This window comes from Ixodes scapularis, unplaced genomic scaffold (assembly GCF_016920785.2).
Source record: "Ixodes scapularis isolate PalLabHiFi unplaced genomic scaffold, ASM1692078v2 PGA_scaffold8__174_contigs__length_109621045, whole genome shotgun sequence".
NCBI lineage: Eukaryota > Metazoa > Arthropoda > Arachnida > Ixodida > Ixodidae > Ixodes > Ixodes scapularis.
In genome coordinates this window covers 63215970-63360148 of record NW_024609883.1, presented here as the reverse complement: position 1 = coordinate 63360148, position 144179 = coordinate 63215970, and the positions used below count along the sequence as shown (strand labels likewise).

The window sequence follows — 144179 nt, the reverse complement described above, 5'->3', positions numbered from 1 at the left end:
TTTCATAATGTCACAACGCGAGACAACGCTCCGTCTACCCTACCCTTTTTGTGAGTCAACTTTTGGCGAGCACTTAGAAAATGGTAATAGTCTTCCTTTCTTCTTCTTCCTGTTTTGCCCCAGTATGACGCATCTTATCTCAAGCCGATATTTTTACAAATAAAACATAATGTTGGCTGACGTAGACTTGATATTCTAAGCTTGAGGAGAGAGTGAAATTCATGAGTGGAGCCATAGCGCGGCTTACTTAGTACTCTACCCTTCGCTGCCCGTGGAATCAGCGGATGTCTATCTGGAGGACACCGGAGTAAACTGCAGTCGGTCCGTGCTTCGTGCGTTTTTGAACGGCACCAAGAAAGGTACACACGGCAAATGTGCGTTTACATTTCCTTGATTTAACTGACGTTCTAATTAATTGTTGTTATGAGTGTCCTTCTTGTTCTTTTATTACTTATGTTTATATACTGGAAACTTTTTTTATTCACCAACGTCTCAAGTGAGGCTCGAACTGTTCAGAACCAAAGGAAGAATATTATCAAGTCAAACCTTATTTATTATTTAATTATCGCCTTACTGTTACAACTATGTTTTGCTATTGATGGCTTCCACAGCTTCGCGATTTAGACAATGGAGAATTTTAGTAGATCGGTCCGATGACTCCGATAACAATATCCGATACTTCGCCGCCGTCTTTACATATGCATCATATCGTTATCGGGTACCGTTATCGCGGGTATCGGAGGTATCGGAAGGATCTACTAAATCTCTCAAATAGCAGGCCACGGCTCAACGACGAAGCTTTGCTTTACATACGAGGTAAATAGTGCTTCCCTTGCTTCGCTGAAAAAGCTCAATGCAGAGCATGAAGCATTGGTGAGGAACAATATGACACTCCCATCCAGTGCCTCAGTTCCAAGGGTGTTCACCGTAGCAGTCGACATATTGAGTAAGAAATAACGCAAAATGTCTGACAAGATATTCGAGAGTCAGCTGTTGCTCAAAATACTCAATCAAGGTCATTAAATGGAACAGGTGGCAACAATAAGAACTTGAATAACCCTCTTCCATTTGTTTCTTACTTGAGGACAATAATGTTAAAAGTAACGCCACAAAAGTAACGGATTACTTTTTGGGGTAACGGTCAGTTACTTTCATGGGAGGGTAATTGTAATTGTAATAAATTACAATTTAGCCTCGAGTAATTGTAAATGTAATTCCTTACTATTTTTCAGTAACGTGTACAAGTCTGATTACAGGTATCTTTATGATTTTATATGGCTACCGTTCCCTACTGAAAAAAACCATTTGGCGCCTATATGAAAATAAACGGGTCCATACCGGTAACAGTTTAACCATACCGGTCACCAGTTTGTCAAAGGGGTCGCCCGTATGGCTCAAAGGGGTCTCCCGTATGAGCCATAACGGTCCCCTATTTGGACAAACAGGTCACTCCTTTGTCAAACGGGTCGCCCGTCTGGGCAAATGGGCGACTCGTTTGGGCAAAGTTGTCGCACGTTTGCTCAAACCGGTGACCATGTTGCAAACTGCACCGGTTTAATCAAACGGCTCTCCGGAGCCCGTTTGATATTGAACGTACAGATCGGCGGCGTGGGCACGCCTAGCGTTTCATCCGTGGCAGCCAATGTTTTCCGGAAGGCTGGGAGCGCCGGTTCATCGATTTCAGATCGTCCGCGTAATGCAAGTAATTATATTTATATTTCAATTGCGCTGATTTTCGATTATACTGCAACTAAAACTAACACCTTTTTTGCTGTTGTTTTACGTAAACGGGCGACGTTGGTGAGCCGATATTTTTGACAGAACTTTAAAACTTTGTCCATCTTTGTTGCCTCAATTTACTTATTCAGCTCCAATCTAAGACGCAGCGAAAATAGCACGCGTACACGCGGCTGCAAGAACATCGAGCATTGCGAGAGCACGCTCGCCGTTGCAGCAGTCAAACTACGAGCTCGCGCTCAGTACTTTCTTCGCTCGGGCCCGCCGCTATTTCCAAAGTTCGAGCGTGGAAAAAAACGCGCGCGCGTGTTTTTTTTTTTTTTTTTTTGAGGTTACAAAAACACATCTTAGTGCCTGGGGAGAGGGAGAGGGGCCGTCCCTGTGGTCCTCGCCCTCCCCTTTCTCTTGTCACCCGTCACGTGACCCGCTGCCGCGCGCGAGCTACACGCTGATAAGCATCGAGATCCGGAAGGGTGCGCCTTGCAGCCCCTTTTTCTTTGTCTGCTTGTTGTCAGTTCCATCTCGAACTTAGCGCGTCCCTGCGGTCTTATTAGGATGACTCTCGACAACGTATTGGATGTGCACCAAAGCTATCAGTGTTCGAAAAGTCCTACGTCTATATCGGCAACAAGCGAATCTTCAAAGAAGTCAGGAATTCTCGCGGTTTGGTTGGGTACGGCAACTGACAGCTTGTGCGCCACATCGTGTTGAAACTTCCAAGAAGCCGTTCCCTCTTATTTGTGTTTGTGTGGTTGTCCTGCTTTGACCGTGTCGACAAATATCACGGATTACATCTTTCAAGTCCGCTATTTTTATGGTAAGTGCACTGCAACCTACTTCTTGGCAACGATTGACCGTTCTTCTACTCGTACTCCTTCAGATTATCTATATAATTATGCAGCCACTATTCTCGCGGCAGCCGGGCGAATAATTTCCCGAAAGTCTACCTTCATAGTCTAGAATTACCTCGGTTCTTGTTTGCTTCTGCTATCTTCTCAGTTGTATAAAAGCTTAGAGTGCCTCTCACATTTGACAGATCGCTTGCACGTTTGTACTTGTCTACAGAAGACGTAATAAACTTTGAGGAGAATTGAAAACAATCTTTTGTGTCTGTTTTCCTGTCCATTTGCAAGCACCTACGTGAGCACATTTGTTCTACGCGTTTCCTTCGTGTTATAAATAGGTTTATGAGTTTCGGAACGTCTTAAATAAGTTTGAGATAACCAACCTACCAGACGATCCCCGTTTAGGGCTAGCGCATAATTTCCCGATTCGAATGGCACGTTCAAACGTGTGGTCACGTGCAAGGTCGAACGGGCACCTGTATCAAACGGGCACCCGTTTCAAATGGGTACCGTTTCGAGCGGGTACCGTTTCAAACGGCTACCCGTATCCCATAATCACGTTTGATCCACACGGGTCGACAAGTTTGCACCCGTTTGATTTACCAGTTTGCCACCCGTTTGAATTTCAAATGGTTTTTTCCAGTAGGGTTGGATTCGTTCGATTTGAAACAGCTTGAATTTTCAGCAAACCAACTCGTTGACCAACTAGGCTCGAATTATTTATATGCAGCAGTTTCACCAATTCACTCTCAACTTATTTTTTTTTCTTTTTTTGTTCAGTGGGAGTTATATTAAAAGTGTTCATGTTTTCGAGTCGCATGTAGTTTTACTTACCGGGTGCATGACTTCTTCGAACATATTGGTTTTAAAGAGGGGGGGGGGGGGGAGGGGGGAGAGTTACGCCCGTGCATTAATCAGCCTCTGCAAATATTAGATGACAAAATACCCAAGAAGTAATTTGGATAATTAATTAAATCATGTTAATTACCTCCCCACTTATTATGGGCCATATTGCAGTTACGGTTTTGACGGGCTTAAAGCTTGGAGCTTGGACTTGGAGCTTAAGCCAATTCGAACATGACACACAAAGAATAAAACGAGTTCGGGGCAAATGACGACGAACCTACCTTATAAGATATGATATTGTAGTGAGTGCCTCAGTCTCAGGCTAACATCAGAATGGTTATAAGATATGTTCGTCGTCTATATTCCCAATTTTGTTTAATTCCTTCTGTACCAACTTTACCAACACGTTCTAGAGTTTATTTGGCAGTTTTAACAGTTTTTGAAAAGACCATGGGGCTTCAAAAGATGAATCACAAGGTTTCCGCGTTTTTGACAAACGATATTCAGTCTAGGCGTAGAACGTACGCCGGAACTCTCGTCCATATTAATGTGTGAACGAGTGACATTTTTGTTTCGAACACTTCGTCATTAGGGAGTTCTCGTAAATTCTTACCGCTGTCCCGCAACGCTCTCCGTTTCGAAGACGCTCCTACTGCGCATGCGCACCGCTAGCCTAGTTTGCAGAGTTTTGGATGTCATTGCGGGTTGCGATGAGCGGCGGGACAGGGGGAAGCATTAACAAAACTCCCTAATAGAAACGTTTTACTAGGCCATCTAGCTCCATTACTCCGATAACGATATCTGATAACGATGCAATGCATGCGCTTAGGCGTCGGTGGTGTATCAGGTATCCCTATAGGAGTCATCGGAACGATCGACTAAAACCCTCTATTATCTTGACAGCGTGACATCGGCGCATCCGTTAAGAACACACTTGAGTGATAATGAAGAGGTGCGCGAAACGTCTAGGTCGCTTTTTTATGCATCATTGTGGACGAAAGTTTTGGCGCTCTTTCTGCGTCATACTTCATAATCGGGCAGAAAAAAAAGTGAAAGCCGTTTACAACTTCCTGTAACGCCGAATTGGAGCGCAGCTCTTGAGGAGGAGGAGGGAAGGGTATATTCCTCCTCCTCCCTCGTGATCATGCCTGCTAGTCCTCCTCCCCTCCTGCTCCCCCTCCCTCTACCACCTTTACCGGGCGGGGGAGGAGGGGGGAGGAGGAGGAGGGGGAGGGGCGACGCCGACGCCGACGCCGCACAGGCTGGAAACGGGTCATGTGACCCCCTCCCCCCGAGGTCATGTGACCCGCCCGGACCATACTGCACAATGAGGGGAGGAGGAGGAGAAGGAGGGGGAGGAGGAGGAGAGGAGAGGGAGGGGCGCGGTTACGCCGACGGCGACGCCAACGGCGACGCCGCTCAGGCTGGAAACGGGCCCCTAAGAGCTGCGCTCTAAAAGAAAGTGGACAAGAATATTGATTGATGAATGTCTCTCAGAACCCAGGAATCCTGAGTTCGAGCCCCACCCATGTCCGTTTCGATCTGGAAGAGCATTGTACCGACGTCCGGTCGTGTATCACTACTGCGTGAGCACGTTAAAAACCCCAGGTTAGCAGTCGCACTGCACTGGGCAAATTGCTCATCTACAGTTTAACCCAGTGTCCCTCATCCTGGCGGACCGACCTTACGCTGTAGAAATCACTAAAACGTCCAATTTGATTTGATTTTTGATATGATGAATGTCTCAAAACCAGTTGCTATTTCGGAAATTGCTTTGATAGGCGTAGCCTCTAACTACCGTCAACTCGGCAAGTGCAACATAACTTACCTGTGAGGCTGTAACCGTGGCGGTCACTGCCTCATCTAATGTCGGCCCAGCCTTGTAAATACATGGTGAACACGGCATTCGTGTAAATCTCACCTACTTTAAGAATCTGTTCGAATTAATATCAAACAGCTTACACACACAGGACATTTCAGTCAACTTGTCCCAGGACTTGGAAAAAGCGGGTGCGCGCTACGCCTGCCCAAACAATGCAGTATTGTTGGCAATCCTGTTAAGCAAGTCGGAATTTTTTTTTTTTTTTTTTTGCGATTTGTCAAGCTGGTTTATTAATAGATTAGCTAGCTAACTTTTAAAATATTACGCTGTACGCGAATCCTCAAATACAGAACTCGTAGACCGTGTTCAGAAACATCCCATGGTCTCGTTTCCATAAAGGTATCTTGTATGGGTCTAATGTATTTTAAGAGGATTATAAACCTAAACATCAACCGTGAGATTTGGGAAAACAGAAACTTCACACGGTAGTACTTGTTAGCAAACCGCAATTTTAAAAGATCTCAAAGGGATCTTTTAAAATGTTGGCAGGAGTTAGCTGAAGTACCCTGTATACAACATGCTGTAGCAAAACCATCGACTTCAAGCACGCGACAGACATGTGACAAAAATGTTTATATAAAGTCATAGTTCAACTATTGCCGCAGTCAAATGGGTGAAAAAATTTCCCACTCTCAAAAAAAAAAGAAGTGAATAAAGCAATATTCATCGTCATGTTGACTTTGCAACTTTTGTACCATGGTAAATGTCATTACCCTTTGATCTCTGAAACTGCTCACTCGACAGTCTTCCCCGCGTGCTCCCTCAACTACGGTCACTGACCGGACAAACCCCAAATGAACGACTGTTATTGCTTCCTGTCTCTAGCAGGTGCCTTGGCTTCGAGTGCAGGCTGTAAGCTTCCGCGATGCCAGAACTTTATAGAATGCAGAAATGAGGGGCCGGTGCCAGGGCAAAATAACTTGCTTTCGTTTCAAAGATAGAAGGGACTATAGACGCTTTACACACGCGCCAAATTACAGCCGCCATTGCTGACCTTCTCTTGTCTTACCGAGATGCCGAGCAGCTGAAACGGTAGTTGACGATCCTCTACAAAGGCCGATGCTTTAGAAAAGGACCCAGTTGAATCTAATGTGGCAATAACCTGGCCTGCTATGGTAATGATGAAGTGAAATAAACGAAATAAGAGGAAACAAAAACTGAAGGTCAGTTATGGCGGCGTCCATGCACAGCTGCTGCAAAGCGTCTATAGACATCCCCGAAGCAATTATCGTTACCTAAGAACTTAGACGGACCTGTAGGACGTCAAATACAGCGCAGCTAAATTAAACAAAGGGACGAAATATTGAAATATGTTAACAATATTAGTTTTATATTGCATTTCTTTTCACAGCAAACAGGAGTGTAGAAACAAAATAATATTGTCCTTAAGTCCTCATTGGATAAAGGCAGCGGCGAATAAAACTGGGTGACACATATTAAAGGGATGGTGAGCAAATCATTTCAGTGTCTATAATAAGTGGCGCGCGATCTTTCCACAAGCCAGCAGCCGCCGGTGTTCGCGAGCACACGCAACGAAATGGACGTTATAGTCCCCCGTTCCCGCTAAAGATGACAGTGAGATGTGTGGGCTCCGAGGAAAAGGAAAGTAAAAACAAGCTTTTCATCTCCACAGTGGGGTCTGGTGTAAAAAAGAGGCTATTAATTGGTCTAACAAGCACGTAGCTTTCACTTGTAGAAATGAAAATAATGTCTTCATTTTTCTATGGCCCAAAGCCCATAAATATCACTATCAACTTAAGCGCGACTGGGGGACTATGACGTAAATTTTGTTGCGTGTGCTCGCGCACACCGGTGGCTGCTGGGTTGGGGAAAGAACGTGCGCCACTTATTATGGACAATAAATTGCTTTGCTCAGTGTCCCTTTGAGCCTAGCAGGCTCTTTGTCAGTAGAGCTACTTCACTGAAGTCAATTAGTTATAAGGGTGACACAGTTTGGTTCACACAGCCATAGCCTCCTTTATACTGAAAATGGCTGCCCAATTTCTGGCTCCCCCATGTTTCGGCACCACTGCGCTTGCTTCACATAATCAACGACAGGGGCGCCACCTCCCCATATAATGAAGATTGTGATTATCTGGTGCGCGCTGCTATTACCGCTACATACGTAAGTCCAATACTTCGGAACTCATATTTTATAGCTGGTGAGCAACAACACATTTTTGTGGGACACGAACGCAAGCACCGCAAAGAGTGCCGTTCAAACAGTGGGTTTTTGAAGGAATAGATAGGGCTTGACGACGGAACTTGACGAAACAAGGCTCTCAAATTACCTTCTGCCATAACAATATGTAGTTCCCAAAAGAAAATAATTGTAGAAAAGAGTAGGTATCAGCGGCGTTGACTTTCCATTTTCCCGGGGGGGGGGGGGGGGGGGGGGGGCAGGCAGGCTGAGTTCTTCCGGCGAAGGGGGGGGGGGGGGGGGGGGGGGGGCGCTGCGCGCTACTTTCTTGCCAGCTCACCAAGGTCAAGTGCCGAGCCACTACGTTTAATGCCTAAATGAGCCCTAATATTGAGCTCTATTACACTAGTACCGTATCTTCCCGGTTATAAGCAAGCGCCCGATAATGAGCATGTGCAAAGTTTAGATAAAGAAGTATTTTCCCTTAGATAGACAATATTTGCATAAGTCCTCACTCTGTGGTTACTTTAACTGTCTTACTCATGTTAAAATTATAAGTCAACTACAAGGAGTGGCCCATGGTGACAAATCAAACTATATGAAGGAAAATTCGTCTTCGTTGCAATCGTTTTTTTTTTTTCTTTTGAATACAATATTGCTATAAAAAAAGCCTGATCGTTTTTTATTTTGAAGAAAAGCATGGTTACATGTAGTAATTTTACAACCGCAAGCTGTAGATGTTTGTACCATCAAGATTAAGCTTAGCATACACCGTCCTCTTGGGCACAGCTGCCTTGCGCACCCTCGGAGGCATTGAGATGAAAAGCCACACACTAAAGGCTGGTTCACACATACACCGGAGCGGTAAGCTAGCGCTACGTGAGCGCTCGAAGGAGCGCTCATGTGACGCTTCCTAAAGGCCGGTTCACACATACAGCGAAGCGCTAAGTTAGCGCTACGTGAGCGCTCCAAGGAGCGCTCATGTGGCGCTTCCTAGCGCGTGATGTAGCGCTCGGTTAGCGCTTCAGTAGCGCTCTGTTAGCGCTTCAGAAGCGCTTTGTTAGCGCTCTGTTAGCACTACAGAAGCGCTTTGTTAGCGCTCTCACGCTCCTTGTGCCGTGCTTGCTGCTGCGAAACAGCGCGTGCACGGCGATTCCTTTGTTATTGTTTTTCCTTTGGCATTGAAGGAATAGGAAGTAAAACAGCCGCTCTCCAAGCAAAGGGTCGGGCAGGCGATCCAGAGTCATGGACCCTGAGCGACTGATTGATTGGGTGCGACTTCATCGCTTTCTCTTCGATATGCGTGCACCCTGGTTTCAAACACACGCAGTTAAAAATAATCACCTTCGAAAGAGCTCTGTGACTCGGTCCCTCAGCCTAGGAACAAGGTTCGCCGGGTACCCGTCGGTATCTCGGTGGCAAAAGATTTCGCGCACCTAGAAGGCTCTTCTGGACGTTAAGCCGTCCACACACATATGCACTAATCACGTATCTAAGAGCATTTGTCGCATTTCTATTTCAGCATCCCACATGTCCGCCCTGGTGCTGCTGATGCACACCCAACCGCAGGAACCGGAACCGCAGTGCACGCGCTAATCCGCAGCACCGCGGTACAAGAAGCACTACTGAAGCGCTAACACGGCGCTATTGAAGCGCTAACAAGGCGCTACTGGAGCGCTAACAAGGCGCTACAGAAGCGCTAATCGCGCGCTGTGTTAGAACTAAGTCACGCGCTAGGAAGCGCCACATGAGCGCTCCTTGGAGCGCTAACGTAGCGCTAACTTAGCGCTCCGCTGTATGTGTGAACAGGCCTTAATAGCGCGTGATATGGCGCTCGGTTAGCACTTCGCCCTGCGCTTCAGAAGAGCTCTTTTAGCGCTTCAAAAGCGTTTTGTTAGCGCTCTGTTAGCCCTACAGAAGCGCTTTGTTAGCGCTCTCACGCTTCTTGTGCCATGCTTGCTGCTGCAGAGCAGCGCGTGCACGGCGATTCTTTTGTTGTTGTTTTTCCTTTGGCATTGACAGAAGAGGAAGTTAAACAGCCGCTCTCCAAGCAAAGGGTCGTGCAGGCGATCCAGCGTCATGGACTCTGAGCAACTAATTGATTGGATACGACCTCATCGCTTTCCTTACACTGCGTCTCGAGCCCGTGCCTTGCAACGCCCGATGCCTTGATGGCCTCCGTGGATGAGCTGAAGCATGTCCTTTCGAAGAGCTTGAGGAATGATGATGCAGCGATCCTTCAGCAGTAGTCCGTCGCAGACATACTACCACGCAACTTCCAGTAGCCTCACGCAGATGAATCGGAACCTTTGAAATCTTCACTTGCCAGCCACTTTCACACAGCCAAATCAAACCTGCGCAGACATCATCTGGAGCCTTATGTCGGCGAAGACTCTCTAGTCGTTGCGACGTGAAGTCTACGAATCCCTTCACGACCTCACTGACAAAAGGCTCCACTGTATCGACTTTTGAACCTTGGTGCTGCCTGGTGGCGGGTTCCAGCGGTGCTCTAGAAAGGGTGTCCGCAGTCACAAGAAGCTTGCTTCGGATGTGAAGTATCTGATACTGGTATCGCATTAGACGCATCCGCAGACTCTGGATACGTGGAGGAATCAGGTCGAGTTCAGCGGTACCCAAGAGTGTGAGAAGGGGGTGGCGGTCGGTCTGTACAGGGTGTCACGAAAAAATTCATGATTTTTTTTTCCCGCTAAAATAAATTAGGCATCGCCGAACCGCTCATTCTCCGGCCAAAGGTAGCCCTAGAGGTCAGAACCAAATGCCAAAGTTTCAACCAATCCGATACCTTATTCAAAAGTTATGTGATTTTCTGCAAAGTTCAATGGGAAAAAGACTGCCGACGAAGTTTTCGAATGCATGGGGCTCTATGGTGCCAGAAACCGAAAACGTGCAAAAAAGGATCCATTTTCCCATTGGACTTTTCAGAAAATCACCTATAACTTTTGAATAAGGTATTGGATCGGACTGAAACTTTGGCATCTGGTTGTGACCTGTAGAGCTATCTTTGGGCGGAGAATGAGCGTTCGGCGATGCCTAGTTTATGTTTGCGGTGAAAAACACCCAGTAATCTTTTTTGGTTTTTTTTGTGACACTCTTTGTATCAAACTTGATGCCTCGCACGAACTGGTCGAAGCTTTCCACAGCCTACGTCGCAGCCAAAGCTTCTTTTTCTGTCTGGCTGTATCGCTGCTCCGTGGACGTGAGAGATCTTGACGCCTTACGCTACAGCACGCCTTTCTCCCGTTGGCTGATGTTGCAGCAGCACTGCTCCGAGGCCGTAGGAGCTGGTATCGATAGAAACTGTGGTGGAGTACGAAGGATCGTGCTTTGCCATGCAGACCTCCGAGCTCAGCATACTCTTCAGCTGGTTGAAGGCGGCCTGTTGGCTGACACCCCAGTACCCCGCGCTAGACTTCTGCAGGAGTACTCGGATCGATGCGGTTACATCAGATAGGTGTGGAAGGAAACGTCCGACGTGATTTTCCATTCCTAAGAATCTTCGGACTCCACTGACATCTTTCGGCGCCTCCAAGTCTACCAAAGCCTGAATTTTCTCTGGATCTGGGGTGATGCCTATCGAACTGACCAGAACACCCAGAAACTTGACCTTCTCGGCGGAGAAAGCGCACTTGGCTTTGTTAAACTTCACTCCGGCCGCTTCGAGACGATTCAGTACCTGCTTGAGCCGCCTGTCGTGTTCTTCTTATGTGCTACTGAAGACCACACTGTTAGAAAATTCCATCAATCTACGTGGAAAAACCAAATAGAACATGTCCCGTTTTCTGGAAATGCATACAATGTGCTGTTTGCTTTCAAAAACGGGAACTGTACCATATGCATTGAAATGTGCTATTTAGGCAATAAGTATGAGCTTATCCGTATAAATAAAAAAGCCTTACAAAACTACAGTTTCTAGTCGGTTCAACTGGTATAAGCGAATTGACCGCGCCCAAAAGTGCCGGATATCCAGCAATTTTTATGGAACTCTATCAGACCGCGGAAGTACAGTGCCCGTGAGCCGTGTTACGCCGCGCGCAGGAAGACATCTCTCACCCGCGCATGCGCAAGCCGCTGCCGGCCGGCGTGGGCCCGCGAGTTGCGGAGTGCTGCTGCCCGTTCGGAAGGCGAGTTCGACGTTGTTATCGCGTCGTCAGAGGCGTTCAGCGGTGCGTAGACGGCTTTGTTTTCCAAGGTACGTATACGTTAAGTTGTTCCTAACGCCGTGTTATTTTACTATCTCTAAGGGTGTCGTATATTCCAAGTTCGGGATGCCCAGCGTGTAGCGTCTCGTCTTCCCAGCTGCATAAAGCTAGGCCTTTTATAGTTCCTGATTCGGGGTGGCATACTGCCCGACCCTACTTAGTATTGATGGTATGCTGCGCTGCGTAGTTACGCGGAAAAAAGCTGGAGAAATGAAGTTAATGCAGAAGGACAGACAAAAACATGCATGAATTGGCGCAGACTGTTTAATTTCCTTTTCTTTTTCCTCCCCCGACCCGTATTTCCTAAATTGCGCCTAAGAAAACGAATGGTTGATGTCTTGAATTTGTTGACTTCTGAACTTGATGGTGTTTGCTGTAGCTGCCTCTTTGATATACGAACTGGATGGTGTGTTTTTGTAGCGTTTACCTGGGGCCTGATGTTTGCTCCGACAAGTTTGGTATCTTATTGAGTAGATCTATTTCTTCTTGTCGCAAAGCTAGTGATGGCTCACTGACGCACGCTCCGTGTCTACCCGAGGCCATGTGAAAAGCCTCGATTATTTCACGCTTTGTTCTGTCCTTTGATCTGGCCAAGATGGAAGTAGTGTCAAGGAGAGCTTTGCAGTTGCATTTTGAACAATGCGCTGCAAGGTTGCCAGGTGCTTGTAGTAGTCCGCATGCGTGGTTGTGCTCCCTTAGTCTCTCGTTAAGGCACCTCCCAGTCTGCCCGACGTAGGATCTTCCACACGACAGTGGTATTTTGTATACCAGACCTTCGACACATTCAACAAATTTGCTCCTGTGTTTCACTTGACACAGTGCCTTGCTGTTAGTCTCGTCCACTTCATTGTTGACCTTCCTGCATAATCCTTTGAGCCTGAAAGGGGCAGATAGTGACACTCTGACTTCGTACCTTGCGGCGATGTTTTTTATCCTGTGTGAAAAATTGTGTATATATGGCAGTACCACCATTGGTCTTTTGTCCAAGATCTTCTCCTTGGTTTTGCACTTTCCTGTGAGTGTGGAAATATATTTTTCTGCGGCAGCTACCAGTATGGGTTCAGGATAATCGCTTGCGTGTAGTCTGCTTGTCTGCCTCTGTAAACTTTCTGAGACTTTGTGGTGACACGATTTTTGAATTGCTCGCCACATGCATCCTGAGGCAATACTCCTCTTTACTAACTTTGTGTGTGTCCAGAGTCATACGGCAGAATTCGTTTTTTTCCTCTAGTTTTGTACATCCAGCATGTGTGTCTGTAATCAAAAGTCATGTGGATGTCCAAGAACTGAAGGCTGCTTTTCTCAGGTAACTCAAAAGTAAAATCCAGTCCTCTGTGCGCTTCTCGAAACTTCTCCATGATCTTTGAACGTACCTTGTCTGTTAGTTTGTGTATTGGAAAACACACCAAAAAATCGTCTACATATCTAAAGCACTTGCTGACTCCATTTTTCTGGAAAAACCCCTGTAGTTCTCTATTTCCTTTTGCCATGTACAGGTGGTACTGCCATATATACACAATTTTTCACACAGGATAAAAAACATCGCCGCAAGGTACGAAGTCAGAGTGTCACTATCTGCCCCTTTCAGGCTCAGAGGATTATGCAGGAAGGTCAACAATGAAGTGGACGAGACTAACAGCAAGGCACTGTGTCAAGTGAAACACAGGAGCAAATTTGTTGAATGTGTCGAAGGTCTGGTATACAAAATACCACTGTCGTGTGGAAGATCCTACGTCGGGCAGACTGGGAGGTGCCTTAACGAGAGACTAAGGGAGCACAACCACGCATGCGGACTACTGCAAGCACCTGGCAACCTTGCAGCGCATTGTTCAAAATGCAACTGCAAAGCTCTCCTTGACACTACTTCCATCTTGGCCAGATCAAAGGACAGAACAAAGCGTGAAATAATTGAGGCTTTTCACATGGCCTCGGGTAGACACGGAGCGTGCGTCAGTGAGCCATCACTAGCTTTGCGACAAGAAGAAATAGATCTACTCAATAAGATACCAAACTTGTCGGAGCAAACATCAGGCCCCAGGTAAACGCTACAAAAACACACCATCCAGTTCGTATATCAAAGAGGCAGCTACAGCAAACACCATCAAGTTCAGAAGTCCTTCTCGTTTGAACCTTCTCATAAGATCCGAATCGTGTTTTTCGCAACTGGGCCCATTCTCATTTTGCCCGTTCGCCCTACGACCGAATGGCATTACTTCGGCATGCTTCTAACGTTGTTATGCCTTCGCGGCTTTGTTGATGAGCCTTACCTTGCTTGGGCCCCCAACATACCATTAGGTATATGTTATGTGTAGAGGTGCGCACTGAGAATCGTACAATGACGCGTCCTTCCCTTCCTCTAAGCAAACGAAAAAAAAAAGCGATTAACATTTAATTTGGAAACTTTGTTTGAACAGAAATAGCATACATATTAGCAGTGGTTCTCAACCATTGATGTTTCGCGGACCCCTTGTAGAAAGGCGGAGATGATGGAGGACCTCGCTCGGGGTGAGGGGAATAGAAAGGTATTATGTTATCATGATAATGATTGAATAAATGGATATAACTAATTGCTAGTGTGAAGTAAACTTATCTCATTGACACACGCACGAGAGTACTCACCCAAAAATTGGAACGTTTCTTAACGACGTGAAGAAAGACAACTAATATTGTCGTGCTTGACTGATAAGACATGGTTTCGCGGACCCCTATAGATGCCTTCGCGACCCCCATTTGAGAAACACTGCAATATAGAAGTGGTGGCATTGTCCCAGGTCGAGAGACCCCAAAACATGTGACATTTCGGAATACGATCTGGCTGCGATAAATACTTGGTCTGTGTTATTGTCAGCTAGTAGCTTTTCACGACGATCTCGACGCACTGCTAAAATCCTTGGCAGAGAGAATATGCCTGTAGCGTGCCACACACACACACGCACGCACAAAATATATCAATGTACTTATTAATATAACCCCCCCCCCAAAAAAAAAAAAAAAAAAAAAAACGATTTTCGTATAGAACGAGTCAAGTGCGACGGGTCAAAGCGAGATATTTTTGAGAATGGCTGTTTTGAAAAGGGCCAGGTAAGAAGGGCGAAACGAGAACGGACTCAAATGAGGAGGGTTGAAATGCGAAGGACGAAACGGGAAAGGACCAAATGCGCCAGGTCCAAAAGAGAAGATCTTTTTGAGAATGGTGGTTTTGAGAAGGGCCAAGTGAGAAGGGCGAAACGAGAACGGGCGCAAATGATAACCTCCCTCTAATAATAACCAGAATATTCTGCTTAAGCACTTCAGGCAAGTTTTTTTTTTGTAATATTGCATTTACTGGTACTGTGAATTCCTTTTTTTAACCGAAGTATCGTTGGGTACAACTTTACTAGACAGGCGAACTGGTTAATATGGCAATCTACAAACCGAGATGGAGGCTTCGAAGACGTACGTTTCAATTGAGACGGATGTGTTCGTCCTTCTTTGTAGCCTCCGTCTCGGGTTGTAGAATGTTTTAGCGTTGTGTGCTGACACAAGATCCGAAATGTGTCCAGTTATTACTGAGAACTGAAGCCAATAACCTGAATCGTTTTTTTTTTTTTTTTGTGTGTGTGTGTGTGTACAATCACAATTCGTCTTGATGCAAGGATCAGACTTGGAGGCTCATGGTGTGTGCATGGACTGTCCGAATTAAGGGCGTGTCTCGGCTTGAAAGTATACTATAGACGAGGTTTAGAATTTGTCCAGATTGGATTACTAACCGATAGAGAAGTTAAAGAAGGAGCCAGGAACTCCTTAGCTTCTGTTATACATCCTCCTCTAAGAAGTCCCACCCATTATTTATGTTATCTTTTTTTTTCAGGCGACTTGTGGCAATGAACCCGCAGGAGGGGTCCCGGCAGTCGTCAAGAAAAGTTGCTCTGGTGCATCTGAAGGCGCAGGGAGCCCTCCAAGAGTTCTCGAAGTTCCAAAAGAAGTGGAAAGAAACTTCGGTGCTTGTTTAGATTAATCTTTCTTTTCTATTGTTAATATTACAATTTGTTGTATAGGCCAAGATGGTTCTTTTCGAGATGTAGCATGTCAGCATAATTTTTGGTCACATTTTTTTAGGAGACTGCTCACTTTGATATTTTTTTTATGGCTGAGCTGCCCCCCAAAATATTTGCGGCATGAACTGTGTTTTTTTTTATTGTGTATCTGCTCTAGTCATTTAAAAGAAAAATAAATGTAAATATTTTTGAAGCAGCAAACTGTTCAGTCTTCTTTGCAATGGGTCCGTTGCTATGGGTTGGAACCAAAAGGACCAAGCGTGAACTTAGTTTGATAACGATTTTTTTACAAATGTTTATCTGCCTTTATCCCCGTCACTACATGTACAATGCTCTCTAAACTTGACGTAGCATGTGAACACTTTCTCATGGCATTCCTGGCTGTTCTATTGAGTATATGTGTCACAGATTCATTGTTCTGTTTTCAGGATAGTGCTCGCATTAGATACGACAGTTCAAATTTTCCATACAAGTTTGGGGAACATTTGCGCATTGCAGGTAATTTTATGTTGCAAAGACGTGCATCAAGTTGCGCCTGCAAACTGCCAGGACATTCCTGTTTTGCATGTCGCATATCAACTTTTTCAAGGAGGAGCTTGGCATGTGACATACAAAGCCCGGATGTACTCATGAATTGCGGCAGTGACATAAAATGGGGCGAGTACTGTCACAAACAAGACTGAACTTTTTCCGTACGTACAAGAAATGTAACCTGTGTCGTTTTGGACGCATTGGAACATGTAATGTACTTCGTAAAAATGGTACATGTTCTGGCATGGCTTGCAACAGAACATATGCTGCTGTGTGCCACGATGGTACATTTTCTGTAGCATACAGTACTTGTTCCGTAATGATGGTGTATGGAACTTGTTGTGGCTGCCATACAGCAACAACAGGTCCCGTACTAAAGAAGTATGGAACATGTTCTGTAGTCCGGTAATACAGTACATCTTGTGGCAACAAGGTTAGCATGTATGTGTCCCATATTTTGACAGGAGTTTTTCTAACAGTGCAGGATGTCATCTATCATGTTGTCAACGCCGTCTTGTCCTTCGAGTATGCGGCTCATCTGTCGTTGAAAATACTCCGGAGCTGAACGAAATCCGAATGGAAGATGACAGAAGCAGAACCTCTCAAACGTCGTGATAAAGGTTGTAATCTCTTGGTTTTATTTCAAAAGTCTGACTTGGTAAAATCTGGCAGTGGCATCAAGCTTCGAAAAGATCTTGGCTCATCCAAGTAGTCCCAGAATGTGCTCAACGGAAGGCAGAATGTGCCGCTCCCGGAGCACAACTTCGTTGAGACGAGTTAGATCAACGCGGATGCGGTATAGTCTCCTGAAGCCTTGGGGACGCCGACAATGCCCGCACGCCAGTCAGTCGGGTTGTCCGCCTCCCTGATGACACCATCGCATTCAAGCTTCTTGATCTTTTTTTGGACAACGTCGTGAAGCGGTATGAGAATTCTCCCGGGCACGCTGAGTGAGAAGGGTTGAGTTCCAGGACGCAGTCGGATGACGTACTCTTCCTTGAGTTCTCCGAGGCCGTTGAATAAATCCCTCTCCAACACCATACCTGGGTCAGACACGTTGTCGACGCACTTGACAACTCCCAAAGTTTGAATGGCCAGGAAGCATAGAAGAGGAAGGTCTTGCGCTGGCATGATGTAGACCAGCTCGACAATGGACATGTCCTTCCAGCGTAGGGTTGTCTCGAAGGTGGCCAGGGCTTGCAAAAAGGTGTTACCGGCCCGGCCAACTAGCCGTCTACTTTCTGCAATTGTCGAGAAACGCCTGGAAATGAGCTGGGTAGCACAGTCACCTCGGCGCCCGAGTCGACCTTGAAGTGGACCGCGTAGCCGTTGACGTTCACCGAGACGAACTTAGCTCGGCAACTCGATGCGACGGAGCGAAGCTAGATGGAGCTCAAGCCTCTTTTCTTTTCGCAAACTGCGTCAAAGTGGCCCAGCCGCTTGCAGTATCTGCACTTCGCTTGTCCGGCAGAACACTCGGAGCGTTGATGGTTTCCTTTTCCGCAAAACCGGCAGCTCTTCGAGGTGGAAGTAGACGCGAACGGCTCCTCTCCCGTGCGAGGCTCGGGCTTGAAAGACAGATTTTTCCGTTGACCTCGCTTGACCTTCGCCTCGGCGATCACATGGGAGCGACCCACCCTGGAAAACCGCGGTTGGGGCCTTCGCGGCATCCTCGTGAACCCGCGCCTGGAGCCTTGCCTCATCTAGCGTAAGTTTCGAACAACGGCAGAGCTTGTCCGAGAGGCGAGAATCCAGAAGACCCATTGCGAAGCGGTCTCGCACTAGACGGTCCTCCGCTTTCGCGGACTGGTAGTGACATTTCTTTACCAGTGTACGAAGCGCGGTGTAAAAGGTGTCGACCGACTCGCCAGACTCTTGGACTCGACGGTAAAACCGAACGCTCTTGTAGACCTCGTTCAACGGATGAAGGAAGTAGTCCTTAAACTTCTGTTTGATGACCTCTACCGAGCCCCATTCCGCGGGAGTCAGCGTGAGCGTATCGAGGACGCGGCGTGCTTCCTGGGACCTCATGGCGTACAGAAGTGTTTTTGCTTGAACCTCGCCAGATGTTCGATGAAGTCCGGAGGCGTAGCTGTAATCTTTGAATTGAAGCACCCATTTCTCACAAATGCTAGGATTCGAGAAGTCGAAGTTCGGAGGAGACGTCAGTACCATGGCACCGAAAAGCTGATGGAGCAGTGCCGTGGTGGCGGCGGAGATAGCTTCGGCCTCTGTCATGGTTTGACTATGACGTTCGGGTTACACGGTGGCTGTTGTCACATCCCACTTCTGACACCATGTTGTGAGTAGCTCTGGTTGAACTAATGGCTTGTTCAAGATGGCCGCCTTGGGAACCCCGCCTTAATAATACCATCTTTCTGGCTATTCGCTTAGGAAATAAAACTATCTGTCAGGTGCATTGACGAGGCACTAACGCACTTGCTTTTTCTTTGCTTTCTGGTACAGAATGTATCGTAAAATTCTAAGGCAGTCTTATCTGCATATCTCCTGAGAATCGATTTTTGTGCTAGTTCTGGGTCACATGGGCACCTATCCCAGTGCAACGCCAGATTGCCCGGCGGAAATTGTTTTAATGACCATGCATATTATTTTTCTACCATATACGACCATGCATGTTATCTTCCTTACTTGTTATCTCGTTAACAGCGGCTCATCGAATGCACTGCGTCAATACGGAGCACAGTCGGCGGCGCGAAAACGTGAAGTGTTTCACTAACAGGCTATCGCTGTAATATCGCTGTAAAAACCTGTTTCCGGCATTCTGCCGCGGCATTCGCAGACGACGTCACGATCGGGCTCGCCTACTTAAATCTGTCGCCGGCAGATGTCGGAAGCGTCGGGCGCGCCGGCAGAGACGCGCACCGGCGTAGTGAAAAGTTTTCGAAGATCGTCTGCTAAGCTCGCCGCCGGCACTCTCGATGCTTCTGACATCTGTCGGCGGCAGATTTAACTAGGCGAGCCCGGTAATGACGTCGTCTGCGAATGCCGCGGCAAATAGACGCGGCATTATACACTCTTAGAAAAAGGGTATCGATAGTTCTCCCTAAGGGGAGGAACGGTCTCGTAACCTTTGTTCCTTTAGAAAGGGAGAAACTTTCGTCCCTGATGCAGGGGAGCAAAGTTCCTCCGTCGCCTCCATCTCATTATGGCGGCCCCGAATCGAGCAAATCGAGCTCAATAAGACTTAACGAAGACGCTACGTCTCTTCTACGGGACGAGAGGAGCAGCAAATAAAAGCGTAACACGACCTTTAAGCGAACTGTGTTTATTTCCGAAGCCAGATTCTCCCCGCAGGTAAAGAAACTTGCGTTTCAAAACCAGTTACTCAGTCTTCTTGTCGTCAGCACTGCGATGTTAACCGGAGGCAACCGATACCCAGTTTCTTTGCGCACTTTACGTCTTACCTTTGCTATTCCTCGAGTCACAATTCCTTCGTCAGCCGCACATCACGAAGGAATGGCAAACCAACCCGCGAAACCAAAATCCGCTCTCAAAAGAACAAACTCGAAGCCGCTGTTTATCGCGTAGCGTGAAAGAGGGTTAAATCGCTTGCCACCAGATGGCAGGGTCAAGCAGAGTAATTCAGAGCCGTATATGGGGAGAGTTTGGACAGTCTAAACTGCTGATTGGCTTACTCCTCCCGAGTAAGCCAATCAGCATGCGGCGCAGAGCGAGAGGCATGAGCGCATGCGCGTGAACTTCCGGCTGCTCCCAGGCTGGGAGCAGCCGGAAGTTCACGCGCATGCGCTCATGCCTCTCGCTCTGCGCCGCCTGCCCCAGCTGAGTGGGGAGGGCCACCACTTTCGTTCATTCTCCCGGCGGAATGCATGGGATCGGCATCTAAATCTCGATTATTTCCTTTTATATCGCTGGCTCTAACGAGAAAATGATATACTGTTATTCCTCGGTAGGTTAAAAAGCTAATAAATGAAGTTTTCTCGACGTATGGCCACAAACTTTTATTGAGGCGAAAAAGAAGTCGGCCCCTAGCAGACGACGCGCAGCCTCAGCAGTGCTCTTCTCCGACCAGTATCCAACAGCGTTGCGCAAAAATGGCGGTCGTCTCCTCTCTGCTCCCTTCTTTTCCTCTCGCGCCTTCAGAGCTCTCCTCCCTTTCATTTACTTTTCTCCTCTCCGGCGCCTTCGTCGCCACACCCACTGGCCAAACTCTCCAATATACAGCTCTGGAGTAATTGCGAGTAGCTAGGCGAAGTGGCGTTAGGTACCGCCGAATTGATGTTATCAAAAAATAGTTTTTTCTCACGCCACCATTGCGCTTCGGGATCTTCGGGAACACTGATCTCAATGGCGATTGCGGGATCGCGCTTCCCGCTCCCGCGAGTGAAGCCACCGGGCGGCCATCTTGCTCGAAGAGGATTTGCGGTTTTGCTAGCTTTACAGAGGCTGGCGACAGCGTGCTGAAGACACGTTTTCTGCTCGTTCGTCGTCATTCTTTAAAAATTTTTTAGACCCTGTGTAAGGTTGACTTGCCGTTGAGAACACGTAGAAATTTTTACAAAAGCGCAGTGCAGCAGAAAAAAGCTACAAAAAATAGATAAAGATTTTGTACTACTGATTAAGTGTCTAGAAAACAAAACAAAAAAACGCCCCGCTGATGCCACCCCCCCTTCCCCCCCCCCCTTCCCCCCCCCCTCCCCCCCCCCCCCCCCCCCCCATCTTCCGTCGCCACTGGACACCGGATCAAGCTCATTTCTGGACTGCGAGTGCCGCAAGTTACAAATACAGTCAGAGTAAAAGTTAAACGCTGCCCAGAGGTACATACGGCTTCACGCACATTGCACTCGCAAAGCACATCCACACGGCACCGAAAGGAATCTTGATCGGTATCCAAGCGTGGGAAGGCACAGAGACGCAGCACTTCGGCGTGCCAAGGAAGCTTTGATCAGGCCGCGAGACCGGTGATACTTGCTTTCGACGAGTTGTGCCTTTAGATACGGCTTCACTTACATTGCACTCGCAAAACACATCCACACGGCGTTGAATCTTGATCGCTATTTAAACGTGTGAAGGCACAAAGACGCAGCACTTCGGCGTGCCAAGAAAGCTTCGACCCCGCCGCGAACAAGCGGGGCAGCGCGATCCAGCAATTGTCATTGAGAGTGTCGTCCTGTGCCCTTAGCACGTGGTACGGTTCGGTCTGCTTGCAAATTTTAGGTGCAACGTCGCTCCAAAAATATATTCCAGCCAAATATATATCTGAAAATACTAAAGCTGATAAGCCTTGGATGACGTATGCTGTTAAAAGAGTACTACATCAACGAAGGCGTGCATATCAGAAGTACAAAATGCATTTATCTGAATTTGCTGTTTCGAAACTTGAGAAGCTGAATAATGCTTATGAAGATGTTATCACCTTGGCGAAACGGGAATAGTTTGGCAAACTTTCAGATGGAATGCGGTTAAATAGTAAAGAATTTTGGACCCACCCTAAGACGTTGGCATCCCGGATATTTTGTGTGATGGTGAGGTTATTGAAGATAATCATAATAAAGCCAACTGTTTCGATAAATATTTTCAGTCTATTTTCGTCTTTAACAAAATGCGTTCAGGTTATCCACTGCTCAGTGACGAATAGGGCCTTCTATGCCACTTCTTGTCATAAATAGAGAAGGCATTGTGAAATGTTTAAAGGACCTAGATGTAAAAAAATCAGTGGGCCCAGATTGTCGCCAAAAGTGCTGAAATCGTGTTCATTCGCCGTGTCCCTCTACCTCCACATAGTTTTCTTCAAAGTCTCTAGAGGAAGGTGTACTTCCAAGCAAATGGAAAAAAGACATTTGTTACGCCAATTCACAAGCATGGATCAAGAAAAATTGTAGAAAACTATCGCCCCATTTCCCTTAGTTCTGTATGTTGCAAGGTTTTAGAACACATTGTGTATAGTACTGTTGTAACACATCTAGATACTAACTACTTCTTTTATCCAGCTTAGCATGGTTTTCAAAAGGGCCTTTCGTGCGTGACTGAGCTTGTTGAACTTTACCATGATCTTGTTACAACTGAGAGTGGAAGTGAAACACATGCTATTTTCCTTGACTTCCGGAAGGCTTTTGATTCTGTGTCCCACCCTTTGTTGTTGTATAAACTGCGCTCTTTGGGACTTGATAACAGCAAATTATATTTTTAAAATAACGCAATGCGTAGTCCTTAGCAGTGCAAAATCTGAATTGATTGCTGTGACATCTGGCGTTCCGCAGGGGACAGTCTTGGGGCCTCTTTTATTCCTTGTTTTTATAAATGACATAGCTGTGGGTATTTATTTATTTATTTATTTTGATTGTATAATGCTTCGATTGGTCACGCCCAGTGTCGACGCGCTCTTTTAACCCCCTGGCAAGCCAGGAGGAGTTGAGTTGGAAAGGACCCGAGCACGTACCCGAGCGCGTACCCGAGCGCGTACCCGAGCGCGGACCCGAGCGCGGACCCGAGCGCGGACCCGAGCGCGGACCCGAGCGCGTACCCGAGCGCGTACCCGAGCGCGAACCCGAACGCGTACCCGAGCGCGTACCCGAACGCGCTCGGGTACGGGTATTTTTTCCTCATAGACTGCCTTCCACAAAAGACAATTTGCTATATGTTCGCCAGTTGGAGTGGCACCTTGGCCTCTCCCAAACGCGCTCGGCCTTGCACCTTACACAACGCCGGTCTCCGCATCGGCAACACGATGACAAAAAAACAGTACACCAGTTTCTTCTTCTGCTCAACGTTGAAAAAGCGCGAGATTTATTAGTCTATTCTTTCTTGTTATATCACTATCGCGTGGTTTCTTTCGCAGCTATTGAGCGTGCAGCCTAAGTGATAGCGTTGCTGAACGACCTGTCAGAACTGGGAAGGGTAAGAGTCGTTATTAATCAAGTAATCTCCTTCAAAAACACGCGAATATTGAAAGTAGAGGATAGCAACCACTCGAGAGTTACCGGTCGAAAGGCAGAACTACACTTTTTCACACTAGCAATCGTTCCGCGTCGCGAAAAAGTTCTAGTCGAACTTCAGTAGTACGCGTAGAAAAGCACCGACGACGGGGCTGACGGGGGCGCGCTCGCAGGGCGCAGCACAAATCAAATAATCTCCCTCAAAATACGCGAACATTTCAAGTGAAGGATAGCACACACTCTAGAGGCGTTAGTCCAAAGGCAGACCTACAATTTTTCACATTAGCAATTGTTCTGCGTCGCGAAAAGCTCCAGTCGAACCACACTAGTACATAGGGGCCTTAGTAGTATACACGCCGAGCAGCGCCAACGACGAGGCTGACAGGGTGAAAGTGAGAGAAAATTACTTTAATAGGGGCAAGTTTTCATTCGAAAACTTGCTCACAATACAGTTTTTGCATTCTGGTATGAAGTGCTGTAACTATTGTTTATTTTGTAACGAAAAGAAACAGAGATATCCACGTCGACTGACTGGTATGAAACGTGGAATGGAAGGTTTGGAAGCATTCTTAGTCACAGCCATGAGCAATCCAGCATTGCGGAAGGCCATCGACGCTCTACGCTCAGAGGAATCGACCGTAACCATAAAGATGGTCGAGGACCCACCGGCGCTCCTCCCAACAAGAGCTGAGCAAGTCTGTGCTTGGCGGAAAGCAACGCCGCCTCATGAGCCTCTGCGAGGAGTACCACATGTCATTGAGATGACAAGAGTTGAGGACTTCCTGAATCCTGCGTGCAGTCGACCATACCACTTGATCATAACGTTTCTGCATGTTCACGTCAGTGTGGCAAAGTGCTTTTCCTAGTTCACTTTTACTTCAGATAAAAAAAAAGGACACACATTCGAAATATACTGTGATTAAAGTTTGGTAGGAACTTGACGAGGTTATTATTTTTCATTTCAAGGTGGTTTCCGTGGGTCATATCTTTTTCTTTAACACTTGGGACCGTTTTTATTTCCTACTTTACACTTGAGGCCATTTTTCCAGGAGACATTTATTATGATAAATACGTTTTCCGGGAAATTTTTTTTCTACACTTACTTTGAACATATACGAGCCTTTTACAGCGCAGCTCTTAGGCGCCCATTTCCGGCTTGAGCGGCGTCGGCGTAACCATGAGGTCACGTGACCCCCCCCCCCCCCCCGCAGTCACGTGACCCGCTCAGGTCACGCGACCGCTCTGATGTCACACGACCCCCCCCCCCCCCCCCCCCTTGAGGTCACGTGACCTCAAGGAGTCACCTATCCCTCAATACTCTTCCATTCTCCTCCTCAAGAGCTGCGCTCTAATCCGGTGTTACAGGGGATTGTAAACGGCGTTAATTTTTGATTTCTCAATAAAAAGTTTCGTAACCTGGAAAGGAATCAAATTCTTTCTGGTAATTTTTCAATTACTTTTTTGATGCAGTAATTGATTTCTATAATCAGTTATATTTTTCAATGAAATAATTGCAATTGTAATCGTTTACTTATTTAGTAATGCGTACAAGATTGGCTCTGACTGACAAAGCTTTCTGTTGCAAACGAGGGCTTCGCAATTTTTTGTTTACCACCTTTTGTAGCGTACATGACGTCGGTCACTTAACATGCTTGTTCTGCATTCAATTCCGGTTGTAATATTGTACCGATAGTGTTGCTTTAAATGGTGGTTCTTAAGTACAAGTTCCGTGCGAGAAAAAAAACAAAAAAAAACAACAGGGATTTCGGCGAACACAAATAAACTATATAAGCATTGCAGAACGTTGAAACTCAGTCGGATTATGAAACTAGTAATAGAAATATAGGGTGCGAAAGATTGAGTACATGTCGTTACCTGAATAAAATACAAAATTTTTTTGAGCCGATGTTTCTTAGGCCTAACGTTCGCCGAACTAAGAAATGGCAATTTGGGCGCCTGTGGTATTTACTTCGGCGACGAAACCGGGCAGAAAGAAAAAGTAGAGATTCCCTTTCTTGCCGACAGGTTTTATATTTTTCAAGAAATGATACATGCTGATAAAATATAATTTTATGGGTTGAAAGTATTAGGCCTAGAAAGACGTCAGCTCGTGTAAAAAATTCATCTGAGTGTGTGAGTGCGTTTTTTTTTTTTTAAATCAAGGTAACGTTTCGTTTAAAAATTATCGCATTTTGTCTTCACCCCTAGCTTGATATGTATCGCGTTCTGACTGAGTTTCAGCTTTCTGCGAATAATTGTATGTAAGCGGCCTAAAAAGAACGGTTTTTACTTTCTTTGACGAACCCGAAGTGGTGTCGTGAAAACTAGTGTCTCCCATTGTAGTGTCACCGTAGCCGGCCAAACGCTCTTCGTTGCCACGTGTGTCGTCGCTTGACCGCTTGAGAGTATAGTAGTCTATGATGACGACGGCCATGAGGAAGAGCAAGCCCAAGAGGACTGCCATGATTTTGGCGAGGGGTAATCCTTTGTCCGGCTCGGCGTAAGGCTCGGGGGTGTAGGTCGTGGGCGTGTAGGGCTCGGGGGCGTATGTCATGGGCGTAGAGGTCCTAGGAGGTGCCGTCGGGGGCCGAGTCGTTTTCACTGTAGTCGTTTTCACTGTAGTCGTTTTCAGTGCAGCCGGCCAGACCACGGGAGCAATATTAGAGACCTGAGACTTCTTTCCTCGCTTGTTCTCTGTAAGTAGTCCCAGGAAGATGCTGCCTGGCTTGTCTTGGGACGCCGAGACCAGTTCTTCGGGAAGCCGGACCTTGACTGTGTGTAGACTTTGGTGGCAAGCGACGTGAAAGTTTGGAGAACAAACGAAATACTCTTGTTAGGGTGGTTCGTCCGTGTCGTTTATCTCAATGTTGCAGAATACATTGTATTCCGGGAAGATGTCGCAAGTATCGTTTTTCTTAATCGTGTTGTCCCCAAAAACGAATCTAGAGTTTCAGATTTCAATTCTTTCATCTCAATCTGACGTCACAGGTCGGTGGCTCTGGATTTTAGAAATATTAAAAAATTAACAGCCTTATCGGAAGAGCACCTAGTGGACACAGGTAACGCTCATTGTAATCTTGCAACGTGCAGCACAGTGAACAATGCATTCTATACTTTGATGCAGATTAAGAAAAGCAAGCTCCTGCCGTAAAGTCCTCCACTCTTTCTACCTGAGCAGAACAATCTCTGGCGATGAAGCAAGTGGACTCTCCACCTCTGCAGCCTTCCTTCAGCTAAAGTGAAAAAAAGGGAAGGGCTGTCCGAGTACAACTTATACTAGTTTTGTTGACCTGCATCAGAATATATCACCTAAACTCTTCTTAGATGAAGCAGTAGTGTCAGTAACAACATACGCAGTCCCCGCGATACAACAGCTGACCTCAAAAGTTTGGAATGTCGCCAATTATAAGGCTCCATTGGTAAGGCTGCCGGGTCGTTACATTATAAACAGAGCCGTATGTGTGAAGGGTCGTATTTGTGCGGATTACATCTGGAGTGTGATTTAATTACCTTTACGTCCGTTTAGATTCATATATACTTAATTACAATCAAGTTTATTCGTGCAAGATGTATTTCATGCCAATTAATTATCATTTTAAGAATATAATACTGCTAAATTACTTTTTCTTTGAAGACACCCCTTGTCAACTATATGTTATCGTGGAAACATTATTTGCGCGTTTAAATATACTTCAAAATATCTGTCTGTTTGCTGCGGATCCATGTACAGTGCTAATCACACTTGCGGCTTTCTCCGGGGAGCGCTAGACTGGTGGCATTCGCCGGAACTAAGCTAGTCACGTGGCGCAACATGGAACGGCCCGCTCGAGGGGTGTCCTGCGCACTCTATCAACTTGATAAGCGATAAAATGTTTCTTGGTTTTATGATATATATATATTTTTTTTGATGACGACATCGTTGATACGACTTCGTGCTTTAGTTTGTTTATTGTTCGAGCAATGATGTTTGTAAAAAGCGTGCGAGTAGCCTTCCGCGTTCGCCGCTAGCTGATAGAGTGGGCAGGACAGCCCTCGAGCGGGCCGTTCCATATTGCGCCACGTGACTAGCTTAGTTTCCGGCGAATCCCACCAGTCTAACGCTCCGCGGAGAAAGCCGCACGCTCGCGCGTTATAGACAAGTGTGACTAGCACCGTACATGGGTGTATTGTATTCCTGATATTTCGTTGGGCATAACTTAAATAATGCCATGGTATGTGAAAGCAGGTTTGAGTATATGATGAGGGTCGGCTGTTTTATTCTGTCGGAACACCAAGCATATTGTCCGTGTTATTTTGATCACGGCTGTTCGAAATCAAAGAGATCCGTTGGTGTTGGTATGCGCCAACAATCCAATGGAGGTTCGAATGTTTATTATGTGACTGACAGACATGAGTCGAGGTAAGATGTCGATCACATTGGATTCATTCATTTTCGCTATCCTTCCAATTCAAAGAGCTCCACCTTTGTGTGGGCCACCTTCTGTTCCCGTCACCGATACCGTAGCTTTCACAATTCCTCGTCTCTGCGTCCGCGGTCAACATCCTGCACAGTGTCGTCGCTTTCAAAGCACAACCATTTTCCAGAAGGGCAAAGAGGCAGGCAATAATTGTATGTCCGTCAATCATTGGTGCTACATATCAAAGATACAGCCTTAAAATTTATATAAAAAAATAGTAGTTATGGATGAAAATAAAATTTTACTATGACATACATGAAACGATTAAATTAAAGCCAAAGTCACTTTTATTGATAAGTGAAGAATTAGTACAAATATAAATTGCTAGGACGTGTTAAGTTACAGGAATATAATTTTTGTAATGTAAATACATATACCCGAGTATAAAACGAGTTTTGCAATAGGCTGGGATCACCTGCGGAAAATTGAGCGAACGCCCTTCGGGCCAGTTAGACGTATTCACGAACCAATTTTCTGGCCAACAAAAAACAGAAAATTCCTCTGCAGCCTAACAGCACAAATCGCCACCAATTAGTGCGCATTGGCAGCTTGTACTCACTTTCGCCTGAACACGCTGGCGCTAAATACGAATGCAGCTTGGCACTGGTGAGATGGAGGACTGACAGTTTCACTCCAGTAACAAACTATGGTACTCTGTACAATTCCTATCTGCCCTACACACCGATTGCACAGAAGTGTTGAGATAACACCTATAGCATTGCGAAAAGTCCGTCTTTTTGTGGCATCATGATGTGGTTCGAAAATACGTATAACGCGGATAACGAAGTCGAACTGCAAAAAAGTATCGCTCACCGGAATGGTTCTTTGGGGGTCAAGTCGCCCTCCAGAACGTCGTCGTTTGTAATCTTCGTTGCTCCCTGAAACTTGTAAACGAGGTGTAAACGAGGGAACGCTTGAGCAGTTAGGGGCCGCACATTGTTGATGGTGTTCTTAGGTCGATGCTTGCTTTTAAGTCATTTTGTTTTCCTTGCTCATCCGATTTTTAGCATGTGCATCCCCCCTTGCCTCACGAAATGTGGTGTTGTGTGTGTAACTTCGGTCTCTCTCTCTCTCTCTCTATAACTGGGCTTCGATTTTCCAATCTCACTTTACGACATCATATCACTACCAAATACAGCACTTGCATTCTGAATATATATTCAAAATGCAAGCACTCTGTTTGGCAGTGATAGGATGTCGTAAAGTGAGATCGGAAAATTGAAACAGAAACTCTTCCCCATTGGACGTTGTGTTTGAATCGCCTATTAATGTGAATAGAACGCCGAAGCGCGTTTTTTGGCGGCCTGCCGACGTGCCAAAGTTTGGGCGCCAGTAGACGCAAAATTTCGATAGCACGTGGAAGAAGTATACTGGACCGATCATCCTGATCCACTGTTTCCTCAATGTTCTAATCTTCTTAAATGAACGTGAGCGGGGAGAAACTTGATGCGCACTCTGGATACCTAGGAGGCCAGAGAGGTATGGGACGCGGCCGGCCGCACTATTACTCCTCGCTAATGACACAATCACACTGGCGGTTGAGCCCGTTCTGCGAAGCGGTTGTGGACGCGGTTCGCGAGCGACCCTGTTCAGACACACCGAGACGCGGTTGGCGGTTTTCTCGGTCCCCGACCCTATCTTCGAAGTGGACCCTTCCAGCATAAATAGCGGACCTTGTTTTCGATAAAGAGGGCCAGTTTTCCCCCATCAGCCTTCGCTTTTATTATTTCCAATGTAAAGAGCGGGACTGGTGGACCGTGGTGCGGGAATGTGTTCGGCGCTAGCCGGTCGTGGTTTCGTTGGTGGCGCACTCTCCTCTCGTCACTCACACGCGGATCGAGTCTGCTTTCTTTGACATTACGATCAAATAAACACTGCACGGGTCACGTGTGCATCGTATGATACGTACACTTTATTCTTTTTTCTGTAGGTTTCTCTTATTATTTTTGTTAGTAGGAACAATACAGGGTCGAGCTAGCGCAGGGACTCTGCCAGTTCCGCGGAACGTTTCTATCGGCCTTTCTGGTGGTCATGCACGGTGTCAAAAGTTTTCAGTAGTTCATGCGACTGCCTTATTTGGTACAAATGCTAATTTCGGTGGATCGGGGGCGTTTTCCGATGTACTTCGGGAAATGATCGACAAGGCAGCGTAGCGACGAGCTTTTGCACCCCGAATGAGGAACAAAGCAGCTAACCCGAAGAGAGAGCAAACCAGCTAACCAAATCTTAACGAGCGAAGCCCGTTGAGGTTACGAGCCAAATGCCTTCGCAGCGGATTTAGATGACGGACGTGAACATTACCTCTTTTCGTTGATTTGCCTGCTGCATCGCTAGGACTACAGCGCCATGGATTTGCCTCGCCTTAGAAGACTGTGTTCTGCACTGACCTCGTCTAGCCACAACAGCCCGCCCCCTTTCCCATCTAAATAGCGAAAGATTGGTGTGTCTGCTAGTCCAGCATGTGGCTCTTTGTGTACCCTTCCCTCTCTAGCTCGTTCTATTTCTATTACTGAAGAAGGTGACGAATTTTATTAGCAATAGCTCATTTTGTTCTCAGTGCACCCCCAAAGGCGGTCATGTGCCCTCTCGGGAGTTATATAATAGAAAATCTTCACTACGGACATCGGCAGTTCCTCATTTCTTCAAATGTAAACATTTTTAAACTTGTAGCTAAAAAAAAAAAAAAATGTGTTTGGAAAAAAATATTTGGAATAAATGCCTTCTAATTAGGGGCCCCAGAAAAAATGGCCCCGGAAGAAACGGCCCCAAGTGAGAAGTACGAAAAAATGACCCCTGAGAGTAAGGAGACAAAATTGTTCCGAGAACCCATTTGAAAATGAGAAAAAATTACTGTATTAGAGGCAAGTTTTCATTCGGAAACTTGCCCACAACACAGTTTTTGGATTCTGGTATGAAGTGCTGTAGTTATTGTTTATTTTGTAACGAAATGAAACAAAGGGATGCACGTGGACTCACTGGCGTGAAAGGTGGAAGGGAAAGTTTGGAAAGATTTTTAGACACAGCCATGAGCCAACTAGGAGTGTGGAAGGCCATCGACCGCAACCATAAGGATGGCTGAGGACCCAGTCGGCGCTCCTCCGAACAAGAGGAGCGAGTCAGCACTTGTCGGAATCCAACGCCGTCTCAAGAACCCCTGCGAGGAGTACCATATGCCACTGAGATCACAAGAGTTGAGGACTTCCTGAATCTTGCGTGCAGTCGACCATACCACTTGATCATAAAGGCCCGTTCACACTCTTGCGACTGCTTGCGACCTCTTAAACCTGGGTTCCTTAATGCTTCTTAAACCAGAGAACACACTGGCGCCATCTATTGGGAAGCAGTGTAAACTCGGCGGTCCGGCATATTTGTTTTTATTTCTCGCGCAACATCCTTTCTTTTTTGGCTCGAAAAACTTTTTTCAATGTTATAAACGAGCCTTTCTATGGGTATTACGCACATTTGACCTGGGAAATCCCGCAAAACCTTCGCTTTTGTGAAATGCAGTTCTAGGGTCACCGCATAGATGGCGCCACGATGTCAGTGTTCCCTCATTCTAGAAACATTTAAGAAGTTGTAAGAGATCTCGTCCCTCTCAGTCGTACTCGGTCGCAAGAGTGTAAACGGGCCTTAACGTTTCTGCACGACCTTAGAATGTTCACGTCAGTGTGGCTAAGTGCATCTCCTAGTTTACTTTTACTTTAAATTGAAAAGAAAGGGCACACATTCGAAATATAATGTGATCACAGTTTGGTGAAAACTTGGCGAGGTTATTATTTTCCATTTCAAACTGGTTTCCGTGAGAAATATATATTGCTTTGCCAGTTGGGACTATTTTTTCCTACTTTCCATTGGACGCCTTTTTTCCGGGGCCTTTTGTTTTTGCTGGGGACTTTTATTTGAGGAAAAACGTTTTCCGGGGCATTTTTTCTTACAGTCACTTTGAATATATATGAGCATGTTTGATCTCTAAATAAAAAGTTTTTAAAGAAGTAACCTGAAAAGGAATAAACTTTTTTTGTGAATTTTCATTTACTTCTGCAGGATAAGTAATTGTATTCCTACTCAGTTACAGTTTTCAATAATATAATTGTAATTGTAACCAGTTACTTTTTCAGTAATGCGTACAAGACTCCATGGCTCTGACTGACAAAGCTTTCTGTTGCAAACAAAACTTCGCATTTTTTTTACCACCCGCTATTGAGTACATGACGTCGGTCACTTGACACGCTTGCCGTGAACTCAATTCCAGTTGTAATATTGTACCCATAGTGTTACTACAAGTGGTTCCACGAGGGAAACTAGTGTTTCCCTCATGGAACCACTAGCTTCCTATTATAGTAACACTATGGTACTCATAGTGTTACTATAATAGGTTCCATGAGGGAAACTAAACCAAGGGTTTTCGGTGCGCACAAATGAACTAAGCATTGCAGATCGTTGAAACTCAGTCGGAATATGAAACTAGCGATAGAGATGCAGCATGCAAAAGTTTGACTACATGTCGTTACCTGAATAGAACCATAAAGAAATTCTTTCAGCCACTGTCTTATGGGCCTAACATTCGTCCAACCAAGAAAAGGCAATTTGGGGGCCTGTGATATTTACTTCTGCGACGAAACTGGGCAGAAGTAAAGAAAAAGCAAAATTATATTTGGTCCGCACAGGTTTTTTTTTTTTTTTTTCAAGAAATGCTTTATGCTGTTAAAGGGCAACTCCACCCAAAAAGTCGACCCTATCAAAATGACTGATCCTTCTTTAGGGGGTCAAAATACGGTCGAGCACGACTTGTAGTGCTGTGGGTTGCACCAAAAACCCGGTGCGCAACTCGGAGCTGCGGTTCCTGCAGTTCCCAAGAGACCGGAAGAGGCACAAGGTGTGGGTCGGTACCGTTCGCCGGATAGACTTCGGAAGACCGTTGACTCCGAGCTCCAACGCGAAGCTCTGCTCCCAGCACTTTGCGTCAGACAGCTACACATGGGTACTGCGGCTGCGAACTGTTGCGGATTTCTCTACGAAACATGCGTCTTTGAAGAACAATGCGGTGCCGTCGCTGTTCGCGTACCGTGCGCAGGCTGCTCCCGCACGATCGGCCGGACGCAGGAGGTCGCGGCTGATCTAACTAGCGTGCACATAAAGGCACTTTAGCTTCAACGACTTAGACCGCTTTGGATACATCTGTCTATCCATCTCCCATTATTTTTTCTCTAGGACCGCGAGCAAGAAACAAATACAGTCACGCTGCGCCGGCCCCGACCGCGTCATATTTATAGCAGTCAGATTCGCTTTTCGGCCGGCAAATTTATAAATACACACTAAAACGCACTACATTTGGTGCATATTAACAAAGTGAAGCGGTAGAAAAAAATGTGCAACTTTCCTTCTGTTTTGAAACTCCACGTGCGACTGAGCCGACATTGTCGGTGCGTCGGCTCAGAAGCGCGGGACGAGAACTAATGCCGACGATGGATGGATGGATGGAAGGTAATGGCTATACCCTTTGTAACGGGCGGCAGCTTGCGCCACCTAGCCTAACATTTCGTCGTCCCTTCTACTATTTTTTTTTAATTTGTATGAATTTTGTTATAACAGACTCCCCACTCTTTTAAATTGAATTTATTGCCTATTTTTTTATATGTATTTTTTTAATCCTTCCCTTGATCTCTTCCACCAATCTTCTAGTCTCCTATTAGTTACCGCGATTCTTTCCCTATCCATTCGTCCATCCATGTCCGGAAAACCCAGTGCGCCCTCTAAATCCGTAGTCATCCCCCCCAAGAGGGTGGGACGAAGCCCCGTGCACCTTAAAATTACATGTTCTATAGTTTCCCTTTCGCGGTTGCATACGTCACACAGAGTGACTACTTCCTGAAATTTAGCCCTATACACCAACACAACTCTCCTACGTCACGCCGCGGTGGTGGCGCGTCGGACGCACTTCCGGTCTGGGGCGGTGGGCAGAAGTCGCCGTGCGATACATGCATTCTTGCGTTCTTTTCGGAGAAGCCAGACAAAAAACCTGCGTTCTTGTAAAAATGCTGCGACGGGGGCTGTGCCAAAAGAGTCTGGAAAGGTTTGAGATCAGTTTTACTGTGTTCCTGCCCGCTCCGTTCGTCCGAGTACGTGGATAGTAGCCGTGAAAAGGGTAAACCAGACGCTGTCGAACTACGATTGCTTGTGCGGGCAGCACTTTGTGGTCGCCAGATGTATTTGTTTTGTTCCAACATGAACGAGAGAAAACCGCCAAGTTGTCCGGGCCCCCGCGGGTTCAGTGCGTCTTCAAATTCACACGGCCGCCTGATCGTTCGAATTTTCGTCTGCTTTTTCGAACTTGTCTGCTTTTTGTCGTCTGCTCGTTCAAACAAAAGCGGCCCGTTGACCAAACTTTGACCCGGTGATTGCAATAAGAAATAATTGCAGGCCTCAAACGACTTAAGTAGGCTCGTTGTAAACAGTACATACAAGATGTTGATCAATTGGTACCAGTGACCATCACCGACTTGTTACGCTTGGTCTGTTTCCGCTTCCGAATAGACCGATCTCACCAGAAGTTGCGTGACGCCACCGCTGCCGCGGTGCATTCTGGTACCTGTAGTTCTCCACAGTTTTCCGGCCGCGTCAATGTACATTGTGCGCCCGGCGTTTGGAAATTTTCGGGCTAGCACGAGACTTTCAGCCGGGTGTTTACTCATGGTTTTCAATTGGTGGCTTTACCTGTTGCATGCCACGGAGCTATAATAACAACACCAGGCAAAAATGCCTCGGATTTTACGTCTTCCCGAAATTAAAGAAGCATGGCAAAGAAAGCTAAACAGAGCCGGATAGAGCAGCACGAAAAAAAGCGTTTTACGATTTGTTTCGCTATTTGTTTTATAATTTATATCCACGTTATTGCACGTCAGCTAAAAAGTGTAAGATTGCAGGGCACGAGACATAGAGCGTGCCGAAGTGTTCCGTACGCTGGAATCTCTCTGAGCATTTGCTCCGTAGCGGTCTATCGGTTGTCCTATTCAACCGCACTGCTTTGCGGAGGCCGTCTTTAACACACTTTTTGCTCGATGTATTTTGGTGGTTATAATTGTTATTCCAACGACCTGTCTCAAGCACAACTGTGCTTAAAAAGATCTAGGACAATCACTAAAAGAAGAGCAGCGATTCCAGACAAGCATCACTTGAAATAAAACAAATTTTCCCGAAAACAGTCTTTTTTTTTCCACACAAACGTAAAAACACCACATAATGCAATTTAGAAGTGCAAAACTTACCGCCAAAAATTTAACAAACGAACCTCATCCATTTTGTGCTGGTCTATTAGGCGGACGTTACTGATCCATTCTACATTAACATAAGTCGAGACCGCAGAGAAAAGCTACCCCCATCGAGAGGCTGTTAGCGCTCGGAGCTTGCGCAAACAAAATAAAACTGAATAGAAACTTTACACGAAAAATCATCTCCACCACAAGCTTTAAGGTGACAGATGCCAGTTGCTACGGCGCGTCAGGCATGACCTTTCTGTAGATCATTTCTTTCTTTTGTGCAGACTCCTCCCGCAGTCCATCTGTATCCTGCCGCACAAGCTATTAACCAGAATGAAACAACCTTTAGCAAACTATCGCTCCCCGAAAGTCTATTTAGCTCCTCTTACGTCATTCATGCTTAAAAATTATGCCCAAGCCTGAGCACTACCAAGCTCAGTTTTTCACCAACACATTTGATGCTGTTCCGTGGTGTATACACCGAGCCGATTGTCCCTCAAATGTTCTTGTTCTTTGCCATTGCACAAGATGTTCACTTATTTCCAAGTTAATTGAGACGTCCAAGCAGCCGGAATGCTCGTGTAGTGGCGTCGTCGTTTTTTCCCCGCGGCCGCAGTAGGAACACCGCGTGAACGGCAGTGGGTTCACGCGTTCACGAAGACGGAGAAGCAGACGACGACGAAGCAGACGACAAAGCGATTCTAAAGCGATAAGACGACTGGAACTGCTTTCTTCGCTAGCTGACAAACTAAGGCATAACGAACAACACAATCTTATGAAGTGCACACATGCAGGAGAATCAAGCTGATACCCGGGCGTCCCAAACGATAAACTACGATGATGTACGCGCAGCCCCGTGTAGCCGGGAACACGGAAAGGAATGACTACAAGTAGCATGGCGGCGGCACCACTTCCGGAATGCGCGCGCATGCGCAGTTCGCTTGGTGACATCGGTCTATTTCAGTATCGATGTCGATCATCGCCGCTACCTTCTACACTTTTGCAGCACGAGCGACGTCGCGACCGAAAATATCTAGAAGATTCTCATCGTGGTTTTGGCGTCCATTCTGTGGCGTTCACGCCAATGAATCGCCACACGTCAAATTATTTACGCAAAGTTTAGCGGTGTAACGAGCCTTGATAGTTTCGCTCAGGCGATTAAAGTAATAAGACATTGCTATGGGAACGTAGATTCGACAAATCCAACGCGAAAAAGAGTATGCAGACTCACACAGACGCCGACAACGTGACATTCCAAAGTTTTGTGGACGCGGGACGCGGTGCTTCTTGCCGGCACTCCATTTCGCATGCGTTCGAACTGTCGTCTGCTCTTTCAAACTTGTCTGCTTTTTGTCGTCAGCGCGTTCAAACAACAGCGTCCCGTAAACTAAACGTTGACCCGGTAATTGCGATAAGGACTAAGTGCAGGCCTCAAGACACTTTTGAAGGTTGGTTGGGGTAAGTAGCTAAGTGTAAACAGTAGATACAAGATGTTGATCATTATTACCAGTGGCCATCACCGATTTGTAATGCCCGATTCTACTTGCGGTTTTCAGTATCGACGTCCACCATCTCAGCTAGAATCCACGCTTTTGCAGCCCGAGCGACGTCGCGACTGAAAATAGCGAGCAGAATCTCATCGTGGGAGCCAGGTTTTAGCGCCCATCCTGCGGCGTCCACGTGAAATGAATCGCCGCAAGTCATATTATTCACGCAAAGTTTTGCCTCGTTAATTTTGCTGAAGCCGCTCAAGTAGTCAGACATTGTTAGGAGGACGTCTAATCAACAATTCCAACGCGAAAAAGAGCACGGGGACTCCCACCGAGACCGAAAACAACGCAATGCCATGGTTTGTTTATGGGCGACGGCGGGCTTCTTGCCCACCGTCCCCCGCGCATGCGCGGCGCCGGTGGCGTCCGCTAGGGGCGCTCCGGTTTGTTTGTAAACATGAGTTGGTGTATACGATTTCGTTCGCAGCACCCCCGTTCTAGCCTCACACAACAAAGAGCTCCCTACTGAGTTATCATACAGCTGCTCCTTCTTTATTTCTTGTTTTTGTGCCCTGTATATTGCTAAAGCTGATTTCCCCTGCATTCTCTCTTCCCACAATTTCCTGTTTCCTTTACTCTCTTTTCTACTGATATGCTCTGACCGGCTCCATCTCGTTGAATGTATTTATATCTCAGCTTGCGGGTTCGGTTTGTCCACCTAGTGTTTAGACTTTTCATATATAGATACTTGTACACTTTCGCTGTCCACCGTGTATCCTCAATTTCAGCTAGTCTTTGTTGAAATTTTACTTTACTGATCGCTTCTCTACTCTCGAAAGATGCCCAACCCATATCCCCCTGTACTCCCTCATTTGGTGTATTCCCATGTGCCCCCAATGCCAACCTACCCACACTCCTTTGCTGTATCTCTAAACCTGCCTGAATTTCTGACCTCATACGACGCGCGACTAATATCAGTGTTGCCAAGCTGCTTCAGTCGGTAGTTTCGTTTTCGCCGTGCCGACGGAACGATACTTGGATTCGTGATATCTAGAAAACTATACACACTACCGAAAAACAAATTATATCTGCTGAATCAGTGTCGCAGACTTGGACTAAACAGATGATAACCTAAAGGTTGTAAAGATGGCGTGGAATTGCCCTTTAAATTACCATTTCATGGTTTGAAAAATCTTAGCCCTAGAAAGACGTTGGCTTCTGTAAATATTTCGTCTTTGCGTTTTAGTGTGCGTGTGTTTTTGTTTAATCAAGGTAACATTTGTTTTTTCAAACTATCGCCTTCTGTCTTCACCACTAGCTTGATATATATCGTTTCTGACTGAGTTTCAGCTCTCTGCAATGAATTTTATGTAAGCGGCCTAAAAAAACGGTTTTTATTTTCTTTCAGGAACCCGAAGTAGTGTCATAAGAACTAGTGTCCCCCATTGTAGTGTCACCGTAGCCGGCCAAACGCTCTTCATTGCCACGTTTGTCGTCGCTTGACCGCTTGAGAGTATAGTAGCCGATGATGACAACGGTCACGAGGAAGAGCAAGCCCAAGAGGACTGCCATGATTGTGGCGAGGGACCATCCTTTGTCTGGCTGGGCATAAGGCTCGGGGGTGTAGGTCGTGGGCGTGTAGGGATCGGGCTTGTATGTCATGGGCGTAGAGGTCCTATGAGGTGCCGTCGGGGGTCGAGTCGTTTTCACTGTAGTCGTTTTCACTGTAGTCGTTTTCACTGCAGCCAGCCAGACCACGGGAGCAATATTAGAGACCTGAGACTGCTTTCCTCGCTTGTTCTTTGTACGTAGTCCCAGGAAGATGCTGCCGGGCTTGTCCTGGGACGCCGAGACCAGTACTTCGGGAAGCCGGACCTTGACTGTGTGGAGACTTTAGGGGCAAGCGACATGAAAGTGTGGAAAACAAACAAAGGACTCTTGTTAGGGTGGTTCCTTCGTATCGTTTATCTCAAGGCGGCAGAATGCATTGTATTCCGGGTAGATGTCGCAAGTATCGTTTTTCTTAATCGTGTTGTCTCCAACAACGAGTCTAGATTTCTAGATTTCAACTTTTGTATCTCAACCTGATGTACAGGTCGGTGGCTCTGGATTTTATGAATGTTTCAGGAGCTAAGAGCATTGTCGAAAGAGTTCTTAATGTACCCAGGTAACGTTCAATCTTATCTTCAAACGTTCACCACAGTGAACAATGCATTATATTCTTTGATGCAGGCTAAGAAAAAGCAAACTCCTGCTGTCAAGTCAGCCATTCTTTCTACTTTAGCAGAACATTCTCTGGCGATGAAGCAAGTGGACTCTCCCCCTCTGCAGCCTTCCTCCCGCTAAAGTGAAAAGAGGGAAGGCATTTCTGAGTAGAACTTGTACTAGTTTTGTTAACCTGCATCAGAATATACAATCGAAACTATTCTTAGATGAATCAGTCATGCCAGCAAAAACATACGAGGGTTACCACTCCCCTTGCAGTCACCGCGCAGACCTCAAAAGGTTGGAATGGCGCCAATTGTAAGGTTCGAATGGTACAGCCGCCGGCCGTTACATTATCAACAGAGCCGCATGTGAAAATGGTTGTATTTGTGCAGATTACATCTAGAGTATGATTTAATTTCCTTGGCGTCCGTTTTGCTTCATATATAGTTAATTACAGTCAAAATCATTCTTGCAAGAATATTTTTATGCCGATCAGGCATAATTTTAAAATATAATACTTCTAAATTGATTTTTCTTTGAAAACATCCGTTGTCAACTATCTTATTTTGAAAACATTATTTGCGCGTTCAAATGTACTTCAGAATATTTGTTTTTCTGTTGCGGATCCAGTACACAGGGTGTATTGAATTCGTGATGTTTTGTTTGCATTAAATTAAATAATGCCGTGGTATGGAAAAGGAAGTTTTAGTATGATATGGGATGACTATTTTATTCTGTCGCAACACCAAGCATATTGTCCGTGCCATTTTGATCACGGCTGTTAAAATAGAAGTGATCCGTTGATGTTGATAGGCGTCAACAATCCAATAGAGGTTCGAACGTTTATTATTTGAATGACCGACATGAGTCGTGGTAAGATCTTGATCACATTGGATTCATTCATTTTCGCTATCCTGCCAATTGAAGGAACTCCCCCTTTGTGTGGGGCACCTCCTGTGCCCGTCACCGATACCGTAGCTTTCACAAATCCTGATCTATGCGTCTGCGGTGAACATCCTGCACAATGTCGGTGCTTTCAAAGCACAACCATTTCGCAGAAGGGCAAAGAGACAGGCAAGAAGTGTATGGTCGCCGATCATTGGTGTTACAGACCAAAGATAGAGCCTTACAATTTATAAAAAAAGTAGTTATAAATGTTAATAAAAGTTTTTGCAATGACATTTATAAACCGATTAAATTATAAATAAAGTCACTTCTACTAAAAAGTAAAAAATTAGTACAATTAGAAATTGCTAGGACGTAGTAAGTTCCATGAATACATTTTTTTTTGTAATTTAAATACATATACTCGTGTATAAAAGAAAATTGGCGATTCACTGGGATCACTAGCGTAAAACTGAGGGAACACCCTTCGGGCCAGTCGGACCTATTCACGAACCCATTTTCTGGCCAAGGAAAAGCAGAAAATTGCTCTGCAGCCTAACAGCACGAATCAGCGTCAGTCAGTGTTCATTGGCAGCTCTACTCACTTTTGTCTGAACACGTTGGCATTAAACACGAATGCAGCTTAGCGCTGGTGAGATGAAGGACTGACGGCTTTACTTCACTAACCAAGTATGGTACTTGATACATTTCCTATGTGTCCCTGCACTCCAGTTGTACCGAAGTGTTTAAATAACATCTATAACATTGGCAAATTTCCGCCTATTTGTATACCATCATGATGTGTTGCAAAAATATGTATTACGCGGATACGGAAGTCGAACTGCAAAAAAGTATTGCTCACCTGAAAGGGTCTTTAGGGGTCAAGTCGCCTTCCAGAACGTCGTCGTTTGTTATCTTCGTTGCTCCCTTAAACTTGTAAACGAGGTCCCTTGATTTTAAGCTCGACCTCAGGTCCAGAGATTTCGCTGTAATCCAAGGCACGTGCTATTTTAGAGCGCAGTTTGTAAGCGTCTGGTCTCACGTAGAAAGGCGTTGGCGTCGCTGTCGGCGTCGGCGTAACCGCGCGCGTTGCATTATGGGACGTCACAGACCTATGCACCAATTAAATTTCCCTCTAAATCTAACGAAGAAACTGAATTGGTGTGGAGGTCTGTGGTGTCTCATAATTGAACACTGCGCATTCTGTTTCCCCGCTAAATTTAGTGGTAAAACTGACTTAACATGGCCTGAACACCAATTCAGTTTACCCTCTAAATTCAGCGGGGATTTGATCTGGGGTTGAGGTGATGTGACGTCAGTTTTCCAGCTAAATCTAGCGGAGAAACTGAATTGGTGTTGAATTCACGTGGCGATAAAATTTCAGCTATATTGAGCAGGGAAAGTGAGGGGGGGGGGCAGTATGGGGGAGAAGAAGGGGTTTGGAGGAGGGCGAGGGAAGCGTACGCAGGAGGAGGGGAGTGTACAGAGGAGGAGCAGGAGGGTATGGAGCAGGAGGGTAAGTTATGGAGGAAGAGGGTAGGAGGAAGGTGGATGAGGGAGCAGAGGACGAGGTGAGAAGGACGGGAGGAGGAGCTTACCCTCCCCTCCGTACCTCCCATTCTCCTCAAGAACTGCGCTTTAATTTCGTATTACAGTGATTTGTAAACGTCTTTGATTATTTTACTCTCATCTTCGCAACTTACTTTCACGACTACATGCTAGACTACGTTTATGTGGTTTACAATCCTTATGGTGGAGGCGGTTAAACATTTATGAAACGATGGGGTGCTGGGCGGTCCCTATCATGATGCCCTTGGGCTGCACCGTAGCGAAGAAAGAACTCGAGGTTTTCTCCGAAGGTGGGCAAAGGTCACACAAAATACGTTGACTGTACCAACGAGCTCTAATGCAGAAACGACATGTCTTCAAATGTTTTTCGAATACCAACACGTCTTTCAAGGAGCACTCTATGGAAGAGGGAAGTTAAAAAATAAAAATGATACACCATGTTTTTTCGTTTTTCTTTTTCAGAGGGCATGACCATTGTGTCAATAGAGGACAGTGTAGTTTGTATATGCAACGATTGTGCTTCAACGCAGTGCATATGTAGGTTCAAGCAGAAGAGGATCGAAGCGCTTAAACAGCTGTGCTAAGCAAGCGTAACTAAATAAATACGACTCTTTTGTTAGGATGTCGGAGATGTATGAAAATGAGAATAAAGAAAGTGTAGAACGTCGGGAAGACCTGCATGGTGTTATTACGCACTGTGAAGTACTGGAGGCAGGGCTTAAACGGCTACTGGATATAAAGTCGAAATACATACCAGTGGCAACGCGCAAAAACACAAACAGAGCAAGAAAAAAAAAAAGCAACCGAAGCACGGAGGTTGTTTTTGCTGTAACCCTACATGATGACACATGCGTTCTTCTGGAAACCTCATTGGAGTACAAGTACGTGGGAAATGGACATAAAGTACAAGTCATAGGACACGTCACAAGGCAAAGAAAGTCAAACGTTCAGTTCCAAAAGCTGCCCCTACGTAGCGCTTACAACCCCAAGATTGGTGGACATTGGCGCGTCCTAGAGTTCCTGTATATGCTACCTACGGTAGCAGAGTTGCGCATTCAGCCTCGGCGCGTGGCCGTAGCGCCGGCTTTCCCGCAAGAGCTGGATGCTTTGCTCCTCACGTGACTAAATTTGGCGAATAGCGGCGCCGTGCGCGCCGCCGCGCATGGAAAACTGGAGAGGAGGAAAAGGAGGCGGAAAGCAGGGAAACATACGCCGGGGCAAGAGAAACGTCGGCGGAGCGACCGTAAAGGTGGCTTTCTTGCACGCCACCGGATGCTTTGCTCCTCACGTGATGGATCTCGGCGAATAGCGGCGTGGCGGCGCGGGGAAAACAAATGCGCAACTCTGGCTCCCGTGCGCGTCCCTACAACTTGCGCCATCTATCGGCTACCGAAAGCGGGGGCCACCGTAACTCAATGGGCGGAAGCCGTTTATATTCACTTACTCAAAAACTCGGCCAATAATCGCTTTGCACTCATTAAGGTTGTGTTAGGTGCGGTGTCCGAACTTTTTGGGAAAAATTTAGAAATCGTACGATCACGTTATACACAGCCAAATGACGATCAAAAATATTTACATTGCGTCTATGGCAAGACCCGAAGAAAAAGACCGAGTTTTAATGAAAGATCGTTGTTCTACAGAAAACGTCCTCCCATACTGGATTGCACTCATCAGTAACAGGTTGCCAAGGGACTCAGCTATCTTTTAGTAACTTTCATTTTTAGTTTAATTAACTTTAAAGTAGACCGCCATTGCTCCGAATATTTAAAGGGAATGCTGCGCAACCTCTTTACGGCTTGCAAATAGCATTTTGAAGATTGTGGTGCGCCGAATTAACACATGAGAAAAAAATTTCTTAACCATCACTTTTACATAAACAAAGCCTATAATACCACAGTCACAGTACTCAAGGTTTGAGCCCGGGTTTAGAATTAATAGTTATTTTATCTGTATCTTAGTTCCATTAAAATGTACCACCGTCTTACACGTGGCCGCTGCGTGGAAAGTGGCAAAACACGCAGATACCGCACGAGGTTTGAACCCCTCGTGGGGTTCAAACCTCGGTAAGACAGCTAAAAAGGCGAGATATGGATCTGAAATCCCAGTTTTTCGATGAACGCGCATTCCTATACCCAAAGGCTAGAACTCCTAGCTGTGTCAAACCTTGAATATACCGTAGGCTATATATTTTCCGGTTTTAACCGAAAAACACCGATTCGCATTCGCCGGTGTCGAAAGTATGAAATCGGTTAAAGCCCAAAAACACCGGTTTTTACATATTTTCGAGCAAACGCTGGTTTCTTTTTTTTTTTTTTTTTGTTTTCACCGATAAATCCTGTAGTTTTAACCGATAAACATCCGCCGGCGACGGAAATAAAAAAATCGTTCAAAACAAAAATACCCCGATTTCCATATAATTTTTCTCTAGCAATGTTTTTGTCGTTTTTTTTTTTTTTCACTTAAAAAGTCCAACGCGAACTTTCGTCAAACACATTATCTTGCCCGGAATCATGCATTTTGCCTGTCTTTCTTTTGTGACCTACGTGTTCTTGGACTCTTGGAGAACAGTAGCTTTCTTCTACTGTTCCCTAAGGCCAGCAACCCTCCTGGGTCATCGACCTTGAAGATTACTATTAGTGGACCGAGAGGCCAGCTACAGCCGGTGCTCTTGTTCTCTTGAGATGACAACCTCCTCAATGCCCTTGTCCTATACAAGTCAGAACGGGAGAATTATGTGAAAGAGATTCTGTAAACGATGTAAATAAAATTTGAGCTGTTCTTCGTATTCAGTGGTTGTTTACGTTCGCAATTTTTCCTCCCGATAATCACCGTTTTAGCACCTGCACGAGAGAATTCAGCGAAAACCACTGGTATTCTAGAAATAAATAAACACTGATAAACATCCGCCGATTTTCGTCATAAATAAACACCAGAAAGTATACACCCTAGATATATGATAGTTCCATGTTGCACAAGAGTGTCACGACGAGTGCAAACGCAATTTCTGTGTAAATAAATTAGAGTAGGGTCATAAAAAAAAAGTTCCAACAGCCAAGAAATCCGGGAATTATATCGGAAAGACAACTTCTTCGACATACGCGGAATCGTCCTGCCCAAAGGCTAGAACCCCGAGCCGAGTCAAACCTTGGTTTTAGGATAGTTTCATGTGTGTAAAATAGCGTCCCGCCGAGTGCAAACGTGATTTCGGCATAAATAAATTAGAATCTGGTCATTTAAGAAAGGTTACTCTGCCAAGAAAAGGCGCGAATTATATCAGAAAGACCACTTTTTCGACATACGCGCAATCGTCCTGCCCAAAGACTAGAACCCCGAGCCGAGTCAAACCTTGGTTTTAGGATATTTTCATGTGTGTAAAATGGCGTCCCGCCGAGTGCAAACGTGATTTCGGCATAAATAAATTAGAATCTGGTCATTTAAGAAAGGGTACTCTGCCAAGAAAAGGCGCGAATTATATCAGAAAGACCACTTTTTCGACATACGCGCAATCGTCCTGCCCAAAGACTAGAGCCCCGAGCCGAGTCAAACCTTGGTTTTAGGATAGTTTCATGTGTGTAAAATGGCGTCCCGCCGAGTGAAAACGTGATTTCGGCATAAATAAATTAGAATCTGGTCATTTAAGAAAGGGTACTCTGCCAAGAAAAGGCGCGAATTATATCAGAAAGACCACTTTTTCGACATACGCGCAATCGTCCTGCCCAAAGACTAGAACTCCGAGCCGAGTCAAACCTTGGTTTTAGGATAGTTTCATGTGTGTAAAATGGCGTCCCGCCGAGTGAAAACGTGATTTCGGCATAAATAAATTAGAATCTGGTCATTTAAGAAAGGTTACTCTGCCAAGAAAAGGCGCGAATTATATCAGAAAGACCACTTTTTCGACATACGCGCAATCGTCCTGCCCAAAGACTAGAACCCCGAGCCGAGTCAAACCTTGGTTTTAGGATAGTTTCATGTGTGTAAAATGGCGTCCCGCCGAGTGCAAACGTGATTTCGGCATAAATAAATTAGAATCTGGTCATTTAAGAAAGGGTACTCTGCCAAGAAAAGGCGCGAATTATATCAGAAAGACCACTTTTTCGACATACGCGCAATCGTCCTGCCCAAAGACTAGAACCCCGAGCCGAGTCAAACCTTGGTTTTAGGATAGTTTCATGGGTGTAAAATGGCGTCCCGCCGAGTGCAAACGTGATTTCGGCATAAATAAATTAGAATCTGGTCATTTAAGAAAGGGTACTCTGCCAAGAAAAGGCGCGAATTATATCAGAAAGACCACTTTTTCGACATACGCGCAATCGTCCTGCCCAAAGACTAGAACTCCGAGCCGAGTCAAACCTTGGTTTTAGGATAGTTTCATGGGTGTAAAATGGCGTCCCGCCGAGTGCAAACGTGATTTCGGCATAAATAAATTAGAATCTGGTCATTTAAGAAAGGTTACTCTGCCAAGAAAAGGCGCGAATTATATCAGAAAGACCACTTTTTCGACATACGCGCAATCGTCCTGCCCAAAGACTAGAACCCCGAGCCGAGTCAAACCTTGGTTTTAGGATAGTTTCATGTGTGTAAAATGGCGTCCCGCCGAGTGCAAACGTGATTTCGGCATAAATAAATTAGAATCTGGTCATTTAAGAAAGGTTACTCTGCCAAGAAAAGGCGCGAATTATATCAGAAAGACCACTTTTTCGACATACGCGCAATCGTCCTGCCCAAAGACTAGAACCCCGAGCCGAGTCAAACCTTGGTTTTAGGATAGTTTCATGGGTGTAAAATGGCGTCCCGCCGAGTGAAAACGTGATTTCGGCATAAATAAATTAGAATCTGGTCATTTAAGAAAGGGTACTCTGCCAAGAAAAGGCGCGAATTATATCAGAAAGACCACTTTTTCGACATACGCGCAATCGTCCTGCCCAAAGACTAGAACCCCGAGCCGAGTCAAACCTTGGTTTTAGGATAGTTTCATGGGTGTAAAATGGCGTCCCGCCGAGTGAAAACGTGATTTCGGCATAAATAAATTAGAATCTGGTCATTTAAGAAAGGTTACTCTGCCAAGAAAAGGCGCGAATTATATCAGAAAGACCACTTTTTCGACATACGCGCAATCGTCCTGCCCAAAGACTAGAACCCCGAGCCGAGTCAAACCTTGGTTTTAGGATAGTTTCATGTGTGTAAAATGGCGTCCCGCCGAGTGCAAACGTGATTTCGGCATAAATAAATTAGAATCTGGTCATTTAAAAAAGGGTACTCTGCCAAGAAAAGGCGCGAATTATATCAGAAAGACCACTTTTTCGACATACGCGCAATCGTCCTGTCCAAAGACTAGAACCCCGAGCCGAGTCAAACCTTGGTTTTAGGATAGTTTCATGGGTGTAAAATGGCGTCCCGCCGAGTGCAAACGTGATTTCGGCATAAATAAATTAGAATCTGGTCATTTAAGAAAGGGTACTCTGCCAAGAAAAGGCGCGAATTATATCAGAAAGACCACTTTTTCGACATACGCGCAATCGTCCTGCCCAAAGACTAGAGCCCCGAGCCGAGTCAAACCTTGGTTTTAGGATAGTTTCATGTGTGTAAAATGGCGTCCCGCCGAGTGAAAACGTGATTTCGGCATAAATAAATTAGAATCTGGTCATTTAAGAAAGGGTACTCTGCCAAGAAAAGGCGCGAATTATATCAGAAAGACCACTTTTTCGACATACGCGCAATCGTCCTGCCCAAAGACTAGAACTCCGAGCCGAGTCAAACCTTGGTTTTAGGATAGTTTCATGTGTGTAAAATGGCGTCCCGCCGAGTGAAAACGTGATTTCGGCATAAATAAATTAGAATCTGGTCATTTAAGAAAGGTTACTCTGCCAAGAAAAGGCGCGAATTATATCAGAAAGACCACTTTTTCGACATACGCGCAATCGTCCTGCCCAAAGACTAGAACCCCGAGCCGAGTCAAACCTTGGTTTTAGGATAGTTTCATGTGTGTAAAATGGCGTCCCGCCGAGTGCAAACGTGATTTCGGCATAAATAAATTAGAATCTGGTCATTTAAGAAAGGGTACTCTGCCAAGAAAAGGCGCGAATTATATCAGAAAGACCACTTTTTCGACATACGCGCAATCGTCCTGCCCAAAGACTAGAACCCCGAGCCGAGTCAAACCTTGGTTTTAGGATAGTTTCATGGGTGTAAAATGGCGTCCCGCCGAGTGCAAACGTGATTTCGGCATAAATAAATTAGAATCTGGTCATTTAAGAAAGGGTACTCTGCCAAGAAAAGGCGCGAATTATATCAGAAAGACCACTTTTTCGACATACGCGCAATCGTCCTGCCCAAAGACTAGAACTCCGAGCCGAGTCAAACCTTGGTTTTAGGATAGTTTCATGTGTGTAAAATGGCGTCCCGCCGAGTGAAAACGTGATTTCGGCATAAATAAATTAGAATCTGGTCATTTAAGAAAGGTTACTCTGCCAAGAAAAGGCGCGAATTATATCAGAAAGACCACTTTTTCGACATACGCGCAATCGTCCTGCCCAAAGACTAGAACCCCGAGCCGAGTCAAACCTTGGTTTTAGGATAGTTTCATGTGTGTAAAATGGCGTCCCGCCGAGTGCAAACGTGATTTCGGCATAAATAAATTAGAATCTGGTCATTTAAGAAAGGGTACTCTGCCAAGAAAAGGCGCGAATTATATCAGAAAGACCACTTTTTCGACATACGCGCAATCGTCCTGCCCAAAGACTAGAACCCCGAGCCGAGTCAAACCTTGGTTTTAGGATAGTTTCATGGGTGTAAAATGGCGTCCCGCCGAGTGCAAACGTGATTTCGGCATAAATAAATTAGAATCTGGTCATTTAAGAAAGGTTACTCTGCCAAGAAAAGGCGCGAATTATATCAGAAAGACCACTTTTTCGACATACGCGCAATCGTCCTGCCCAAAGACTAGAACTCCGAGCCGAGTCAAACCTTGGTTTTAGGATAGTTTCATGGGTGTAAAATGGCGTCCCGCCGAGTGCAAACGTGATTTCGGCATAAATAAATTAGAATCTGGTCATTTAAGAAAGGTTACTCTGCCAAGAAAAGGCGCGAATTATATCAGAAAGACCACTTTTTCGACATACGCGCAATCGTCCTGCCCAAAGACTAGAACCCCGAGCCGAGTCAAACCTTGGTTTTAGGATAGTTTCATGGGTGTAAAATGGCGTCCCGCCGAGTGAAAACGTGATTTCGGCATAAATAAATTAGAATCTGGTCATTTAAGAAAGGGTACTCTGCCAAGAAAAGGCGCGAATTATATCAGAAAGACCACTTTTTCGACATACGCGCAATCGTCCTGCCCAAAGACTAGAACCCCGAGCCGAGTCAAACCTTGGTTTTAGGATAGTTTCATGGGTGTAAAATGGCGTCCCGCCGAGTGAAAACGTGATTTCGGCATAAATAAATTAGAATCTGGTCATTTAAGAAAGGTTACTCTGCCAAGAAAAGGCGCGAATTATACCAGAAAGACCACTTTTTCGACATACGCGCAATCGTCCTGCCCAAAGACTAGAACCCCGAGCCGAGTCAAACCTTGGTTTTAGGATAGTTTCATGTGTGTAAAATGGCGTCCCGCCGAGTGCAAACGTGATTTCGGCATAAATAAATTAGAATCTGGTCATTTAAAAAAGGGTACTCTGCCAAGAAAAGGCGCGAATTATATCAGCAAGACCACTTTTTCGACATACGCGCAATCGTCCTGTCCAAAGACTAGAACCCCGAGCCGAGTCAAACCTTGGTTTTAGGATAGTTTCATGGGTGTAAAATGGCGTCCCGCCGAGTGCAAACGTGATTTCGGCATAAATAAATTAGAATCTGGTCATTTAAGAAAGGGTACTCTGCCAAGAAAAGGCGCGAATTATATCAGAAAGACCTCTTTTTCGACATACGCGCAATCGTCCTGCCCAAAGACTAGAACCCCGAGCCGAGTCAAACCGTGGTTTTAGGATAGTTTCATGGGTGTAAAATGGCGTCCCGCCGAGTACAAACGTGATTTCGGCATAAATAAATTAGAATCTGGTCATTTAAGAAAGGTTACTCTGCCAAGAAAAGGCGCGAATTATATCAGAAAGACCACTTTTTCGACATACGCGCAATCGTCCTGCCCAAAGACTAGAACCCCGAGCCGAGTCAAACCTTGGTTTTAGGATAGTTTCATGGGTGTAAAATGGCGTCCCGCCGAGTGAAAACGTGATTTCGGCATAAATAAATTAGAATCTGGTCATTTAAGAAAGGGTACTCTGCCAAGAAAAGGCGCAAATTATATCAGAAAGACCACTTTTTCGACATACGCGCAATCGTCCTGCCCAAAGACTAGAACCCCGAGCCGAGTCAAACCTTGGTTTTAGGATAGTTTCATGGGTGTAAAATGGCGTCCCGCCGAGTGAAAACGTGATTTCGGCATAAATAAATTAGAATCTGGTCATTTAAGAAAGGTTACTCTGCCAAGAAAAGGCGGGAATTAGGGAGTTTTCGTAGATCGTTTTCGCCGTCCCGCAAGGTTCTCCGCAACCCGCTACGATAGCGGGAACTCCACAGTCAAGGCTATCGGCGCGCAGGCGCAGTAGCAACTTCTTCGTTGCGGAACGCTTAGCGGAAAGGGCAGCGCGGTCTACGAAAACTCCCTATTATATCAGAAAGACCACTTTTTCGACATACGCGCAATCGTCCTGCCCAAAGACTAGAACCCCGAGCCGAGTCAAACCTTGGTTTTAGGATAGTTTCATGTGTGTAAAATGGCGTCCCGCCGAGTGCAAACGTGATTTCGGCATAAATAAATTAGAATCTGGTCATTTAAGCAAAGGTACTCTGCCAAGAAAAGGCGCGAATTATATCAGAAAGACCACTTTTTCGACATACGCGCAATCGTCCTGCCCAAAGACTAGAACCCCGAGCCGAGTCAAACCTTGGTTTTAGGATAGTTTCATGTGTGTACAATGGCGTCCCGCCGAGTGCAAACGTGATTTCGGCATAAATAAATTAGAATCTGGTCATTTAAGAAAGGTTACTCTGCCAAGAAAAGGCGCGAATTATATCAGAAAGACCACTTTTTCGACATACGCGCAATCGTCCTGCCCAAAGACTAGAACCCCGAGCCGAGTCAAACCTTGGTTTTAGGATAGTTTCATGTGTGTACAATGGCGTCCCGTCGAGTGCAAACGTGATTTCGGCATAAATAAATTAGAATCTGGTCATTTAAGAAAGGGTACTCTGCCAAGAAAAGGCGCGAATTATATCAGAAAGACCACTTTTTCGACATACGCGCAATCGTCCTGCCCAAAGACTAGAACCCCGAGCCGAGTCAAACCTTGGTTTTAGGATAGTTTCATGTGTGTACAATGGCGTCCCGCCGAGTGCAAAGTGATTTTGGCATAAATAAATTAGAATCTGGTCATTTAAGAAAGGTTACTCTGCCAAGAAAAGGCGCGAATTATATCAGAAAGACCACTTTTTCGACATACGCGCAATCGTCCTGCCCAAAGACTAGAACTCCGAGCCGAGTCAAACCTTGGTTTTAGGATAGTTTCATGTGTGTAAAATGGCGTCCCACCGAGTGCAAACGTGATTTCGGCATAAATAAATTAGAATCTGGTCATTTAAGAAAGGTTACTCTGCCAAGAAAAGGCGCGAATTATATCAGAAAGACCACTTTTTCGACATACGCGCAATCGTCCTGCCCAAAGACTAGAACCCCGAGCCGAGTCAAACCTTGGTTTTAGGATAGTTTCATGTGTGTAAAATGGCGTCCCGCCGAGTGCAAACGTGATTTCGGCATAAATAAATTAGAATCTGGTCATTTAAGAAAGGTTACTCTGCCAAGAAAAGGCGCGAATTGTATCAGAAAGACCACTTTTTCGACATACGCGCAATCGTCCTGCCCAAAGACTAGAACCCCGAACCGAGTCAAACCTTGGTTTTAGGATAGTTTCATGTGTGTACAATGGCGTCCCGCCGAGTGCAAACGTGATTTCGGCATAAATAAATTCGAATCTGGCCATTTAAGAAAGGGTACTCTGCCAAGAAAAGGCGCGAATTATATCAGAAAGACCACGTTTTCGACATACGCGCAATCGTCCTGCCCAAAGACTAGAACCCCGAACCGAGTCAAACCTTGGTTTTAGGATAGTTTCATGGGTGTAAAATGGCGTCCCGCCGAGTGCAAACGTGATTTCGGCATAAATAAATTAGAATCTGGTCATTTACGAAAGGGTACTCTGCCAAGAAAAGGCGCGAATTATATCAGAAAGACCACTTTTTCGACATACGCGCAATCGTCCTGCCCAAAGACTAGAACCCCGAGCCGAGTCAAACCTTGGTTTTAAGATAGTTTCATGTGTGTAAAATGGTGTCCCGCCGAGTGCAAACGTGATTTCGGCATAAATAAATTAGAATCTGGTCATTTAAGAAAGGGTACTCTGCCAAGAAAAGGCGCGAATTATATCAGAAAGACCACTTTTTCGACATACGCGCAATCGTCCTGCCCAAAGACTAGAACCCCGAGCCGAGTCAAACCTTGGTTTTAGGATAGTTTCATGTGTGTACAATGGCGTCCCGCCGAGTGCAAACGTGATTTCGGCATAAATAAATTAGAATCTGGTCATTTAAGAAAGGTTACTCTGCCAAGAAAAGGCTCGAATTATATCAGAAAGACCACTTTTTCGACATACGCGCAATAGTCCTGCCCAAAGACTAGAACCCCGAGCCGAGTCAAACCTTGGTTTTAGGATAGTTTCATGTGTGTAAAATGGCGTCCCGCCGAGTGCAAACGTGATTTCGGCATAAATAAATTAGAATCTGGTCATTTAAGAAAGGGTACTCTGCCAAGAAAAGGCGCGAATTATATCAGAAAGACCACTTTTTCGACATACGCGCAATCGTCCTGCCCAAAGACTAGAACCCCGAGCCGAGTCAAACCTTGGTTTTAGGATAGTTTCATGGGTGTAAAATGGCGTCCCGCCGAGTGCAAACGTGATTTCGGCATAAATAAATTAGAATCTGGTCATTTAAGAAAGGGTACTCTGCCAAGAAAAGGCGCGAATTATATCAGAAAGACCACTTTTTCGACATACGCGCAATCGTCCTGCCCAAAGACTAGAACTCCGAGCCGAGTCAAACCTTGGTTTTAGGATAGTTTCATGTGTGTAAAATGGCGTCCCGCCGAGTGAAAACGTGATTTCGGCATAAATAAATTAGAATCTGGTCATTTAAGAAAGGTTACTCTGCCAAGAAAAGGCGCGAATTATATCAGAAAGACCACTTTTTCGACATACGCGCAATCGTCCTGCCCAAAGACTAGAACCCCGAGCCGAGTCAAACCTTGGTTTTAGGATAGTTTCATGTGTGTAAAATGGCGTCCCGCCGAGTGCAAACGTGATTTCGGCATAAATAAATTAGAATCTGGTCATTTAAGAAAGGGTACTCTGCCAAGAAAAGGCGCGAATTATATCAGAAAGACCACTTTTTCGACATACGCGCAATCGTCCTGCCCAAAGACTAGAACCCCGAGCCGAGTCAAACCTTGGTTTTAGGATAGTTTCATGTGTGTACAATGGCGTCCCGCCGAGTGCAAACGTGATTTCGGTATAAATAAATTAGAATCTGGTCATTTAAGAAAGGTTACTCTGCCAAGAAAAGGCGCGAATTATATCAGAAAGACCACTTTTTCGACATACGCGCAATCGTCCTGCCCAAAGACTAGAACCCCGAGCCGAGTCAAACCTTGGTTTTAGGATAGTTTCATGTGTGTACAATGGCGTCCCGTCGAGTGCAAACGTGATTTCGGCATAAATAAATTAGAATCTGGTCATTTAAGAAAGGGTACTCTGCCAAGAAAAGGCGCGAATTATATCAGAAAGACCACTTTTTCGACATACGCGCAATCGTCCTGCCCAAAGACTAGAACCCCGAGCCGAGTCAAACCTTGGTTTTAGGATAGTTTCATGTGTGTACAATGGCGTCCCGCCGAGTGCAAACGTGATTTTGGCATAAATAAATTAGAATCTGGTCATTTAAGAAAGGTTACTCTGCCAAGAAAAGGCGCGAATTATATCAGAAGGACCACTTTTTCGACATACGCGCAATCGTCCTGCCCAAAGACTAGAACTCCGAGCCGAGTCAAACCTTGGTTTTAGGATAGTTTCATGTGTGTAAAATGGCGTCCCACCGAGTGCAAACGTGATTTCGGCATAAATAAATTAGAATCTGGTCATTTAAGAAAGGTTACTCTGCCAAGAAAAGGCGCGAATTATATCAGAAAGACCACTTTTTCGACATACGCGCAATCGTCCTGCCCAAAGACTAGAACCCCGAGCCGAGTCAAACCTTGGTTTTAGGATAGTTTCATGTGTGTAAAATGGCGTCCCGCCGAGTGCAAACGTGATTTCGGCATAAATAAATTAGAATCTGGTCATTTAAGAAAGGTTACTCTGCCAAGAAAAGGCGCGAATTGTATCAGAAAGACCACTTTTTCGACATACGCGCAATCGTCCTGCCCAAAGACTAGAACCCCGAGCCGAGTCAAACCTTGGTTTTAGGATAGTTTCATGTGTGTACAATGGCGTCCCGCCGAGTGCAAACGTGATTTCGGCATAAATAAATTCGAATCTGGCCATTTAAGAAAGGGTACTCTGCCAAGAAAAGGCGCGAATTATATCAGAAAGACCACGTTTTCGACATACGCGCAATCGTCCTGCCCAAAGACTAGAACCCCGAACCGAGTCAAACCTTGGTTTTAGGATAGTTTCATGTGTGTAAAATGGCGTCCCGCCGAGTGCAAACGTGATTTCGGCATAAATAAATTAGAATCTGGTCATTTAAGAAAGGTTACTCTGCCAAGAAAAGGCGCGAATTGTATCAGAAAGACCACTTTTTCGACATACGCGCAATCGTCCTGCCCAAAGACTAGAACCCCGAACCGAGTCAAACCTTGGTTTTAGGATAGTTTCATGTGTGTACAATGGCGTCCCGCCGAGTGCAAACGTGATTTCGGCATAAATAAATTCGAATCTGGCCATTTAAGAAAGGGTACTCTGCCAAGAAAAGGCGCGAATTATATCAGAAAGACCACGTTTTCGACATACGCGCAATCGTCCTGCCCAAAGACTAGAACCCCGAACCGAGTCAAACCTTGGTTTTAGGATAGTTTCATGGGTGTAAAATGGCGTCCCGCCGAGTGCAAACGTGATTTCGGCATAAATAAATTAGAATCTGGTCATTTACGAAAGGGTACTCTGCCAAGAAAAGGCGCGAATTATATCAGAAAGACCACTTTTTCGACATACGCGCAATCGTCCTGCCCAAAGACTAGAACCCCGAGCCGAGTCAAACCTTGGTTTTAAGATAGTTTCATGTGTGTAAAATGGTGTCCCGCCGAGTGCAAACGTGATTTCGGCATAAATAAATTAGAATCTGGTCATTTAAGAAAGGGTACTCTGCCAAGAAAAGGCGCGAATTATATCAGAAAGACCACTTTTTCGACATACGCGCAATCGTCCTGCCCAAAGACTAGAACCCCGAGCCGAGTCAAACCTTGGTTTTAGGATAGTTTCATGTGTGTACAATGGCGTCCCGCCGAGTGCAAACGTGATTTCGGCATAAATAAATTAGAATCTGGTCATTTAAGAAAGGGTACTCTGCCAAGAAAAGGCGCGAATTATATCAGAAAGACCACTTTTTCGACATACGCGCAATCGTCCTGCCCAAAGACTAGAACCCCGAGCCGAGTCAAACCTTGGTTTTAGGATAGTTTCATGTGTGTAAAATGGCGTCCCGCCGAGTGCAAACGTGATTTCGGCATAAATAAATTAGAATCTGGTCATTTAAGAAAGGGTACTCTGCCAAGAAAAGGCGCGAATTATATCAGAAAGACCACTTTTTCGACATACGCGCAATCGTCCTGCCCAAAGACTAGAACCCCGAGCCGAGTCAAACCTTGGTTTTAGGATAGTTTCATGGGTGTAAAATGGCGTCCCGCCGAGTGCAAACGTGATTTCGGCATAAATAAATTAGAATCTGGTCATTTAAGAAAGGGTACTCTGCCAAGAAAAGGCGCGAATTATATCAGAAAGACCACTTTTTCGACATACGCGCAATCGTCCTGCCCAAAGACTAGAACTCCGAGCCGAGTCAAACCTTGGTTTTAGGATAGTTTCATGTGTGTAAAATGGCGTCCCGCCGAGTGAAAACGTGATTTCGGCATAAATAAATTAGAATCTGGTCATTTAAGAAAGGTTACTCTGCCAAGAAAAGGCGCGAATTATATCAGAAAGACCACTTTTTCGACATACGCGCAATCGTCCTGCCCAAAGACTAGAACCCCGAGCCGAGTCAAACCTTGGTTTTAGGATAGTTTCATGTGTGTAAAATGGCGTCCCGCCGAGTGCAAACGTGATTTCGGCATAAATAAATTAGAATCTGGTCATTTAAGAAAGGGTACTCTGCCAAGAAAAGGCGCGAATTATATCAGAAAGACCACTTTTTCGACATACGCGCAATCGTCCTGCCCAAAGACTAGAACCCCGAGCCGAGTCAAACCTTGGTTTTAGGATAGTTTCATGTGTGTACAATGGCGTCCCGCCGAGTGCAAACGTGATTTCGGTATAAATAAATTAGAATCTGGTCATTTAAGAAAGGTTACTCTGCCAAGAAAAGGCGCGAATTATATCAGAAAGACCACTTTTTCGACATACGCGCAATCGTCCTGCCCAAAGACTAGAACCCCGAGCCGAGTCAAACCTTGGTTTTAGGATAGTTTCATGTGTGTACAATGGCGTCCCGTCGAGTGCAAACGTGATTTCGGCATAAATAAATTAGAATCTGGTCATTTAAGAAAGGGTACTCTGCCAAGAAAAGGCGCGAATTATATCAGAAAGACCACTTTTTCGACATACGCGCAATCGTCCTGCCCAAAGACTAGAACCCCGAGCCGAGTCAAACCTTGGTTTTAGGATAGTTTCATGTGTGTACAATGGCGTCCCGCCGAGTGCAAACGTGATTTTGGCATAAATAAATTAGAATCTGGTCATTTAAGAAAGGTTACTCTGCCAAGAAAAGGCGCGAATTATATCAGAAAGACCACTTTTTCGACATACGCGCAATCGTCCTGCCCAAAGACTAGTACTCCGAGCCGAGTCAAACCTTGGTTTTAGGATAGTTTCATGTGTGTAAAATGGCGTCCCACCGAGTGCAAACGTGATTTCGGCATAAATAAATTAGAATCTGGTCATTTAAGAAAGGTTACTCTGCCAAGAAAAGGCGCGAATTATATCAGAAAGACCACTTTTTCGACATACGCGCAATCGTCCTGCCCAAAGACTAGAACCCCGAGCCGAGTCAAACCTTGGTTTTAGGATAGTTTCATGTGTGTAAAATGGCGTCCCGCCGAGTGCAAACGTGATTTCGGCATAAATAAATTAGAATCTGGTCATTTAAGAAAGGTTACTCTGCCAAGAAAAGGCGCGAATTGTATCAGAAAGACCACTTTTTCGACATACGCGCAATCGTCCTGCCCAAAGACTAGAACCCCGAGCCGAGTCAAACCTTGGTTTTAGGATAGTTTCATGTGTGTACAATGGCGTCCCGCCGAGTGCAAACGTGATTTCGGCATAAATAAATTCGAATCTGGCCATTTAAGAAAGGGTACTCTGCCAAGAAAAGGCGCGAATTATATCAGAAAGACCACGTTTTCGACATACGCGCAATCGTCCTGCCCAAAGACTAGAACCCCGAACCGAGTCAAACCTTGTTTTAGGATAGTTTCATGGGTGTAAAATGGCGTCCCGCCGAGTGCAAACGTGATTTCGGCATAAATAAATTAGAATCTGGTCATTTAAGAAAGGGTACTCTGCCAAGAAAAGGCGCGAATTATATCAGAAAGACCACTTTTTCGACATACGCGCAATCGTCCTGCCCAAAGACTAGAACCCCGAGCCGAGTCAAACCTTGGTTTTAGGATAGTTTCATGTGTGTACAATGGCGTCCCGCCGAGTGCAAACGTGATTTCGGCATAAATAAATTAGAATCTGGTCATTTAAGAAAGGGTACTCTGCCAAGAAAAGGCGCGAATTATATCAGAAAGACCACTTTTTCGACATACGCGCAATCGTCCTGCCCAAAGACTAGAACCCCGAGCCGAGTCAAACCTTGGTTTTAGGATAGTTTCATGTGTGTAAAATGGCGTCCCGCCGAGTGCAAACGTGATTTCGGCATAAATAAATTAGAATCTGGTCATTTAAGAAAGGGTACTCTGCCAAGAAAAGGCGCGAATTATATCAGAAAGACCACTTTTTCGACATACGCGCAATCGTCCTGCCCAAAGACTAGAACCCCGAGCCGAGTCAAACCTTGGTTTTAGGATAGTTTCATGGGTGTAAAATGGCGTCCCGCCGAGTGCAAACGTGATTTCGGCATAAATAAATTAGAATCTGGTCATTTAAGAAAGGGTACTCTGCCAAGAAAAGGCGCGAATTATATCAGAAAGACCACTTTTTCGACATACGCGCAATCGTCCTGCCCAAAGACTAGAACTCCGAGCCGAGTCAAACCTTGGTTTTAGGATAGTTTCATGTGTGTAAAATGGCGTCCCGCCGAGTGAAAACGTGATTTCGGCATAAATAAATTAGAATCTGGTCATTTAAGAAAGGTTACTCTGCCAAGAAAAGGCGCGAATTATATCAGAAAACCACTTTTTCGACATACGCGCAATCGTCCTGCCCAAAGACTAGAACCCCGAGCCGAGTCAAACCTTGGTTTTAGGATAGTTTCATGTGTGTAAAATGGCGTCCCGCCGAGTGCAAACGTGATTTCGGCATAAATAAATTAGAATCTGGTCATTTAAGAAAGGGTACTCTGCCAAGAAAAGGCGCGAATTATATCAGAAAGACCACTTTTTCGACATACGCGCAATCGTCCTGCCCAAAGACTAGAACCCCGAGCCGAGTCAAACCTTGGTTTTAGGATAGTTTCATGTGTGTACAATGGCGTCCCGCGAGTGCAAACGTGATTTCGGCATAAATAAATTAGAATCTGGTCATTTAAGAAAGGTTACTCTGCCAAGAAAAGGCGCGAATTATATCAGAAAGACCACTTTTTCGACATACGCGCAATCGTCCTGCCCAAAGACTAGAACCCCGAGCCGAGTCAAATCTTGGTTTTAGGATAGTTTCATGTGTGTACAATGGCGTCCCGTCGAGTGCAAACGTGATTTCGGCATAAATAAATTAGAATCTGGTCATTTAAGAAAGGGTACTCTGCCAAGAAAAGGCGCGAATTATATCAGAAAGACCACTTTTTCGACATACGCGCAATCGTCCTGCCCAAAGACTAGAACCCCGAGCCGAGTCAAACCTTGGTTTTAGGATAGTTTCATGTGTGTACAATGGCGTCCCGCCGAGTGCAAACGTGATTTTGGCATAAATAAATTAGAATCTGGTCATTTAAGAAAGGTTACTCTGCCAAGAAAAGGCGCGAATTATATCAGAAAGACCACTTTTTCGACATACGCGCAATCGTCCTGCCCAAAGACTAGAACTCCGAGCCGAGTCAAACCTTGGTTTTAGGATAGTTTCATGTGTGTAAAATGGCGTCCCACCGAGTGCAAACGTGATTTCGGCATAAATAAATTAGAATCTGGTCATTTAAGAAAGGTTACTCTGCCAAGAAAAGGCGCGAATTATATCAGAAAGACCACTTTTTCGACATACGCGCAATCGTCCTGCCCAAAGACTAGAACCCCGAGCCGAGTCAAACCTTGGTTTTAGGATAGTTTCATGTGTGTAAAATGGCGTCCCGCCGAGTGCAAACGTGATTTCGGCATAAATAAATTAGAATCTGGTCATTTAAGAAAGGTTACTCTGCCAAGAAAAGGCGCGAATTGTATCAGAAAGACCACTTTTTCGACATACGCGCAATCGTCCTGCCCAAAGACTAGAACCCCGAGCCGAGTCAAACCTTGGTTTTAGGATAGTTTCATGTGTGTACAATGGCGTCCCGCCGAGTGCAAACGTGATTTCGGCATAAATAAATTCGAATCTGGCCATTTAAGAAAGGGTACTCTGCCAAGAAAAGGCGCGAATTATATCAGAAAGACCACGTTTTCGACATACGCGCAATCGTCCTGCCCAAAGACTAGAACCCCGAACCGAGTCAAACCTTGGTTTTAGGATAGTTTCATGGGTGTAAAATGGCGTCCCGCCGAGTGCAAACGTGATTTCGGCATAAATAAATTAGAATCTGGTCATTTAAGAAAGGGTACTCTGCCAAGAAAAGGCGCGAATTATATCAGAAAGACCACTTTTTCGACATACGCGCAATCGTCCTGCCCAAAGACTAGAACCCCGAGCCGAGTCAAACCTTGGTTTTAAGATAGTTTCATGTGTGTAAAATGGTGTCCCGCCGAGTGCAAACGTGATTTCGGCATAAATAAATTAGAATCTGGTCATTTAAGAAAGGGTACTCTGCCAAGAAAAGGCGCGAATTATATCAGAAAGACCACTTTTTCGACATACGCGCAATCGTCCTGCCCAAAGACTAGAACCCCGAGCCGAGTCAAACCTTGGTTTTAGGATAGTTTCATGTGTGTACAATGGCGTCCCGCCGAGTGCAAACGTGATTTCGGCATAAATAAATTAGAATCTGGTCATTTAAGAAAGGGTACTCTGCCAAGAAAAGGCGCGAATTATATCAGAAAGACCACTTTTTCGACATACGCGCAATCGTCCTGCCCAAAGACTAGAACCCCGAGCCGAGTCAAACCTTGGTTTTAGGATAGTTTCATGTGTGTAAAATGGCGTCCCGCCGAGTGCAAACGTGATTTCGGCATAAATAAATTAGAATCTGGTCATTTAAGAAAGGGTACTCTGCCAAGAAAAGGCGCGAATTATATCAGAAAGACCACTTTTTCGACATACGCGCAATCGTCCTGCCCAAAGACTAGAACCCCGAGCCGAGTCAAACCTTGGTTTTAGGATAGTTTCATGTGTGTAAAATGGCGTCCCGCCGAGTGCAAACGTGATTTCGGCATAAATAAATTAGAATCTGGTCATTTAAGAAAGGGTACTCTGCCAAGAAAAGGCGCGAATTATATCAGAAAGACCACTTTTTCGACATACGCGCAATCGTCCTGCCCAAAGACTAGAACCCCGAGCCGAGTCAAACCTTGGTTTTAGGATAGTTTCATGTGTGTACAATGGCGTCCCGCCGAGTGCAAACGTGATTTCGGCATAAATAAATTAGAATCTGGTCATTTAAGAAAGGGTACTCTGCCAAGAAAAGGCGCGAATTATATCAGAAAGACCACTTTTTCGACATACGCGCAATCGTCCTGCCCAAAGACTAGAACCCCGAGCCGAGTCAAACCTTGGTTTTAGGATAGTTTCATGTGTGTACAATGGCGTCCCGCCGAGTGCAAACGTGATTTCGGTATAAATAAATTAGAATCTGGTCATTTAAGAAAGGTTACTCTGCCAAGAAAAGGCGCGAATTATATCAGAAAGACCACTTTTTCGACATACGCGCAATCGTCCTGCCCAAAGACTAGAACCCCGAGCCGAGTCAAACCTTGGTTTTAGGATAGTTTCATGTGTGTACAATGGCGTCCCGTCGAGTGCAAACGTGATTTCGGCATAAATAAATTAGAATCTGGTCATTTAAGAAAGGGTACTCTGCCAAGAAAAGGCGCGAATTATATCAGAAAGACCACTTTTTCGACATACGCGCAATCGTCCTGCCCAAAGACTAGAACCCCGAGCCGAGTCAAACCTTGGTTTTAGGATAGTTTCATGTGTGTACAATGGCGTCCCGCCGAGTGCAAACGTGATTTTGGCATAAATAAATTAGAATCTGGTCATTTAAGAAAGGTTACTCTGCCAAGAAAAGGCGCGAATTATATCAGAAAGACCACTTTTTCGACATACGCGCAATCGTCCTGCCCAAAGACTAGTACTCCGAGCCGAGTCAAACCTTGGTTTTAGGATAGTTTCATGTGTGTAAAATGGCGTCCCACCGAGTGCAAACGTGATTTCGGCATAAATAAATTAGAATCTGGTCATTTAAGAAAGGTTACTCTGCCAAGAAAAGGCGCGAATTATATCAGAAAGACCACTTTTTCGACATACGCGCAATCGTCCTGCCCAAAGACTAGAACCCCGAGCCGAGTCAAACCTTGGTTTTAGGATAGTTTCATGTGTGTAAAATGGCGTCCCGCCGAGTGCAAACGTGATTTCGGCATAAATAAATTAGAATCTGGTCATTTAAGAAAGGTTACTCTGCCAAGAAAAGGCGCGAATTGTATCAGAAAGACCACTTTTTCGACATACGCGCAATCGTCCTGCCCAAAGACTAGAACCCCGAGCCGAGTCAAACCTTGGTTTTAGGATAGTTTCATGTGTGTACAATGGCGTCCCGCCGAGTGCAAACGTGATTTCGGCATAAATAAATTCGAATCTGGCCATTTAAGAAAGGGTACTCTGCCAAGAAAAGGCGCGAATTATATCAGAAAGACCACGTTTTCGACATACGCGCAATCGTCCTGCCCAAAGACTAGAACCCCGAACCGAGTCAAACCTTGGTTTTAGGATAGTTTCATGGGTGTAAAATGGCGTCCCGCCGAGTGCAAACGTGATTTCGGCATAAATAAATTAGAATCTGGTCATTTAAGAAAGGGTACTCTGCCAAGAAAAGGCGCGAATTATATCAGAAAGACCACTTTTTCGACATACGCGCAATCGTCCTGCCCAAAGACTAGAACCCCGAGCCGAGTCAAACCTTGGTTTTAGGATAGTTTCATGTGTGTACAATGGCGTCCCGCCGAGTGCAAACGTGATTTCGGCATAAATAAATTAGAATCTGGTCATTTAAGAAAGGGTACTCTGCCAAGAAAAGGCGCGAATTATATCAGAAAGACCACTTTTTCGACATACGCGCAATCGTCCTGCCCAAAGACTAGAACCCCGAGCCGAGTCAAACCTTGGTTTTAGGATAGTTTCATGTGTGTAAAATGGCGTCCCGCCGAGTGCAAACGTGATTTCGGCATAAATAAATTAGAATCTGGTCATTTAAGAAAGGGTACTCTGCCAAGAAAAGGCGCGAATTATATCAGAAAGACCACTTTTTCGACATACGCGCAATCGTCCTGCCCAAAGACTAGAACCCCGAGCCGAGTCAAACCTTGGTTTTAGGATAGTTTCATGGGTGTAAAATGGCGTCCCGCCGAGTGCAAACGTGATTTCGGCATAAATAAATTAGAATCTGGTCATTTAAGAAAGGGTACTCTGCCAAGAAAAGGCGCGAATTATATCAGAAAGACCACTTTTTCGACATACGCGCAATCGTCCTGCCCAAAGACTAGAACTCCGAGCCGAGTCAAACCTTGGTTTTAGGATAGTTTCATGTGTGTAAAATGGCGTCCCGCCGAGTGAAAACGTGATTTCGGCATAAATAAATTAGAATCTGGTCATTTAAGAAAGGTTACTCTGCCAAGAAAAGGCGCGAATTATATCAGAAAACCACTTTTTCGACATACGCGCAATCGTCCTGCCCAAAGACTAGAACCCCGAGCCGAGTCAAACCTTGGTTTTAGGATAGTTTCATGTGTGTAAAATGGCGTCCCGCCGAGTGCAAACGTGATTTCGGCATAAATAAATTAGAATCTGGTCATTTAAGAAAGGGTACTCTGCCAAGAAAAGGCGCGAATTATATCAGAAAGACCACTTTTTCGACATACGCGCAATCGTCCTGCCCAAAGACTAGAACCCCGAGCCGAGTCAAACCTTGGTTTTAGGATAGTTTCATGTGTGTACAATGGCGTCCCGCCGAGTGCAAACGTGATTTCGGCATAAATAAATTAGAATCTGGTCATTTAAGAAAGGTTACTCTGCCAAGAAAAGGCGCGAATTATATCAGAAAGACCACTTTTTCGACATACGCGCAATCGTCCTGCCCAAAGACTAGAACCCCGAGCCGAGTCAAACCTTGGTTTTAGGATAGTTTCATGTGTGTACAATGGCGTCCCGTCGAGTGCAAACGTGATTTCGGCATAAATAAATTAGAATCTGGTCATTTAAGAAAGGGTACTCTGCCAAGAAAAGGCGCGAATTATATCAGAAAGACCACTTTTTCGACATACGCGCAATCGTCCTGCCCAAAGACTAGAACCCCGAGCCGAGTCAAACCTTGGTTTTAGGATAGTTTCATGTGTGTACAATGGCGTCCCGCCGAGTGCAAACGTGATTTTGGCATAAATAAATTAGAATCTGGTCATTTAAGAAAGGTTACTCTGCCAAGAAAAGGCGCGAATTATATCAGAAAGACCACTTTTTCGACATACGCGCAATCGTCCTGCCCAAAGACTAGAACTCCGAGCCGAGTCAAACCTTGGTTTTAGGATAGTTTCATGTGTGTAAAATGGCGTCCCACCGAGTGCAAACGTGATTTCGGCATAAATAAATTAGAATCTGGTCATTTAAGAAAGGTTACTCTGCCAAGAAAAGGCGCGAATTATATCAGAAAGACCACTTTTTCGACATACGCGCAATCGTCCTGCCCAAAGACTAGAACCCCGAGCCGAGTCAAACCTTGGTTTTAGGATAGTTTCATGTGTGTAAAATGGCGTCCCGCCGAGTGCAAACGTGATTTCGGCATAAATAAATTAGAATCTGGTCATTTAAGAAAGGTTACTCTGCCAAGAAAAGGCGCGAATTGTATCAGAAAGACCACTTTTTCGACATACGCGCAATCGTCCTGCCCAAAGACTAGAACCCCGAGCCGAGTCAAACCTTGGTTTTAGGATAGTTTCATGTGTGTACAATGGCGTCCCGCCGAGTGCAAACGTGATTTCGGCATAAATAAATTCGAATCTGGCCATTTAAGAAAGGGTACTCTGCCAAGAAAAGGCGCGAATTATATCAGAAAGACCACGTTTTCGACATACGCGCAATCGTCCTGCCCAAAGACTAGAACCCCGAACCGAGTCAAACCTTGGTTTTAGGATAGTTTCATGGGTGTAAAATGGCGTCCCGCCGAGTGCAAACGTGATTTCGGCATAAATAAATTAGAATCTGGTCATTTAAGAAAGGGTACTCTGCCAAGAAAAGGCGCGAATTATATCAGAAAGACCACTTTTTCGACATACGCGCAATCGTCCTGCCCAAAGACTAGAACCCCGAGCCGAGTCAAACCTTGGTTTTAAGATAGTTTCATGTGTGTAAAATGGTGTCCCGCCGAGTGCAAACGTGATTTCGGCATAAATAAATTAGAATCTGGTCATTTAAGAAAGGGTACTCTGCCAAGAAAAGGCGCGAATTATATCAGAAAGACCACTTTTTCGACATACGCGCAATCGTCCTGCCCAAAGACTAGAACCCCGAGCCGAGTCAAACCTTGGTTTTAGGATAGTTTCATGTGTGTACAATGGCGTCCCGCCGAGTGCAAACGTGATTTCGGCATAAATAAATTAGAATCTGGTCATTTAAGAAAGGGTACTCTGCCAAGAAAAGGCGCGAATTATATCAGAAAGACCACTTTTTCGACATACGCGCAATCGTCCTGCCCAAAGACTAGAACCCCGAGCCGAGTCAAACCTTGGTTTTAGGATAGTTTCATGTGTGTAAAATGGCGTCCCGCCGAGTGCAAACGTGATTTCGGCATAAATAAATTAGAATCTGGTCATTTAAGAAAGGGTACTCTGCCAAGAAAAGGCGCGAATTATATCAGAAAGACCACTTTTTCGACATACGCGCAATCGTCCTGCCCAAAGACTAGAACCCCGAGCCGAGTCAAACCTTGGTTTTAGGATAGTTTCATGTGTGTAAAATGGCGTCCCGCCGAGTGCAAACGTGATTTCGGCATAAATAAATTAGAATCTGGTCATTTAAGAAAGGGTACTCTGCCAAGAAAAGGCGCGAATTATATCAGAAAGACCACTTTTTCGACATACGCGCAATCGTCCTGCCCAAAGACTAGAACCCCGAGCCGAGTCAAACCTTGGTTTTAGGATAGTTTCATGTGTGTACAATGGCGTCCCGCCGAGTGCAAACGTGATTTCGGCATAAATAAATTAGAATCTGGTCATTTAAGAAAGGGTACTCTGCCAAGAAAAGGCGCGAATTATATCAGAAAGACCACTTTTTCGACATACGCGCAATCGTCCTGCCCAAAGACTAGAACCCCGAGCCGAGTCAAACCTTGGTTTTAGGATAGTTTCATGGGTGTAAAATGGCGTCCCGCCGAGTGCAAACGTGATTTCGGCATAAATAAATTAGAATCTGGTCATTTAAGAAAGGGTACTCTGCCAAGAAAAGGCGCGAATTATATCAGAAAGACCACTTTTTCGACATACGCGCAATCGTCCTGCCCAAAGACTAGAACCCCGAGCCGAGTCAAACCTTGGTTTTAGGATAGTTTCATGGGTGTAAAATGGCGTCCCGCCGAGTGCAAACGTGATTTCGGCATAAATAAATTAGAATCTGGTCATTTAAGAAAGGGTACTCTGCCAAGAAAAGGCGCGAATTATATCAGAAAGACCACTTTTTCGACATACGCGCAATCGTCCTGCCCAAAGACTAGATCCCCGAGCCGAGTCAAACCTTGGTTTTAGGATAGTTTCATGGGTGTAAAATGGCGTCCCGCCGAGTGCAAACGTGATTTCGGCATAAATAAATTAGAATCTGGTCATTTAAGAAAGGGTACTCTGCCAAGAAAAGGCGCGAATTATATCAGAAAGACCACTTTTTCGACATACGCGCAATCGTCCTGCCCAAAGACTAGAACCCCGAGCCGAGTCAAACCTTGGTTTTAGGATAGTTTCATGTGTGTAAAATGGCGTCCCGCCGAGTGCAAACGTGATTTCGGCATAAATAAATTAGAATCTGGTCATTTAAGAAAGGGTACTCTGCCAAGAAAAGGCGCGAATTATATCAGAAAGACCACTTTTTCGACATACGCGCAATCGTCCTGCCCAAAGACTAGAACCCCGAGCCGAGTCAAACCTTGGTTTTAGGATAGTTTCATGGGTGTAAAATGGCGTCCCGCCGAGTGCAAACGTGATTTCGGCATAAATAAATTAGAATCTGGTCATTTAAGAAAGGGTACTCTGCCAAGAAAAGGCGCGAATTATATCAGAAAGACCACTTTTTCGACATACGCGCAATCGTCCTGCCCAAAGACTAGAACCCCGAGCCGAGTCAAACCTTGGTTTTAGGATAGTTTCATGTGTGTAAAATGGCGTCCCGCCGAGTGCAAACGTGATTTCGGCATAAATAAATTAGAATCTGGTCATTTAAGAAAGGGTACTCTGCCAAGAAAAGACGCGAATTATATCAGAAAGACCACGTTTTCGACATACGCGCAATCGTCCTGCCCAGAGACTAGAACCCCGAGCCGAGTCAAACCTTGGTTTTAGGATAGTTTCATGTGTTTCGCAGCATACAGGCAGCAAAATTAGTACTACTTTATTTCACAGCATAGAGACAGTAGGGAGTTTTAGCAGATCGTTTCCGCTTCCCGTTATTCCACAGCCTACAGGCAGCAAAATTAGTACTACTTTCGAAATGCAGTACTAATTTTGGTGATCACAAAAGTTTGAGCAGAGAAGTAAATAAGATGCCGGCAAATGAAGTGGCATTCCCGAACAAGGGGCCCCCTCACATTCCGTTCCTACGCACTTCTATTCGGCAGCCATAGAAACTGCATCACAGGCGTCCTTGGGCCAAGGTGGCAACGAGCAGAGACTATGCACTGGCGCGCACGAACGCAGAAAGAGATGCTTAACAAGCCTTGGTCGGGTATTAACCTAATCCGGTCAATGCACGCAGGCGCCGCGCCCTCAACTGCAACCGTGAAAAAAAAAAAAAAAAAAACACTCCAAGGATTTTTTTTTTTTTTTTGCGTGTTGTTTGCTTTTAGTGAGTACCTCAAGTGGTTTGGGGGTTCCACTGGAGACGCCACTGGGATGACCTTGCACCTGGGCGACTGTTCCCATGGTCGCCTCGTCGTCAGCGCATACTCCCTTGCGAAGCCGGATTATCTGTGTCTGCGCACAAACGCAGACACAGATAATCCGTTCATTTGAGCAAGCACGTTCCCGCTTCGACCTGCAACTCTACGAGCGAGGATGCTTGTTCGCGTAATCCTTCGCGTCCTTCCGAACTTCCACGCCAGGGAGACCTCCTCTTTGGTGAGGACGATTTATTTGTCAGGCGTGTCAAGATACCGTAATCGCCGGCGAGGATTGCGAGTCACCATTGGGAGAACATTTTGTTCGACCCGGCGTCAGTGGCGAAACATACTTCGTCTCAAAAAAAACTTTTTTTTTTTTTGTAGCGTAGCATTAGGACTGGAACGAGACGCGCAGTCATCCGGATGATCTCAACGTCGTGGCGCGAGACTTTACCCCATGACGGTCAGGTGCGCTCACTCAGCGTACTCTCCGAGCGTCGTGGGAATAAAGAGGAACCAGTCATAACAATCTCAACTTGCCGAAGAAAAAGAAAAAAAGGAGGCGAGTTTGTTATAAAAGACCCTCTAGCCGAGACAAACTTCACATGTTTCGTCATAGACACCAAAGATGCTGACACTCGCATACCCGACCCTGCACAGTCTGTTTCTGAAATTCAACGCTGCCGTTTTATCCAGCGCCACGGTGGAACGTCTTTTTAGCTTGACTGGGGATGTCTTTAGGAGGAAAAGGGGAAAATTCCGCGATAAGAACTTTGAAAGACAATTGCGTCTGCGAGCAAATAAACTATTTTGGTGAAAACGCAAACCATAAAATTACTGCATTAATTTTAGGTTCGCAGGATTTTTCACGGATCAAAACTTCTGTTCATTTTGCTACCACACATATATAAAAAGTAACTTCGAAAGTAACTTCAAAGTAACTCGCTTCTTTTTTTACATTAGTTAGTAGTTTACTCAATTACTATTACCAATGCGTAATTTCTACTCTACTCCAATTACTTCTGGCATCGATACTCAATAACTTAACTTAACTACCTTTTTTGAGTAATTTGTACATGTCTGGTGTTCGCCTTGCAGGCACGCTCAATTCGCGAGGAAGCCAGCGCGACCGAACGCTTTCTGCAGGCTAGAGGCCGCTCGGTCGGTGAAGATCGAGAGGCCGGGGCAGCTGCAGGGGTCGCGCTGCTGCTGGAGCCGTGTCTGCGGAAGGATTGGCTCGCGCAATAAAGGGTTCGGGTCGTCGATAGTTCCTTCCGAAACATATCAATCAAGTGGCTTTCCCTAATCTCTTCATTGCTCTTAGAAACATATATATCCTCTCATAAGTTGTTCATCCTATTTTGAACTATTTTGCTTATTTATTCGTCTTTACCTCTGCTTGGTGACTGTTTAATAACTTGATAGAGGCCCTTTAAATTCTAGTACAGGCCTGTGCGATCAACGCTTTACCGGATTTAGCCAATATTGGACAACACTGGCGTCAGGAGGGTGGAACAAGCAAACCGAAATTCTGGCTTCTAATGAAGACGGCACCGTCGTAAGATGGGTATCACGACGGCCTATCGTTTGCACTATCATAAATGATCAGTAGCCTGTAACCTGTATAAAACATTTTACTCATATCTATAGATCCGGCCCCACAGGCTTTCCAGGTATGAGCGAGTCGACTTTATTATGATCCGCAGCTCTCCTGAGTTAGAATAAATATTATCACCTTCCCAAAACAACCCCCCCCCCCCTTTTTTTTTATACCGGTAAGGTGAGGTCAGTGTATGATAATTCGATGCAATTGCCATCTTCGAATGTTTATATAAATATCATCAGGGATACGAAAAAGATCGTGCATAGGCCTCTTTCGACAGCGCGAGTACCACTCGTGTTTGTGCAACAACATTCTCTCTTACCACCGCCTTGCTACGGTAGTGCGGGAAATGGTATACTTGTTTTCTCGACATGCTCAAGGACATTTCGATCGACTTCGCTTGCCGGATAAGTGGGCGACATAAAGAAGCATCGACTGGTACGGGATCATCGAAGGCCAAAAAGGCCGAATGAGTAAAGCTTAAATTTATTTCCTGATTGTCATCGCTGCTGTAATCATTCGCCATTTTTCCGACACTCACCTTTCCAACACACATTTTTCTTTTTTTTTTTGCAAACACCAATTTATTTTGTCGCATTCCCGCTTCTTCTCCGCAAATTATGAATGGTAAGTTGGTCCAGTTGCTGCATGCTCACTTTATTGAAAGAAACCGAAAATGGAAACAGGGACAGTACAAGCTGAACTATGCAAGACTCTTGAAAAGGGCTTGTCGAAATGGAAATGAACTGCTGCAATGTGGTAATTCATTTCAGTAGGTTCATAATTTTTGATCCCGTTTCTAAAGGCTCCGGAAAAGGAACCAGGAGAAGCTGAGCGACGCAAAACGCCTCGTATAGTTTGTCCTGTTTTTGTTTTGTCCTTTCGACGTTACTAAAATGCAGTGTTCCGTTTCTCAACGCTGTTATTATTTTCACCCGGAAATAAAACAAAAATACGTAATACTTTTTCACACCAGTACAATGCAATGGAGACGAATTTTCAGCAAACTGCTCTTCGCCATGCTTCCATGTCTTCTACCAGGACGCGAATGTTTGTGCACACTGTTTGAACTATTTACATCTAAATTGACCTGCGCTATAAACCAGGTACTCACGCTTACAAGCAGCGCGTTTGTGCACATGAATTTTCCCAGCTTCATGCCTTTCAATAGCGTGGCAAGAAAATGGAAATATCCCGGGCATTGTTTGTGAGGAAGGCTACATTCAAAGGTCGCCTGTTAGCTCCACAAACTCAATGACAGGTTCACTACCACATACCCTGGAGTCCTCTCTCCAAGGAGCAATGTTTTTGCGGAAATTCGTTGCTCGGTCATACTCTGTGTATTGGCGCGGAAAAAAAAAAAAAAAAAATAAAAAAAAAACAATTTTCGCAAGTTCATTTTTTACATTTTCTTTGCAATTGTTGTATTTTTCAGTTTTTAATGACGCTTGAAAAACGTCTTTGTGTTGTGCGAAATAAAAGGACGACCAGCCATTCCAGGCTCACGGTGAGCAATATCCACGATATCCGAAAGCCAACAAAAGCTGCTCAGAGGCGATCCAATATGGTGCAAATAAGTTGAGCACTTCCCTCAGACATTTGATCGCCGCCAACGACAATTGTAAAGTATTACGCACTCCCTCGAGCGTATTGTCCTTACGCACTCGAGCGTCAAAGGAGCGAGTATTTCCAGAAAATAAACACAACGACCTATTTCTGCCTCTGAAACGACGCACTTCTGTGGAATCACGATGAACATACTTTCACCATGGAATCATACCAAAAAATGATCGATGATGAAATTGATTGGGTTGCAACAGTATAGTGCCACATTTTTAGTTTGCAAATAATCAGGGCAACGTTCATGCGATGTATTTACTTCCACGTTCGAATGCATTGAAAATGATAGCCAAAATGTCCAGTAGAAAACCTTGCACTGCAGTGGGAAACAAACAGGCGAGGCGTCTACGGAGGAAAAATTTCGGCTGCCGACTCGAGGTACGTAGCAAGATTTCTCGAAGGCACAAAATCGCCGCCGTCTAGCCCTGCCCCCCCCCCCCCCCCCCTTAACCCCGGATAATGAGCTTATCCCGGCTTATCCCACCCCAAGATGCGGCAACGAAAATGAGTCCCCCGCTGTAGAGATAACGAGGACGATTTTCCTTAGGAAAAGCTTTTTGTAGGTCGGCCTTTAATCTCGCCCCTTATCCCTTTCGGGTGAACGTTTACAGAATTGCATAACATAACCCATAAAATGAGACTGAGGTTACAGACTCGTTCGAGTGTGGGGGCCCATCGTTCATCACAGAAAGGTCGAGGAACAACGTAGGGTCGGGGGGAGCCTGAGTGCATCTGGGCACAACAAAGTGCGACAACTCAAAAATGTTTCCTGGAGATATAGTCATTCAACTCAAAGGACCAGTGGCGCTTATCTTTAGCTTTGCTTTGTTTACACGGTGTAACCAAAAACCAAAATGCCACCGCTCCGTAAATGTACTCGCATTTTCAATGCAGCAAGAGAACAAGCATACTGTCGTTGTCCTGTGGCACTGCAGACCCTTTCGAAAATTCCGCAGTGCCATCTGGTGGCTCAAGCATCAGTTTAACATTAGACAGGCTAAGGGCGGTAATCCGAATGCAATATATCAATTGGGCCCTGCAGCGTCACTTTCCTGCGTCAACGGCAGACAAGCACGTGTTTTTCATCATAAAGTTCTTTCTCGATCTGTTTCGGTTTTGATGGTGAACAAGAAGGACTGGCCGCCATTAGCATGACTTGGATGCCATACACGTGTCGAATTCCGCTCGTAAATTTGAAGTGGTTTTGAAGGTCTTTGTTCGTTATTTTTCTGTTCATGCAAACACGAGCTAGCTTACACTACTCTAAACGCACGAGCGGGGATCTTTTTCGGATCGCTTAAAATCTACGAGCAGAATTTACCATTAGGTGATCATGGTGATCAGACTGCATTTTGGTAATTATTCGCTAATCAATCGGTGAATATTCAATAATTATTCAAATTTAGTGTGTCTAAAATTGTTTCTTCATTTTACGCTTTTCGCTTTCATGATAATTTCCGTAACATACATCTGTTTCAATGCTAATTGCTAATGACTCGAGCTCTTTATCTTTAAAGTTGTTCCTTCTGAGCGAAAGTTTGTGTAGCCGAAGTGCGCCCGTGAGCAAGGAGCCCACACCTCTGGCATAGTAGCGGGATTTTCGCACAGGTAAATAGCACGAGAAAGAGCTGAGAAGCAAAAATTAAGTAGAAACAATACTCATTTAAAAAGAGAATATTTCAATATACGTGAACTCACTTTAACTGCACGGCAACCTATCGTCTTTCATGAAATATAAGATTGTCGTAAGCTTATTTAGTCCGACTTGCTGTTATTTCATTTGTCGATTTTTACATTGGAAGAAGAAAAAGTTCCTGCAACTGTTGCCGGATCAGCTGTCGTAACTGTGAAAGATGTTCGACTTGTGTGTTTTTCTTTTTTTTTTTCTTTGTGAACGTTTCTGTAACTCCCTGGAGCACACTGCGAGTTTTCGACTGTATGCTCGTAAACAATAATAGACGTACAAATTTCATAGCTCTCGCTGCGGTTGTAACGGTATTCACCAAAGCAATGTTTTTGTTCTTTATGTAGGATAGGCTTATTGCACCGACGTTGCTAATATTTAGAGATTTTAGCCCGTGAACGCCTATGTGGGAAGGTAAATAAAAGTTCCTGTATCCCGATCTCCAGAGTCACCATAACCCCAAGACATTGTTATGTACCGTCTTGAGCTTTTTTAAATTAAATTTGAATCAAGTCTGAATCAGCAGAAATCGATCGCTTATGGCGCATTTACACTGGCAGCGGTTCACCAACCGCAAAGCGGACGGGCCCGTTTTCGACCGCAAAGGCGGCTGGAGCGGCGCGGTTGAGCCGCTTTTGGCCAACCGCTTCGGGACCGACTTTCTCAGCCGCCTTTGCCAGCAGCGAGATGACTAGCCAAACGCAGCTCGGCGCTCATGTGACGTTCGACTGGCGTGTTCGCCTTTGAGGCAACATGGCTTCCGCCTTTTGGGAAGCTTCCAATGAAGCAACAAAATCAACGATGCGATGTAATTTTCACGCAGGTAACGAGTTCGCAGCGATAGTAAGTAAAAATAATACACGGTCGGTTATTTAAAAGGGCTTTGCTCGGATCAGATAGCCCAAAACTTCAATCCCCCCCTCCCCCCCCCCCCCCCCCCAAAAAAAAAAAAAAAAAAAAGAGAAAGAGAAAACACTTGTCGCCGCGTTTTGAATTTCCCCGCAAACTGAAGATACGGCTCCGATCGCCCGAAGTGACAGGTTTCTATGACCGCCTCGTTGCTCGCGCAAAACTCGGAAAGCTGTCAATACGAAGGGTGAAGCTGATGTCAAATGCATAATCACGTAGCACCCAATTTGGTTACGTTGGTGGGGTCTACTACTCTAGCGTCTCACTCACGTCTCAATCAGTCGGTCAACTTAAGAAATAAAAAAAGTATGTACCAGATGATGAGAAGGTAATCCGTAAACGTTTTATTTGAGCTTCATGTCAAACAAACACCATATCCAACCCATGATACCTCACTCCGACGAGGATATATCCGCCTCAAAACACAATCCACACGCCATGAAGCACAAACACAAACACACGGGTGCAACAGCATCAGACCGACGAAGACATATCCGCTCCAAACTACAACCAACTCGCTAAATAATTAGAAGGTTCTGACTAATGACTCGCCACGAAACACACAAACGCACACCACTCCGAAGATGACAAGCGGGCGACGCGGGGAAGCGGGAGGACAAAGCTGGCTTTTTAATTTAGAGATTGAGGTCAGCCTATTCACAAAAGAAGAGTCCACATCGAAAAAAAAAAAAAAATAGTTGTTCGGGTATCTTCGAGGTCCGGATGCGCGCAAAAAGAATGCTGCTATGCGAGCTCTGCCGTGTGCGGCGTGTGCGGGGCTTTCCGAGAAAATATTGTGGATTTGGATCGAAAACTAAACTGGATTTTGGATTCTAAAACAAGGTTGCCCGATGGAAGTCTGGTAAACTCTCGAAGAAATGGATAACTACCGAGCAACCGCCAAAAGCGGCTCGGTGTATATGAACGACGCCGCTTTTCGAACGGTATTCGCAACCGCTTCGCAAAAGCGCCTCAACCGCCACTGTGAATGCGATATTACTGCTTATATTTCGTGATGGGTTGCAGTGTTGCCGGGTCATGAAAATTTTCTTTGTGGGGGAAAAAATCGCATATAAAAGTCGAAAAATTCTTTTCAAGCATGCAGATGCCGAGCCAAAAAAATAAGTTTCGACTGTGGGTGAAAACACACTGTAGTGGAAACCGCGACTAAAATATTATGTAGTGTTTGGCAGTAGCGTAGCCAGGCATTTTTTCTTGGGGGGGGGGGGGGGGGGGGTGTAGTCAAACGGAAGGAAAGGGGCTCAGAAATCTCTTCTCCAGGTACGTCACTGGGATGTGGTGACTGTTGACCAACGTGAAAACAAACATAAACAGTATCTCCAGAGACGCCGTAATCGCAGTCAGTTGTGCACTCTGCTGCAATTACAACAGCCTTAAATTTTACGTTACAAAACAGCGCCTACATAGTTCCAATAAGAAAGAGGAAAGGGGAAAGGGCATGGAACCGCAGAAGATCTCACACTTTGTGCCTTTCCTCTATGCCTGAGAGCTCTCACTTTAGGAGCAAAGAAAATTATTATCCCGTTTTAGTAATATTTCTTACCTATTTAATATTTTAGGTTCAATACACATTGACGAGACACACATCTTTAGCAAGCAGGAAGAGCCTTCATTACAAAAATTATAAATAAAAACACAAGCGAAAGAACATGTGCGTTTTATTGCTTCAGAGCCTCTTCCTCTCGAAGAGGGTAAAATGGATGTAGCAATGTGCTCAAGCAGACGACCAGCGTAACGGTACGCCACTGTTGTAACGAGCCACCGTGTTGACCACGGCACCCGAAAGGGAGAGCGGAGCAGCTGGGGAGCGGCCCGCCGTTTCCACTCTCCGCCACTTACTCTGCTCATCGCGCCATCTAGGGGCACCCCGGAGAACTAAAGCAAATGTCCGAGAATCCTGGCCTTGAGGAAAAGACAACCGCATCTGTGGTGACAAAACGGTCACCCAGAGGGGTTGCGTGGGGAGCGTTGACAAGGGGGGGGGGTTACAATGTGTCAAGAATCGCCGAAGCCACTGGCGAAAGTATACGCGAAGCTTCGAAGTGCTGCTTATAATCTGGACAAAACTGGTATGATCACACGATAGGTGCACCTATCAGACGATAGATCCGCGGTATGATCACACGATTGGTCTACGAGGCACGAGAGTTCCGCTAATATCCATTGCTCACCAAACATGTGCGGAATACGCGAACTGGTTCCTAACTTGTGCGTAGGCTATCCTGGCGGGCCTTAGAACTGATTCATGGCGTGTGTTCGATGAAGCAGCCCGTGCACGAGAGACAGCTCGCTCGATGCCGAAATCACACATTATATCGTGGACAGCGCAGAAGGTTTGCTTGCCGGACAAGCTGCCTTTCCCCACTCCTCTTTATTCCGCACGATGCATTGATTGATGCCCAAAATGGCGGTGTCTACCGTCCATCTGCGATTTTGACCTTAAGCGAGCGGCCTCCCCTGCTTTGGCTGTTCCCCTGAGCGCTACGTCTCGGAACAGGCTTCACACCGCCACCAGGAAATCGCTCGCACGAGTTAAGACACATTTTGCGTGCTCCATTCAAGGTTGGCAGAGGACTGTGCTTTCTGCACGCTGTGCTGAACGACGAAATGCAAGAGGGTCAACCTGTCAACAGTGCCTCGTGACTGACAGGGTTGGCGTCGCACGAGGCTGCTACATGGAGGAACAAAGCACAAACCCCTCGTCCCGGTTTTTTTTTTTTTTAAATCTTTGTTTTTGTAACGTTTCAGTGTATTCTTGGCTCTCATTGTGTGTCAACCGATTTTTCGTTTATTATTATTCTTATTCTTGAGGGCCTCAAAAAGACCTACAACAAGCATGGGAGTCCTGACAATCAAGTCTGTCTCAGAGATCACCTGTAAAAGCGAGGGCTATAAAGGAAGGATTAATGTTCAAGAGTACCAGGCTCAATTTATTATGCAAGATTTTGAGTAGGTTGAGCTCAGAAGCGGAGAGGTTTCTGCCAAAGCGAGCACGAAAAAGGCGCAGGACTGCACCGTGGTTCACCTGGGGTCCGAGTTTGGTCTTGGTGAGACCGAGACAATTTTAGGCTGCTGATTGGACGTGGTGCCGCAGCTTGCACGTAATCAACCAATGAGACATTTGTGACCCGTTCTTGAGGTCGCAATCGGGCCATATTTCAATGACAACGCCTCAGCAACAGGCAAATCGCGAGAGACGCCTCGCGGCCTCTGATGTTCTTCTTCATACAACTTCTTCATCTCCCAGTTTATGTCAGCTTTAGTATATGCAGTAGAATAGCTTGAGATTTGCAAACGAAGCGCGATCTGTCCACTTTTTCCACGTGAAATAGCAGAGGATCACAACATCAGTTTGCGTCCGATCCCACTTGGCCGCGGCGCTCGTTTTGCAGCATATAAGAAACATTACTCCGCCTGTCAAGTGACCACGTTTGGTGCTTTTTTAATTTTTTATTCACGTCTGCGAATGACGCATCATGGCAGACGAACCACGTTTCTAATTCGCGTTAGCAGACGAACTGTCTAAAAACGGTGTCTTTATTCTCTCCGCAAGAGGAAAATTATATTTCTCCCTGTTGCGGTGTGGAACATTTAACCCCTACTTAGCCACTGCTTGGTGTAAAGTACGAACCATTTTAGATATAAACATGGGACAGCAACCTGAAAGCCCCCAAATGAGGGCGAAAAAGCGGGTAGACGCTCAGCAAGGGGAAGAGTCCACATTATCAGCTGAGGTGTTGGCGTGGCCAAGGCGATCGACGCCCACAACCTCACCACAAAAATTGAAACAAACAAGACGTTTTGACGACTCCCTGGCTGCCTCCGGCCTCTAAGTCCTGGGAGCCATGGGTCGATATCGCGCTTCCTTTCTGTTCAAGGCAATAGCCCTGATAACGTCCTCGCAACCAGGAACCATGGGCAGTGTTGTACGGAACGCCGTGCTTGGAACGCCGTTCTGTACAACACTGCTCAGGGGTCCTGGTTACTAGGACGCTATCAGGGCTATTGCCTTGAACAGAAAGGGAGCGCTATATTGACCCATGGCTCCCAGGACTTTGAGGCCGGAAGCAGCCAGGGAGTCGTCAAGACGTCTTGTTTGTTTCAATTTTTGTGGTGAGATTATGGGTGTCGATCGCCTTGGACACGCCAACACCTCAGCTGATCATGTGGACTCTTCCCCTTGCTGAGCGTCTACCCGTCTTTTCGCCCGTATTTGGGGGCTTTCAGATTGCTGTCCCATGTTTATATCTAAAATGGTTTGTAGTGTACACCAAGTAGTGGCTAACTAGGTGTTAAATGTTCCACACCGCAAGAGGTAGAAATATAATTTTCCTCTCGCGGAGAGAATGAAGACACCGTTTGTGTGTGGAACGCGTTCCTTTTAGAAGGAACGAAGGAACGCCGCCGTTCCATTTTGCATCAATGGAACTGGAACGGGAACGCGTTACATTTTTAAGGGAACGGAAGAAGGAACGGCGTTTCTTTTTCTTCGTCCGGTGGTGTCATTTTTATTTTACTTATAAAAGGGGAATTAAAAAAAAGTATAGAAATGTTATATTTGCGAAGAAAAGTATCTCGTTAAGTTTCTTGTGTTACTTAGGGTTTATTTTGTGGGGTCCTCGCTTGGTAACAGTATGGTGCAGGAGAGCTAGTGAACATTGATTCTCTTTTCAGTGCCCGAGACAGGGGTACAAAAATCAAAACATTTGGTCGAAGGAAAAGACAGAAAAAGGGACGTCTCAAACTCAGCTACTTTCTTTGCTTCCCCGAATCCTCATAAACCAAGAAATCTAAGGCCGACTGCAGCCATCACTGAACTGCTACAAAAAAAAACAGATACACCGAAAAAACAGGTTACTAGACGTTAAACGCACCCTTGTATCCCAAACATTGGTCAGATGCACAAAAATGAACCTTTTTTCCCTCTCCTCTTCTGTCACCTTCAAACTGAACGAGTCGAACCTTCACGAAGACGGACTGGTAGTTTTCGAGACTGACCTTCAAAGAGCCCTACCTTCTTCTCCCCTTGCTCGTCTCGCTGACAGCAGCATCGAGAAGCAACTGTTGTTAAGTTCGAAAACGGGACTTTGTTAGATTGAAACGTGTGAGGTTGTTGCAAAACGTTCGTGTAATGTGGGGTAACAGTACATTTGACTCGTCTGCATAGCCCACCACAAACATTAATATAGTTAAAAGCTTAGATTTTTAACTTTTGACTAACAACAAATGAAAAATGAAACCCTGCTTCTGCTCGATTTCTTCTACTCGTGCCCCTCCATCAGGGAATTTAAATTCGTACGTTGCTATCTAAAGGAATCGATAAAAAAAAAAATTGGAAAAAAAAAACTTGGTTTGATCTAGCTAACTATTGTAAGTAGCAAAATACAAATGTAACGTATATGAGACGACACGTTCCATTTCTTAAACTGTAAGGAGAACGAGTTCCTTTCTCGCAGATGAAACTTGTAACGGAAACGCGTTCCAAAAATTAAGAGGAACGAGGAACGAGCTTCCGTTCCTCTTCTTGAGGCACGTGTACAACACTGCCCGTGGGACAGTGTACGGGCCCAGCGGAGAGTTTCCAGGATTACAGTTACGCGATGCCGCTAACACGGGCTCACCTTGGAGGCAGTCAAGGGCTGACAACTACGGCGAGGTTCTTGCACGCACGGCTGATGGAGCACGCGAAGCTGATTTTCCTAACGAGGATTCTGCAAGTACTAACTGGGAAGGAATTCCAAGGGTTTCTCTGGGACAGGGGTGGCACCGATACGGGTGCTGCAATGCTATCTGACACCCAAGTATGCAGGTGGTGCTACCCCCCCCCCCCCCCCCCTCCGTCGTGCAGGTTATGGTAGCCGAGATAGTGGAGCAAAAGTTTAGGGATCCGGAGCAATGGCGGCCGCAGAGGGCTCGACTGTACAACTGAATGAAGAATGGTAAACAGATGACTTAAGCCGTGGAGGAATACGCAGAAAAAGGCGAAACAAGGGCCGAGGACACGCCACTGTTACAATGGATTTGCAGAACTTCCCTGGAGCATGGAGAACAAACAAATATGGCAGGAACTGTACAAAGGACAACATAACTCGGACAGTCGATGCAGACCGGAAATTCATCTCTTTCTTCTGCAGGGGTTTTGGGGATCTCAGAACGCCGATCCTGATTAGCCCTGATTGAACGATATATTATACTCCGCGACAACTTTTCTTGGCAATGCAGTGGAAGGTACAGGCCCGCGTCCCCTCTCCCATTTTGAGTGTGCGCGGGCTCTCGTCCTCTCCCCGGAAATGGGGGAGGAGGAGAGCCTGCGTACACTCAAAATGGGAGAGGGGACGCGGGCCTCTACCTTCCACTGCATTGCCAAGAGAAGTTGTCGCGGAGTATAGGTAGAACTCAAGGCAGCTTGGCCTTTCAGGTCTACCCACTATTCCTCAATCAGAGCCTATCAGAGCTCGGCCTTCTGCCGTTACCACAACCCCTGCAAAAAAAGCAGACAAACTTGCGCTCCGCATACCGCCTTATTGCTCTGGGCATCGGGTCTTGTGCGTGTAGATATATACGAGTTGGGAGAGCGCATCGTTAGCAGTGAGTACAACTGGCTGAAGCTGGTGTTCAGCGAGGAAACTTAAAAAAAGGGCGGGAGGAATGTCACCAGCATCACCTCCGCCCTAACTCATCCAAAACGAGGTGGCAATGGTTGCGGAACTTTTTTGTGAGAAGGGGTGATAGGAGCGGCGCAGCAAGAAAACCGAAGTAGACAACTTAAATGGTCCCCAAGCGGTATTGGAGGAAATCCGGATTGGTCGCGGAAGTAGGAGCAGGTATGTCAAGCAGCCAGGTAGCCAACAGGAACCATCGCATTTGCTTCTGTAGTGGCATATGCCCACACAATCGCAAAAAATTGCTTCTATTTAGCTCTCTGACTATAATGTCAGTAGTACAAATCAAAATGTAATTTGTCAGCTGTTCCAGAACGTGCGGATTCACACGGGTCACCGATCCCAAGAATGGCAGTAAGAACAGTTGACTCTTACCTCTGCCGGTGTCTAAGTTAGCTCCAGTAGAGGTCCATGACAGCGTTACGGCAAGATTGCCAGAGCTCCGTGTGACGTTCTTAACTGCCAAGTCCCGAACACGGTCAGGGGCCAGGTCTCTGGCGTTGGCGGCTTTCTTCAGTTGGAAGGCACCGGCATAGGCTATCAGTCTTGTCACCGAGTCCACCAGCGGTGCTTTATCCTGAGGTGGCAGCATTTTGTGCGTCAAACTCCGAACACGCTGAGCGTCGATATTCTCTTATCATCGCTAATGACTGCAGATGATCCAATTTAGTCATCCTAAAACACTTAAGCTTGGAAAAGGCGGATTTGCCGAAAAACAAAAGAACGTAATTGAGAGATTTTGAACACGAGATTTTTAACTTTGGCCTGGATCAAAAACGCAGATGGCAATGGGCTGCACTCCTTGCCTTTTAGGATACTTAAAGAAAAAGTAAACACTTAACTAGAAAATACATTACTCCTACGAATTCCCAATGACCTTGGAGCCGATAAATTTTGCGCTGTTGGGACGGCTGGACAAGCGTAGCTTTCATTTGGGAGGGGTGGCTGCCGCCATCTATCGTCAAGGACAGCCTTCGAGACAGCGGACACTGCTGTTTGTGCTCTCTTGGCGATTCTAGTGTGTTGGTTAGTCGGTTACAGCCCAGCCCCCCCCCCCCCCCCCCCTCCCCAACCCTCAGCGAGCTCGAAAGCGCAACAATATGTAGAAAGCAATGCGTACTCGTTCTCTCAGCCGCGGTCTGTCCACATAGCTAGGGGAGGATTTGGTGCTTTAGGCACTCGGTCTAATGCAAATAAATGAAATGTCTTGTCATAAAAAAGTATTTGACGGAAGTGTCGCTTAATTTTGTTTTACTTTTCCTCATGAATGATGGCGATCACTTACGCGCGCACCTGTAAACTGGCCAAGCGCGCGATTATTTCGCTCTGCGCTTGCCCATGCAGTGTTTTTTTCTTCACGGCAAAGGTCCTGTAACTTTTCAGATCAAGTTTTTTTTTTCCAGGAGTGTTCAATCTATCTAAAACGTATTTTAAACAGACAAAAAATATGTATACCAGATTTCAGTGAACGACGTGAGGATTAAGTATCTTTTTGATCGCATGATAATTGCTGCGTAGAAGCCCAAGAGGTATTCATAACCAAAGGAAGAATAACTCGCCTGAGCCCACGCCTATTTTCTAATCTTCCTAGTCTCACCCAATGCCCCCAGCATCAAACAAATCAGGAGACGGCCGGTGCCTCGTCAAAAACACTTCCGGATTTTGGGGCTTTGTATCTCAAAGTTAGCGGCGTAGTACGTTCTCTTCTTTTCTTTTCTTTTTTTGTTGCAATAAAAAAATTAATAGTTTTCATTATGAATTCCAGCAAACATGCAACTGGCGCTACAAATTTTCTTTAGATGTATTTGTTCACTACGCTATGATATAAAAGAAGCGAGGAGGAGCCCAGCCTAGAGGGGTAAAGAACCAACATTTTTACACGCTGTCTCACACTCTAGAAAAAAAAATTGCACTGATGTTTTGTTTCTGGTTCTACTACGCCCTTTTCATGGTATCAAAATATTGAAAAAGTATTGATGTTGAGGTTGCAAGTGAACCTTTAGCGCACTGCAGACTGGGCAACAGGAAAGCAAGTTGTAGCGCCATTGTAAGCGTAACATACACAAGCTCCCTCACTCCGGCTTTCTTTAATAGGTCTCGTCAGTGATATTAGTGAGAATCCTGCCGCTTCATAATACACTCTAAAAAACGTTCAGCCTTTCCACTCTCGTGAAGGAGGAGGATGACCGGAGCTGTTCTCAATGCACTGCCGCAACACACACGCGCACGTTTCCCGTTTCTTCTCGTCCGACACGCCGCCGATCCTGGATACGTCTCCGGCGAACCAGTCCCATGAAGCGCGCGCGGCGCACGTGTCGCCAAACGGGTAATCCACGAACTCTCTCCGGAACCTCGTCGTCGCGCCCGGGAAGTGTTCAACCGGGGTGGAGTGCAGTCGTCGCCGGGCCTCGCGCTTGCGCTTGGCCTCCGTGGCACGATCGTCGTCCGCGGTGTTGGCCCGCCGGCGCCGTTTACATCGCTGGTTCTGCTCTCGGCGGAGGCTTTCCGGGTGAGCGATGTACTCTTCTTTGGCAAGGGAATCTGAAGAGCTCGACGCAGTGGAAGTCGAGGCGACAGCGGCTTGGCGGCGGTTGCGGCCCCATTCGCGCTGCTGCGTACGTCGCCGCTCCTTCCGCAGCCAGTCTTCTTTCCCCTAAAAGGCGCGCGGCCAACCCATCCTAAGTCCAAACTGAAACTGATAAGAGCGTAGGAAACAGCTCGCAAAACAGACGAGGTCGAAGAAACACACGTGACGAGCGCTGCGCTCGTTGCGTGTGGTTCTTTGTCGTCGTCTGTTTTTCGTGCTGACTCCTGCGATGAATTCCCACCAACGCCGCCCAGCTATCCATTCTTCTACGATGGCTGCCAACGCTGGAAAGGTTGCCGCCATCTACGAGCGATGGTGGCAAGCAGACTGGTTGTGTGCTTGCCGCCGTCGCGTATAGATGGCGATAGCTGTCCAAGTAGGTTTGTCTCGACAGGCGTTTGATAGCGGACACGATCCTGGGGAACCTAGCCCTTAACAGCACCGTTGTAAAAAAAAAAGGTACACCCTTCTATCCCATATAATGCACCCCAAAACGTCAGTTCGACGTACAGCGCACGATAAGTAGCTAAAGTACGTATGAAAAACCCCAGAAAGAAAACACTGAGATTTTGAAGTAGGGCCAAGAAAACCCCGATTTTTTTTGTGTGGTTAGTAGCACTTCCACTCGCTATTTTAATTAGTTGTACCACACGGCTATCAAGCCTCTCGTTAAAGTTAGTACCGTCAGATTGACGTCAGTGCGCTGTACGTGGAACTTAAGTTTTGGGGTGTCTTATTTGAAACAAATGGTTTAAGAATACACCCTTTTTCTTCTGAGAGCGTTGACGTATGAATAGTGGCAGGTTGATGTTTTTTTCCGGGTGCTTAGACTGCGTAGCCATTGAAGCGTGGTGATACCAACCAGCCTTCCCCCCGATTGCTCAACGTGTTATCGATTTTCATTTTAAACTTTATATGTTGACCTGGAAATCTTCGATGAATTTCGGTGTTCCGCCTTTAAGTCCACATTTCTTCTCTCGTTCTGAGGGCAATATCTTTGATACCGGAAAAAATTTTGGCTCCTTTCAAGCCCATCAGATTACAAAGGGGAAGTAGTTTTTGCGGATCTCACGTCTTGTCCCGGCTGAGAACGACGTGTCCTGCGTACACTACATTCGGCCGTCTGCCTGTCAGTGAAGACAATCATCTTTTTTTACCTTTTTTAGGCCGAGAGGCACCTGCTCTGCAAGAAAACTGCCTAAAAATGAGCTGCAGAATAGCTATGGCGCTAGATGAATGCGATGGTTTCGCTCGCACGTTGTCTTTGGTATGTAGAACTGTTTGTTTTCTGCATTCTCGAAACGCCAAAATGAGTCACGTTCTTCGGTAGTGCATATTTTCACCTGTTTTATAGTAACTGCATGGCAGTTCAGTGTTTCCAAGAAAAAACCGCATCATTAGTCGGACTACTCATCATGGAACGAGAGCGGTTATTAAAGGGATACTACAACGAAATTTCGGCGCTCATTTTTTGGTCTATATGTGTTCAAAGGAGCAGCATCACATCGAACATACCAATATCTTGTTTAAAAAAGTCACGAAAAGGAATTTTAAAATGGATTAAAAACGATTAGCAAAGAGCACCTGGTGGATGTCGCTAACGCCCCGTTTGTGATGCCAGTCTAGGAACCTTGACAGCTAGTGACGGAGGTTGTCTCGCCTCTGACCGCGACGAAAGAAAAGGGGCAGGAGGAACTCCCCTCTTCCCGAGAATGCCGTTTGTGTGTCGCAGAAGTCGCTATTGTCCCCCTACAAGATTACAGAAAATTAACCCGTCACTCAAAATTCGTACAAAAGCAGCCACCTCGGTGGCTGGAACGACTAGGCCATCCTCTCGACGTCAGCCTCGCCGTAGCTTTGCTCGTCCTAAGACTACCTACGTCACGGTTGCGTTGAATGTCACGTGGTCTCCGCTGGGCCTTCTCCCAGTGCTTGCCAGAGTGGGCCGTTTATAACGAAAAATACAGCCACCAAGCTCAAAGTACAAACGTGCGATTGCCATTTACGGATATTGTGGATCATATTCAACCTATTTTTGAACACGACGGGAATATTTCAAATTTCATTGAAGTATCCCTTTAAGCCCTGTCACGGTACAGCAGATGCTGATGAACAACGAGCGAGAGAGCGTTTCAGCATCCAATTTCATCGTAGTTGCAAAAACGCGCGAGACGACGTAGCCGCGCGGGCACGTTGGGCGACAACAATTAACAAAACGATTCTATCTTTTTTGCTTTTTTTTTTTTCGGAGCGCGATTTTGGATAAAGACAAGAGCAGTTTTACAAGTGGGAACGAGGCATCAAGCCACTGGTTCCATCACTGTTTTCGGCCGTGCATGCCGCCAGCGAGAACTACCGTGTGAGACAGTAACAGGATACACATTTCTAAATCAATCTCAGTGATATAGGAGGCATAGGCCTAATTTTCAAATCTTTCAACACATACGAGATCGACGCAGGCGTAACTTTAATTAACAGGAGGAGGCACGCTCTTGAGAGTTCTCACGCGCGCAAACGCGCTGAAGAACTCACGCTCGCGCAGAAGGATTGGAGATCTTATAAGGCATCGCGGCCGGGGCAACATAGCAAAATAAAGTGGCGAAGTCCGCAGAATATGTACACCTTTAAGGAACGAGAATTACAAAGGCCTACAGCCAGATAACTGTTTCCAGGACAGTTATCTGGCTGAAGACCAGGGGTCAGGACACCTGGACTTCCCCTCTGAATGCGTCTCTGCATGAAGCCATCGCGAGCGATGTTTGTAACTAGTATGAGCAAAGCCCTGATTTTCTAATTTGTTTTAAGGATGATGACAATCCTCACAATTACGAGTGCTTCGGACGTAAATGTGGGCGATCATTGTGCACTCTTAAGCGCTGGAAGCATTTGATTACACTATATTAGCCGGTTCGGTCTGTGGATGCCAATGTTGTCACCGTCGACACTAAAGTCCAGATCCGGTATTGTTTAAAATTATCGGTGGTTCATTCGAAACATGGTTCAGTGTGCTCCATCTTGCAGGCCCCTTTTAATCTGCTATACAAGCCGCGATGCATTCTACTTAATGCACTTTGTATACCCACGCGCGTGTCCGTGCAAGCAAGCCCGTGTCCGAATAGATTCGGGCTTCCGGCTTCCGAAGTCGAAAGACGCATCGTCATGAGCTCCGTAGGAGCGGTTCTAACGGCTACTGATAGCCGTGGTATCTCGGCTGAGCGAAGCAACGAGGCTTATCGAATCATTTTGCCACCATTGCCAAGGGCGTTCACGCCTTAAACTTCGTTCTTCTGCACTGTGATATTGGTGCACGTCCCTACCGCATGGGAGGATTCTAAGAACAGACTCAATAACGCCGGACTGCTTGGAGACATCGAGGCGTGTGGTTCTTACCAAATTACCCCCGCAAGGATGGTGACCCTCAAATCGCTCTTTGCCAAGCAAAGGTTGGTGAACTCTCAAATCATAGAGGTCAAGGGGGGGCGTTGCCTGGTGATTGATCGGAAGAAATCGGAGGTGAGACTCAAGTTGCATTGGATACCTTTTCATCTGCCCGACGAAAACGTTAAAAGAAGACCTAGAGACGTCTGGCAAGGTTGAAGAAGTCACCAGTGTCAACGGTATCGAGGAGGTGCAGTCGACCACAAGAACAGCGAGGTTAACGCTAAGGGACGGCGTCACTACTGAACACCTGCCACAGCAACTTCGACTGCCCGGATGCACGGTCCTAGTCCTGGCACCAGGAAGAGCACTGCTCTGTCTTCGTGGCCGAAAGTCAAGCCATATTGCCGCGCGCAAGGCTGAGAAAGCAACGCTCGGTCGCGGTCCTCCAGAAAGCTCCCGTTTATTCATGTACCGCCCGTAACTTCTATCATTTATCCTGCTTTTGTTTTCTAGAAAGTACGTGTTCATTCTCGCCCCGATCACGCGACGCTCGAACCGCTTTCGCCGAATCTTCGAGATAGCGACGCACTCTAGTTAAGATGCCGCCCGCGACCTTGTCGAGTCAGTCTCGCCCCAGCGCTCGATTCTGCTGACACGCCGACTTCGACGCCCGCGACGCTCTGCTTTCTTCTGTTTCCTTCTTTATTTTTGGCACAAGTTCGCCACATTAAACGTTTATTTATTTCTGTTTATTTCTTGTTTATTGGTCACGAATCACCACCCGTGACATTCTGGTGGAGGTGCGGGGTAACGCATGCCCCTGCCGCGTACGCCTCCGAGGTCCCGCAGTACAAGTCCGGACCCAGCCTCCCGAGGACCCGACGAAGACCAGATTGAGACCCGGTCAAGTCGCCGCATCCGAGGTCTACCCCCGGAACACGAACTTCTGCCGCCCAGGACCAAGCAGTCAACAAAGCCGACGATGGCCAACCAGTCGCCGACGCCCGCCGCTCCTGCCATCGTCTACCTGCCCGCCGCCTGCCGTATGCCGACACCCTTCCACGGCGAGATCCACGAGGATGTCGAAGACTGGATCAAGCACTACGAGCGTGTGGCGCGCCACAACGGATGGACTGCGGAGCAGTGCCTCCAGAACCTCTACTTTTCGCTGGAGGGTACTGCGAGGCATTGGTTCGAGAATCACGAGGCTTCGCTTACGTCGTGGGACATCTGTGTGGCCGAGTTGCAGCGGACGTTCGCCACCCTACACCGACGGGAGAAGGCAGAAGATCTCCTCCGAATTCGAACGCAGGGCCCCGACGAAAGCGTCACAAGCTTCGTAGAAGATGTCCTCCGCCTGAGCGCCCGTGCCGACCCACGAGCCACAGACGACAAGAAGCTGCGGGTCCTCATGCGCGGGGTGAGAGACGACATCTTTGGAGGCCTCGTGCGCAACCCGCCGGGCACCGTCGAAGCCTTCGTCACCGAGGCGACAAACATCGAGCGCGCCCTCCAAGCGCGCGCTTCCCACTACCAGCGACATCCAAGTCCAAGTGTCGCTGCAACCGCGCTGCTTGGCGGCGAGAACGCTCCTGGTACGGACATCCGTGAAATTATCCGGGAGGTCGTCCGGGAGGAACTCCGCCAGTTGCTGCCAGCCGCAAGTCGTCCAGCGACACTCTCCATTGCCGAGGCTGTGCGCGAAGAAGTGCATCGGGCGCTCCAACCAGAGGTTCCCGTCACCACGGTGGCACCGGAGGAACCGATGTTGAGCTACGCCGCAATGGCCCGACGACCGCCGGAAGCCCCCCGCCAAGCCACGTCGCCACCCCGAAGAGACGCCCCAACGCCGCATTACCCCCGACGACAGGAAGATCAAGCGCACGTTCACCCAGACCGACCTGCGCCGAGGAAGACAGACGTCTGGAGGACGGCCGACCGACGCCCGCTGTGTTACCACTGCGGGGAAGCTGACCATGTGTACCGCCGATGCCCATACCGACGACTCGGGCTGCGCGGATTCCACCCAAGCGACCCGCGTCCCAGGTATGGTGAACGCCCTCGGGAGATCGACGAGTACTTGCGACGACCCCAGTCCCCCGAGCCTGCGTCCCGCCGAGAGTTCCGATCGCCTTCACCACGACGTCCAGCTTCGCCGATGCACCGACCCCGACGTGAAAGCCTGTCGCCCCTTGCTCCACGCCGGGGAAACTAGGCGCGGCAACCCCTGGAGGTGGAGTTGCCGAAGACGACCGACGCCAAGATCCTCCACGAACGTCGGAGGGCCCCCACTCGAACGCTACCGGAGGCCGAAACGACGCTCCTGAAACGGTGTCCAACAACCTAAACGTCATCATCGACGGCCACGACGCATCGGCACTCGTGGATACCGGAGCAGACTACTCAGTTTTGAGTGGGAGGCTCTCCCGCCGCCTTCGAAAAGTCACGACGCCGTGGGATGGACCTCAAATACGAACCGCCGGTGGGCACCTCATCACACCAATCGGGCGATGCACCGCTCGCGTCGAGATCCACGGTGAGACGTGCCCTGTAAAGTTCGTCGTTCTGCAAGACTGTTCGAGGGACGTTATCCTCGGAATGGACTTCCTCTGCGAGTATGGCGCCGTCATCGACCTCGGAGCAAACCGGTTGACGCTGCGAAAGCCTGTTTCACCACCGGAGGAACCCAAAGCGACGTCATCTGCGGTCCGAGTCCTCGCCAGCCACGTTAACTTACCGCCGCGGTCGAGTGTTTTCGTACCCGTCGGGATCACCGAAGATTTCTGCGGCGAAGTTCTGCTCGAAGGAAGCCTCCAGTTGCTTCTGGGAAGAGGAATAGGCGTCGCAAGAGGAGTTGCTGAACTTCAGGATGGCCGCACTGTGGTCCTCGTCACGAACTTCCGAAACGAAGCGCAACACCTCACAAAAGGTGCAGCCGTGGGCCAGGTTGAGGAACTCCAAAACTCCGCCGCTGTCGCCGCCATTACTAACGAATTCTCGCCACCTCAGCAAGACAGTGCGTCGCCAGCGCGGCTCGACATTGACCCTAAACTCCAGGGCCCGAAACGACGACAGTTGATTAACCTTCTCGCCGAATACCGCGGCTCCTTTGCCACGTCGTCGAAGGTGCGCCAAACCACCGTTGCGAAGCACCGCATCGTTACCGAGGACGACGCGCGCCCTGTGCATCGATCGCCATACAGAGTCTCCGTTAAGGAAAGGCAGGCGATCCAGGAGCAAGTTCAAGAAATGCTGAACGACGACATAATTCAACCTTCAAGCAGTCCTTGGGCCTCTCCAGTCGTACTGGTTAAGAAGAAAGACGGGACGCTTAGGTTCTGTGTAGACTACCGGCAGCTGAACACGGTGACGAAGAAAGACGTCTACCCACTCCCCCGCATCGACGACACTCTAGACCGGCTGCGCCACTCTCGATATTTCTCATCGATGGACCTGAAGAGCGGCTACTGGCAGATCGAAGTCGACGAAAGGGACCGAGAAAAGACAGCCTTCGTCACGCCGGATGGACTGTACGAGTTCAAAGTGATGCCCTTCGGACTGTGCACGGCGCCAGCAACTTTCCAACGTGTCATGGACACCGTACTGGCAGGACTGAAGTGGCAGAGCTGTCTCGTCTACCTCGACGACGTCGTCGTGTTTTCCAGCGACTTCGACGAGCACTTGCGACGACTCCGAGCAGTTCTCCAAGCCATACGGACCGCCGGACTCACCCTGAAGCCGTCAAAGTGTCGGTTCGCTTATGACGAACTGAAGTTCCTCGGCCACGTGGTTAGTAACGAAGGTGTCCGCCCAGACCCCGAGAAGACTCGTGCCGTCGCAGCATTTCCAGCGCCAAGAGACAAGAAGGCCGTCCGAAGGTTCCTTGGGCTATGTGCCTACTATCGGCGCTTCGTTCGAGATTTCGCAAGAATTTCCGCACCGCTCACACACCTCACGAAGGACGCCGAGAAGTTCGAATGGGCCGATGAACAGCAGCAGGCATTTGACGAGCTGAAGCGACGACTGCAGACTCCCCCTGTTCTTGGACATTTCGACCAGGATGCGGAAACCGAGATTCACACGGACGCAAGTAACGCAGGGCTTGGCGCGGTTTTGGTTCAAGTACAAGAAGGCACCGAGCGAGTCATCGCCTACGCAAGTCGGACATTGACCAAGGCGGAGAGAAATTACTCCACGACTGAAAAAGAATGCCTTGCGGTCGTCTGGGCAATCACGAAGTTTCGTCCGTACTTATACGGGAGCCCGTTCCGGGTAGTCACGGACCACCACTCGCTCTGCTGGCTTGCGAACCTCAAGGACCCGTCAGGACGCCTCGCGCGGTGGAGTCTCCGACTACAAGAGTTCAACATGACCGTCGTCTACAAGTCAGGCCGCAAGCACAGCGACGCCGACTGCCTGTCCAGAGCTCCCGTCGCAACACCTTCCGGCAGCAGCGACGACGATGACGACGAGTGTTTTCTGGGCGCAGTGAACATCGACGACATGGCCCGGCGTCAACGAGACGATCCTGAGCTGCGCGCACTAATAGAGCACCTGGAAGGGCGCGGGAGCACCGTGCCACGTGTTTTTTCACGAGCGATGCCGACCTTCGCCATTAGACAAGGTGTACTGTACAAAGAGAACTTCGGGAACAACAACTCGCCATGGCTGCTGGTAATCCAGACCGACCTTCGGGAGGAGATCTTTCAAGCCTGCCACGACGACCCGACGTCCGGACACCTTGGTTACAGCCGGACCCTGGCACGTATTCGTGAAAAGTATTACTGGCCCAAGCTCCCCAAAACCGTCCACCTGTACACGCGATCATGTCATGAATGCCAGCGACGGAAGAAACCTCCGACGAGGCCGGCCGGACTCTTGCAGTCAATTCCTCCGCCAACAGCACCCTTCCAGCAGATCGGAATGGATCTACTTGGCCCTTTTCCGCCGTCGACGTCGGGAAATCGCTGGATCATCGTCGCCACAGATTATCTCACGCGGTATGCCGAAACGAAAGCCCTTCCTTCCGGAACTGCTGTGGAAGTTGCCAAGTTTTTCATTGAATCCATCGTCCTCCGGCACGGCGCTCCCGAAGTCCTGATCTCAGACCGTGGATCATCATTCATGGCCCAGCTGACGCAAGAAGTCCTTCGTCTCAGCCACACCAGCCATCGCCGCACCACGGCGTACCACCCGCAGACCAACGGGCTAACGGAGAGACTCAACAAGACCATCGCCGACATGATCTCCATGTACGTCGACGTGGAGCACAAGACATGGGACGAGGTGCTGCCGTACGTCACATTTGCCTACAACACGGCCGTACAAGAGACCACCGGAATGACACCCTTTCAGCTGGTGCATGGGCGCAAGGTAACGACAATGCTGGACGCTATGTTACCCCGCGAAGTGGCTGACGACGCAAGTGATGACGCCCAGGTGGTTGCCCAAAGGGCAGAAGAAGTCCGTCATCTCGCCAGACTTCGGATTCAGGCTCAACAACGTGTCGACACTGGCCGCTACAACCTTCGTCGTCGGGACGTCCACTTCCAGCCCGGAGACAGGGTGTGGGTGTGGACACCGATTCGCCGCCGCGGTCTCAGCGAGAAGCTCCTGAAACGTTACTTTGGACCCTACAAAGTGCTTCGTCGACTCGGGGATCTGAACTACGAGGTGATGCCCGACGGAACACGAACATCGTCACGCCGCCCACCACGACCTGAGGTCGTCCACGTCGTGCGCCTGAAGCCGTACTACGCTCGATAGGACTGTGGACCTTTTGTGCTCCAAAAGACTCTTTAGTTTATCGTTCTTTTTTTATTTTGATTTGTTTTACACTGCATCGGGGCGATGCACTTTTAAAGGGGGGAGTAATGCCGCGCGCAAGGCTGAGAAAGCAACGCTCGGTCGCGGTCCTCCAGAAAGCTCCCGTTTATTCATGTACCGCCCGTAACTTCTATCATTTATCCTGCTTTTGTTTTCTAGAAAGTACGTGTTCATTCTCGCCCCGATCACGCGACGCTCGAACCGCTTTCGCCGAATCTTCGAGATAGCGACGCACTCTAGATAAGAGGCCGCCCGCGACCTTGTCGAGTCAGTCTCGCCCCAGCGCTCGATTCTGCTGACACGCCGACTTCGACGCCCGCGACGCTCTGCTTTCTTCTGTTTCCTTCTTTATTTTTGGCACAAGTTCGCCACATTAAACGTTTATTTATTTCTGTTTATTTCTTGTTTATTGGTCACGAATCACCACCCGTGACAATATCCGTAAGGAATGCCGCGTTTCTTGCTGCGAGAGCTGCGGACCTTTTGGGAAGACCAGGGAGGAACGCGTGAGGACGTACACAGACGTGGCGCACTCCGTAATAGAAGACGACACGGCAGAGCTACGACATGAATCAGGCAGAAGCGGAAGAAGCAGAAGGTGAAGCCCCTGAAAGCCTCGGGCCTCTCAGTCGAGACGGCGCAACCGCAGGCACTTCGGTCCATCCTCCGACAACATCGTTCACTGCGGAATCGCAAACGGTCACGGCTGTCGCTCAACCACCAGGCAGCGAGCCAGCACGCCGCCTGTTGCCCCTTGAACCAAGTCCAAAAGGCGGTGGCTCACAAGCAGGGTCCGGGGCCTTCGAAGGCACTGAAAACGAAGAGGACACCGTTGACGACATGAAAGCCTTGAACAGCTGTGCAAAGCGAACTATGGAACCACCAGCAACGCAGGAGGGCGGCCAACCGACGAGTTTTCAGGCAACGGTGCGAGATAAATGGCGGACGCGGTGGCCAAGAGGGTCCGTTACCACTACAGACCTCAAGCCCCATGGGTTAGTCAAACATCTAGAGACCCGCGGTGAACTGTATGGCAGCCGTGGCTCATGGAACTTGCGTAACAATGCAAGTAAGATGGACAGAAATTTCTGTTTAGTTTGTGCCATGTGCGATCTATTTGTTTAATGCTTCCTGCCTTTTGGGGGCTGGGTAGATTGGAACCAAATTATCACGGTTCTCAGTTTTGCCAGCTTAAGTGTTCGGGGGTTAAATTCGTGAAGAAAACAGTATCAGTTGCAACGTATTTTTTTTTATGAGCAACCAGATTTTCTTGCAGCGCAAGAGACAAAAATGGAGGCAGATAACGACAATGCTGAAGTGCTGAGCCTTTTCTTTTTCGATACGAAGTGTGCGTTAGTCACGCCGTGGGTTTTTCGGGTGGATGTCTTCTTTTTCTAAAAAAAGGTCTGTGGAACCATCAAACCTCCATGTAATTACAGACGAGTGCGGTCGTTTTATTTGTAGTGATTTTACAGTGTCAGGTGACCAGTGGCGGCTAATATGTGTTTATGCACTGTGAGCTGATGTGAGCTCTAGACAGGGGACACCAAGACCAGGTCTAACGACATTGGGCACCCCAGCGCACAAGTAGCGTGGAGAGCTGCCATGAGGCTCGTGTGTTAACAAACTTGTAACCCAGCCCCTTTTCTACCAAATTATAGCCTTTTTACCCCTTTACGCCCGCTCCCACCGCTCAGAGCACCGAAAAACGTGCTGGAACGATAACAGTTTTTTTTTTTAGATTATTGCGTGATTATGTGGAATGCGAGAAGTTTGTGGTTCTAATGGGCGACTTCAACTGTGTCTACGATGAACGTGATAGAGCCTCGCGGTCGACGAGAAGCGATAGTAGTGGCGCCCTCCTAAAAGATATCGTCGACTCATGTAGGCTCAATGACGTAGGCACCTTGATTGCAGCAAGGAATGAATATCGATACTCATTTTCAAGCTTCATCATGCGCCCGGCTTAAAGTGGCGATGCAACAGTTTTTGTACTGTGAGCAAATACCGCCTAGAACAGATTACTGACGTTAATGAACAACATAAACATCTACACAATCGGCAAAAAAGACTTACGTACCTACTGTTTTAACTGTTCATAGCTAATTTTGTCCTTCTGCTACTCCAATGTTATGTGACCTTGTTTTATTTTTCTTATCACCATGGTAAAGTGTTTTATATGTTTGCTGTCCGAGCTGCTGCCATGTATAAGGGGGACCCAGACCCAGTCAAGCTGCTTTTAGCAGCTTTTTGTCTGGGACCCCTCCAGTACTTCTGGAAAAATATGTTTATTGTATTGTATTGTATTGTAATGACCTATGAAACACGCGTTCGTTTTTCACCCCACGCAAAAAAGTCCCAGAAAAAAAATTGAAGAAAAACGAGCAGCGTTTACCCCCTCAACTCGCAGCCAGAACAAGCGGCCACGTAATCTGGAGCCCATTATTCATTCATTCATTTATTATTCCTTGAGGGCCCGTTAGGGCATTATACATTATATGCCGCCAATGTTGATCATAGTCATCCGCTGGGGTTAACAAAGCAGAGGACACGCGCTGAGCTCCAGACATTGTTATGGTTCGGCTATTCGTTGCAGCGATTGGACACGGGCCACTACCCGAATGCTTCTCGAGCTAGTAATTATCACGAGCCCAAATTGAGTGCCCACGCAATGGTCGGGTCTAATTTATGAACCGCATTCAAATATCATCATTGGGGTGTACTGCGATCTCCACGTTATGTCATCAAATTTTGCAAAGAAGAGATTGAATGAGAAGGGTGGCTTTTGTCCTTGAAATTACACCGCAACAAAGGAGTTTCTTGGCCAGTGGCGTTGCGTGCGAGTATCCTTGAGTCCAACTAGTGCCAGTAAGCTCGTGTACAGTGAGAAACATTCTAATTGAATATTGTTACACCACTCCTTTCACCGTATTTAATTGTCCTTTGACATTATACAGCAAGTACAGGAATATCGTGTTAAACCGTCATTTTTTACTGATCACTGTCTTGTAACCGTTTATATAAGGAACAAACAGAACACGAACTTTAAATTCCACTGGATGCTTTGGAAAATCAACACCGCACTTCTAAATGATGAACGGTTTGTGGGTATTGTATCCGAGCTCCTAAAAGAGGTGGGGGAAACAGAAATCGGCCTAAATCAATTTTGAGAAATTTTAAAAGAAAATGTTAAATTGACCGCAATTGAAACGTCTAGCAATATTAAGTATCAGCTTAGAGTTTGCGAACGTCAACTGCAAAGAAACTTACGGTCCTTTTACCAAGCAGAGAGTGCAAATCCTGGCGCAGACCTTGAGGATATACGATTTGGGAAGTCAGAATTAGGAAAGTTATACCAAGACAAATACAAATTGGCAGTTGTACGCTCACGGTCCGAAAAGTTTTTTCTAGTTGAACAATCGACCAAGGGAGCCTTGACTGACGAAAAAAGGTATGCCCTGTATAAATAAATTTAAGAAAAAGATTATCGCGAGATTAGTAATGATGCAGATGTTATTGAGAGCGCCTTTGTCGAATATTATAGGCAACTGTTCGGGAAAAAAGCCGCCTCCAAAAAGGTTTTCACAACTAGAGTTTTTTGGCTCATGCCTCAACTAATTGAGGAAATGAAAACATGGCTGGAAGGGGCGATAACCACAGGTGAAGTTGAACAAGCAATCGACTAATGAGCACGGCCAAAAAGACCGGATCCTGACGGTCTTTGCGCGGAATTCTACCAATTCTTTAAAAAAGAAATTAGCCCTTTATTTCTTCTTATCTTTAGAAAGGCATACGATAAACAGAAACTGCCGCGCTCATTTGCTGTAGCCCACACAGTCTTGATTCCCAAGTCCGATTACACAGTCAAGAGACGTAGCGTTAGGGGTTACAGACCTATTAAGTTATGTAAATAAGATTATAAAATATTTACGAAAGTTCTCAGGCGCAGACTTCAAAGCGTTATATGCAGTCATATCGGTGTCCATCGAACCTGCGGTATAAAAGGATGATCAACACAAACTTCCGTACACGTTGCGAGAAGCTTAATAGAATCTTGAGAGGAGGACGGCCAAGAAGCTATAATTCAACTCGACTTTGAAAAAGCATTTGATTGTGTGCGGCATGACGTGTCAGAAAGGATTCTGTCACATGTCAATGGGCAGATGTTATCACTAAAGGCGTAATCATAGCGTACAGAGGATGTACTATAGGCTTTTGCTAAACAACAATGTATCAAAAAGTATACCGGTGTGGTCATCAGTGAGACAAGACTGTCTCTTGTCACCCCTTTTGTTTTCCTTGTACTTGGAACCCTTCTGTTTGTGACTGAAGGCGAGCAAAAATATTAAACGATACATTTTAATCATGGTAGAGGTTAAAGTGTCAGCGTACGTTGACAGCGTTGCCATTTTTCGCACTGACAAAGTAGTGTAACCGAAATGGTAAAGGTTACAAAGGAGTACTATGAAGCGACAGGAGCTGCTGTAAACTTGCAGAAATGCTATGAATTCTGGCATGGAAATGCGGCCTCAAATCCTCCTCTATATGCAAGAATAAGCTGAAGTAGATACTCCCTCCACCTATCTCGGAGTACCCCTGCAATATTACAGGACTATAGTACATCTTACTGGACTGAAATGGCAACAGATTTAAGAACAAAGGTGTCAACCTGGGCTAATCGAGTCACAGTCTGCAACCTTTTTCTGGTTGCGACACTCTGGTTTGTGTTTCCAAGTTCTCGCATGTGGGCCTACAAACATCCAGAAATTAGATAGGGTGTTCTCAACTTTCATTTGGAAATCGGGCTGGGGAAGAATGCGAAGGGACAACCTTTTCCGTCGTGTCAAGTCAGGCGGTCTGTGACTCACGCATCTCTTTGTGAGGCAGCTAATTTCGCGATTCTTTTTTTACGTGACCAGAATCACCCCTTTTTTGCGCACAGCAACCCAGCTGAAACTGGCGAATTCCCTAACTGCTGTGCTGGTCACGAGCAATCGTTCTAAGCCTCGAAGTCTCTTCGGGTTTTTGAAAGAAGAGATGCCACCAAGTTTTTACATGCGCGGTTTTCAAAGCAATACCTTGGCGATGTCATGAAGAAAAGGCTAGCCCGCGGTATGGCGGAGTGTCTCTTCCTTGCGCCTTTATGTCGTTCACTTTACAGACTGTGTCCAGGACAGGATGTGCTATGTCAAGTGAAGAATATGTGCGTCCAGCCAGCTGTACGGTCTTTCTTCTTTTAAGCTGCACAGTGGCTGATTGCCGGCTAAACCTTGACTTAGGGAAAATGCGATTTTTGTGCTGTGGTCTGTTGATTGCCTCCAGTGCTAGACGCCCGAAGCTATTGAACCTACTTTCATCTACTGTTCGTACACGGTCTTTTTCTGGGACATTCTGCAACGAACATTTAAAAACGATATGTGCATAACCTGCGTGACAATTCGTTACCTGCCAGTCAAGAAAGACGACACTGTCCCTTATGACCTATTCATGTTACTTGGCTTATTTAGCATATGCAAAGCGTGACTGGAGTTCTGGCACGTCGCCCCGCATATCCAACCTGTACGTAAACACTTCATTGATGTTGTCTTTCAAGTCGAGTCTGTGCACTGTAGGTCTGCCGACACTGCCCCGACTAGGCGCAATTGTTCCACGCAATCAAAAACATTAAAGAGTTTTAGTCAACCCAGAAGTGCTTGGGTGATCTGTGGCAAAACGGAATTCTATTTTATGCTGCAATTGTTGCCGATAAAGAAAGAAAAACGCCCTTGTCAAAATGGTTATAATAATAATAATAATAATAGTTTATTTCGACATGCATATGTCTGGGAGGCTGCGGCAAAAGAAGACGCGAAGTCCTCTGACGTGGCCACCAGTCCCCATTACAGCACTCGGCACGTACTTCTAAGGATACCGAAAAAAATGAACATCAATTACCTAATTCACATCAAAACAAGTTTACAGATGAAAACATTTGAAGAGTCACAAAGTTGAGTGAAAAATAACAAACACTGTTACATATAATATAATTGATCACATTTGCACATTTGAACTAATGGCACAAGTGGCAGGTGCATATTGTTCGATTGAAAGAAAATATAATTTGGTCATTTTCCTAAACATCTGGAGATTGCTACAGTTGTGTACTGTTTGAACTATATTTGCATGAGTATTCAGTAAGTCAGCGATTTGATAATGAAGTGTTTGAGTTCCATAGTTTGTTCTAACATTTTGTTTGATGTAAAAGGTGTGTCTAAGAGTGTAATCGGCAGGCTTATGAAGGTAGGCGTTGAAGAACGAGGTTTCATCCCGCTTTATCTCGTCAAATATAATGTTCGCTAATTTAATGGAAAAAACATGTCCGATGGGTAATAGCTTGTATTTTTCGAATGTGGGCGATGTATGCTGAATATAACCTAAATTATCTATGAACCTAACGGCCTTCTTTTGTAAAAGAAAAACTTTTTTAATGTTTGTTTTTGTCGTGGTTCCCCAAACTAAAAGACAATACTGTAGGCGGGAATACACAAGAGTATAGTAAAGCTGCAGTTTAAGCCAGTTTGGTAACAAGTGTTTGACTTTATTCAGTATACCAATTGAACGTGATATATCACATCTAATTTTATTTACATGGTTCGTCCAACTTAAAAACTCCTCAAACCAAACCCCAAGGAACTTATCAGCCGAACTGCTTTCTGTCGTACAGTTTAAAAATGTAACATTCAACTTACGCTGAACAAGTTTATTTCTGGACCTGAATATAACATATTTTGTCTTCGCTGTGTTTAACTTTGGTTAGACCGCAACCACTGAGATAGCTCATTAAGTCAGCAATTTACACACTGTTCAATTTCATCGAGATTTGCCTCGGAAAAGAAAACGTTGGTGTCGTCCGCGTACAGGATAATATCGGGGGTTCGCGGTATATTAACTATGTCATTTATATATGCCAAAAATAACAAAGGTCCGAGGATTGAACCCTGAGGAACGCCAAACTGTATAAGGGAAGTTTGTGATGTAAAACCGTTTAGAGATGTGAATTGTCTTCAAGCTGATAAGTAATTCTTTCATATTAAAAATAGCGCAAAAGAGACGGGACAAAAAAACGAAGAAGCACACAGGACAAACGCGTTTGTCCTGTGTGCTTCTTCGTCTTTTTGTCCCATCTCTTTTGCGCTATTTTTAATATGAATGTCCACTACCAGCTTGCCCAGCAGACCAAGCTTTTACAAGTAATTCTTGATAAGTTCGAGAGCTAATCCCCTTATACCATATCGTTGTAGTTTTCCAAGAAGAATATCATGCTTTATAGAGTCAAAAGCTTTCCGAAAATCTAGGAATATATCTAGGAATTATAGTGCTTGGCCCCCATGCAAAGGGCCGAGGTTCGATGCCTGGGAGTGGACGCACCATTTTGTTATTTTTTGTAAATGTCGCTTTCTGGTAAATTCGATAACCTTGTTGCTGGTTCGATTTTCGAATATTCTACACACCGAACCTTATGCGCCGCTTGTTTCAAAAGCACCACGCGTGTACATGGGGCTCCACGAGGCGAGCCGAAGTCAGTCTCGTCCCAGCTCTCGATGCTGTTGTTACACTGACATGGACGCCTGCGACGCTAGCAGCTCCTTCTGTTTTGTTTTGGGCACAAGTTGGCCCCGTTAAACGTTCATAGCTTGCTTTAGTGACTCGTCGCCTTATCAATTGTCATTCGAGACATCTTTTTTGGAGGCGGTGTTGTCGAGCCTCAGCCCTTTGTTTGGAAGCCAAGCACGATAACCGTTCGGCTACGGGCGCGCTTGCTAGGAGACGCGCGTGGAATTCCACAATTCTTCGTGCATTATTTTGTTCACCTATCCACCAACACAGAGTTCGCAGACAAGCCTGCTTTACCTAGACTAAGCACTGTGCGTGCGCAAAAACCCAACTCGAGAGGAGTGCAGCGCTTGCCCACGCGCAGTACCGACAGCAGCGTCACCGCCGTCCCGTGACGTCAACGAGTTGAGGGTGTCTATGGGTTTCACTTACATATCGATGACCTCTGCGCATGCTCCCCTTCAAGCGAGGACGAAACGGGAGCCTCTTTTCCGCTAACTTGCCCAAGCTTTTTTTCTTGCATTCTGGAGATGAGTTTGACGCTGCGCACATCTTTCCGGGCCCTGCCGAGGATGACAGAGAGGTAATGCCAGTCAATTAGGGTTTCTCAATTATTTATGGAAGCTACACGGCTCTAAACAAACAGTCGGCATTCTCTGCGTCTTTGCGTGTGTCCTCCTTACCCGTGGACGGCGAACATTTTTACACCTACTATTCGGCCCTCCTGAGGTGTACAAATATGGGCGCACAGTTGGCGCTAACAACGGATCGCCTGCTTCTTTTTCTTTCTCTTTTTCATTTACAACTTTGTAGGCAGTTGCGTTTCAAGCGACGAACGAGCGGTGTATTGAACAAAGCATAAGTATATACGCTGAGCATACGATCATATGCACAGAACGACTGCGCGTAACAAACAGCACGTGATAAAAGGTTGTCATAAAAAAGTGAATCGTAAAGAGTAATGTTTACCTCCCTTAAAATCAGTTTCTTTTATCACCATAAACGTTACTGTGAGCTTATAATACTTAATATGCTATGTATTGTCATCCATTTCCTCCGTTTATCTGTGTGATTTGTTACTGCCTCAAATAAAAAGAAACTCGAGAAGTTTTGAGCGAACCTCGCCTGTGTACGCGAAAATGCGGCCGCATGAAAGAAGCGAAATTTCGCACTCGGCCCGGTATGCTTCTGAAAATAATTTATCTCGCCACTTTATTGCCGAAAAAACAGGTTTGTGAAGCTTACTTTTTATGGTTGATAAAGAAAAAATGAGGTTTAAATAAATTTATTGAAAGAAAAGTTGTCAATCATAAGACTTTATAAGTGATCTGGACATGTGCATGGACTTTTTTTAAAATTCTGATGTACCAGACATGCTTTTTTTTTACTCAATGATACATGAGTTGTATCAGTAAGAAAGCACAAAACGAGCAGGAGAAAGGATTAGACATCATGTCTGTTTTCTTCCTCCTGCTGGTTTCGTGCTTTCTCACTGTTACATCTGTCCCAACACGCCCGTCAAAATCTTCTACGTGAGATATATCATAAATAGTTTGGTCGCGTTACAAGCATATATATAATCATTAAGTAAAAGATTTGGCAACGGCCCATGTCATTTTATATTAGAATGGAGGTAACATATATGGAATCGTTAAACGCACGGTTTATTAGGACGAAATCATATGGGTAAAATAAATCTTATTGCATATATAAGAACACTTATAAAGCGTATCGTATTAAAAGTAGGACAGCATAAAAACTACGCATTTTTTTACATGACGTTGAATTTCGAATTTTAAGCATTTCATCTCAAGTTGGCAGTGTTGTTTCCTTTATATAATCTATACCTGAAAAAATATATTATTTTTAATTGGCTTAATTGGATACAAACTCTGATTTAATGATTGTTATATCTTAAATAAGCGTACATCGAAAGCCAGCTCGATTCAAACTTGGCCTATTGTTATCAAAGGTGCAAAACTCAAAAATTCAAAAATAGAAAAATTTCGAGAGTTCAAATGTTGCCACTCATGAAAGCTGCAAACATGGCAAGACGTACACAAACCTTCTGCTCTTTCGAAGCTCCAAACGCAAGAGCAAATAACGTTCCGTAGTTCTAATTTGCAGTTTTGTCCTAGTCACATATTTTACACCAAGATATTTGTTTTTTTCACAATTTTTTTAGGGACTATTTTTTTTCTTTTTGCACAAGATGAGATGAAATCAGGCATGTATAACACACTGAACACGAATTTTGAGCCGCAATAAGGTTGAATACGAGACCAACAGTATAGTGTAGCACCAAACACAGACCATTTGAAAACAGCGAGACTTTGCTTCGCAGTGTCAAGACGGAGGCGTCTAAGAAGTCGAGAAAGTTTTTCGCGCCGTGGCGGCAAAAAAAAAAAAAAAAAAAAAAACAATGACGAAACAATGGATACTGCGTTGTCCACTCCTTAGAGAAAAAAAAAAATTGCTCGAGATTTGGAACAGTGGCACTGTGGAAATAAGAACTCTTGGTATTTTCTAGAAACGTAGGCGGAAATAAAATTGGTAACAAATAAATTTTCAAATTTCAATTTTTTTTTTTTGCTTCCGCATGTACAGAAGCCGGAGCCAAGGACAAAATTACAATTTTTGTTGGATTGACGGAGTCCGTGTCCTTAGTACTTGGCACTCGGAACCCGGACCTTGTCACTCGGACACAAAACCTGTAGACCATGTGAAAATACGCTACCTGAACGGTTTGTATGAATGAATTCATAATATTAAATATATATTACTCTCAAAAGAGAGTACATGCATTTCTTTACTAACATATGCGCAGGAGAATATTAAAGCTCCACACTCGTTGGCTGTGACACAACCGCAACGCTGCTATGTGGCCACACAAAGAAACGGGAGTCTGGCGCCTTTACTCCATTCGAATTTCGGAGTTTCTTGCTCATGGCTGGACGGAGGTTTGCGATTCTGACCAGATATTCCGGTCGCTGCCGCCACGTCTCTGCATCTTTTGATAAGTGGAGACCTGGCGTGACGGATAGCCAATGTAGCAATTGATGCTTGATAGCATGGCAGGCATTGAAAGCCTGCCGAATCTAGCTACACGTGCCTTCGGCGCGTGCTTTTTTTCATATACACTACCCAGTCTACATAAAATTTTCGGAACAAGATCCGCTCTCAAATGCCGGCAGAAGAATGCCCTACTTGGTAAATGCTCACGCCTTCCTAAGCGTCGTAGAATGAGACACCGCGAAATAGGCGGTTGAATATTTATTTATTTATTTATTTTATTTATTTTACAATACTGCAGGCCAGTTCTCTGGCCCAAGCAGGAGGGGCAAAAATGAAACATATGGGTGCACATGAAAAAATGACAAAAACAATAATACAAAAGAAGACAAGAAATTCATTATCGAATTGGGTACCGTTCTAATGCCTGAATGAAATTGGCTGACTGAATAATGGTTTCTGGTAGCAAGTCCCAGTCCGAAATAGTGCGCGGAAAAAAACTGTGCTTAAAGGCATTTGTTTTTGCGAATAACCGCATGTAGTGATTCTAAAATTAAACTTAATCTTTTTTTAGTAAAATCTTTAGATCCTCGTTGTTTCACACCTGCCACTGAGAATTAGTGTACCAGTCGGTGTCCACTGGTACACCAGCTTTGTTCTGCGTGGGCGAGGCTTTGCTTTTTACAGCGAGAGCTGCAAATCGGTTCTTCCCACCACTGGAAATGACATCCGTTTTGGTTGATGACGTTATAGTTGTATCTGGCGTAGCTTAGCGTAGGGCGTAGGGCGACAGTCGGCGGTATCGTTAAATGCTTGAGAAAACAAAATCGCCAACCGCCGCGGTGTTTTCAGGATTCGTAATCTCCGTCTGCTGCGTGTGAAGCGGCGCGTTACGTCAAAGCTATACGCCTCAGCATCGGCAATCGCCTTTATTCGCATATCCTGATCATACAAGTGCGTACGGGTCTCGCGTAGTTGCTTGCCGTAGTTGCTCTGACGTCGGGATAAAAGCTTCTTCAATATTCATACTTAATTCCAACATTAATGGGTGAAATTCAAAGCTTCGGCTGGGCGGAGCAAGCCAATTGTTCATCCATGCAGTACCCACGAAATAACGGGGCCTCCGCATTAGGTCATCGTCAGTGAATCCATGCGTCACCCCAGGTGACACACGCGCTGAAACTTTTGACGATGCTCAATTTCCACAGACGTGACTACTATACATTCACGCAGGACTGCTAATATAGGTTTATTTTTGTAGGTGGATCCTCTCTTAGGATTTGGCGTTGCAACAGAACACAGGCGATACTGTCTGACCACGGATACCCTGCGTATAGCCATAATCTTTTACAGCTCGTGTCGGATTACGCTTACCCCTTCTCAATCTCGCAGCACGCAGTATCCCAGGAGGGGGTGGTGCATTCGTCCCCGGCCTCGCGGGTCCCAGTACAGCGCTTGTGTCCACCGTCACGTCGGTTCTAACGCTGTACCTTCCTTTTTTTTGGTAGCGGGTGAAGTAGGATGCGTACTCGCCGTCGTCTGCTTTCACATCCGCGCCTGGGTAACGACGGATGAAAGGCCAAAAACGCAACGTTAGCTTGTATGCACTCTGGTGGAACATAGCGCTCGATAAGCCGGTCCGCGTGTTAAGTAATCTCTGGCCATCTCCTCCGCGAGGAGGGCTAGCGGAATCGGCCTTTTCATTGAGAAGTTCCGTCGTTTACAGAAGGTCGTTGCTCTGCGGGGGTTTTGGGTAGCGGCTTGGAACGATGAGGACCAATAAATGTCCGCATTGTGCTGAGCCGGTGCGGTGCGTTGTGTCTTTCTTCAAGGCGGGTGCCAGCAACGAAAATACAACAAGCTTTGTCCGTGTGACGCGGGAATTTTGCTGGCCGGCTTACTCACATTTATCGCCGTCTTCTTTAAGTAAGATGCATATGTGTGGCTGCCTATAACCTGAGTGATTGGATACAAAAATCTTTACGCATGTCGTGTTGCTAAACAATGCTCAGCCTCTAATAATTGGCGATTTCGGTATTACCTATGCACTATATTATAGTACGCGAGGGTGGCAGAAAGTGCAGACAGCACGCCAGGCAAACTTTTCGCGACGTCCGTAGTTCAGTCGAGCATTAGTAATGTGCAAAACCGGAGCTCCCCTAGCGGCTGACTGGCATTAAGGGACACAACTGTCAAGTGAAGTCTCGATTTTCTCCATGTACCACGGCCAACTGCCGAACCAGCGTACCGCTACCTTTTACGGCACCGCAGCGTATGTCGCCGCAGTCTGCGTGTATTGATTTACATGCGCGAGTGATGCAGTAAAATTATACGTTTCTTTTTGTGACTTTATTATGAGGTAAACATTCAAAGCGAGAGCAAACCACGTCGCAACTGCGAAGCTAAACTCTGTACCGATTGCTGTTCTACACGAGCTAGGTGTGCGTCTGTGTGTGTGCTCGTTTTCAACTTTGTTAAACTTCGAGGAGGGCCAGTACCTAGTCTCGCAATGGGCTTTCAGAATTTTCTATCATTCGTAAGTTGTTGTCCTCCTTCCTTTCACTGTTGCGACGCGGATTGCCTTGACCTTTAATAGTTCATCGTCTGATGAACCCACGAAAAGATAAGTATACCGGCTGCATCACATTTACACGTCGAACAATCCACGAAGACTAGGGCGAGGTAACCCGGGGTGGGATGCGAGGTCCAGGTCCGCGGTGACAGTGCTGGCCGTGGTACAGTGGAGGAAACCGAAACTCAGACTTTCGTTGACCGTTGTTTTTGAGAATGCCCCTCATCTCCTAGGAGCGCTCCGGTTTTAAACATTACCAATTCAGGTTTTAGCCAGCTACCTCTTTTGATCGGGCCGTTGCATTGTGCGCTACGTCATGGACATTATTCGGCTGCACCAAAGAATAGCTCTTCCAGTAGAAAAGACACAATTCACGTGTTCCGTTCACGTATGCCTATTACTGTACGTTCGTTCGGCGTTATCATTTTCGTGCTTTTATATTTTGCGTTCTGAACCAACTACTATACACCGTTTACCCTTAAGCTGAGGGTGGAAGCTCCGCCTTCAGAGCGAAATTCTTGCCCCTGCTAACACAAGGGTGAACGCGCAGGCACGCGCAACCAATGAACCGCGGAAGCCAGCAAGCTCGCGCTGAAGGCGGAGCTTTTAGTCTCAGCCCGACATCCCTAAGCTCGTATTTTTTTTTTTGTTGACTAAGACGATGCAAGTTGTAGTCATAGACACAAAAATATTACAACGCGAAAAAAAAATTCTCATGCCCGCGCGCGCCTTTTTATTTTTAGCGTATTGCTCTCCCTCGTAACACCTCCTTGCTTCTTTTATTTGTGACGTGAAAAGTTATGAAATTGACAAGTTTCGTACGCAGCATTTTTATAATATTTTATAACCCCATTCGTAAAGCATGTTTTTAACGGAATGGCGAACGCACTACGACCCTTCTTTTTGAAATACCAAAAATCGGAGTCCGGATTGATGCCGCGTCCTGGCTTTTTATCCTTCTTGGACAGCATGGTGGCGCTCGTCACATGTAGCACTGAGGATTGTCGGTGGGTCAGGAAATCAGACGAAGTTTTTTTTTTTCGGTGCCCGACAACCTCTCAGACTTCGAAAAGGAAATCAGCAAACGGTCAAAACAACTGGGCTTGGTGTCTGTGTACCGTAGTTTCGGTTGTGACACCGCCGGGGCAGCCTTTCACTCAGAACCGGCCCGACGTGGACCCTTATGTCGCCCACAAAACTCCACTGCACGTTCTCTTCGACGTCACACTTTAGGAAAATTTGAGATCGATGAAATGGTCTCAGAAAAACTTCGTACTCGAGAGTGAACCGTCGTCTGCTCAAAACGATAGGCGGCGGGCACGGAGAAGAGCGTGATCGCGGCGATCGCAGGACGAGGGCGAACACGAAACTTCCGGTTTGCACGGTTAGGAGGCGTGAGTGAAACTCGAGTTGAAGGACAACTCAAACTTTGACGTCACTGCACTAGGTGCGGATCACGCGGGAACTTCAAATTCAGCTTTGGAACTTGTTTTTTTTACATCAGGAATACTGAGTTCCCATGTTTCGAATTTTGAGGGTAATGTTCAGGCACAGCTTTCAATCGTTTCGGATAAAACAAAATGTGGTTTGACCTGTCAGTAAACGCAGTATATCTAAAGTAAACGTTTTAACCGAAAACTATGTTGCCGGACCTAGTACTCCCGAATAGCTCCTCTGGGCGAACGTTTTTCTTTTATGACCAATTTGCCAGGCTATGCAAGTTCTGAGATTACCTTTGCCGTCGTCCCGTAAAGGCAGAAATACCGTTTCATCCTTTCCGGGCAGGGTGACGGTGGCCGTGACGGTGGCATTCAGTACTCGGAAGCCACCCTTGGTGACTCTGCTGTATATCACAATCATGTTGGTGCTTTGGACGTGTCGAATGCAGCTCTCGGCCCTTATGGCGTCCTCGTGACCTCGCTGCTTTGTCATCACCACGACGCTCACGTTAACGGGCCCACGTTTTTTCTCCAGTACTACCGTCCATGTTTCTGTCTGAAATAAATCGTCGACGACTAAGCCGAAGAGTTCAGAACAGTTTGCAGACGTGGTCTGAGATAGCGTGGCCGTCTTTACGAATGATGAAGAATTAAAACTCTAACCAAAGTTTTCAAAGAAGTTTCCGACGTTTCGGAACCAGCCGCCTCCGTCTGTATTCGACCCCGGCTCCTTCCAGCCATATCCGCCTACTGCGTGTAATGAACGTCGCCGAGTCCATCAGACGCACCCTTCGAACAACATGGGATAGTGGCGACTCACAAGCCGGTCTCCACCATCCGCAAGTTTCCGTGCCTTTGTATAAAACCGGGAAAATCCGAAAAGCACTCGCCGGTAAATTTTCTGTCAATTCAGAGTTATCCGAAAACTCCGAATTTCGAGGTCACAACGACAAAATAACCATCAAAAAAGACGAATTTTTCCAACTAAAATTTATAAGAGCAGAAGGTCAGTGGTCCCGAGGATATTTCACTTCAGTTTCCTTTGAAATCAAGAATTACTGACAAAAGGGGCTGGCCTTTTAGCACGTCTAGATTCCTTCAGGACCACGGGTGATGGTACCTGAACCTTTTTTTATTTAGTTTCTAAAATTTTTTAAAAATTTTACGTAGTAAAATAAACTACAAATAGCAAAGAATTGGGAATCTAACAAAAATAAACTCCGATTAACCCCAATTCCCGAGCAAAAAATAAACTCCGTAAAGCACCCTCCAAAGTTCACGAGAAATACACTCCGAAAACATGGAATCCTAACCCTCCGTCGTCGACTCCCTCTCACCAAGACAAGACCGGAAAAAGAGGAGTCTCGAGGCCTGAGCCCGGAACGCATCTACGGTGTCGTACATGCGTTCCTTCTTAGAACGCATCTACGTCACAAATACAACTTCAATGAAAGCTACCCTCAAACAAGTGCCCTCACATAACACGCAGCGAAGTCAGGTCACTGCGTGTCCTCCGACAAAAGCGAGATCCTCTTGTGAGAGTAACACTGGCGGAAACGTCTGCATCTAGAATCCTGGTGCATCCACACACACACAATAAAAAAAGATTATTAGCAGGTCGTTGAAAACTCTTTCAAAACTTTTACGTCTTAAAGCTCTCCCACACCGTGAAAAAAAAAAAAAAAACAGTTCTCTACTACATCTACCTCAGAGTCACACGTGATAAAGGGTCGAGCTGGTCCCAAACCTTCGGGAATGTTGATAGAACTTTTGTAGTGAGGTTCGATCCTTCTTAATTTTTTTCTTTGATTTTTTTATAATCAGACAGATTTCTGTCGAAGTTGTTTACTTTTAAGCCTTTAAAGTGAGCCTCTTTTACGCAAAGAAAGAACTAAGGGTACGGCGCATGAACTAAGCTTTATAAAGTCGAATGAATGAACAGATGAATCCGCATGAATGAGCTCGTTTATTTGAGACCTGGCTTCAATCACTGAATAGCTCCGCGGGGTCAAGACCAAGCTACGTCCTACAGCCGGTTCTCGATTCACCTGAATTTTCATTAGAGAAATTCAGGTTTATATTATACTCTCAAATCGTTTCAGTCTAGCATTCAGTTTCGCTAGGCTTATTCTGCAAGCAGAATGGTAGATTAGCGACCAAAGCAACACAAGCGAGAAAGGCCTGTAGGCACACGTCTGCGATAATTCCGGGCTTTGGCCCAGTAGTATCAGTGTTACGCCTAACGCTCATTTTCATGAAGTTTGTTTTGCGCGTAATAGCGTGAGACTCGTGTAGAGAAAATAATAACATATGAGTTGCGGAGGCGGTAAGAAATATAGCGCATGTCTTCAAGGAAACTTCTGTCTTTTTAGTATCCATCACCGCAAATATTTAGAGCTTTTGTGGCTGTTTGATGATAACGCCCGGTTGCGCAGTACTCTTCTCGCACAAGGTCTACTAGCATGAATCAACCTGCATTTTTGACGGAAAGTCAACCTGGCAATGTTGCCGGCAAAAGTCATGGACAAAGGTTTCACGCTCTGAAATCAGGGTTCTTTGCATGCGCAAGTTTCGCTGATTTTGTAAGCAAACACGCTTGTTCTGAACGATAAGTTATCTGTTCTAAGATTGTTATTTCAAAACAATGTCATTAGACCTACTCGCGGAAGGTTGTACCAAGATGATCCACGTTCTGCGAGGTCTGAAGCTTAGGGAATTGTGAGACACAGACTCTTATAGTAGCGGCGAGATGTTTCGGTGGCGCCCTCGTTCGGTTACCTTTCGTGATGTCATTACCTTGTGAACAACAAGTTCAATGGTGTTTGTAATGGGCACGGTGGAAGCCGGAAATGATAGCGCTCGCAAAGCAACACTGCCAACACCGTAAAAATTGAAGTTTTTACATTCCTCTTATTTCCGTCGATGAGACATCCTTTGCTGACGTCATAGTCAGCATTCGACCAATTGTAGTGGGCCGACCATAGCGACGCTTTCGATCGCTCACGTCGCCAATATAGCGCTGTAGTCTCGTTGTATATATGTACAGCTTTTAGAGGAAAAGGAATTAAAGAGCACGCGCCTCGCGCTTCGCGCTGCGCTGGACGATCTATCAAACATATGGTGTCAGAAGTGGGATACGCTGACCACTGCTCTTCTCCCGAACGACAGGTCAGCACACCCTAATGGCCCTTGTCCTGAAACCTTAACCTGGCTTTAACCTCTACGGCCTCCACTACGGACCTATGCTCTTCAACTGCCGACGGACCTGATTCTCCGTAACCGGATGGAACGTCCAAGCCAGGGAACGTGACTTCGTTCCAGATTACGCCGCCTGACCCATTCACGGTTTCGTCGCCGTCAGACTGGCCTCAATAAAAGAAGCGGTTCCTGCGCTACCGCGCTGCTTCGGGACTCTGCGACCGTCCAAGGGAGAGTCAAGTCGACACGCTGGTGTACCTAATGGGCCCCCTGGCAGAGGACATTTTACACACGTTCAAGTTGACGTCCGATGAGCAGAAAAACTGGTGCTCAAGAGCTATGACAACTACTTCATTCCTCGAAGAAACGTCATCTTCGAACGGGCGAAATTCAACACCAGAGTCCAGCTGGACGGTGAGTCCGTCGAAGATTTTGCTACAGCTCTCCATGCCCTAACGGACACCTGCAACTTCGGAGAACTCCGCGAAGAACTGACCCGAGATAGGCTAGTCGTAGGCTTCCAAAATCACAAGGTGTCGCAAACTCTTCAGTTAGACCCCGACCTCACACTCTTGAAGGCACTCACCATGGCGCGTTAAAACGAGTATCCTCAGCTACAACATGCAGAACTCCATCAAGGCCATCTCAAAGGAACTGTAGCCGTGGATGCCCTACACGCGAGAAAGAACAAGCCTGCTAAACACGACTCCGACGCCAAGCCACAGTCTAAAGCCTGGTTCAGACAGTTGCGTTTGACTGCGTTTGACTGCGTTGCGGCAGCGAGAAACCAGGACATCCCTGCTGCTTATATCGCGTGCCAAGATGATTCCTTGGATTGGATTCCACGCTTCATACGAAGCACAGATGTGCCGGTGACTACCTTTCCGCGCTCGACGCAACGCAGTCAAACGCACTCAAACGCAAGTGTCTGAACCGGCCTTAAGGCGCAGCATCAACCCACAAAAGGCAGCGGCAAGAAAAATCAAGCCCGCTCATGTGGCCGGTGCGGTAAAGAGCGGCACGCGCGAGCTCTCTGCCCAGCAAAGAATGGCACGTGCCAAAAGTGCGGAAAGAAAGGTCACTATGCGACTTTTTGCCGGTCGGTGCAAATGCTGCAGACAATCGAAAAAAAGCCAGGATTCCTTGGTTTGGTGGGTGAAACTACCTCGTCAACCTGGGAAGTCACTCTGCAAGTAGAAGCGAAAAGACTGATCTTCAAGATCGACACAGGGGCGGACGAGACTGTCATTCCAGAACGACAGTACCATCAACATTTCAAGCATATCCCTCTAAACCCCACAACACGTCGACTTCAGGAACCTGATGGAAAAGCTCTTCGCATCCCGGGACTGACCAAGCTCCATTTTAAGTTGAACGGCCGAGAAAGCGTCGAAGATGTTTACATCCTTCCGCTACTCCGCACCGCACTTCTCGGCAAGCCAGCCATCAATCACTTGGGACTGTTCAGCTCCCTCAACTCTGTTTCGGTGTTGAACGTCGACAAAGACTTCCCGGAGGTCTTCCAACGTCTTGGCAAGTTACAACAAGAGTGTGACATACTGCTTCGACCTGAAGCTACTTCGCATGCTCTCACGTCTCCTCGTCGGCTGCCTGTGCCCCTGTATGAGAAGACAAAAGAGGAGTTTTTACGGATGCAAGAAATCGGCTTCATCACCGCCGTAACAGAACCCCCCTCTTGGTGTGTTCTAATGGTGGTGGTACCCAAACCGTCAGGAGCACTGCGGATCTGTGTAGACTATACAGAGCTCAACAAGTTCGTTCTACGTGAATGGCATCCAATTCCAGCGGTGGAACACACCCTTGGGACGCTGCAAGGAGCCTCCTGGTTCTCAAAAATGGATGCCACATCAGGATTTTGGCAGATTCCTTTAAGCGAGAAAAGTAAAGCGCTGACCACTTTCGTCACAGCTTTCGGTCGCTTTTGCTTTAATCGCCTACTATTTGGAATCTGCTCTGCCCCAGAATACTTCCAACGGCGCATGAGTGACATTCTCCAGGGTCTTGAAGGGGTTGCTTGCCACATGGACGTTATCCTTGTCTGGGGATCATCGAAGGAACAGCACGAACAACGACTCCGCGCTACTTTCGAGCGAGTTCGAGACGCAGGCGTGACCCTGAAGAGAGACAAATGCCAGTTTTAGCGTCACGAAGATACAGTACTTGAGGCATAGCATCGAGAACAACCACGTAAGACCTGTCGAGAACAAGATAAAAGCCGTCACTGAGATGCCGAGGCCAACCTCCAAGACTGAACTCTGACGACTGATGGGCATGGCCACCTACTTAGGTCGTTTTGTACCTAACATGGCGGAGTTGCTACAACCACTGTCAAGCATGTCGTCATTAAAGCAAGAGTTCGTCTGGGAGACCGCGCAGGAAAAATCATTCTCAAACTGGAAAAGACTACTCCCATCAGATCCAGCCCTCGCGATGTACTCCCCGAAGAGATTAGCTAAAGTCACGGCGGATGCCTCCTCGTATGGCCTGGGCGCTGTCCAACGTCAGCAGCAAGACGACGGTCGCTACGCTGTCATTGCCTATGCTTCTCGAGTACTAACCGAGTCTGAACGCCGTTACGCTCAAATCGAAAAGGAGGGCCTTGCTCTTCTCTGGGCCTGCGAGAAGTTTCACGACTACGTCTGCGGAAGTAAGTTTTGCCTGGAAACAGACCACAAACCCCTTGCCTCGCTGTTTGGGTCGAAAGCGACTGACGACCTGACACCTGGACTGCAGAGGATGCGAATGCGCTTAATGCGATACGCTTATGAAATCATGTACATTCCAGGCAAAGACATCACCGCCGCTAAGGATTTGTCAAGGTCTTCGCTGTAAGGGAAAATCGAGGACAACGAGCTGAAAAAAGAGATCGAAGGCTACATAAACAAGCTGTATTCAACGCTGCCAGTTTTCCCCCCTTCGTTGCAAGAGCTGAAAAGGGAACAAGAAGAAGATGAGCCCTGCCGCCAACTCCGCTCTTTCACACAAAAAGGCTAGCCAAGTCATCGTGATCTGCAGCCTTGCCTAAAGGAGTTCTGGTCACATAAAGGCCATGTCACCGAAGTCGAAGACGTCCTTATGCATGGCATCAGAATCTTCATCCCGAAAAAGTTCCAGGAAGCAACTCTTCGCATTCTGCACGAAGGCCAGTTTGGCATAGATAAATGCCGCGCGAGGGCAAGAAACGCAGTCTGGTGGCCAACGATCGACGCTGACATTGATAATTTGGTGAAGACATGTCGGACTTGCCTTCAACACAAAGGAGACAGGAAAATGCCACTGAAGCCCACGGAGTTTCCGGAAAGACCATGGCAAAAGGTCGGCATGGACCTTTTCTTTGTTGGAGGGTCGTGGTGGCTGATTGTCACAGATTACTACTCGAGGTTTCCCGAGTTAGTGAAGCTCACTAGCTTGACTGGCAATGCTGTCGTCACACACTGCAAGTCCCTCTTTTGCAAGACACGGTATACCGGATGTAGTCATCAGTGACAACGGACCACCGTTTTCCAAAGACCCGATTCATCGTTCGCAGTCTTTGCGAAAGAATATGGGTTTACACACATCACTTCAAGTCCCTACTATTCACAAAGTAACGGTCCAGCAGAAGCTGCTGTAAAAATAATCAAGGGATCTCCGAAAAAGTCGGGAAACCCAAACCAGACTTTGCTTACCCACAGGGCCAGCCCCCTCAAGAACGGTTACTCACCTGCGGAGTTACTAATGGGTAGAAGAATCAGAACAACTCTTTCAACGTCTTCAAACAGCCTGCTTCCTCGTCCCCAGACAAAGAAAAACTAAGGGCATACGAAGAAGAAAGCAGGAAGAAGCAGAAACTATGGTTTGATTCCCGCCATGGGGTGCGAAATCTTCCAGACTTGAACATCGACACGGACGTCTGAGTAGTGGACCTCGAGAAGTTCGGCACTGTCCACAAGTGAGCTGAGGAGCCGAGATCATACTGGGTGGACACTGGCAATACGTCCGTTCGCCGCAACAGGATATACTTAGTCCCGATGCCTGAAGCGACCGCCGAAACCACCAAACATCGAAAAAGTACGCCGAATGTACGCCTGTCTGTTCCTGCATGTACCGACGCGAGCCACACACACGGAAAGTGGAAGATGTGTTGTTCGACCAAAACGTTACGCCACCTGACTTTTCCTTGTTAGAAAAGGAAAGATGTGAGACGCAGACCCTTATATAGCGCTGTAGTCTCGTTGTATATATGTACAGCTTGTAGAGGAAAAGGAATTAAAGAGAACGCGCCTCGCGCTTCGCGCTGCGCTGGACATTCTATCAAACAGAATGCGTATAGCTACCCAGAGATTAAGACATGATTTATACTGTGCCAATGACACGTACCTTCGTTGTTTCAGGAAGCTTCACTTGAACCATTAGAGGTCCCAAAGTCTCTGTAGTACATTCGCTGATGCATTTCACTCCCGTCGGACCCAGAAGATAAACTTTGAATGGCTTTTCTTCGGTGATTGAAGCCGTCACATAAGTGTCCTTGCCAAGCTCTTTAGGGATCGCGAAGGGGATTTTTTGTACCGACGTTTTGGAGTCTAAGTCCACGGTAGTCTCCACCAGCTGAAAATCGAATGCGTCTAATGAGTCAGCGAAGCAAACAAGCGATAGAACATTCACACAGGCCCTGCGATCTTTGTGCAAATCTAAGGATTTGGTGTCAGGCTTTGACAGAGCTTAATTAACAGAAAAGCAGAGATCATCACGACGCCAAAAAATGAAAAGCGTTAGCCCGAATGACGCTTTAAACTGAAACCTGAACCAGTCACTTGGAACTGCTTACAACCGGAGAGGCTAAAACTGGTTCTAAGCCTCTTTGGGACTGATTGCGATCGCCTGTGCAGCGGACGGTCACAAGCGGATTGAAATCAGTTGTTAGGCTCTCCCCTCGTAAGTCAAAATTTTCTGAACTAGCCTTTATTGTTTTTTAGTTGGTGCGAGTAGATGTTTCAATGGCGCAGCACGTTTGCCCATTCCTTTACCAAATTCGGTTTTTATGTAATGACAGCGCGTTAGCCAGGAGAGCATTATGGCTCAGAACGTCATCGCTTCTGTTCACCTGCTTACTCTTCACTCCTTCCCTTCTCTTGCAGAACATTGTTTAGACTGGAGCACATACAATGAACTCGCAGCCTTCCGACCAGTGCATCCGCGCAATAAGGAGGGCAGAATGGCACGCTATCGCTTCAACTGGTTGAGCGTCGAGGTCAACATTTTGGAGTCCTGGGCTCAGAACTCCTTGAGGGATATTAAAATTTCGCTCTTTCTTTTCAATTTATTCATTTATCGCTCTCCCGTGAATGCGTTTTACGGTAGGGTTCTGAGTATTAGGGGGAACAAAAAAAAAATTCAATCAGATGTTTAAAAGCCGCAGAGCTGTAGAAACATAAAATCCTACAAAAAGCTATAAGACGAGAAAAAGCTGGCACGAATAGAAGCAGCGTTAATGTTAAGCCCGATGCATATGCTTGTGTTTTCGGAGCTGTGACGTTGGGCACTGCAGCTTCTACCACGCTTATTGCTGCCGCACAAGCGACGTGACAACATCAAAATCGGAAGTAAAATCGCACCATGTAAAACAGGCGTGACAGGAGAAACTTAAGCTTAAACTTAAACTTAAACCCGTCCAGGCGTTGATACCCAACGTGCAGAATAAATGGACGAATGTGGCTGAACCGTTCAAATCTGGCGGCGAATTACACCACTGCGCCCTAAACACCTCCCTATTGGAAAGACCAGTTCAAACTGGTACCAGTTTCAAACTTGGTTATTCCTCCAGATTGACCAGTTTCATAATGGTTGAACTCGTCAACGTGGTTCGAACTCGCCACACTGGTTGACTGCTCATGGCGGTTGAACTGGTCATACTGGTTGACTGGTCATGGTGGTTGAACTGGTCATGATAATTGAACTGGTCACACTGGTTGACTCGTTCCGCTGGTTTGACAAAAAATATTTCATTTGTTCACACCACCAGTGCGCTTCGGAAATCTTTATTATACACAAATGTAGACACAATACGCCTTCTACAAGCATCAGATGAACATACATTGAGCGCATACAAACATCAATACAACTACAATAACTCGATTACTACTTCCGAGCTCCGCGTTTCCGTCTTTTATATTGGTCGTTTTGAACTTACAGAATTTCTCGGTAACCGCTTAAGCAAAAAAAAAAAAAAAAAATTCGCTGCATGTTTACTTTTTTTTTAGCAATGTCATACCTCTGAAAGTATTTTGCACGGCTCAAGGGATGAATCTTGTAGTAAAAAGTAAACGCTCAATGATGCCGTAATTATTTGAAAGCCAAAAAATCAAAGTGAGAAAGGCAATAAATAAAGTGAGAAAGAGGGCTCCCACTGGTAACCAGTTAGACACGAAAGGCCTGTTGCGTTTGGCCGAGCAGGACTCCAGGCCACGGCAAGAAGACGACACCGGGAGCAGGGCAGACGGACTTTTTAATCCAGGCAAGGTTGCCGACAGACAAAAACCGAAGAACAATACCGGCGGCGGCGCGACCGATTTATATCAGCTGCTGCCATGAACAAATGAAGGAAAAGTGCGATGCCGAAGATATCGCTTTTGGCGCGGCGGCTATCAACAATCGCGCGTTCCTGCTGCGCTCATGCGTGACAACGCAACAGGCCAATCTGGTGACCAGTTTGGTCAATCTGGTTACCATTTCGGCCAGTTTGGTGACCAGTTCGGCGTCTGGTTACCAGTTCGGCCATCTGCTGTCCAGTTCGGCAACTCTAATGACCAGTTAGGCAAATCTGCTGACCAGTTCGGCCAATCTGGTGACCAGTTAGGCCAATATGGTGACCAGTCAGGCCAATCTGGTGACCAGTTAGAAGGCGATCTGGTGACCAGTTAGATTCATATGGTTACCCGCTAGCCCAGTCTCGCTACCAGTTGCATCAGTTGGATTTCCTGTTAGACCAGTCTGACCAGTCCAAATACCAGTCTGACCAGTTCTATTTTCAAACTGGTCTTTCCAATAGCTTTCACGTTACATCCGGCCGAAGCTGACGCCACGAGCCAATCCAGGTCTGTCCCGCTCTCTACTCTGCCACCGCACGGGACTACACATTCCGCGTGTGGCGGCAGTTTCCCTCGAAGGTCACTTGAGACTCATACGGCTTTTGGATTGGCTCCGGTGGCACGTAGCATCCGCTGCGGCCGGACGTAAGCTGAAAGCAAGTAACCTCGCTCGACACCGCAGGGAGTGGTATGTTATCAGAAGAGGCCGTTTCAGATCTCGCTGCTAGTTGTGTTTGAAAAATTATCTTTCATAACAATTGCCGCCTGCATGGACGAACGCTTTTTCGTACTTCCGGAAGATTCGCGTTTACTCTTACCTCAATTTAGTTGACGTTCGATCCGAATGTTCGAGATACCTGGGGGATATAGATAAGGATCCCAGCATGACCTTGCCGAGTCAGTCTCCAAAATGGTCGACGCTCGAACACTCTAGGTGTAATGTTCGAGATACCGAGTGTTGTGGATAAGTAGTCCAGCGTGGTCTTGTTCATTTACTAGCGAGCTGCCACGCCGACACGTAAACGCTCGCTGCTGCCGCCTTCACTGCTCTTTTCTCAACGCTTGTTCTTCCTTCTGTTTCTGGCACATGTTTGACGATTAAACTTTCATTTTCAGTTTGAAGCTTGTCGATTTTTTTCCATAGGCGATAATATGAACGAAGCAAACGAGTGTAGGTTTATGGTGCACAAATCTCACTTCAGGGGACGCGATATGTTTGAATTACAAATGGCTACATGCGTTGTTATCGTTTTTTTTAGTGCTTCCAAAAAGTTGGAAGCATGGCAGCTTCGCTCGCCGAACACAAGAAACAAACTACATTTTGTAGAAATCTATTGTTAGTCATGGCCTCTTAATGCAGGCTTAATTTAGATCCCACACAAGTCTGTGAGGACTATTCCGTGATATGAACAGTGTGCATCAACCGATAATGTTTGTAAGCTGCTTTGATATTTGATAAAGCGAATTATTTGAAAACTCGATTAATGGGAATCCGAAATCGAATCGAATTATTCGGTCAATCAATATTCAATTCCAATTCTAAACAGAAATATTCGCATGCCCCATAAATATCACTGATGCGCCGACGGGATTAGCACAAAATTTCGCCCTTTTCCAACTGCCGCTTCGCCATACGAGCTAAGCTCAATGAAAAGCTGGGCTGGTTTAACACTTCCTATATTCGTTTCTCTATTGGAAATAAGAAAAATATAAAGTCTGTATACACCGTGGGGAAGTACGGTGTTCCCCAAACTTAGCGCTGCCATGAGTGGCGAAGAATACAAAAAGTGGCCATTTTCGCATGGCAATCGAATTGTTTCTGCTTTTGCCAACAGCCATCGAGTGACACGCGAAAGAGAAAGACGAATGGCATCAGTAATTGCAGCTGAAGCCATATTTCTAGCGATCACTGACGGCATTGTGCCTCCAAGACCAGATAGCGATGCCGCAAGTATGACTTCTTTGTCTGGATCAGTTCCAAAAAATGACTGTTCTTTTTTTCTACTGCAACCCATGATGTCACGTTGGACGCCTAAGCACTGCGGGCAACACATGTTTTAAGTAACTGAATTAACGTTTTTGACCAGAGTTTAGCCCATAAATGTAGCCTTGGGTTAATTAGAAATATTCAAATCGAGCTCGAGTTTGTGTATTTGAAGTCCTGAGGCTAGAATAATAAACTTCTGTAAAGATAAACAAATTTGAGCTACAATTTAGAAATTCGTGACTGAAAGGGACTGTGGGCCGTTGCGTAACTGAGTTCATCTAATAACGCTGAGGCAAACTCACAAAGACCGGTTTCTGGCTGTCCTCGAGGTGTGTCGTGGTGGACAAGACGAAGGAGATCCCCATCGAAGAGATGCTGTTCTTCTGAAGGTCTCCAAAGGCGTATGCTGTCCCTCCTGTTTGGAGCGCAAGGTCTTGCAACTTCTCCTCTGCTTGTGAGCCAAGAGCAAAGGTGTGAACGGTGACACCTTTAGCTACTAGCCGTGGGAGCTGATCGGCGATAAATGGTCCTTGATTCTCTTCTCCATCTGATATAAGGATGATCGTGCCGCCACTGGCGAGCGTGCCGGTGGACTCCAGCTCCTGTCAAGTAAGAGTAGATCTCAAGTAAACTACAGCGGAACTCGGCGAATTTTTTTGTGCTCTTTAATTCTAGGTTAACAACCGAAGTATCCCGCGTTGATGTGTTTTTATTTTAGTAAATTGTATGTGTTTACCCCACATATGCGTTAGTTGTTGTTAAAAACAGCCCTATTTATCGCGATCGCGAAACCAAAATTGAGGCTCTCAAAGGGCGGACTCTTGGAGCGGATAGGCGGCGAACCCCCGTTAAATTTCGCCCGGTCACTCTCGCTTTGCATTTGGCGCAACAGCCCCTCTTCAGACTCCAGGCGCAAACAAAACCCTGCCGTGCAAGATACGGCGCTTGTTCGCGGCATATTGGATCCCCGGAGTTTGTAGTTTAGGATAGTTTCTTTTTTCTCCCCCGTTCTTCCTATCTACAAGACACGGTGCTTCATACGGAATCGACGACTAGCCGTCCGAACGGCTGGCATGGCCGGCATACGTACGCCAGCGGACTTGTCTAATGCGTAATGGAAAAAAGAAAACAAAAAAAGAAACAGACAACAACAACACCACCAGCGCGTCTTTCTCTAGGACAACATGCACATGCAACTATTTTCATGTCTAGAAATATTCTGCTTCACTTCTAGGCCACGACAGGCAAATAGAGACCTAAAAAATAAAGGCTACTCTCCACAAAACTTGAAAAACATTACAATCTGACAGAACGGTCAACTGCGTAAAACAATATTTTTAAACAAATAAATATTTTAGACAATTTGCACGAAACTTCACACAAAGAACGAAGCGCTCTGCAAGAGTGAACCCAACGGGATATTGAGCAAGCGTTTTAGGAATGTTCATGAAATGCTTTCGGTGAGCCCAGTTACTTAAAACAAACAGCTCACTTTTTCTTTATTCGTTTAGGGGTTGAGGTGTGAATAGAAATGTTGTAAAGCTCATTACGAAACAACAAAATAAGGTGTTTGCAACATGATGCGCTTTGCAAGCTTCATTTCATTAGACTAAAAAAAAGCCCGCGAAATTTAAAAAAAAAAAAGACCACGTGACAACGTGCTCGGGCGTCGCGCTTGCAGCGCTTTCAGACGTGCTCTGAACGAGCGAGGTTCATCTTATCACTGGCGCGCAGTCAGAGACAGGGTAGCCCCCGGAGATAACCGCGAGAACCTGCTGTCGCCAAGCCCGCAAAGCGTTCCAAGCGCGAACCGTTGGAACTTTGTCAGATGGTATTTTTCTTTTATATTTCGCGGGCTCTCTTTTTAGGCAAATAAAAAGAAGCGCGCAGAGCGTATCAGGTAGGCAACATCTTAGCTAGGTTTTTCTCAATGCGCTCTACAAATTTCCATTTCACACCTCGGAACCTAAACGAATAGGTAAAAAGTGAGCTAATTATTGTGAATTCATTAAGTAACTATTTAGAGTAAAAACATTCCCTGCAATTTCCCAAAACGCTTTTTAATGACGTGCAGTTGGTTTCACCCTCAAAGAGCTCTCGATTTTTTGTTTTTGTTAAGTTTTGTGCAAGGTATCTGTGACACCCTCTATATCGAGTGATATTTTTTATTCAAAACAAATTAAAAAAATATATATATTTAATGCTACGTTAATGCCGTCTTCACTATATGTTTTTCGAGCTCGGCGAATATTCGGGAGGCAAACACCGGTCACTGTCCGATGAGTAATTAACTAAAATTTGTTGATTAACTTTTTAATTAGTGAAAATAGACACATAGTTCTAAACTGAACGTCATCAAAAACACTATATGAACTTTTTTTAGGACGACTTGAAGCTTGTGGGAAACTCGGAGGCGCGACTAGCTTACCACTCGTGAAGCAGGCGCAAAGCCAGCAGTGGCGGAACGCGGATGATTCGATCGTCATCGCGTTCCGCCACTGCTATATTTGCGCCTGCCTCACGAGTAAGAAATTTGGCGCCTCCCCCCCCCCCCCCCCCCCCCCCCCCCGAGGGTTTCCCACGAGCTTTGAGTTGTTCTAAAAAGAAGTTTCAGTAAGTTTCTAATCGGAACTTAAGTTTACTTGCACTAATAAAAAATTTATTGAAATAACTTAGTTAATTACTCACTAAAGTGTGACGACTGTTCGCCCCTCCAGGATCCGCCGAGTTCAAGAAACATATAGCGAAATCGGCACTTATGTAGCGGTAAAGACGCTTTGTGAAAAAATCTGTTTCGAAGAAAACATATTATCCGGTATATAACTGCATACAGATGGGTTTAAATATCACTTGTATACAGTTTGCTTAAAGAAAGGTTGATGTTACTATATAGAATAAAATCACTTCAAATAAAGTCATGATTGTTTCGCAATAATATTGTCGACCTGAGAGAGCGTCAAGTAACACCATAATTTTTTCTTAGTTTGATGAGTCAAATCAGAATTATACAACGGAGTGGACATACACGTACATCTAAAAAAGACGAACAGTAGTACTTGAGCACAATAAAAAAAAAAAAAGACATTGGATTCGATGTAGAGAAGAGAAGCTATCTGGTGGCTGCCGTAAGCCTGCGTGTTATTTAGATGAAACATAGTGGTCAAGTGGTGCATTCCGACCTTCAATTGCCAAGAATGATTGATAACCGACCGTGGACAAGCATGTTGCACGTAATTGACAAGAACACCTGAAACAAGAGAAAAAGCGGCGAGGAGCAAGATTTTCTCAGATGCTCGTTGTCATAGAATAATTGATGACAAGGAGAGGGACGTGGACACTGCGGCAGAGATGAAGTGGGTCTACGTTCTGACTGGTGTGATCGTGATATGCTAGTATATAGAGAGTGGAAAGAATAAGTGAAACAAAGGGTTCTATTTTCAACGGCTTCTACATTTCTACCTAATATGACTGCTATGTCAATAATATTGGCGGAGCTTACTGTAAACTCGGTGTCACCTCAAAAACCAAACTAAAAAATGTTTGGCCGATGGCGGTCTGTTTTTGCCTTTCACCAACGAAACGGCGCCATTACAGGTAGACAGCAGCACATTCCGTCGGACGGTGGTTGGTGGCATATTTTAATACCTAAACAAAATCAGGGCTAGCACTACAGCACTCCCGAGTGAAAAAGCTGCCAGATTACGCCACAAAATCAAGCAAATGTTAAAGCTTGAAATGGTTTTAACAGAAAGCCCTAACCCGCTAACGCTTCTTTCTTGGAATTTGTCCCAAAAGAACTTTCTATTCTTTTGTAGAAGTGGGCACAGGGGCTAAACATTACAGAGACCCGTGAAAGGGTCTTCGCTACGTGATTCATTATGTCTAATACTATTACGACTTGAGACATTTTTCTTAGTTAATGCAAGTTTGTGACTGCGCTCACGTTCTCTGGGTCAGTGCGGATCACTTTTTCGTCCAAGACCATTCCCAGTAACTAAATTCTCGTGACTGCAAACTTTCATCTGTCTCGGATTAGTGTGACTACCGCAGTTTGGGAACTCTGGAGGACCGCGGCTAACCATCGACTCTGCTTGTTCTTGTCTCGCCAATACAATGTCCTCCATATAGTTCTGGACTTCCTAACGTTATGGACGTTTATCCTTAGAAATTGTGCATCCTTTTTGAAGCTTTATAACGCTTGGGAAAACGCCTATTTCTTTCCCTACGAAAAAGGGGATACTGCCTCGAAGCATTTCTCTCCTGACGTTGCCTACTTGGTCCCAGCGAGTGCGAGTTCACTTGAACGGGATGGAAAGTCCGCATAGTCAACTGCACTGGTACCGCTATGAAGGTGATTTTTTTTTTTTCACTTCCATGACAGAACGGGCTTTCTGATCATCATCTTGTTTTCACCAAGGTCGATACCGGCGCTGTACGCACACAAGTGATCCCTGCCAAAAGTAATGTTCCTCGAGCATTCAGTCTTGTAGCACGATTAATTTCACCGGACAGGTGTCTGACTGGATATTGACGTGAGCACTGCACCTCCCGAGAAGTGTTATGCAGTGACCTCTGCAGTTTGCAATTTTGGACCGTGTCACCATGTCGTACTTTCCGAAGGCGGCTAGAGAGCTACTCATTCAAAACCAAAGTCTGCTCCAGTGTCGATACGTGCTGTCACATTATGTTCATCAATGAGAACTTTGCGGTTATTCGACGCCAAGCCGAAATCGTTGTTCTGGGGGTTTTGTCGTCATTTGAATGAGAGTTCTTTGTCGTCTTCGTAGGCTCTCTGCGTCACTCACCCTCGGCAACGCCACATCCAGTCTTCGCCGAGTATAATTTACAGACGGAACAGGGAAGACAGGTTTTCCCTGAGAGAGCAGCGGACGGGTGAAAGCGTATGTCGACGCGATGGCTACCGGGAACCTTGTGGCCGGATTGGTTCCAGGAACGTATGACGTTGCAGATACTCTCGATGTCTCATTGTCGCATCCCAAAACGTTGTCGAGGGTTGTTCGCCGCAAATCCTCACACGCCTGTATGGCGGTATGGGCTTTTCCGGTAAATATGTTCGGCCTCACCGCAGTAATAACAGCGGTCAACGGTCGGCCTTATCGCCACACCTCCATCTTTGGCGCAAGTTGTTTGAGGCGTACGTAGTGGGGCTATGATTTTCGACGCCGGAAAATTTGTGGCGCGGGAGGGTCCCGTGGAGGTGGCATCGGATACGGTCGGGTAGTTGGCGGCGGCCTCTGGCCCATCGCGGAGTATATCAAAGTTAGCTCGACGGGTGCCAAATCCTGCATCGACGGAAGTGTAAGATAATAAAGCCCGCTAGACTTCTTCCCGGACCACAACCTCAGTGATGAAGAGGGATGCCGGGCCATCCGCACCAAGCTGCATCTTCTTGGACTCCTCCGGTACGACGACCCGAACGATCTCGCAAACGCCAGAGAGATCAGGGAGGCTGAAGCTTTAAACTCCGCTGGAAGGCGCAGGGGCATCCAGCTCTAAGCCAAACCTGCGGTGGCATCAACGTGCCCGCCGTGCCAATCAGCCGCCTCTTCGTCGCATGAACCGGCTTTCTCCGGCGGGTTTTGGAAGAAGCGTGATCAAGTTGCGAAAGAGAAATGTATGACTGTTTGGCCGTTCATTCGTTGGGACGGGCCACCGTTTTGTGTAGTGCTGAGTCTCATCCTAGTCGGGATTGTGGACCTTTTCAGGGAAGGGTGCAGATGTACTAAGGGTTATATACAAATTTACGATAGGTTTTGTTTGATTTAGCTTTTCTTGAAGTGCACCGAGTTCTAGCAGTTTTTCTCGGATCCGAAGAATTTTTCGATACTGGGCTTCCTCTACAAAATGTCCTTTTCTTGGACTACAAACCGGACTCGTCTTTCGGAGCCTTGTGGAGAGTCGGTCGAAGGGCATAGGTAGTGGGGTCACGTACGCACCGACACACAGCGGGTTCCGAGAGAACATATCTCCGCTCGACTCGATCACCTCCTGAGAGCTTCGGATTACGTTAACAGACTCAGGTGCGGCGTCATCGGAGGAAATTGCCGCAGGCTTACATCCGTTCCGCGCAATATCGAGGTTGTGTAACATTGGATAATATCCTTGCAATCTCACCATAGCCCCGCGGATACTTCTTTTTCGTCCATGACTGCCGTATTGCCTCGCAATTGGACCCCTTCACGCACCGCTAGGAAACCTTTCGCAGGAAGGTGTAAAGGAATACCGGGCAAGACCACCAAGGAGACGCAACGGAGACGACTTGCGACCAGCGGTCAGGACAGACGCCGACATCGCGTCTTCATTGTTATTCTGAATTCGGCCATGTCACAATCCGTTAACTAAATCAAAAGTTAGTATTCTTACCAACCGTTCTAGGCCAATTTAAAGGGGCCATGCAACAGTTTTTTTTTTTTTTTTGTATTTTGAGCGAATACCGCTTACAACGGATCCCTGACGTTAATGACCTGTGAAAAACCCGTTCGTTTTTCACCACATGCAATGGAAGTCGCAAAAAAATTTAAGGAGAAACGAGCAGTGCAGTGTTCATCCCCTCAACTCGCAAGTAGAACAAGCGGCCACGTGATCTGGAGCCGATTATATGCCGCCAATGTTTATCAGAGCTAAAGTTGATAACGTTAAAGTTGAGGCTAGGGCGAGTTGGTACATACTTCGGAATTAAAAACGGCGCGAAATGACAAGGACCAGACGAAATAACTGACGCAGCGCTGACTTACAACTGAGTTTATTGATCGCAAAAATCGCAATATATACTTGCGCAGTCACGAACAAAAGAGAAAAAATAATTCATCCCTCGTGATACGTCACTAATAAAAAATAAAAAAAAATAAAAAAAAATAAAAAAGGGCGCCATGACACAGCCGTACAACGCACGTGTAAAAAAACGAGCGAGTCAGGGAACTATAAAATTTATCTTTTAGTCTGACCAACCTCGCTATCTCAAGAGCCTCCAGAAATTCCCGAGTAAGCTGGTCCCTATGACGCTTAACAACCTCACACCGTTGGAAGTCGGGTAGGCAACCACAGTCGCGGCAATGAATGCCCAGATGACCTTACACGGTTGTGGAGAAACTGTAAGCGTGCTCTCTTAACCTGTCATTGAGACAGTGGCCCGTCTGGCCGACGTAGCGCTTGCCACACGTCAGAGAGAGAGAATAAAAGACCTCCTCCGAAGACGAGACGAATCGATCTCGATGCCTCGTACTGCAAGCCGTGGCTGCCCTCGAAGAGGGGTTAACAGCTCTGCACAACCTTGACAACTTGTCCGGAGCAGAGAATAAAACGTTGACGTCGCACCTGCCCGAAATGTGTATTAGGTTGTGGGCCAAGCCGTGTATATAGGGAATGACTATAAACTTTCTTATTTCCCTTCTCTTTCTGTTGCTGGCTTCTTCTTCACTTGTCATAGGCCTGCCCTTGATATCTTTGAGCAGAAACTCGGCGACCGTTGTTAACACGTTGGAGGGGAATTCGGCATCTGCGAGGATCAGAGCCACGTGCCGGCGTTGGCAAAGCACAGGACACGCGCTGAGTTCCAGATATTGTTATGGTTCGGCAATTGTCGTCATTGTACTGACTGGACACGGGCCACTACCCGAATGCTTCCCGAGCTATCGAGTATCACGGGCCCAAATCAAGTGTTCACGCAATGCTCGGGTCCATTCTATAAGCCGCATTCAAATATTGTCACTGGGCGGCACTGCGACTGCCCAGCTACGTCATCAAGTTTTGCGAAGGAGAGGCTGAATAAAAACACTCAATTTTGTCCATGAAAATACTCCGCAACAAGGGAGTTTCTTGGCCAGTGGTGTTGCTTGCCAGGGTCCTTGAGTCCCATTAGTGTCAGTATGTTCACGTAAAGTTAAAAACATTCCAACTGAATATCCCTGCACCGCCCCTGTAACCTCGAGTCTGGAACAACCCTAGACAGTACAGTAGCATAACCCAGCAGGCTCACCTGATCTGACAAATGGCAAGTAAGGAAACAATAAATAACTCAGAGAGCCGGCGGTAAATATAACCAGACTGTTCCGAAAATACAACTGACGTGGTGAGCAATGATATCGACGTATCAGCAGGATCGAACGCTTGCAAAAGTCTGACTCGATGCAGCTGCTTTTAGAGACGTTTTGTGTTCCCATACTTGTAAATCAAAACACACTCAAATATGGAGAATCCACTAGATGTTTTGGAAGGTAAGCAACGAATACTAAAAGTAAAATCCAGGCTACCGGCGTTCGAAACCCTGACCTCCGCCTACCCTGCCCATTCGGTCACACACGTTCGAACATTTAATTAAATGAATTGTTAAATATAGATCTTATACCTCAGCTGACATAAAGCGCAATGTATAGTGCTATCACGATGAAATATCACTCTCATATTTCAAGCTTCATATTCTTTATTAACCGTTTTTTTTTAACATTTAGAGTTTGTCGTTTAGTCCGAAGAATCGTTTATTTATAAACACAAACGGGTCACCTTCAATTTACAGCTGATTTCGTACTTCGAGGAAAAAGAAATGAGGGAAGTAGGGTTGTTGGGGTGTAGAAATAACAAATTGGAGGAAAGCTAACAGGCAATTAAGAGAGTATAACAAAGTGCGAGCTATTTTCATGAACGTTTAAAACATCTTGAATAAATAATTACTATTACTCAGACAATTAATGAGGGCTTCTGTGGCCATATTTATGTCTATAGTCAGAGGGTTACCAAAGTCCAAAGAGATGCTGCAGTTCAATTTCTTCCTTTTCTCCTCCACCCAGACCTACCGAAATGTGGGGTATGTAACTGATAGGGATATTATAAGCCCCGTCGAAGCGAAGACTTCCGCTACGTTTTTACACGCGCTCTCATTAGTTTTCATTTCTACAATATTGTTCATCGTCTAGCGCGGAGAGCAATAGATCTACCAGTCAAGCTTGAGATGATATCACTATTACGTCAAAAAGGCTATGTGTACAGGATTGCAAGAAGCGCATCTGGCCGCCCCCATGTCTCTTCTCGGACTGGCAATTGCGTGCTTTTACAAGTTTCCCAATGTTACGCTCATTTGCGCGCTCCACATGCTTGCACGCATACGGCATCAGCGAGGGGCCATGCTTGCAATTGTCTATAGCCCATACGCCTATGCACCGCCTTTTCTTATTCTACCCAAATGGGGCAAAACTTACCTTTATGCCCAATCGAAGACCGCAGCCGATAGAAGTGTAAGGACTGAGGTCAAGGCGTTCCACTTCGTCAGCAAGCTTCCTCCGTGCGCCACTGCTGCTCAATCGTGTGAGGTGCTGCAGAACTTCACAAGACCCGTTAAACTTAACAATGCCCACACTCTCGTCGTCGTTGATCACGTGCCGGATTAAATGGCCGAAGGAGTATCGCAGGAATTGGATCCTACTGTTGTCCTGCATTTGAACGTGACATTTCATTGGAAAATTAAGCTAAGTCTATCAAGCTTGAACAAAGCACGATAATTTCAAAAGCCGTAAATAACACTGGAAAGACACTAGCGGTAATCACCAGCACATTCGTTCCATTCTGGTTCTTACTTCGCTTGGAACGGACTGCCGAGAAGCTCTTCTTGTCCCGGGAAACGAAAGTGCTGGAGGTGGGCACAGTGATCGGCATTCAGCCCGGTTGCGATGTATCGCGTTTAAGTGTCCGGTGGTGAACGAGCCGGAGCGGCTCGTTCGCCACCGGACACTTGAGAGCGTGGGAAACGCTCTCAAGCAAAAACCATTGCTTGAGAGCGTTTCCCACGCCTCCAGCCGCGAGCTTAGGAAACTCGGCTAAATAGCATTTTTTTTTTAATCAATGCATGTCCTGGGGTGGTTTGGTGATGAATGCGGGTACCTACCTCTCCCGGCGACTAAAATCTCAGCACGAAAGATTTTTTTGGTCACGTGACCTTCTTCGAGGGGACAAGGCGCATCAACTCCGCCTGAAGTACTTTCTGCTACCTTGTAAAGGCTAGCGTCGCTTCCGCAGTGCTGCTGCAAGTGCACGTGTCTTCGTTTGACGTCTTATTCGCACACACTTTCGAGCGAAGAAGACGCCAACCAAAGCGATGCGCTCACACAAGTGGCTTTGACTGCATTAGAGCTCTAAACAAGCTACGCCAGCTTTGACACGAAAGCAAAACACAGTTGACGCCGATAGCGTTCCAAGCAAATGGATGCCATAAGGTCATCCTCGCTTCGATTATTCAAGTCCAATTCTACGCGGAATAAGAAAATGAACCGGTGTGAAAATTAAGTGAAATTAATTGCATTCGTGCGCTTTATGGGGCCACATGCAAGGTTATTTCTTGGGGAGGTCGTGATAAGCGAAAATCAAAGAAAACTATGGGCACCGTTTACGTCTCCTGAGTGGAATCTGCTGGGCGCTAAGTACCCTCCCCCTCCCCCTCTTACAGAACCGGCCACGTGACCCTAAAATTCCTGATGCCCGCCAGGGGGAAAACCTGTATCACTAGCAAACCGCCCCCGGCAAAATAACAGGCCGTGGCGAAGTGCAGTAATGAACTGGCCTTGGCACAAGGCTCGCAGATGACATTTAGATATTTAGAAGATGGTTGTCGTAATTTGTCACATGTTTAAGACTTGCGCTGATCAATGATCATGCCCTCTTAGGCAGCCACACCCTTATAGCTAACTGTGACTGTCCTTGTGAGGGTACCCGGAAGTTGTATTGCCGTGATCATTAAAATAAAGTCCAGACTGGTCCCGAATGAAACAAACACAAAGCGGTGGACGTCTACGCAACATCTGATATTTGACAGAAAAGAGCTCCTGCACATCTTCACGACGAATCCGACATCTTATAGGAGACAAAGATGGCAGCAGGCACAAGGCGATATTGGAATGGTGTTTACGGGATAATAAGCATAGCAGAGAAATGTGCTTGCTTGTCACTTCCTAGCGACTCGTGGTGTACATCTTTCTAAAAAAACGCTCCTTGGCCGTCGCGATGGTGATGATGATAATGCAGCTGGTGCGACTCTCGTACCCCCTATCAGCTAGAAATCTTTGCCACTCTCTTGGACTGTGGAAAACTGCTCAGCGCAATTCTACACTTCTCTTTTGCGGTTTTGCATTGTACGTTTTCCAGCCTCTCGTGGAAGTTGTCACATTATTTTTCTTGCGCATGCTGCGTACCCTTTATTAAAATACGACGACCAACCAATCCCTAAATCAGGGGCCCAACGTTTCGAAGCCGGTTCGGCTTCTTCTTCAGGGGCGACTATGGAGGAAAGGAGCCGCAATCTTCTTTTTCCTCTCTGACGGAGGCGAATGTGCATGATTCCATCTTCTTCCTCTTTGATCGTTTTTTGAAGACAACTGGTGGAGTCCGTTCACATACACAGATGGTAGTGCGCCAAGAGACCTATTAATGTTTGTTGGCGTGGTCTGAATGTGCCAAGATTCAAGGAAGAGCCTCCGGCGAGGATTAGTTTCAATGTCCAGGATACGTGTGTTTAGAAAGTCAATGCGGTGGTCATTTTTTTCACAGTGTTCAGCAACCGCGCTGCGCTCTTGATCGAAGTTGCACACATCAGCCTTGTGTTGACGAATCCGTTCATGATAGTTCTTTGTTTCCCCGATGTACGAGGCCGGGCACTCCGCGCAGGGAATCTCGTACACCACACCTTGCGCTTTCTCTTTAGGGGGCCGATCTTTTGGTCGTGGCATAAAGCGTCCAAGGGTTGAAATTGGCTTGTGGGCCATCTGAATGCCCTTTTTTGCTAGCACCCGTGCCAGCGCTTCACTTGTTCCCTTGATGTATGGGACGCTGATGCGCGTGGTTGGCCGGCGTTTCATATCAACCTGCGACTGGCGGTGTTGTCGGCTTCGGTTTTGACGACGGGCAATGCGGTGTATGAAGCTGCCCGTATATCCGTTCTTCTTGAGGTCGCAAATGATGGTTTCTTCTTCTTTTCGTCGGTCAGAATCAGTTCAGCAAAGGTTCTTTGCCCTTGATAGGAGTGTGTTTACCGCCGATACTTTATGGCTCGATGGGTGGTTGGAGTCAAATTGTAAGTACCTTCCGGTGTGCGTTGGTTTGCGGTAAACTGAGAACTGGAGATGGTCTTTCTGCCTTTGTACAAGCACATCGAGAAACGGTAAGGTGTTGTTTTTTTCCCCTTCCACGGTGAATTGGATGTTAGGCTCGATCAAATTGAGGTGTGTCAAAAAGTTGTCTACTTGAGACTTCTTCATGACGCAGAAGCAGTCGTCCACATATCTTAGAAACACCTTAGGGCTTTTAGCAAAGGACTGGAGAGCCTTTTGTTCTATGGCTTCCATGCACAGGTTTGCCGTGGCGACAGAGATGGAGGCCCCCATTGCGGTTCCACTGGTCTGCTTAAAGTACTCTCCTTTGAAGCTGAAATAATTGTTACTCAGGCAGAATTCAAGGAGGCGGCAAAGTTCGTCCACGTTGAGCTTGGTCCTGTTGCTCAAATCGCTGTCTTTCTCCAGGGTGTTTCTGGCAGTCATGACTGCTAAGGAGACCGGAACGCTTGTGAACAGGGATATCACGTCAAAAGATACCAGAATCTCCTCGGCGCTTATCTTTAAAGGCGAAATCTGCTCCACGAAGTCGCTGGCATTGCGCACATATGTCGGGGTTTTCCCAACGAGAGGAGAGACAGTGTGATGAAGGTAGTTTGACAATGCTTTGAGAGGAGAGGTGGTGAAGTCAACGATGGGTCGGAGGGGGACGTCAGGTTTGTGTATTTTTGGAAGTGCGTAGAAACCGGGGGTAAAGCCATTCCAGCAAAGAAGGCGCAGGTGAAGGCTCCTGGAATCTGGGTGACCTTTGAAAATATCTGTAAGAATCTTGTTCAACTTCGTCTGGACTTGTGATGTTGGGTCTCTCTTGAGTTTTTCATACGTAGAGCAGTCAATGAGATCACGGACCTTATGCTCGTAGGCATCCCGGTCTAGGACGACCGTTGAGTTGCCCTTATCCGCTGGCAGGATCACAATGTTGTTGTCCTCTCGAAGCTTCCGAAGAGCATACCATCTGTGTATGTGGATGGACTCCACCAGTTGTCTTCAAAAACGATCAAAGAGGAAGAACATGGGATCATGCACATTCGCCTCCGTCATAGAGGAAAAAGAAGATTGCGGCTCCTTACCTCCATAGTCGCCCCTGCCAGAAGAAGCAAAACCGGCTTCGAAACGGTGGGCCCCTGATTTTGGGATTGGTTGGTCGTCGTATTCTAATAATCATTCCCCAACCAGACAGACTTCTGTCTAATGTTTACTTTTATGCGTACCTTTTCGTGCTATCTTCCACTGTGAGATATAGGGCAGCTAGGTGCCTGCCATTCAAGCGTTTCTGCTCGACATTCACGGGAAACGTAGAAGGCGAAGAACGTCGAACGGCCCTCGACGTGATTTCGCGAACAAAGGCGGCCTTTACGTGGATGCGACCGTAGCGTGTTGAATCGACCGGTGCCGACACCTCACGTCCAATGCTTACAGCGCACCTAACGTGACCTGTCGGGAAAGCGGGGGTGGGGGATTAGTGGTGTCCACCAGCGACAACGAGGTCTGGGCGGGGGCACGAGCCGGATGGGGGGAGTTCTAGAGTCATCTTAGCTTTTCCCCCCTCCCTCCTTCTCCCCATTTGCCCGTCCTTCAGACACTCGACTCGATTCGCTAGAGTTTACATGGAGGTCTCGGCTTGGCTTGAAAATTTCAAGCCAACCTTTTCAAACGGATCGGATCGGACCCGATTCGATGCACTAGGAAAGCGAATCGAAGCGTTCACATCGGACGATTCGATACGCTAACTGGATTCGATCCGCTACTGTCGTATCCATGAGAACGCAGTCAAGGACAACTGATCTCCCCACTCCTCGACATAATAGGCGCAGTAGAGTGCTCAGTCATCGCCAAAAAATAGCCGGTCGGATTGGGGTGGTAAACAGGTCAGTCTGTTCCCGTTTCTTTGCTTTAGTTGGTGCTGGTGTGGTGAAAAAAAAGGAGTTCTCTCCAAATCGCACCCTCTGAGATTCCCACCGATTGTCAAGAGGTGAATGGCGTGAACACTTTAGTGCTATGTTATTTGACATGTTTCTGAAATAAATCCTTTTTTTTATAATGCTGCACTGTGTAGTACGTACAGTATATTGTTAGAATCTTAAAACTTGCTAAATTTAACGTCCATGTCCTGTCGCGTTCTTCGGCAAACACGTTATTTGTGAGCGTGAAATAGGCATGCCTTTCTGCTATCTTCTGTCTTAAACTATTTTCGATAGCTAAGCCCTTTGACGAATAACACGGCAAAGCGGACGGCGTCGTCAAAACTCATCGTAAAATACATCAAACATGCCAGTCGCATCCATTCTGACGCGCGCATACACAACAAATATAGCGTTTTTTCAAAGATGGTACAGTGTTCTTTCGATATCCTCGTGGAAATCACAATCATGGTTCGTTAAAAACAGCGGGAAAGGGCGAAACTTTAGCCACCAGCATTGACTGAAATTATGCCTACCCAGACTGCGCATATTGAAATCCACAGTCCCCTCAGTTAGGGTTAGCAGGGATGCCGATGAGGGACTAGCCTCTGACCCACTGAGTGATCTCGAAAAACGCTCTCGTGTCCCTGGAGCCGAGCGTTTTTCGAAAAGGTGTTAACGCGCATCTCGGTGCCAAAAAAGACAGAAAAGGGAACGTGTTTGTCTGTTTGAGCTGCAAGCGCAGGTGCCCAGTTTTTGAAGAGTGACGCATCTGGCCTACTAATATCTACCCGGCGACTGATTGGCCCATGGAGCACTCCAGTGTTAGAAAGTGAGTTATTCACGGTTATTCAGGTGTTCCCAGCGGTGATCTGAACCGTTCAAACCGTGGCGCTGACCTTGTAAAAAAAAAAAAAGTTTTCTGCGCATTAAAGTTGGAAAACCACACCAAAGAAATCTTTTATGTTACCTTTTCACGTGTAAGTATCTCAAAATTCCAGGTGATCACGTACACATGGCCCACGTTCAAATCCCTCGCTGTCCCGAATAATGCCAGGGAGTAGGATTAAAATCGTAACAGCAACGTCAAAGAAGCCACGACCCGCGCGCACCGAGAAACGCTGCAGACGGCCTACATCCGAGAAAAGCCACCCAAAACACGGTGCCTGGAATGCCCTTCCGACAATTGTGATTACCGCGCCCCAAAATCATCTCGCAATTTCCACCGGCTGACGTCATAAAGTGCCGCGTTTCTGCCGGTGTCGAAGCAGCTCTGGAGGACGTATATAGCGGAAGCCTTTTTTGCAGCAGGTCGTTCTTCATCTTGACAGACCGCGAAAGCTTCAGCAGCCAACAGTTGGGACGAGGCGACGACGGCAACCTTCGCGGCCGCTCGTGCGTTTTTTGTTGAATTTTTTTTTCTCGTTTTGCCGGTATTTTTAGCATCATATGCCAGGATCGCGACAGCCAACATCATGGCAGCCCGGCTTTTGAGACATCATTTGTGGCCACTTTGGGACCAATACTACCCAGAAAACAAGGCATGGGCATTACGTCATCTTTAGTGGATCCCGGATCCGCCTCAACCAGCAAAGGCGCTGAAGCTTGGCGACGGTTCCTGAAAACGGCAGACCTTCACAATAAGATGGCGCATTGAGCAGACAGGTATCAAGCCACCGGATGGAAGTGGCTTGTGCTGGAGGTAAGCGCTTGACAGGCTTTTCAACTCTTCTGAGTGCTAAATCGAACGGCGTTCAGGGCGCTGGATTTTTACTTGTCATCCCAAAAGAGCCCGCTTGTTGCGTGGCAACAGCGCATGCGGACCCCTAAACACTCCTGGTAATATGCCATTTGGTATGAACATTTCTAGATTCTAGTTGATCAAGTGGGCGTATGTCCCACGTTCAAATGCCTTATTCTCAGGATTTAATTCAGAGCGGAAGTATTACGCCCAATCAAAGACATAAAATAGCATAAGCAGAATTATCGACCGAATGCAGTATGAAGCCCAGCACACGCCCGACTTCCGGGAGAAGCGTCGAACTTCCGGTGATTTCCCTTGCGCCAGGTTTTTAGAGCAGCTGTGCGCCATCCAGAGCCGTAAATGTAGAGAGTTTGGCAATTCGTTGGGAAGTATAGGAGACAAATGAGGAGGCGCCATTGGCCGAAAGCGGGCTGGGTGTGTTCCAGGGCGCCTTCAGAAATTCGAATGTGACCAACCAGAAGGTGGAAATAATACCCTGGCGGTGGTCGCGAGAAACAAACCTGATAACTGCATTAGAGTAACTCTCAATGGCTGAAAATAGGGTACACGTGATGTTTCAATCACGCTCATCCGAAATGATGGTGGAAGATTGCGACTAGCGGAACGATCGACATAATCCGTACGCCAGGCGACGAGGGCCGGGAATCTGCCGTCCGAGCGGTCACACTCTGTCTGCGCAAAACAGAGTTGAGCGGCGCATTCGTTTCTTACACCTTTCTGCATGATCATGATCAAAATAACACGTGCACCCTATTTTTAACCACAAAGAGTTACTACACTTCACTCTTACGTGCTTATAAAAACAATTTACGAACATATACCTTTGATCAGAACTGTTTCTCGCTACCACCGCTAGGCGATCCTTTTCGGCTTCTGGTTGGTCAAGAGAGCATGCCAAGCCCTCTTTCCGAGTCTGCCGCACGCCCTGGCTCTGCCCGCGCCTCCCATTGACCAAACTCTCTACATATACGGCTCTGGCGCCATCCAGCCCTCTATAGTGGAGATCAGTGCGGCAGACACGAGCGCGAGCGCTTTAAGTCGTGCAGGCTGTGAGCCGCTTCAAGAGGCGCCTGTGGCGCGCGTTTCAGATCTTGTGATGTGCTAGCGCTACGTTTTTTGGCAATAAAATCGCATATGTATAAATAAACGCTTTGTTTCATAGTCCATGTGTTATCTGTTTGTTGCTTCACGTAAGCGGGAGAATTTTCGGAGTAACAATTACATACTTGAACCATCCACATGAATTCCTCGCTAGACGGTGCGAGCCGCCGCCCCTCTCGCGGCGGAAAGGGGCACTGACACATCAAAATCATATTTTTTTTTTATTATCCGAAACGATTGAAAACGATGCCGGGACATTACCCTCAAAGGTTGAATTTTGGGAATTCAGTATTTGTGAAGTAAAAAAACAATTTCCAAACGCCGAATTCGAAGTTCCCGCGCGATCGGCGCCGGCGCCTTGACGTCAAAAATTGCGGAGTCCTGAGAGTCCACTTTCTTTCACCACTCCCTGCTGTTGCCATGGCGACCCAAAGCGAGGAGGAAAGGAGCGAGCGCCGGCGTTGCGGCGGACCGGTTTTGAGCGGTGTCGCCTGTTTTCCGTTGGAGGATACAAATCCAGGAGACGGCACCACAACGAACTCCCGATTTTTGGTATTTCAAAAAGAAGGGCCGTAGTGCGTTCGCAATTGCGTTAAAAAACATATTTTAGGATTTCCGTAATTAAATGTTATAGAGATGTCGCCTACAAAGCTTCTAAATTTCATGATTCTTGACGTCACCGATCAAAAGAAGCGAGGAGGCAAGAGGCGGGAAAATCAAACGCCAAAAATAAAAAGGCGCGCGCGCGCGCGGGAAATTTTTTTTTTCGCGATGAGGTTTTTTTTTGCGTGTTTATGACTGCAACTTGCATCGTTTTAGACAATAAAAATAAATACGACCTTTGGGGTGTCAGTGCCCCTTTAACCGTCCACCCGTTCACGTTTTGTCCTTGCAGTGACCGCGCCGATCGTGTCGCACGGCGGGATGCTTCGCGTTCGCCTGGCAGTGCGTCATGTGGTGCACCTACACAGTGGCGTGGGACTTGCGGGCAGCATTTTCTCGGTGCCGCGCTTGCGGCAGACGAATGTGCCATAGGCCATGCAGGCTGTGCGACGCTTCAAGGGGCGCCTGTGGCACGCGTCTTGGAGATTGCGTTATGTTAGCGCGCGGTGGCGACGCCAAGCCGCAAGCATCTATCGTTTCTCTCTGCCAAAGGTCGCTGTAGCGTCCGCAAGACCCGCGACAAGAAATTCAGCACTGCGCAATATGGCGGCTGGAACACGTTCCCGGCAAGGTGTGTCTAGCTTCTTGCGTTGCCCGTGCATCGAAAGTGGTTTCGAGATGGCAACGAATGACGTCACAGGAACCGGCGTGTCTCGTCATCGGACGTCTCGATCCTGGCGGTTGGTCGTAGAAATCCCGGCCAAAAGGTACGAGCAAACCCGAGTGCCGCTGCCGTCGCCGCGTTCCACACCGTGCCTTCTGAGTCTTTTGTGGTACCCGTAAAGCTGAGAGCAACTTATACACCAACCATGTTTGGATGGATGAATGGATGAATGCGGCTGAGCCCTTTGGATCGGGCGGTAGCTTATGACACCTAGCCATTTTGTTTTACCATTTAAGCTTAGAATATTTAAATGTGAAATCTATAGTCACTCCGCACTGCAAAGAAAGTGGGGCTATAAAACCCCCTTGCCATCAGTTAATAAGAAAATGCCAAGTTTTCACTCGCTTTCTGCCACCATTCACTTAATCTTTGCTTGGTAATCTCTACAGTCTTGAAATCCACTCTCCCTTCACTGTCTCTGAAACCCAATGACTTTATTAAATCCATGTTGTCTTCGGTAGGCATAGGGTGAAGCCCTTTACAGTAGATTATCAAGTGCTCGGCCGTCTCGTCCTCCTCTCTTTACAGACAAACCGGAGCGCCCCAAGCGTACTTCACCGGCGCCGCGCATGCGCGATGGGGGTGTGGGCAAGAAGCTCGCCGTCGCCCATAAACAAACCATTGAAATGCGACGTTCCCGGCGTCGTTGTGAGTCCCCCTGCCCTTTTTCGCGTTCGAATTGTTGATTCTACGTCTTCCTGGCGATGTCTGACTACTTCAGCGGCCTCCGAGAAATTACCGAGGCTCGTTACACCGCAAAACTTCACGTGAATAATGTGACATGTGGCGATTCATTCCGAGTATGTACGCTAAAGCCTGATTCGCATGATCAGATTTCGCTCGCAATTTTCAGTCGTGACGCCGCTCGGGCTACAAAAGCGTGAACCGTGGCTGAGATGGTCGACGTCGATACTGAAAATCGCAAGAAGAATGGGACCAAGTGAAATAGGCATAACAGGTCGGTGATGGTCACTGGTAACAATGATCAACATCTCCTTGTATCTACTGTTTACATCGAGCCTGCTTAACAACCTTCAAATTTAAGTTTTTTGAGGCCTGCACTTACTTCTTATCGCAAGTACCGGGCCAACAAGCAGAAACGCCTGAAAGAGCAGACGACAGTTCGAACGATCAGGCGGCCGTTTGAACTTGAAGACGCACTGAACGTAGTCCACAGGTGGTCCGCACAACTTGACTGTTTTTCGGTGCTCATATTGGAACGCAACAAACAAATCTGATGACTACAAGTATCCGTGCCGCCTCGGTGGCTCCGAGGCGAGAGCGCCGGCCTACGGATCCCCAGGTGGCGGGTTCGAATCCCGACCGAGGTGCCCGCAATATGACGGGGGCTTATTGCGGAGAAGGCGCCGTGTAACCGAGCTTTCGGTTGCACGTCAAAAGGTCCCCAGGTGGTCGAAATTAATCCTCAGTCCTCCGCTGGGGCGTGCCAGATGCCCGTCGTTGGTTTGGCACGTTAAACCCCAAAATTTGACTTACAAGTACCCGTGAATTCAACCCAAAGTGCTTCGCGCCCAAGCAATCGTTGTCCGACGGCGTCTGCTTTTTCCTTTTCACGGCACATATCCAGATTCTCGGACGAACCGAACACGTGAAAACTGACCTTCGAACCTTTCTTGATACTTTTGGTAGGGCCCCAGTCGCGGCGTTTTGACGTGAAGGCAGGTTTTTGTCTGGTTCCTTTCAAAACAACGCAGGAATACACGTCTGGCATAGGGACTTCTGTGCACAGCCCCAGACCGGAAGTGCGACCGACGCGCCACCACCGCGCCGTGACGTCACAGAGTGTATAGTCCGTTGCAACCTAAGAACGAAGGGCGAGGGTAAGACAGGCCGGGAAGGAGAGAGCAGACGGAACGCTAAGGAGAGAAGGAGGTTTCCCTCTCTCTTCTCCAGCGTTCCGTCTGCATCCTCCTCCCCGGCCCGCCTTACCCTCGCCCTCCGCTACTCTGCCACAGCCAGGATTCGGGCAGGCAACAACATAACGCTTTTATGTCGTCATCAGGCAGAAATCGCAGAACCACAAATGACGGCGCATTATACACACCACTTGGAGACGCGTTCCAGGTTTCGTTTTATACACTACCGTCCGCTTCGTTCACTGGCATGGGTGCGAACGGCAGAGAGAATCGTTAGTTTTCCATGCTTCAGCGCAAGCTTACAACAGGAGTGTTTTTTTCCTCCAAGCTTGAGCGTGTTTGCCGCTCGCTGTAGGTCGTGGAGTCACTGGCAAAGTTGTAATACGAAGCGCTCGTCTTTCAGATAATTTCGGCTCTATCGTCTGTTCCAGCTGAACTCGTGAAACAGCTAAAGCTGCGCAGTCAACAAGGCAATGAAAGCGTCATAGAGGGAAACGTGATCACGCGCTGGGGGACCCATGCATGTAGTCCTTCCCAGTTTTCAGTGGGAAACTAGACATATTATGGACATGACTTACCAGCATGCTAGTAGACGCGTCTAAAACAAACAAGATGCGCTTTCCTTTCTTTTTTGCCTGCTGAACCTCTTGGAATTTGGTGTGGATTTTCCGGTTGACCGTAAGTTTCCGCTTGACCCTGAAATAAAGCATGCACCAAAGGTAAACTTCCAAAACGAACTCGAAATTTACGAATTATTTATACGAAGTCTTTCGTGGGTCTTTCTACTAAGCCTCCCGCATACAAAAAAAAAAAAAAAAAACAGTTTTTTTGGGCAATCTGGTAGGAAAACAGTTTAATGGGCATATTTCGTCAAGCTTATTTATAAAGAGTTTTTTTTCCTCACCTTCAGCATAGGGGAGTTCTACGACCAAACTCTAGTGACTGCGTGCGTTGGACCACAAAGCCGTTCATATTTGCAAAACAAACAGACAAACAAGATGTTTAAAATACATTAGAATTTAGAGAGCCACAAAAAACCAGCATGGTGTGGGCAGTTCGTTTGTGCCCACTGCTCGATAGTGCGTACGCTGATTGGTTGAAGCCGAGGGGAGGAGATCACTTGAGAAAAGCGAAAGGGCGCCATTAGTGTTCAAACAATGTGTTCCTTATGAAAAAAATCGCCTTGGGCAAGGCTGGACAGAGGTACTCCAAAGAATATTACGGAAGGCATATACTGAAGTACATATATTTTAGGGCCAAGATACAAATACTAAGACACTTCCGCAAAAACCAAAAAAAAAAAAAAAAAATTCCGGAATACCAAGGGATACAGATACCCAGATAAACATATGTTTTTCCGAACACTGGTAGGTACGGAAAATGCAGTGTGTGGCAAAAGAAAATGCAGGACTCGTATTCCTCCCTTTACGTCAGTTTATGAACCTCCCCTTACCCAAACTCTCCATTCATTGACAGCTATTATTCCGAATGACCCCAGTGACCCACATAGGTACTGGAGATCAGCGACGGCTTGCCATGCCTGAGAAAAGGCGTCAGCCCAAAATGAACCCTGTTTTGCCATAAAGGTGCCGCAGCTTGTGACATGCCTTCCCGTCAAAACAGAGTTTTGATAGGAGCTTACCCTGCTATTCTTGGAAGTGACCATTCACTCAACCCTCCTTTGTTCTGTTTTGTCTATTCGTTTTGGCTTTGGATGACTATAATATTGTCACGAAGGAAGGCGACGAGAGGATGAACAGTGAACTGAAAATAAAGGTTTCATCGGCGAACTCGTGCCAAACAGAATGAAGGACGAGAGTCAAGGCAGCAGAAAAGATGGCGGCGATTTGGCGGCGTAACAGCAAGCGAGAGCGAGACTGACTCGACAAGGTCCCGCGCAGCTCCCTATTTAGTGTGCCTGGCTGTCTAAAAAATTCGGCAAAGAAGCTTCAAGCGTCGTTCGCTCGGTGCGCGAAGGAACATTCACTTTCGAGAACAAGACAGCAGGACGAAATGATAAAAGTCGCGCCACAAGCAAGAACAAACTCGAATCTTCCAGAATTCTATTACCGAGCATTGCTTGTTCGGCCCTGCGTGTGGCATTATCCCCCCCCCCCCCCTCCTTTAAAAAAAAAAGCGCATTGTCCCGATGCAACGCGAAAGAAAAGCAAAAAATGGCAAAAAATGTACGCTGAGGCGAAATAAGCATGCAGCGTTGCAATCCTAACGCGCGTAGAACGGCCTAAGTCGAACTACTTGGAAGACTTCGGGTCGTGGCTGGCGGCGTCTTGATGGTCGGGTTCCGTCGGAGAGCACCTCGTAGTTCGTCCCCAAGACGCCGAATGACTTTGTAGGGTCCAAAGTACCGATTTAACAATTTCTCGTTGAGGCCGCATTGGAGAATGGGCGTTGACACCCACACGCTGTCTCCGGACTATAATTCTACGTCGCGGCGACGAAGGTTTTACCGGCCAACGTCGACACATTGTTGGTTCTTTATGCGAAGGCGAGCTACCTAGCGTACCCCTTGTGCCCGAGGTCTGCATCACAACCCGGCGCCTCCTCGGCGGGAAGCCCCTACGCCGCATTACGCCCAGCGCACCGAGGAACAAGCTCTGTACGTCCGGGCCGAACCCCCGGCGCCGAGAAAGCAGGACGAAATAATAAAAGTCACGCCCCGAGCAAGAACAGACGCGAATCCTCCAGAATTTTGTGACCGAGCGTTGCTTGTTCGTCCCATGCGCCCGGCAATATATACAAGACAACTAGGCTTCCTAATGTAGATGTGGTTGTGCCGCGGGTGCATATTGCAAATTCTGAAATCCATTTCAAGAAAAAATTGTATCGCCAATTGCTAGAAATTTGTCTTGCATAAGCGAAACGTTCTGGAATCACGTGACGTGAATTTGCCTGCAAAATGTAGTAGGGAAACTCTTTGGTGCCGGTATACCAGTTACTGAGCCTGTCTAGTGGGCTGTGTTCAATAAGCCGCACAAATTATTTCTGCTTATACGAGGAAGTTGGGTGTTATGAGTGCAGGTCATCGCTTTATCCTTAAAGTATGAGCCGTGTTAGCGTAATAACTACGCCAGGAGGCACATTTCAATTCAGAAACAAAACTGAAACAACATCCATTTTGGATTTAATTTCTCAATATAGGTGCTCATTCTGAGTCTCTCCTAATCTAAGATGTGACTCACGGCGACATTATTCCACGCTGTCACACTTTCCTGCTGCACCAAGGGAGAGAGCTGCCGCCGACGCTACGAGATAGCGAATTTGCCAAGACAGCAGAGACGGCTGTCACAAGTTGTGTCGAAGGCTGTCTATGTCGATAGATCCTCCTATTACAAAAGTGAAGTCCCCCTTTTCTGGGCGCATCCAGCTGCTCTAACAACGCAAAACCGATTGGATTCAAGGCCGTTGTAATTTTCCAGAGTAAGACGTATCCTCTGGTAAATGCATTTGGTTGAAATTTGTTTCGACGGACCAGGTCACGTCAATGCGAGCCAGCTGCGCACGTGGAGCACATATGCGCAATTCGATAGAAAGAACGCAGGCGCTGTGGCTTCCTCTTCTGTTCCTTTCGGCCTTCCAGCTCCACGACGGCGCGACGCAGAACAGTGTCTTAACGAGAACAGTGGGCTGTGCTCAGGACAATCGGCAGGGTCTCAGCCAACACCACCCAGAAAGATCAAAGCCCTTACATTAGCATTTCGACGCCATCTTGTTTACACGGAGAAGCGCACACACTGGTTGGACTCGAGCGGTGCGTCGGCTGCCGTTTGGAACTCGTGGAAAGTCAGAGCGTGAAAGCACACTCGGAGTTGAGCGGGAGTGCAACTGCTGAGTTGGCGTCATCCGAGATCAATGATGTTCTGTGGATGTTGATGAGACTGTTCACATGCTTTGATTGTTCTAGGTGACGCGGTTTCATTTCACGACATGCCACTCGGCTCTTCGCGCTGCTCTGCGCCCCGCTCCCGCGGTAGACCGTCCACACCCAGAGACCTCGATCGACCGCCTCTTTTCGGTACGAATGCCTCTCTGTAGCATCTCATTAAATTGCCTGCTAGTATAGCCGGAACAATAAGCACGAACAAGCAGCTCTGCAATCCAGTGGAAAACGTACAAGAGCTACAGCAGCGTTCAGGTGCTGTCATACAAGCATTGCTATTGATTTACGCCTTCTTTTCCAGCAACCAAAGAATGCGTAGATTTCAGCCTTCCCAGTGTCTGTAGGAAACCTTGGGCGCAGTCGGAAATGTGCGCCTTAAATGAATGCCACAAAAAAAAAAAAAAAAAAATTGGGTATAGAACTTTTAACGCCACCTATCTCGTTAGGCGGAGCCATTGCAAGCAACACACTTGTAAAGTATCGTAGAATAGTGCTTTTACGAAGAAAAATACATAATAAACCAAGTCACGTTGTGATATAAAGCAATTGCTTGATACGGGGACCCTGCACGGGTATTGCTTGCTCGTGTTGGCGTTTGGGTGTTGGTTCCAATGCAGCAGGGCCATATGGATTAGAGTGTAACGGCCCGTTCACACACTCACAACCGAGCAGCTGGACCGGCTGAAACAAAGACCGGTTTCTAAGCCTCTTTCGGCGGCTTAGAACCTAATGGCGAATTCGCGTGGTCATTTCCCGGCAAAATATTTTGCCATATCTCCGCCAAAGGCGTTCGCGTGGTCAAAGGCTGGCGAGTGCGCGCCGTTCGGGTGGCACTTCTCAGGCGTGTGCTGGCAATTTCCCGGCACAATTTTTGCCCGAGCTCCAAGAGGTCAGGCAGCTTGTCTGCCAGACTGTATCCGGTATCGTCATATCCGAATCGGGAAAGGGAACCAAACGAAACAATGGTCGCCGATAGCGGGTTTGAGTAGAAAACGAAGCCATTGAGAAAGACACCCTCTGTGGTCCGAGAAAAGACAGCAAAAACAACGGAGATAAAGATAAAATATTTTAAAGGAAGCTTCCGCAAGATCAGTTTCCTATGGGACACAGCGTGTTATTACACCGCTGTGAAAAAAATGTATTGATAGTGCTGCAGCTCGACACTTGAACGCGCATTACTATTTTAAAAGGCTGGGTCAAATCAAAATCCTGAGGATTCCAGCAAAAAGGTAATAACAAGAAACTGGAATATCAAATGGCGACGCTGGTGAGCCTTCTGGGATCCTTGTAAGATGGCAACAGTGCTTCGAGAATCTAAACAAAATATATTCTAATTTGTTTACCCACATCTCAGAGTCCGAATATATGTTGCTGATGCCTACAGCGTGCCTATTATATCATAAAATATTCGAGGAAGAAGTTAACGAAGTTCACGCGCGACCCAGGCAGACGAAAACGCCAGTTGCAGGCGCTTTGTGTTCGGGTGGAGAGGGTCACGTGGTGCGCCGCTGCCGCGGTTTTCGTTGCCTGTGCCGCCGGCGTGAGCTCGCCGGCGATTGACCACCCGAATTCGCCATAAGGGACGCAACTGTCGGTTGAGCGCAGCCTCGTGCACATTACTGGAAAGAAGTAATAAACTAGAATTACAATTACTCTCCCTCAACAATATTTTAATTAGATTATTTGATTACTCAAGACGAAAACGGATGGGCCGTACTTTTCTGTCGAATTTAAAAACGAGACTTTCGTACTATCCGTAATTGGATTAAAATCGCCGGTTTGTGATCTTTATGTTTATGTTTATGTTTATTCTTATTTTCAGTGACCCACCAACAGCTTGACGCCTCCTTAGTGGTGCACTTATTCCTTCAGAAATACAACGCTAAACAGGATAAAAGCGAAACGTTAGGAAAGAACAATAGCCTCAACACACTGTCGAAATTTACGCTTTTCATCAAATATATCAAGGCTAGCATTCGCACAAATCTGTTCTAAATGGTTATAAGTCAATTGTAGGCGTGTTATGGGTGCAGCATGATAAAAGTCTATAGGATAAAACAAAGTATGAAGTCTACAAGACTGACGAGGAACGTGCAAATAGATGTGGCCGAGTAGCTCTGGGGAGTCAATTATACCATTTACAATCTTATACAAGTATGTCAGTTCACGAATTGTTCTCCTATTGTGCAACGAGTCTAACTTCACGAGTTCACAAATCCTCTCATAACTATAGAAATAATTCGGTTGAAAATAACGATCAAACAAAACACGAACAAACCTACGTTGAACACTCTCAATTAAACCTGAATTTGTCACTCCAATACAGTTCCAGACAACTGAGGCATATTCAACACGACTACGCACCAGTGAAGAGAACAAACGTAAAATACAAAGTGGTTTAGAAAAATCGCGTGTCACTCGTGTAATGGCTCCCAGCACACGAAAGGAAGCATTCGTAATTGTGGTCACGTGATGGTTGAAATTAATTGCAGGATCCATAAAAACGCCTAGATCACGAATGACCTCAACGCGAGTAATAT

General features: G+C 46.5%; 1 protein-coding gene across 1 annotated transcript; it reads right to left on the bottom strand.

Moving 5' to 3' along the window:
• Window positions 1-37759: 37759 nt before the first annotated feature.
• On the bottom strand, window positions 37760-127109 carry LOC120841552 (calcium-activated chloride channel regulator 2-like). The gene is made up of 9 exons (XM_040212450.2): window positions 126873-127109; window positions 117963-118262; window positions 113467-113694; window positions 106183-106444; window positions 103252-103434; window positions 99298-99428; window positions 79854-80055; window positions 40311-40434; window positions 37760-38246 (listed from the first exon to the last, which is right to left on the bottom strand). The coding sequence occupies exons 1-9, from the start codon at window positions 127107-127109 to the stop codon at window positions 37760-37762; spliced, it is 2154 nt and encodes a 717-aa protein (XP_040068384.2).
• Between the last annotated feature and the right edge of the window lie 17070 nt (window positions 127110-144179).

Excerpts from the sequence above, each read along its gene's own strand:
- LOC120841552 (XM_040212450.2), bottom strand. The coding sequence starts at position 127,109 with ATGCAGGACAACAGTAGGATCCAATTCCTGCGATACTCCTTCGGCCAT. Across the intron at positions 113,695-117,962 it reads ACAGCCAGAAACCGGTCTTT|CTGGTGGAGACTACCGTGGA; the intron begins GTGAGTTTGCCT and ends TTCGATTTTCAG. Across the intron at positions 103,435-106,182 it reads TTTACGGGACGACGGCAAAG|GCGCGGATGTGAAAGCAGAC; the intron begins GTAATCTCAGAA and ends GTCGTTACCCAG.